Genomic DNA, 144,179 nt, shown 5'->3' on the forward strand with positions numbered 1-144,179 from the left:
ACCCAGCTTCTGCTTGAACATTGTCATTTCTGAATCTGCTTCCTAATACCATCACCGCTTTTCTAGTAACTAGCCTCCACAATCACCCAGTGTCATGGTAGAGACAGATCCTACATACACACAAATGACAAGGGACTTCAGGCTGGGAAATGAATTGGTCATATGAATTGGCCTATAAGTTTATATCTTTGAGATAGTCCCAGCAGCAGAATCTTTTTCCTCCTACTAGGCGCTGCTTGGGAATTCTGTTTTACCCTACTTCCTCAGGAAATCAGGATTAGACCCCTTTAGCAGAAGTAGAGAGAACAGTCATCCCTAAGCAATAGCCTCCCCTCTCATTCCGTGGAAAATCGTTCAATATGTGTGTTATTAGTACCGACAAGAGTCAGAGATAATTATCTGAGGTGCAGGAAGACACTGGCTCTGACAATTTCTGGAGAGGACTATATCCATAAAAAATTGGAGAAAAGTCCTAGTCCTTAATAACTAAGGCATTCAGAAGAATTCTCAGGACTCCTCTCACAGTTCTGGCGGGAAACATGTCAGTCCCTTTAACTCAACACTAAATATCCCAAACTCAATGTTGTTCACTCCTCTTAACTACATCCTTTCTCTCTAAGGTAGGATTTCTCAACCTGGAGTTACTGGCACTTTTTTGTGGGTGACTGTCCTGTGCATTTTAGGATGTTCACTAACACCCTTAACTGCAGGAGATACCCATTAAATGCCAATAATAACAACCTACTTATCTCCATGTTTTAACAACAAAAACTGTTTGTATAAACTGGCAAATAATCTAGGAGGCTAAACTTCCCCAGATTTGAACTACTGAACTTCTGTAATTATTCCCTATTTTAGTGCCTAAATTATCAATAGTTATAAGCTCCTTTCTTGGAATATTGTAGAAACAATAAGACTGGACACCTCTCAGTTTGAAGAGCCTGTGACTTAATAAACAGTTCTTAGGATTGCAACTACTCTACCTAACAGTTTATACAGAAGATTCCAAGAGATGCTTGAGAATCTAGGAATATTAAAAAGTCACTATTCCAGGCATGGAAATCATCCATACCCTTGATTTTTTACCTTTGTCTTGCCTCTTTGACTCCCAAAGCTTCAAACATGATTACAGATTTCAAAGGAAGAATTATTTCTGGGAAGCTGGAAACATACACATAAATACTCTGCTGATGGCTTAAAGCTGAGAATTTCAAGATTCAGCAAAGTTGGCATTGCCTCTAGATAGTTGGACCTGACCCAAGAACAAGGTGCTATTAGGCAGCATCTTATAAAGAATGAATCGCCAGGCAGCAGCAAGCTGTCCCAGTGTTATTTTCCTGAATTCACATTCAGCTTGGCAAACCTTCCTCAGAGCTTTCCAAACTAGTGAGGCTAATTCAGGTGTCCTTAAGCCTCTTCTCCTTTAGGATAGACATTCAAGACATCTCCTAATCTACGCATTCTGCACATCACCCCACTTGATCTAACCCACCCTGGTAACTTTCTAATCAGAAAACATCCTGACTTTCTTTAAATATCTTTGCACACACTGCCTCTCTCTTTCTCCAGAATGCATTTCTTATACAGCTCTGCTGCCAAAATCCTGCCCCACCTTAAGTGTTCCTTTGGAATGCTGCTGTCTCCCAGAAGCTGATTCAGTTCCCACCTCAAAGTTCCTCGGCAGGAAGCAGTTGCCTATCATTTTTTTTTTTTTTTTTTTGGTCTATCCACAGCAACTTGCACTTCTTTCATACTACCAATTCAGCCTGCATTTTAAAAATATCTTCACTTCCTACTATACTGTAAATTACATAGAGGCAGAAGCTTCATTTAGTTCATATCTTTATGCCCCATTGTGTCAAAATATAGAATACATGCTCCATAGATTAGTCTTGAATTGAATAGGGATGCCACAGCCTCAAAACAGAAAGTCACTAGAGAAGCCATTTATTTATTTCCTTTTCTCCTGTGGATTATGGACTGAGAGAAAATTTTTGAACAAAATGAAAGAAATGACAAACTACATATAATATTCGAATGCTGGAGATGTGTAAGGAAGAAGTATAGTTTGAGAAATCATAAGCACATAATAATCTCAGAGGATCTTCAATCAATGTCAAACATTTAACACGATGAGATCTTAATGTGAGGATTTCTTAATACACAGGATTGGGGATAACACAGTAAGATAATTAGCTTTCTAATCAGTGGGTGAGCCATTCAGTGAAGGAATTAAATGCTCCTGTGTAAAGATTTTTTTTCTAAAATTCCTCACGCTATTTTCACTTTGTATACTGCCTGCTAGAAATCATTATGCATTTTGCCAGTTTTAACACTTCATGAAAGTTACATCTAAATACTGCTATTGGTTTTACTATAGCTTTACAAAAATGGCTTAGAAAATTTCTACCTACTGTAATAATCAGGTAACTTCTCACTTGTTCAATAATTAATCTATAACATGCAGTTTATTTTAATAAATAGATTAAAAGCTAACATAATATTTAGCTAATATTGAAGAAGGTATGAAATGAAAATGAAACTAGGAGGTAATTGTATGATAGATAATAAAGAAACAGAATGCTTAATTAATACTATAAACACAGAGGTATAGGTGGAAATCAGATTTTTTAAGGGAAAGGGCAATAAAACTTCAAAACTTTTATCTGAAAGTAAATTATTTAGGATAGTCTTTCAGCTGCAGTAGTAAGAGAGAATAATATCAAAATATGATTTAAAATTTTAAAAAGTAGTACTGAGATATTTAGCTAGTCAATGCAATGAGTGAATATCACATCTATTTTAATTTAGATTTCCAAAATATAAAAGAACTCATTAGTAATACAGGGACATTAACATTTATTATTGTACTACTTCAGAATAAAATTGTGTTTCTGAGAGTTGTGGGAGAGATCACAAACCAATTTTTAGCGAGTTAAATTCAAAGAGAATCAGATCAGCTTCACTAGTGATTAATCATCCTAAAAAGCGACTTTGATAGCAATATGCAATGTCTTCATCTGATCACTGAAAAACAAAATAATATAATATTTATCCAATATGAGACAAGTCAGAAATCTAAAAATGTGTTATTCATCCTTAGCCATGATACTGTTGCTTAAATAACTTCTCCCTTTTGTTCTGTGATCCTGGCTTTTGAAGTTATTAGACTCTCATACCTTTATGTGTATATGTTATTTCATAGAAACGGCTATATTATTCAAATATACTTTTAATATTACTAGCTTTTGTGTAGCCATTTCTAAGAAGCCAGTTAGTAACCCTGTTGTTAAGCATTCTTTAGCATATGCAAAACTTCATGATCTAAAGGAATTCAGTGAAGTCCATGTGATCAATTCCAAGTGAAAATATACCCAGGTTCACTGGGAAAGTCTGATATTATATAATAATTTTTAAAGATTGTACCACCAATGTTGTAAAATAATTTCATAGATGGCAATGAGAAAAATGAAGGCAATCTTAAGACATACCCAATTATTATAATGTCTATTCAGTTTCTTGGAGACTATAAATTCTCTTCTCTGCTGTTCAAATTATTTAATACTGAATAATGAGTCATTAACATAGGCATGATATAAAGGATAATGTGACTATCAAAAAGAAAATCATATTAGGGGCATACTATGAAAAAGTGTTTTTGAATGATAAATGGAAGATGCTAGGGAAGAAACATTAAGTATGGCAAGATTACATAATTCAGAAAATAGAGAAATGGCATCAGAATTAGACACTTAGTTCAAGTCTAGGTGTATGTAAGTCTTCCCAGATAGTTACCCTTGGATAAGCCCAATTACTTTTTTAGCTTTGGAATCCTTAATTCTGTATGCCTTATAAATCTGTGAAAGGACTCTGTGAATTAGAAAATTTCCTACAACCAGAATTTATCAGTATTAATTTAGGTTTGTGGAATTATTCTGCTAGTTGGCCAGAGTGACATTGTAAACCCTTAGGAAAGTAAGCACAACTTTCATATAAGCTTCCCTGAATACCAATTTTTTTAAACAAAACATGGCAATCTACATAAGGTGAACAAAAAGGCGTTTAAAATTTGGTTCTTTAGTTTTATTTTTTAACAATTTTAAAATGTATGATATGAAATAATATGACTACTATGTAACTTCATGAAGTAAGACTTAAATATATCATATTCAAAATTTAGTCATTTAAAAATGTCATAATTTAATTTGTACATAAAAAAGGGAGTGAAAAATAAATTGTTCTTCTTGAAGTGGAATATCCCATTCATAAAACAAAGAAAAATATCTATTTTGAACCAAGGAGCCGTAAGTCAGCCTGTGTTGTACGCAATTTTGTGTAACTCTCCAATAACAGGTAATGAAAGGTTTGAAAATGATCCATTAACATGTTGCTCTATTTCTATGTGCCACATTGACACTACAGTGGCCTTTAATAATTCTTTTTCTTTATATTCAACAAAGAATTGTGAAACAATTGTACCTTGTGTCTAATCTACTAAAAAAAAACTGGGGGGAGACATAATCATTTCATTGACATGGAGTAATACTGCAATACATGTTCCACACAAGACTTCCTCCAGGTGGTGGCATGGTCAGATAGGGCTCTTCATTTGAAATTATTTTGTGCTCTCTCAACTCTGGTCAGTTTCAGGTGTTTCAATTAACAGCTTGGTCTTCTCTCACACCTTGAAGCAGTTAATGGCCTGGTAGGCATATGGATTTTTATAGTCTTAATAGTGAAATTATTTTCATTATGGAAAGGAAATGGTATAAAAGGTGAGAAAAGGTCAACTCCTATGTCAGTATATATTACCAAGATACAAATTCTAAAACTCAGAGAACAAAATGTAATTGGCTTAGTTCTCTGTAACTTAAGATCCTTCCATAATAAGTGGCACCTGGATAGAAGCGCTCAAAGAAAAGAAAAAAGATCAACAAAGAAAGAATCAAAAAACAAAATTATTGAGTTTATACCAGTAAATCTAACCAATAACAACCTTATTAAGTATGGAAAAACTGCTCACTCTTATTGATAGGTCATACTGTCATAAAAAGTAAAACACAAAATATTAACAGGCAAAATATTATTTTGGTTTGTAATTTAGAAGATGCATCTACTATGAGATAACAGAAATACTGGGTGTATGGATTAATGGAGGAAAAATGAAATCAAATCTAATTTTTGTATAGTAATGTATATTGGAACTTACCTAATTGTTTCTTCCATCTGATTATAAACCAGCACTGGTTCCTTGTTAACTATTTATTCCTGAGGCATATTAGGCCCAGGCAACACACAGTAGAAATTCAATAAATACTTGTTGAATTGGTAGGAGAGGCTTATCATTTTTAAATACCATGACAAACACATTTACTTCAAATTCCCTTTTATAAATACGTGCTTTCATAAGTCATGTAATATATTAAGAGAATGTTTATAAACTGAATTTTTGAAACTATTTGGCATTCTGTACCAAATTATTGTTACACCAATGGTGAATATTAAAAGCCACAGAATTGTTAGGTCCCGACTCCATGATCATTTGACTAGACAACTTATCTAAGATATCTGAAAGATTTTTTTAAGCCACTCCCGTAGAGAAACTGGTGACATTATTGTGAAGTAAATTTTTTAAAGGAATCTCATTTTACTTAAAGAGATAATTAGCAAAAACAGTTGTGATGCCACATTTGCTTTTCCAAAACAATTATAATCCGGGTCTTTGAGGTATGCAGTGTGTGACACATCGCTTCTGTGTTAATGAATTCAAGGGAAGGCAACGCCACTATTAGTAATAGCTTTTTATTCGGAGTCCTCATTTTCCAGATAGGTCACATTAAACACAGCCATTAAACAATAGCGTTGAGATAAATCCATACAATGTATGCTGCTTTTGTTGTTGTTGTCCTTGTTCACCAATCACTTGGTGCAGCTAAGAACCTTATGGAGTAATGGGGCTGATAAATGGGAGTAGCTAACCTGCAAAACACTGGGGCCAGGAAAGTCAGACTTTAATCAGGTCTCATTCAATTATGTTTCGAATCAACACATCTTGATAGCCAAAACTCTCATTTGAATTAATGCTCTGATAAATGCTGTCTGTTGTCAAAAGAATATAATTAGACCATAATGAGTGGGCATATATTATGCCAGACCTCAGTCTATTTGTTGACCTCAGCAACTTCTCCTCCATTAGACAACAAACAGCTTTAACCTGGTTCTAATAAAGCATACTGCTCTATTACTACATGACTATTTTTTTTTTAATGGTGCCATTTTATTTTAAATTGAACTGTGTCTAGATCCTTTAAAGGAAGTCATGTTTTACAAGATTTCAGTTAATTTGGAAAAATAAAACAAGTCAATCTCCCAACCAGGAATTCAATTAGCTTATGGAATCAGGGGCCAATTCTTGCATGTTGCCTGCAAAACAGATAAGTCTATCAGGTTGAGAAACAATATGAAGCATTCTTTGAAATTGCATGGTATGTCTCTTAAATGTTTACTTTGGTATAGATATAACTAACTGATTCTTACTATTTTTAACTATGATGAAGATTTCTTTCACATTAATATCTGATGAAAAGTTCGTTTTGTTATTGATTTTTATTTTTTAGTTCATCAGTAAGCAAGTTTTAGAAATTGGGATTCTTACTAAATTCCCATCAACGAATTCTTTTTTTTCTGTGCTTGACTTCAGATATTTAAGAACCTAAATGACAGAGTAGTATCAAATAGTTCATTTTAAAGTGTGGGTTCTTTTTTTTTCTTCTTTTTTTTTTTTTGAGGGGTTAGTATCTGAAAGATGTAAAGAAGACTTTTTTTTATACATTTTAAATTCCACCGAAACCCCTTCAATTCTCAGTGATTATGCATCACTATTAGAGCAATTGCTCCCCATAGGTGTGATTTGGCATCTCAGAGGCTTCCTTGGAAGCCAAGCACCAGAGGTCTGTGTTAAAGGCAGTTGCCAGGGAAATGAACAAAAGCAAGAATCATCAACTACAAAAGCTCAGAGTCCTGACTGCTGAATTACCACCAACTTGTAAATAAATAATCACTACTAAATACAGATAATGTGTTAAAGAGCTAACACTAGTAAATCACTGGTGACAGAGAGCCTAAAGGTAAATCCCTCACACATTGGCACAACCAATTCTTATGATCATATGGTGTCCTAATGTCTTCAGACACACAGAATAAACTGAACAACTTGCTACTTAGCGTTAAGAATGTTTTAAAAATAAATCCTACTCTCTTTGTTGATTTCATTTACATACTGCTTTAGATTTTACTAAGTGGTTATCTGTCTAGTAAGAGAGAGGCAACACTTGGTAAGACTAAATGGAAATCAGTTTTCCATCAAACTTTAGCTATCAAGCTAAATCAACCTGTAGTCTCCTGGCAAAATTAACATCATATAACAGAGACAACACATTTCAGATACATAAATTGTCCAAAATATAGAGAGTTGATTAGGTTTCACAGGTACAAGATCCCTTCTTTTCTTTTTTAAACATTTACGAATAATAAAAACCAAGAGTAGAGCTTTGGAAAGGCTGTTACTAGGAACCAAATATAGTTCTCAAGAGAATAAGGCTGATGGGAGTTGTCCACTCTTCTCTCCCAAAGCAATTTTGCAAATGAGGTACAGTCTAAAATCTTGACGTCATTTGATGGAAATATTTTCAGTAGAACTTTTTAAGGTTTAAGATTACAAAAACTTAATTTAGTTCAATGTTTGTTTTTGCTTTTGCTTTTTTTTTTTTAAATATAGGGTTTTATGACATTTATGCTGTTTCTACACTGGCTTGGTGGCCAGAAAAGAAGGCACAGAATTCTCCACCAGTTTGCAAATAATGCATTTTTCTGCTCCAGTGCACAAACAGCCTTTATTTAACTCAGCACCACATTTTCTAAGGTATGGGCTCTAAATTGTTTGCCATGAAGTTGTAAAATGCCAAAAAATTTAAATGCTGAAGGAAAATGTCAATCAAGGCATTTTCCCATCTGCTACTACTTCTGCAAGTGCTAATTTTATTTTTCCCAATTCCTGAAATTAGAGGTTTCTTAGCCTCACATGGAAGTAAGTTTGAAACTTGCTAAATGTCACAAGAAAAGGTGCAACCCAAGGATGGAATAGAAGGTGTATTGTTCTCGAAGGACACCAATAAAAAGAAGCAGAGGAGCACTGAGACAAAGGAAAAAAGATTTTGTTACAACCCAGACCTCTTGAAAAACACTACACAATGCAAGTAACCAGTGCTGGTACCACACATGCATTAAAGCATTTTTCATGTTTTGGAAATATAATGGAAACATACATCTGAACCACTTAAGATACTTTTGAGAACCAACCAATGTTATGGTATCTACATAGGCAGAAGCTTTAAGATGAAAACAACATGAAGAAGTTTCAGGTATTGGTACAAATGTAATTCTTGTGATTTAGCATGACTTTAATAAAAGCTTCTACAAGGACTTGCACAGAACCATGACTGACGGATGTAATTTCTGACCTTTCAGTTAGCTCCATCAGCTCACTCAAACACATTTTGAACAGATTATGTACTGTAGTACTTGGTAGACTATACATTAAACAAGAGACTCTGCTCTGAGGCACTGCTTCCCACACTCCATGGGGAAAAGGAAGCAGGAAAAAACAAAACTCATAGAGTTCGACAGCTACCGAGGCAACACTTGCCATTTACAATATAAGCCCAAATATTTTGCAACACAACTATATATTAATTTAATAAAATACACAATATAGCTCTTATACACTCAACAATTTGGCTCATATGCACGGAATCTGCAATAAATCAATAAAAATATGTCATTTGATGTAAACACATTGAATTTTCTTACATTTGCACATTTAAATGGTCATGTGATTTGTGTATGTCTAAGACATTTTCACTTTTCTGAGCTATTTTAGTGTCCACAAATGAATAAGTCATATTATTCATGTTAATATGCTCTGAATATTACCACTCAAAGTTGACTAATTTTCAGAACTTTTCTCTGTGCCAAATTTCAAACGAATTAATCATTTTTTTTTTAAATATTTTTGTTGGACACTAAAATGCTAAATAGGCATTTTGAATCTTTATATTTTTTTCTCCTTTAATGAAGTGAATTAGTCTACGTGTGTGCAGGACAAAATGGACTATATCTTTTTACATTTAACTTTTTATACGACATGAGGTGTCTTACAAATGACCCAAGTTTTTTTTTTTTTCTTGTTTTTTTGTTTTTGTTTTTGACTAATGAAGTGGAATGTTCTTTGTGTTTATATGTGTGGCAGGTAACTTTATACAGAAATGTTTACCACAAATATGTATTATGTTTGGTGTAGCTTGGACTACTGCAAGGTCTTTTCGGGACTTTCAGTAGAAGCCTGTGATGACTGCTAGAAATCCACCACAGATCACAAATGATGACCCTGCTTTGTATGGGGTTTATAGGTAAACAGTTAAGTCAGCATAAATCACGGAGGACAGTCTTTAGAGTGATCAGAAATACTTCACTTCCCACACTGCATACCTTCCTAACAGATTGTCAAAAGGTAACAACGCCTCCTCCTCCTCCTTTTTTTCTTCTCTCCATTTTCATCTCTCTCTCTCCTCTCTCTTTTTCTTTTCTCTTTAAGCATCATTAATTCTGTCCTAATAGAAGTTTGGTCAAAACAAAACCATTGTTATCTCTGAAAAAGAAACAGCAGTGAAAAGAACATACTTGTGGGCACTTCAGATGTTCACTAAAAGCCTTAGAGCAGCATTGGTCTTTCTTCATCCCTGTAAGATGGGCTGTCCCCAGGAGCGATCATTCTTAAATCAACAGAAGAGACAAGAAAATGCCAATGCGTTTCTCTCTCTCGCTCTCTTTCGCTCTCACTTTCTCACAGCCACAGGGTCATTCCCCCGGCAGTCCTGCAAAAGCTTATCAATTTCTCTCACAACTTCCTCTGCATCCACAGACTCTCGGCCCAGATCCCTGTTGGGGTGATCAAGCTGCTCAAGAACAGCACCCATCTCGCTGGAATCCCGGCTGGCTCTGGAATGCACATCAGCGAAGACCCTTGCCATCTGATCGGAAGCCATGAAGGGAGGGTCTCTTGGTTGCTTACTGGGCGACAGATACTGACTGTCAGTGGGCAAGTACTGACTGCTTGCTTCGGCCAGGGCTCCTGGTTTTGCTTCACAACCATCGAGGGAGCCTTTTGTTGAGGTGCAAGGCTCGATGCATGCCTTGGTAGGGCTGCTAGATGCTGAGGGGACCTCCTGGAGGAGAGGGCTCAGGGCACGTTTGGCTTTTAAATAAGGTTTAACATTGGCAATGAGAATTGTGTGCTCTCGCTTGTCTTTTCCAAATGTACAAAAAGTCTTTTTCCCAGTGGGATTCACAGTTTCGTAAGTCTCAGTCTCAACATTAGCTTCAACTGTGGGTACAAAGAGATTTGTGCGGTAATCTGCGTTTTCAGCCTGATTGGCTGCAGGGAACTGTGGCATCCAACACCTGTCAGAATGACCAAGCACTCGGCATTCATCTGTGCAATTAACACACTCTTCTGGTTCTGCAAAACAAAAGAGAAGACAGCAAATCCAATCATTAGGGTTTCCTTTAAATTTCTACAGAGGCCCTGATCAGCTCTCAGTGGGCTTGCTTGACCTCTGGTCTCTTAATTAAAAAGGAAAAGAAAACAATAATTAAAACATTTCAGGATGGTTGCATAAACCTGCTGGTTGAGACAATGGTTTTATTTAAGTCTATTCTCTAGATATTAACGAATTCCCATAGCCTGCAAAGAAGTAAAAAGTGGCCATTGGAGAATCAATCTCAGTAGAATAGAGCATCATCATAATCTAATGTCCTGGGGATATCAGTTAGTCTTTGTTCTGTATAACCTATCCTGGAAACAGAGAACTTCAAAAAGGATTATCAGGATTAATTTTTCAAATCAAATAGCAGGGAAAAAACTGGATTGCAGACTTCCATGCCAAGTACTAAGCTGCTTTTTTTTAAAAAAATGTCTTATCCCTATTTTACTTGTAATTGTTATTTTGATGACAGTCATGAAATAAAAGGTTTTCTTTCAAAGCCTACTTTTCCTACTGAGAGTGGCAAATAGAATTTTCTATCAGAATGTATTATGAATAAGCTTGTCAAAAAGTGCACATTCCTGTTTTATTAGATATGCGTATGGATCATGTAATCAGTTTTTTGCACTTCTGTTTTTGGTGTAAGTAGGTGAAAACGGATTTATTCAACAAGTAGAGTTCAGAATAAATGACAATTCACCATTTCCTGTTTTAAATAATAATGCCTTCTGTGAGAATTTTTATTTCTCTCCTTTGCCAATAAACATATGGAGAATCTATGTAAAGCATTCTTTAATGATCCCTATTTTAAAGATGTAAAACAAGGCCATATGAAAGAAAAATCCTTCATAGTGACAACAGTTGTTTATTTTTCTTGACCTCAATATTTTAAACCATAACTTTGAAGTTACATCTTTCCAGTTCTTCCTTTTCTCTTCGAATGGTTGTTTTCATTCTGCTTAATGATCCTTTTTAAATCAGGGACTTTTACTTTCAGGAGAGGATATTTACAATTTACCTCTACATGGTGGGAATAGAATTCCCTACACATTCAGGAGCACTGGGGATTGCCTTTTAATTGATGCTGGATGATCCCTACAAATTTATAGTGTCCTGTTTAAGGGGAAAAAAGGTCTATATAAAAGATATTTGAATTAGAAAACAGCAAATTTAATAGCATTATTTCCAAAGTATCAGATGAGATATGAGTTTATAGTTAAAGTTCATATATAATCCCTCATCAAACAAATAAACAAAAAAATCACAAACTCACAACTTGTTTTATCTCAGTTTTAACAATAAAATAATTTTCCTATGAGTGTACATTTTTTTAGAATCAAAATGGTGTTTTGACAGAACAAAAATATGGAAGTATTTTATAACATGTACAGTCTTGGTGAAATGCTAAAGAATCTTATTGAGGTGGCTATGTCTATTTTATTTTTGTCACTTAAAACTGATTTCCTAGAGGAGAATAGAATATTTGCTATTATGTAATGCAGGCAAGATGTCTGAAAGTAGTCTCACACCAAAGTCCACACCTATCCACTCACACATGCTACCTATGGCTGGGAAGGCTCTTTGAGAGGCTTGAACAGCTTGAGCATAAACTAGACACACAGTATATTCTGGGAAGTTTTCTTATGTATTTAAATTAGAGCTAAGATAAAAAAAAAACAAATAAATGTCAGAAAAGTTCAATATCAGCTGTTTTCTTTACCTATACTGAATGGGAATCATATATCACTCTATATCTGTCAGTAAGTGTCAGAAACTAGAATATCATTTCATTTAACAATTCTATCCTTCAAAAACATAATAGAAAACTTTATAATCTATTTTTTGTTCATACTTTTGTATCTTTTAGAGCCATGCTTTCTTTCTCCTTAAATTCATTTAAAACCAAAACATTGTCTTTGAAATATGCCAACACAGTTTTTATATTCCAATATTGACTGGCCTTCCATTTCAGCTCTTTGGATAGCCAGTGCTGAATGAATTCAATAAGATTTTAAGAAGAGGGAGAAAGACATAGACTAATGCAGCCATAAGAAACTGTAAATCGACCTTGAATTTGAAACCACCAACATAAAATGATTGTTTGCACTTCACTGCTGAAAATCTGCAGCTTTTTACTCGACTCTTTTATGTCACATCCAGGGGAGCAAATTTTGAGTATTGATTATGATACATTACAAGCTGTTCACCTTGTGATTAGACTGTAATTTTGATGCCAGCAGTTCACAGACAGTGAAGAAAATCGAATGGATGCTTTGTGCAAACGGCAGAGACTATGAGCACAAAGTGAACCATAACTGCCAAGGGTCAAGTTAGAGTTTATGAGAGAGTGAAATCATTTCTGAGAAAACATAAATAAATAGATAAATAAGTAGGTACCCAAAGGAATACAGGTAATCTATAATGAATAACAAGCTGGACACAAAAATATTAGATGCAATGAAAAAAGAAAGTGAGAAAATGGGGAAGAAATAATGCAAAGAGAAAGAGTAAGGGAGGAAAGGAAGAAGAAAGAGTAAAGGAGAAAAGAAAGGAGTGATAGAGGATGGAAGAGAGAGAAGAAAGAAAGGGGGGAGGAAAGGGTGAAGAAGAGATGAAGGGGACACAGAAGAAGGAGGGCTGCCAAAAAAGCAGGCATTTAAGACAAAGTGAGTTATACCAGTAAGATTTCTGTCATGTGTACATTCTGTTATCTATTTTTAAATCCCTTTAAAGAAGCCAAATGTGTATAATACAGAATAATAATGTGGAGTACTTTTTAAGCCCTGTGGCTCTAAAGGTAGATAATCAAATTATTTTCTGTACTTCGGAAAGAATGAATCCCAGAACAGATACATGGAATTATCAACTACCCAAATGAAAAAGGAAGTAAATCATCTAGGTAGCCACTATTTGCATGGCTTTGATATTTGTATTGCATGGATTATTAATTATTAATTAATTATTGCATGGATTTGATATTTGTATCAGAAAACAAATTCACTGAATAAAAAAAAAAATTCACCCAATAGTCACATTTTTCTTCTGGTCCAATCTAGACTATTAAGAAATTATTTACCCCTTTACTTTCATCCATTCCTAAATACAGCATGGACACCTTTTTGGGAGAATGTGCCCCTTGCCAAGAAAGAGAGAATAATACCAGTGTCATGCAGATGAGAAAACTGAGAGCTCCACATGGCAAAACAACTTGTTAAGACCAGCAGCTGGAACTCTGGGCAGTTCTGCCTGGGGAAACTTCAAAGCGTTTAATCTGGTAAAGGTAAGATTCCCTGAAGGACCATGTGACAATCAAATCACTCTAAACACTTGTTCAGTATTAAGAATCATTTTCTATACTCCTGTCACCACATCTATTACACTTGCTCTGAGAGGGAATTATTGAAATGCAGTAACTTGAGTTGGTTCAATTTTGCATCTTAATTTATACGATCTTGTTGCAAAAGATACCAAGTGACTCAACTAACTATTGAATGACTGTAGTTGTTGCTTTTCAGCTGAATCATAAATCCCACACACAATATGAACAAACATGTATACATCTTCATTTCTATGTATTTGATAAACTTCAACTTTCTCCAAGACATTAAACCAAAAATATTTTTTTAAAATTTGAATTGTAAAATTCATAATCCTTGTATTTTTGAATATTAAGATTTGGTAATTGCCACAAGCAAATCACAAGAACATTCCAATGTGATGGACATCATTATCCAAAGTTCATGCGTGAAGACATGAATTGGTGTTAACATACTTTATATACAAACAGAGATATGAAGAATTTTGTTCTATTGTGATGCATTCCACTGTCATGTATTTAAAAAATAAAAGCAATTTAAAAAATAAAATATACTCAATATAAATAACATTAATAAAAACTATAAAATATTTTTTAAGTCACAATAATATTCTAAATTCATAATATAAGGGAATGTAAATGAGATTTCATTTTTAATAAAATAATATTTTATATATTTAGTTATATATTAATGAAAATATTATATGTAAATGCACACATGTAAATTAATCTTTTGAATTAAAACATTCAAAAATGCTATTTTAATCTTCCCTTTTCCTCTTCTATCATGAGGGTGAAGTCTATGATCAGGTGAACAACTTACCTACCTCTAAAATCAGAATTTTATATAATGAAAACACATTGTGATTTTAATTTTGCAATGTCACTGTCTCACTAGAAGCACATAGCCATTTCAATGATGGCTGAAAAGTAGCAACAATTAACATACATGATTAAAATTAGAAGTTAGAACTCTTATTTAAATGGGCAAGAATTAACAGAGATCCAATTGGCCCCTGTATGGCCTAAGTATTTTGGAAAACTCAGGGGGAAAACGGCATGTGCTATGATTCTGTGGTGTACATTACAAAGGAAACATGTCTAGAAACCAGCCAAAACATTTCTCACTTCAGAGCAAACCAACCTCTTTATTCTTTTTCTGTCTTGCTTTCAGGCAGGAATATATCTCAAATCAGAAGTCTAAACTTATTTGCCCAGTCTTCAAAGTACTATACAACACCCCCAAGGAGAGCTAGCTGGCAACTAATTTGTTACCACTTAGGGAAATGTTAGAAAACGTAAAAGTATTGCCCACCCTTAGTTGTAAATTTACCGGCTGCCTCAGACCTCACACATATGTACATCTGAAAATACACATATAATTTTCAGCATGAGAGTCTCTCTCACTCATGCATCTGGTATCTGCCTGTGATTTACTTAAATAGATGTCTATGCCACAGAAGTTTGGAAACTGGAATTCATAAATCAAGGCATCAGTGAGGAAGTTCTAAAGTGCTGTGGCCATGGGAGATGGATATTTAAGAGGGAGTTTTCTGTGCTTTATAAGACTGTCAACAAAATGGTTTTATTTCTGTTTTGTAAACAGCTTTAAATAGGAATAGTGCTCTTCTGTTACTGTGGTACTTGGTACTGTTTCTAACAGCTTCTTAAAATTAGAGTTGTTTCCAGACAACTCTATAAATGGAAATCCATTTTTTATTTGTTCTCATTTTTCTTTTTTCTAATTTACCTTCTTTCACTAATGTAAGCTTTCTTAACACCTAATTAGCTGTTTGGAAAAGCAAAACAGGCACCCATCTCTATTTATGGCTGACAGAAGAATTCTGTATATTAATTCTACAGAATTTAAGCCAAGTGCCAATCACAAATTCTCCATCTTTCTGCAAACCATGACAAGCCAAGATCTTAGACTGGCAGTACATGAGTAGTTGTTTTCTATTGAAAGGTTTTAATGTTGTAACAAAAGCTTGTTTTCATTCTCTTTATCTTTATTTGACACACACACACAATATCTCTCATATATCTGTGCACATACTTCTCTATAAGCACCACAGATTACAATTTATCCAAATATATTCTAACATGTCAGAGAACTATCAATGCTAAAATAAAAATCTTGTCAGAATACAGTCCAACAAACCTTATAAAGTAGGTTTCCCTTTCACTAAGTTGGCATAATTTGCAACATCCTATGAACTGACATTTCTCTAACATAAACAGTTCTTTCTTTTTTTTTTTTTTGACTACATTATTATTCACTTGCTTCTCTTGACCAGCCAATAAAATCATTTTGTTTTGATGATAAAGTAAAGTTATTCAATATAAATGATACCTGAACAATTTATAGTCATAAAATTATTTCCTCTTATGACTTCTATGTCCCATTTACTTGTATATTAGTTTAAAATAAACTGTCTGGTTTCACTTATGCCTACAAGAAGAGTAAAAATTTCACTTTCAATATTATTTCTAAAGACAGAGCAGCAAAGTTATTTCAAAACTATTTTTCCTATGTAAATAAAAACATATTCTAGTATTGCAATTTTATTATATGCAGGTTTTTATATCCTTGCAAGAACTCATGTGACGAACTGACTTTATTTTAGCATTACTTTGACTAAGCTTGGTTGATATCCTATGCAGGGGAAGAACAAGGATGGGTAAAAAAAAAAAGGGGGGGGACATGGGAGAATTAATCACTTACTTAAATAAATGATCTTCTTTTGCATTGTATTTCTCATGCTTCTCTCTTATGCACAAAGATCTATGCTATTTTAGTAATCAAGTGTCATTACTGATACACAGATACACAGGTGTGAAGCATCTTTTTGCTTCTTTTATTATTTAATGTAATGGGGAAAATGCATCTAGTTACAATATGCTCATTGCACAAGGATGCCTGTTCACACAGGAGCAGCATCTTAAAACACATTATGTATAAAACACCAGGAATTTAATTATTTCAAAGTAATCACCCACAAGGAATAAGAATTTAGATGTATAGTTCACATAATAAAAATACTACAAAAGAAACAAACGTATTTTTAGGTAGATGCACTGCCAAGCTTGGCTCACAGATTTTACTTCAGTTGTGAAATGCCATTCTATCTGCTTTTGATAGGCAGAGAGCACATTTTGAAGGGGAAGTTATTATAATGCCATCAAATAGTCAAACCGTGGCAGCTCTGAAGTACCAATCCTCTAGCACGCACCTGAGTCGCACAATGATTCTGAATGTATTGCCATGGCTGCATTCAGACACCAGAAACCACTGGCCTATATCATATTCAAGAGAATCCAATTGCAGCTGGGTATCTGAAGCTGCTTGGAGCATTTGCACTTCCTATTGCTCGCACCTGCACACCTTCAGGGATGCTTATAAGTGTTTGTGACTTTTCGGACATAGCAAAATATCTACCAGAGTGACCTTTGGAAGCACATATTGATAACATCTACATAGTGCTCAGAGATGAAAAATACTTAACACAAGTTACAATGAACTTTATGTTTGGAACAAATGCAAAACAGTCTAAGGAAATTTGATGTGGAAGCACTAGGTATATAAGACAATGAGAATCTCAGCCATGCATTGGAAATTTATGACACAAATATAATTGTGTCCCATGGCACACTACTCTGAGATTAACATTTAAAATTTAGTTACCCCAATCCTATCCTGTAAGCACAGTTATTACCCCAGGCAGCAGCAGATGCTTGGAAGGGAAGGCACAGCTAAATGGGGCCATCTCTTTCCTAACAGGTACCCTGAGGAGAACTAGCTCTGACATTCAGTGCTATACAAATGGAAGAAGGTTTGTATTTTCTCTGAGAAGTTTCTGATACCTCTCAAAGAAAACAATAAAATGCAAATGTCCCAATAGATTAAGACTCTTTGGGTGCATTAGATATGTGTAGCTCAGCAGTTACTTTGAAGTAGCGTACTCAATAATTCATAAGGTAAAAATGCATTAAATATCTATTTTGTGCCTAGGTGCTAGAAGTTTCAACAGGGACATTCTTGAATAGGTTGTTCAGATAAAGTGTTGCATCAGGTAGAAGTTTATGGTAAGTGAACCTAAATCTATCCACTTTCACATTCTCAAGTATGTATAACTAGCTCTTCACCAAGGAGTTTAAACTTTGAGTGTAAACTAGAAACTGGATTTGAAACCAACATAGGGAAAATACTTCATAAACAACTACCTTTTGAACTATCTTGTAAGAATGCCATACAACAAATATCCAGAGACAAATGTAGATTTCAATATTGTGAAAGGCTTTGTACAGGAGATGATGCTTGATCTGTGATTCAAGGAATTTCAGAGTTTCAACAGGGAGTGAAGAGTAGGAAGAGGGTGTTTCAGATAAGGGCACTGATAAGAGAAGCAATCTTTACACATTTCACAAGGCAGTAAGATATCAGTCAAAGAATTTATGCTGCGATAATTAAAAAATTAAATAACAATGCAGGTGAAATTAGCTAGGATCTGAAAGAAGAAATGTTCTAAATAAAAGACCAAATTTAATGAAGCAGGCAATGAACACTATTATAGATATTTGCTCAGCTAATCACATGTTTCAGAAGTTTCCTGAATTATTGAATGATTAACTGAAAAAATACTAGACAACATTTATGAACCTGCAGAACTTGGATGAACTAAAGAGTAAGTAATATTCAAATCAGCATTATTCCTAGAAACAGATACCTAAAGTTTTGATATCTGTAACAGATAAAATAGAAATTGGTATGATTCACTAACCTCAAAACAATTCCTTAGATAATCATTACAGTCCCAAATCTTGCCTTTTCAGCTTGGACTTGATTGTACTTCTCCAAAACTAAGGAAAATATTCATGCTTTTTGATTCAACTGATATTTTATATTACCAGTATGAATCCTGCACTTTATAACTTTACCTTAGAAAAGTATTTTATTCCTGCATTTACATTATTTCTCTTTGCTCCCTAATTTGCTGTTATTATTAGCAACTACAATGATCACATGTGATCACATACCTAAAAAATTAAATGATTATTTTAGAAAACTAGAAGGGTTAAGAAGAAAAGAGATATTTTAGATATTTAGGAGAGAAATAACAAATACTCAACTAAGCAAAGGGATGACAACAAATAAATTAGAATTTTTAATCTTAGGAATATTTCAAATTTGATAGTCTATATCAATAAGAATAACTAATGAAATGAAATTGCTAATATTTTCTTTAAAGTAAATATTTCTATTTTGGATGAAGAAAATGTTATAATTTTCTAAGTAAATTATGTATTCTAACTCTCTTGAGTTTTTAATCAGTTTTCCTCATTGAGCCCCTCATGCCCTGGTATACTCTTTGGGGCACCATTCCCTGAATGCATAGAACATGCTTGATAAACATTTCTGAATCTAAACACAATGCTGTAACTGATATAAAGGATAATTCAATTTAAAAGATATCAAATACTATGAGTAATCAAAAATAGGAACAAAGAGGAGACTGGGGATATAGGTCAGTTGGTAGAGTGCTTGCCTAGCATGCATAAGGCCCTGGACTCAATTCCTAGCACCACCAAAAAAAAAAAAAAAATAGGAACAACCATTCCTGATAGATCACTCATTGTCAAATTGCTCATTAGTGAATCTATAAACTCAGTTTTTATAATGATGCCAGGACCTAAAAGAAGTTGTGCATACCTCTCTACTGCTATGACATATTCATTGCTTAAAGTAACATTACATTTGTCTCTTAAATGCCATGTTTGTATAAAAATTCAAAACTCTTCATGTATTATTGACTATGCCATTTTATAACATGATATAAATAAATACTGCCTGAAATACAGTCCTCTCAAACTTGGAGGTCAGCTTATTTTCCCTTCACAAAATTTTTTTAAAACCAGGGATACTGTTATTGAAATCAAAACCTCTATGTAAATAACCACCTCTTTATAATTTTAAATTATGGAAAGCACTGAGTATCCTGACAATCTACACTTTAGCACAAATAGGTTTCTTTATTCTCTCTTAGGTTTCTCCTTTGGTCCTTTTTTTCCTTCTACAGCCTGTTGTAAAGTGAGCCAGCTTCTCTGTTTAGTTTTACATTAGTCGCCTTTGTATCTTACACTTTATTCGAAAGCTATCATCAACATATAAATTAATTCATAAGTCTTTGTAATTTTAGAGTCTTGAAAGAGTTAATGCAGCTTCCAGAAGAACCTGATTTATATGCAGCGTGAAACCTATGCTCTGGCATGAAACAGTTAGTAAAAGCTGTTTAGTTTACAAGGACAAATATAAAATTCTAGCAACTTAAATAATTCTGTGAATTTCAGACCTAAGACTATGCAAATACACTACCACTCTTTATCTTTAGAGAGGATGTTTTCCTTATGCTTTTATTGCCTCTGTAAGCTAACCCCATCTCTGATAATGACACCATTTTTGATGACATGGATGAATACATCTAAGATCCAAATCATCCTCCTAGCAGAGTGGTAATCCTGTAAGGAAGGTCAATAAAAACTTGCCTATTAAGCCAAACCCTTGTAAGAAGCAAGCAAGATAGCCTTATTAATGTTTTTTTTTTTTTCCATGCCTGCTAACTGATTGCTTTGGGGAGGTATATCTGTTTACCAATTTAAAATCCTATTGTTCATCTTGTTTCTAGCACTTCTTTGCTTTCAGGTTCTAGAAACAAGCAAACAGAATTGATGCCATTTTTAGCATTCTCTGAAAACAGTTAATTCAGAGACAGATAATCATCTTCTGCTTATTATTTTGTAATCAACTTCTGTCAGTAGAATGTGGAAGTTCCAAAAGATGGATTTTTAAGAAAAAAATTTAGTATTTTAATATTCTCAGTGACATCCTAAGTCCCCAAAACTACTAAACTCAATGAAATCAACTCTAGAGGTATAGCTGAAGTTTAAATTATTACCTTAAATTAGATAGACATGACACCAAATGAACAAATAGGTGCCCTGTTCAGATTAGCAACCAAAATATACTATTTTTTAAAGAAGAGAGTAATACAAATAATTCTTATGATCAAAGCAAAGGGAAATATACATAAATGATATACTTCTCAATAAATGATTGTTGTAAAAATATTCTTACATTGCACAAGTTTAAAAATAAACTAAAGCTAAATGTTTTCATGTGCATGTACATAAAAGTATGTCTGTATGCACACAATAACACATGATAATAAGCATGTATTTTTACTATTTTAATTCCTATGAAATAAAATACTTCTGAGAGAACCAAGGAGATTTACATAGTCCAAAGGCTACTATAGAATTAAATAAAGAAAGTCTGAACCTTAACAATTCAGCCTTCATCTAACCAAGACAAAAAACCCTACTACCAAATTGCTGATACAAGCTGAAGATAATTGACATTTTACATAAAGGCTGTTCTTGGAATTACTTCACTAAAATTATTCTGTTCTTGACACCTGTAAGTGTGCAGTAAGCTTATTGGAAGCTAATGTTTTTATCCTGTATGATTGGGTCATCCCAAGAATGAAAATTTAAGTAAAATCAATGCATTCAATATCCATGTTCTAGAGTAAATACAGAAATGTTTTTTGTAATGGATTTTACTGGCAGTGACAAGCCATTTTTCTAGTAATGGATTTAATATTTTGTAATCATTAAAACATACTGAAGCAATAAGAAATTGGAAAAGCAGTCAGGAAACTCACATACTAAAAGAAATGAGATGTGTTCCTCTGGATTATCATGCTGTATATTCAAACCAAGGGTCAAAAAAGTGATTGGAGAAGGCTCACAGGTATGTCAGGGATAATAAAGATGTGTTGTTAAGGCACATGAAAGTGATTCCATATGTAATGCATTGTTATATGTGTATATATGTGTATATATATGTATGTATACATATATGCATATATATATCAGAAAGAGGAATATTATTTTATTTTTATTTATTGTTAAACAGGAATGAGTTTGCTAAAAGGAACAGAAAAAGAGGACACACTCAAGGGAGAGAGAGGGTCCTCTTAGAGATGATAGGGACCTATAGATATATTTTAAATAGTCCCTTATAATGAAAATTATGTTCTATGATTTTTTGATGATGGACCATATCCAGAACAAAGAACAGATGACAAAACTGAAATACATTCCCTGGGAATAATAGTAATAGGGAAACAAATATAAATATATGAGCACTTATTTATTATCAGTCTTATAATCCAAATTTTATCAAAAAATAATTTTTATTGAATAGCAGGGACAATTAAGATCTTTGTTAATTCAAGAATGCTAATATTTGACGTTTTCCATTTTTTAAAAATATATATGCTCAATCTTAAAAATAAGTGATATATTGTTATTGCCAAAGTCATTTCTTTTATAATTTCCATGGTCATTATGGAAAAAACGATGGAACATGAACTGCCAAATTTGGTATTCAAAGCCCTCTGCAATCTGGCACAAATAAATTATTTAGGAACAGAAAACAAATAAAACCATTTCTATCAAATAATTTCTTTGAAAATGTTTAGGAAAATGGCAACAATCTTCTAATTAAATCTTGAAATTCCTTTATAAATATAATTACCTACGTCAATTGGAGAATGTGGAAACCTACTGGACACATAGTTGGAATCACCAATTTTCTGCGCAAAGGAGAGAACAACTTGAATCTAAGGGTCACTCTAATCTTAAACTTGTAGGTGACTCAATTTACAGCTCCAGATGAGTTTATTCCTTGATTTAAAATTACCCAATATCAAGATCCAGGTCCAACTAGAAATAGAATACAATATGACTATTTGATTTGTCTAGTTTCTAGTAATATATTTAATGTTCATTCCCTGAATTAATAAAATAGTTATGATCACAAAAGAAAAATATCTAATTATCTATAGTAGAGTAATATTGCAAATAGAAAAATTATTGGTTCAGCAGTACTTGAGTTTCTGTCTTGGTATTTTTCTTATTAAGTATATTTGTTTTATTATTAAAACACACATATCTGTATATACTTCTACATAAAATTCCCAAAAGAAATGAATTGGTAGCTTAAGCATTTATTTTAAAGTATACATTTTAACATATATAGTCCAGTGATGAACTTATTATGCATAAAATTCAAGGGTTGTACAGTTGTCCCTTGGCATCCTGGGGAATTGGGTCCAGGATCCCTGCAGACACCAAAATTTGTGACTGCTTAGTTCATTATATTAAATGAGGTAGTATTAGCATAAAATCTCTGTATATCTTCCTGTATACTTTAAGTCATCTCTATATTACTTACAATAACTAATATAATAAAGGGGTATGTAAAAAGCTGTACTGTTTTGGTAATAATAACAAAAATTTTGCAAATGTTCAGTACAGATGCAATATTTTTCAGAATATTTTTGATCTGAGGTTGGTTGAATCCATGGATAAAGAACCCAAGGATAGAGAGAGCCAACTGTATCTATATTAAGCATTTGTTTGCCAGATAATTGTAACTAAAACAAAAAAAAAATGCTATTCTGATTATTTTATAACATAAACAGATATTTTACATAATAATTCTATTATGAAAATAAAGAATATATATGCAAGATAGTTACATTCAATAAACCTCAGTAATTCTGATTTAATTGAAGAGTTTTATTATAGTGCATTTGTTAGTAGAAAATACTTTCAAGTTTCACTATCTTGCTTATATGATACTTTAACTGAGAGAATAAATGTTTCAATATGACAAGATCATTTAAAACGTCATAGAATTATCACCAAAGAAATGCAACTAAAATAAAGCATGCATGTATTTATGCACTCCCCTTTTAAGCATATGATGAATTAAAAAATCCTATTCCAGATGGAAATGAACAGAAGGGGTCTTGCCTAAAGGCCAAAATTTCCTATAATTTTTTTAGTGGATATAAAAATCCACTTACTCCACTTAAGTATAACTCTTCTTTTCCTGGTGCTCAATTAGCTCATTCATGTTTTAACGTGGTAAGTGGCCATGATTAAGCATAGATGTGCCCATGTATGTATGTACATGAACCTGTGAGCATGCATGTACACATGAGCAGAAAGTAGGTATCAGAACAAGATAGAGACACATTTAGGAGCACATGGAATTATGTACAGAAACTTGCATTCCAGAGCTAAAATTATTTATTGGTATACATATTACTCTTGAATTTAATTTTCACAGAATTGAAAAACTCTTCATCCCAACTGATTAAAATTTAATCAACATGAAATCATTGCGATTTAAGTATAAGAAGAAAGATTTTATGTAGATCATGGGGGAGGGTGTGCACACAAGTCTTCACAGTTTTACATCACTACCCAAAATTCAGAGACACGTATAACTTTCCACACTGTAATGTTTTCTATTTAAGGCCTTTGCTTGTACATTCTCTCCAATTTCCATTCATTTCCATACAGGAAATAAGGCAATCTCTTTGCTTTTTATGGCATGAGTAAAGCAACACAAATAAAACTAACAGGAATTCTTAGACTGCTGTAATACACATGTATATTTTTCAAGTACAGCAACATCCTGATATAAGCATTTTCTCTCATGGCTTGACTTTCCCTCATGCAGGGATTAAACTGGAATGTAATCAGATCTCTGGAATGCATTCAAATGATTCAGAGACTTAGACTATATAAATCCCTACAAAGAAAAATATAATACGGTGAGCTAAAATTTCACCTGAGATACAGAAATTCCTTCCTGCTCTTCACTTAATTCATTCAGTTATGCCCAATGTTAATGTGCTTTCTGAAATTATCTAAGTCACATCCAGAGCATACCTAGAGATTAGAATATATTGGCAAAATTTATGGAGTTCAGAGGGTTTTATTATTGAGTTTCACCAGCTATTGTAATTTATATGAATTTGGTTCTATCATGCCTTTAGCAATGTATATTAAAGTGAGGTGCAGAGATTTTTAAAAGTAATGTATAAAGTAGTCTTTAGTATATTTCCATAAAATAAAAGTTATCTAACATAACACATAATTGTCCATCCAAAAGGAGAGGAGAATTTTGGCACCCAGTTTCTCGGGTAAAATGCAGTTCTTCAGGCTGTGACACCAAAGCAATTTGTTCTGTACCCATAATTTACAACAAAGGAAATTATTCAGCCCCTCATTCCTGAATCAGCCCACTCTCTATTCCATCCATTTCTTTCCTTAGAATTTCCTATACTATTTTCAGTGTGAAATTAATATCATTGGTAGACTTTTTTACATGAAATTATTAAGAATAGGACCGCTTAAATTTGCTTAATAAATATGAAACACCCTAATTTAAATCAATATTTAGATTCTTTTTCAACCCTTAACATTTATTTCATAGTTTATCCTGAAGTACTGATAGCACCAATACAGATGTAACAGAGTCAATGGGTTAATATTTTTTCCTTTAAGAAATAAAGTCTACAAGTTCTGCATGGCAAATGCATAGTCTTATGAATGCCACAATCTAACAAGTCAAATTCGGATCACAGAGAAGAAAGCTAGCAGATGAAGAAATTGCTCACCTGGAGGAAGCAGATCAACAGACTGAAGTCTAGTTGTGATGGTGTGTAGGGTGAGGATAGCAAAGGAAAGCAAAGTCGGGAATGCTTGAAAAATAAAATATTTTTAGTTAACAAATAGAAAAATCAAGTGGGAAAAAAAGGGCCAAATGAATCATGAATCCTTCTCTATTGACTTTAATTTTATATTAAATTTCCTTAGATGGCTCCAACCCTAAAAGTTATGGTTATTGACATTTCCCCAGATATATAAGATTTGTTCTTAAAGGAAGAAAATTACTTTTAGAGGGTATTTCAATTTAAATGAGATGTAAACAGTGCCAAGTAACCATAGGAATTCCTAGGTCAATGGTAAAAAATACACTTGTGATGATGAGGCACCCAATTATCTAAGCTAAACTAAATAATTTTCTACACTAATGGGTAGAAGATGTAAACAAGAAGCACACCAAAACTATTGTCAGAAACTGTCAATTCTATAATATCCCCAGAAACCAAGGCTTTCATGAAAATGTTTACTATATCTTAAAGTTTTACACAATTTATGATGTCTGCAACTTAAAATAATAGACTGTGTGTAATTTAGCTCTCTACTCAGTCACCTAATAATGACTTCAGTAATAATAACACACACACACACACACACACACACACACACAAGCCCAAATACATTTATACACATAGATAGATGGATACAGATATAGATACATTTTTGTAGCAACTTCTTTTTTTTTACCTGAAACATTTATTTAATACAAAATTAAGGAAATGAAATATTTGTTTTATTTTCTTTTGCTTTCTATAAGCCTCTAGCATATATATTATGGATACATAAAATTGGTCTACTTCTTAGAGAAAAGATAAAAAGAGAACGTATTGTTTTGCATTAATGCTATTGAAATATACAGAAACTTAAGAAATCAATTATTACCTATAAAAAAACAAAAGCCTGTTGGTGAGCAAAAGTGAGTTCACTGTTAAAATAAGTCTCCTTTTCTTAGTTTCAACATTTTTTCCACATCTGTTGTTTGTTCCTGCCCTGAAATGGTATTATGCAGGATTGCAATGAAAAACAGGTTGAGTAGTTAATAACAGGCACCTCAAACACTTCTGTCACTGTTGCTCTACAGATGTTTCTTTTATTTTTTTTTCTTTTTTCCCCTGGCTTCATGTTTAATTTGTGTATGTTTCTCTGTATTTTTAAAGTATACTCCAGGACAGATGGGAACACCTGAAAATAAGTCTGCCACATGCACATGTGTAGATTATGTCTCTTGTGCTATTTAACACAGTAAAAAGAACACAGAATATAAAGAAGAGCTGTTTAGGAGAAGGACAAATAATCTGTGAATCACCTTATTATTATTCTCAATTTATAGTTCTGAAAGTAATAACGTATAGTCTCTGATCTTCATTTATTCTTATTTTATTACCAGACTCATTTGTCTTCTCTGCACATGACACAGATCTTAATTTTCAATCCTACCACCAGATGGACTTTATTGTACCCCGTGACCATTTTCCTATATAAAAAGCATTTTACATCTGCTTGATAATAATCCAAACTCACTACTTAGTATCTAGTGTATTTTAGGTGTATTCATAATGTTATATGTTTTCTTTAAAATATAATATAAATCAAGTCACATATAGAACTACTTTAATCTATAAAATACTTTGTACATATTAGAGAAAAAAGAGCTATAGGTATGTGCACTGGGTTGGATACTGTGCTCCCAAAATTTATGTCCATCCAGGTCATCAGAATATTACCTTATTTGGAAATAGTATTTTTGCAGATGTAATTATTTAAAGTGAGTTCATCTTGGATTAGAATTGGACCCAATCCAAAACAGAAGTATTTGTAAGAAGAGAAAACAGAGACATAGATATTGTCATGCAGGAAAACACAGTAAGGCTATGGGGGCAGAGGTCGGAGGAGGGGTGTTTGGGATCACGGACCAGGGGCAGAAGGAAAGGAAGGGTCCTCCCTTGGAGTTATTAGAGAAGCATGACCCTGCTTGATTAACTTGATTTTGTACTTCTAGTTTCCAGAACGGTGAGAGAATAAACTTCTGTTGTTTTAAGCCACCCAGGTAGCAATGCTTTATTACAACAGCCCTAGGGAAATAATATAAAGTATCATAAAATATAAAGTTTGAAATATAAAATACAGAAAAAGAGAATCTGTTGAGAATGGCAGAACAGCAATGGGATAAATTAAAAAGCTGGTTCTAGAAGGTAAAAAGGAGTGAAATGGAAAAATTAAAATAAAGTCTCCCTTACAATGATTTATAGATAAACTATTTGGCAAAAGAGACAAGAATATATACCACTAAAATTGATGCCACTAACTTATAAGACTTTATGAAAATCATTTAGGAAACAAACACAATTGTTACAAATCATACTAAATACTTTGAAGTTCAGGTGGTCACTGATTTACTATAGTTCAACTTAATTTATTTTTATTTTTTTACTTTATGATGCAAAAAAATATATACATTCAGTAGAATCTGTACTTTAAATTTTAAATTCTGATCTTTCCTAGGCTAATTTTTAAAAAATTTGTTTTGTTTTCTATGTGGTGCTTGAGATGAACCCAGGGTCTCCTGTAGGCTAGGGAAGCGCTCTGCCATTGAGCTATACCCCAAACCTTTTCATCTGTACTTGGAGACAGGATCTGGCCAAATTACCTTGGCTGGCCTTGAACTTGCAATCCTCATGCCTCGGCCTCCTCCTGCCTCAGCCTCCCAAATAGCTATAATTACAGGTGAGCACCACTGGACCCAGCTGCCAGTCACATATGGTATGATATTTTCTCACTGGGCAACAGCTTCCAGGCAACCACCTCATCATGGTGGTAAACAATCATAGTCTACAGTGTACTCTGTTGGTGAGCTACAATGTTCAGTAGGTTAGATGAATTAAACGGATTTTTTTTACTTGCGATATTATTAATTTTACGATCAATTTATTGGTATGTAAAGCCAATGTAAGATGGAAAGGATGTGAAGGATATTTTCTTTAAAACACCTGCAAATTAAGAGACCCCTCTGCTTATTTTCTAAGATTTCTGAGGCTTCTCTCTTTAATCTATGGTTTGATTTTTAGGTATAGTATATTACATTTGTAGTAGCCTGTGAATGGGCAGCTTGCTTAGAAGTTCCGTATACACTAGGGAGTTACTAAACAAAATTTGTGACAAAAGGTATGTAAACATGTATGCATAGACATTTGAGTTAACAACCAAAAAATATTGTATTTTATAGTAAGAAGTCTTGTTCTATATTATAAATATGGCTTCATACACATGCACTTTAGAAACAATACAGATAGGATTATCATCAGCACTGATCATTCTCAGCATTATCTCAAAGCATATATTAATAACTTTTGCTTTTATTGAAAAATAAATAAACATTCAAAATGTTTCATATTGATGCATTGCCTTTAGTCAATATGGGAAAAAAGTTGAAATACATTTTACTTAAGAAATTTGATGCTAAATTCTAACAAAATATACTGTACATTAGCAATAGTTATATACATTATATGCAAAAGCACTTCTTTTTTGAAGTTAATTTATTACACACACATTGTATTTCTTTCAGAATTTATCTCTAACTATATCATCATTTTCTTCTCTGAGATGTTGTATTTAAGAAAATAAAATAAATGTTGTGGGAAGAAAGACTAAATGTCCAATAGTTTTAAAAAGAAATTGAGCCAAATCTCACAACAGATATGTTTTTAAATTAAAAAATTATTTTATAACCAATATAGATACAGTATTCACATGCCCTTAGTAAGTACAGAGCCTGATAATTGATCTATTCAAGTTGTGTGATATCCCTTAAAGTGACTGAACCTAGTGGTGTTTAAAAGGTGACAATATATATCTAATACACAATATATACAAATGCAAGAAACATACAAATGCAAGAAAATATCTCATATACAAATGCAAGAAAAGATCACCTATTGTTTTGTGATATTGTTCATAGTAGAATGTTTCTGCCATGTCAATTCAGTTTCGTTAAATGAAAAATCAATGCATGCATTTTTGTAGCATAGTAAATTACCCCCTGTCACTTTGTTTCAAATAATGCTTTCCAAGTACTGTGCTCACATGTTAGGTTTCAGTGGTTTGGGGCATGGGAATTTGAGTCACCGAGACAGGCTTTACAATAGGAAATAGCTATTAAGTTAAAATTATTCTTAATATTTTTCTATCAATCATTATGATGACCCAGAAATAGAGTAGAAAACTAGATTAAAAATGGTTTCTATTACCAGAACTATAATAAAAGGAGAAAATGCTTGAGAAATTTTTGGTTTTCTACAAAATTTCTGCTGCCTACCGAACAGCTTTAGTGAGCAGATCTTATTATCTGTAGTGCCTACCAAAATGTCATGAAGATATAATAAGCCATGTAATCATCATTATCCTTGACAATGGCTAAAAAGAAGAGAGCGATCACTTGAACCCTTTCAATTTGATGTCAAAACAAAATGGTACATCGACAGGTACAGATCTGGTTGTGATTCAGATTTCAGACTACAAACCTATAGAACTGAATTCTCATTCACTGATTCTTTAAATCGGAGTTCTGATATCTAAAAATATAAGACTATCCAACAAAGTCAGAAATAAATCTTATCTGAAAATTCCTCTAACTGAACAACAATAGCAATGACTGTAAAATGAAAAAGAGAAGACAACATCAATCTTATGACAGAAAGCAAACATCACTGTGGGATTATGTAACCTAAAACACCAAGCGTATTTGTATTCCACAATTGCAGATGAGTTACTTCTGAAAATTTATTCATTTTTCCAGCTTTTGCAAATCAAAATGTATTTTACTACAGAAAATGGAAACATAATAGAAAGGTATGTTACTGCTTAAAATGTTTAAAGTTAATTAGACTTTTAGTTTAGTTTACAAAAACATGCTAAACTCAGGGTGGCTAAACTATAATACTAAATACAGAACTAATACTAACTCAAGCTAAATAATTTGAAGTCCTAGGAGCAGAAAACAATAAAGCACCATAGGAAGTTCAGGGGGGGAAAGAGCTACTTCCCTCCACAGTCATGGAAGCGATCCTCTGAAGAGGTATGAAATGAATTTGTTTCCCTCCTTTCCTCTCTCTTCCTTGTCTTTCCTCCAATTGACACTCTCTCCTATATCCCTACATTTACTACATTTTCTTTATTATCCACCTGGGAAATATCACCTAGGTTTGTTTAAAAACCCCTAGAAGTTCTCTGTGCTCCCAAAATTGTCTATAGGTTTTTCTTAAAAGCAAGCTCATTAAATTATATCCAATGTGGCTTTTTTAAAAACTTGGTAGCCTTTTCAAATTTAGAGGAAAAGAAGGTACTTTTTATGAAGTTGAAAATTAACTTCTTTGTCAAAGAGTGTGACATTAAAAAAGGGTGTCCATTCTCAAAAGCAAGTCAGTTCACTCTTTTGAGAAAATCTTGATAGAATCAAACTGGTAATATGAAAATGGGGGGAAAAAAACAGAACACACAGAAGCACAAATGCAGATAACACCACACACACACACACACACACACACACACACACACACACACACACACACAGACTTTGGCAGAGAAGCAGAAAACCTAACTTTATGTGGGAGCCTGCAGAAATTCCTTGATTACTTGCTTTGCCATTTGTAGTAGTATTTCATTCTTCCCTTTATTTGAACTCATCATAAGCATCAAGAATTTGGAATATGGAAAAGACAATAAGGCCATGAGAGTTTTCTCCTGGAGGTCCAGGTGGGTCATTTGTAAGTTCGTCCATGTGAGTTATCTATAAGTAGAAACTGCTATCTGTCACATGCAACTGCATCTGACACTGCTGACTCTCTCAAGTACTTAGAAAAGACAAAGGAGACAATAAGAAAATAGTCACACCATCCCTGGACCCTAGCTACCAGCTATGTTTGAGTTGAAACTTTCAAAACCTTGAGAGTAAGAATTTTACAGACATGGAATAAATAATGTTCAGCAGTTACAGTATTGGGGAAAGGCAAGCTTGAATTTGACAAGGGCCCATAGCTGGATCTAAAAGTTCACTACTTGTAATCTAGATGAAATCTCAAAAGTTATCTATTCTTTCTCCTTCTCATATGTAAAATGGAGTAACTCTTATAGTGTGGTTGTAGGGATTAACAGATGTGTGCAAATACATGTGTGCAAAGCATTCAGATAGGTTCATAAAAAGCATTCACTCGTTCTAATGCTATGCCAAGATTGGCAAGTCAAGGAAGATACAGTACAATTCAGACAAAAATTCCATTTGGATGTGGACCTTCTGCAAGCGAAAGTCGTTCATTTGGGGACTCAAGTTTTAATAGCATAGAGCAAATCATGCTATTGTTATTTTTGTTTGCAATGTGCTTAATACTTTCCATTTAAAATTTAAGTATATAATAAGCAATACATAGTCTTTTGGGTGTGATATTAATTTACAATTGAAGTTGAAAGGTCATGAATATGCTATTTTTTACCTGTAGGTCATTTTTGTAATGAATGATCTCAGAATTTGAGAGCCATTGATCTGCTGTGTCTAGGCTTCTCTAATAGGGACTGTTTTCAGGATATACCAACCCGAACACATTGAACATTTTCCTGAAGGATAACATTACTAGATGAAAAATAATTAAAACATTTTATCTCTCCTAAATGAATATCAAAATTTTTAAATGGAGAGCAAAATTGTGGTATTTGCAATTTAAAGCATGAGAATCAAATATCTCTAATAGTTATTGAAAGGCCCTTAAGTACTCATTTACTCTTCTCTGGCTTTAGGCACTCTTTAGAAGAAAATTTGAGATAAGCCAGAAAGATAAAGGAATTTACCAGGCTCATACACAAATTACAAGCAGATATGTATTTAGAATGTATGTTTATACCTACTCTAAGAGTCATCTTCCTACCTGCCCTTCTACAAAAAACAAGGAAGAGGATGACACAAAGTGACACTGTGACAAAATAATTCAATTAACTATGAAAGGTTATGCTCGTTGTTGTCTTTCTTTGATTTTTTACTTTTAAAGTTCTTTTATAGCAGGTCTTAATACAGAAAGAGAATAATGAGAGAGGTTTATTTTTAATTGGGCCATCTGTTTATTATCTATGTATTATTTATTGATACTCAACAAAATAGTGACACAAAAACATATCTTATTTACCTTTTAATGGAACACTGTAGAAATAATTCTATTTTCCCAACAGGATCAACGTTCTGAACTTTCCTAGTCTATCCAGTCAGGCTTTCATGTACATAACTGCTCACATAGAAAATGACAGTAATAGGAGTAGATTTACTTTATATTTTTTTCAAAGGCATTTGGACAATACAAGTCCAAATAAAAGAAAGAAAATAGTAATTCCCTCAATCCACCTTCTTTAATATCTTAAAACAAACATATCCATCTAAAATCCTTTCCTTGAAGCTATTATGTAATTTGAATCTCAAAGGAGAAATAATAATGTATGATAGTTAATATTTTAAGGATGAGAGGAATTTTAAATAACATGAAATACAATGTCTGCTTTTCAAATAAGAAAACTGAAGTTCAAAAGTGTGGCAAAATAACAGTTATTCTCCTGATGCCAAGTCTGGCCTTTCCCCCATGCTTCACAAACCTATACATTTTTGCTTTTAAGTTACTTCGCTGTAGTCACCTATAACAGGTTAGCCACAATATATTGTCCCAACTAGACTATTCTGAAAGTGATAGGGCATGCTATTAAAAACCATGACTGGACAACATGTAAAAACATACTTTTTCCCCAAGTAGAGCTGTTAGGGTCTGTAAACAAGTCTAGATGGCGCCTGGCAAAATGTATGATAGCCCTATCTGTAAGGCAAAAAAAAGACCAAACTTATCATCCTTTGTTTTGTTATGGAAAGGTCATTTTTAAAAATAAACAAATAAAAATTTCATTTGAGTGCAATAATCTAAACAGTTTTTTTCTGGAAAATAGCATAAATTTTTAATCTGCTAAAACTGAAAAACAATAGCGAATTTATTGATTGACTGTAAAGAAGCTTTCACCTATGCACAAAGAAAAATGTGGTAAAAAATTCATTATTGTTTTTCTGGGAAACAAAAGGTACCACTGTAAACAAAATTAAGGGAATAGTAGAGATAGTCATATAAAACATTAAGCTAATCAAAAAAACTTTAAGCCATATTAAGAATTATAAAAATACAAGCAATAAAAATGCCTGGAAAAAAATCTAACAACACGTAAAAAAAGAATAAAAAGGCATTGGATCCCAAATGAGAATGTAAGTTTGCAAAGAGACTGTGCAAATTTATCATAGAAAACAGAAAGGAAAATATATTGTGCAAATTTGATGAATGGATTCTTTTGGCACTCACTGAATAATCAAAGAATGATAGATCAGTAATTAAAATTATAAACATAGCCAAGAAAAAAAATCTTAAAAATTCAGGAAATGAGTAGAAATCATTATTTTCTAATTTGAGGAAGAAAAAGATATACAAATTATTTCATACACACATGCAAACTTTAAAAACACAAAATCAATGAACCATAACTAAGCATAAACTTTCTAATATCTCTTTTGATGAAACATCAAAGCCTAAAAGGGAATTCACACGCACTGCAATAATACAATCCGAAACCGTTCAGATGTACCACAGCTAGTAATTATCTAGGACACTAAAAGATCCTGGCAATAGTTAATCTAATAAATCTGCCATTATCTCTAATACTTCAAATCTGTGCCTTGAGCTAAACAGTTGTCAGAATGGAGCTTTGTTTACATATAACTGAATCAGAGTCAGGGGAAAAAAGATGTCAAGACCATTCTAATTACTTTATTTTTTTCCCATTAAATTCTTAACATGGAATAGTCAGCTGGTATTTTAGTCTAATTTTCTACATGATACTAAAGTTCACTTTTTTTTAATGCCCTCCTAAAGATATGCTACTATTGTGAAGGTAACTGCTCACTTGAGTTCCTTAGCTCTGAATGCCAGTTTTGGCAGTGTGCAAGACCTAACAAGACATCATCTCTGATTTTAATGTATTTTTATGACCTGAATGAATCAGCTACTGAGTGAAAGACAGTATGTTGGAATATTTTTTAAATGGGTCCCAGGATTCAATGATTTCTGTGTAATAGGTAAATTCATTTCATTGTATAGTTCTCAAAACTAGTAATTAAAATTTTGAAAACTGCAGTATGTTATTTGGTATTTTTCAGAAACATGAACAGTAATTAATATCCAAATACTATAATCAATCTTTGCTTAGGTCAAGAGATAGCAACATGATTTTTATAAACAAATGAAGACCAATATATGAACTCTGAATTTTAAAACTATGAACTCATGCATGATAGATTCCTTAGCCCCAATTTTCCTATCCAGTAAAAAAGAAAGTTTGTCTCTTCAAATATCTTCCAGAAATGATACTTAAAATAAACATATGAAAGAAGGATCTTGAGTTACTAAAAACACCCAATATGTATACTCTATATACTTTATATATCTCTCTGTATACTATTAATTAGAAATGCAGTCAATTCAATCAACTCAGAACATTTTATAAGTTTCTAACACCAAAAATACATCAAGTCATGTCAAGTTAAAAATCTTACTTGATAAAATGTCTGTGTACAATGTTACACCAAAATGCATATCCCATTTCTTTATCACAGCAGATGTTCACTGTCCTTGTATTCAGGTGCTTCACTGTGTGAGGTGGTTATCTATAAAAACAGCTAAAAAATATCTGGGATACTAAAATATCCTTTATTGTATTTGAAGGAATAATATAACCTTGAAGTACATTTATGATCTATTTGATCTTGCATAATGAAGATAATATAAATTTATGTAATATGTATTGTCCCAGTCTAGGAGTTCTGCTTTTGTTTTGTTTTTAATCCCCTTCCAATATTCTTTGTAACCAAATAACACTATCATTTTTTGTTTTGAGTTGTAAGATTTCAGACATACTGTGCTATCTTTTATTTTTGGATCATATAAACATTTTTTATTTTTGAAACAATGTTCATGAATATCTTTCGATTTTACATAGTCTATTCTTGTCCAGGCAGTCATGATTTGATAGTAGTGGTTCATACATAGCCCCTAACATAGTGGAAGAGCTATATGGATATAAAAAAGAGTTAAAGTCTTGATATTATTTAGCCAATTTTGCTTATTTGGTAAGATCACTGCATTGTTTAAAGTTAGATGTTAGACACATTACCATAAATCTAATAGTTCAACTTTTAAAAAATCCTCTAATATCTCTTCAGGTAAAAAAAAAAAGAAGGTTATCTTAGATTTCTAGCATGGAACACATGCAAGCTAAAGTTTGCTGACTCACTGTTGTGCAACATGTATAACTGAATAAAAAACATTTATTTCAGGAATATATAAAAACTACTATGTACAGATATGCAGGACAAATAGAAAGGCAGCCTGAAATTATGGACTTTTTACTTAATGAAAATAAGTCCACATAGTTCAATAAAGGGAGGGGAATCTGAGGTGTTACAATGGATAAAACATTATCTCCATAAGAGATGAGCCCTCTGCATTAATAAAAGCAAATGACTCCACTTGCAGAAATTTCTTAATGATTTCTTCAAGTCTACTTAAAAAAAATTAAGAATTGTTTAAAATATACCAAGTGGGCAATTATCAGTTTGTTGAGAGTGTCAATCAATTGTAGATGTGGGAGGAATTTAAGTAGATGTAAGAACTGCTAACCTTCATATTTGACTCCTTTCTTCTACCAACAGACAAAAACTTCAGCAGCTTCCCTGCCACTTAATAGGAAAAATAAAGGCTTTTTTTTGCTCATTGTGAGTTTCAATTTATAATTCCTTTCTAATCTCTATTTTTAATAATCAAAATGTGTAAAATTTTGTATCTTATTTGAAAAAAAAAGAATCACTACCATCTTTTATCCAATGTAAATGATAAAAATAAATTTATTCTCACTATTATTTCTTTGAAATATGTTATATGTTTTATTGGATATAGTTTAAAATAGGCTGCAAAGAATTCAAAGGCATTTCTTCACATTGTTCTGCTTGCAAAAAGTGTGTATCTGTATTTTCATTTGAAGTAACATTGTCATTTTCTGTCAATATTCAATTTTATTATGCTTCTCTACTCAAGAAGGTTTACTTTCTTAAAATTTAAGATTAAAATACAATTATTCATATGAAACAGTAAGTAAATCTGGGTTTTTGAACATTTATAAACTCTGAAGAGTTTGGCTATCTAAAAATAAATATTTAAATAATGTTATGCCATCTGCAGGTTTTGCTCTCTAAAATCAAGATAGCTGGCTGTCTATTGAAAGTTGAAAGCAATGTTCTGGAAATACTGTCTATGGAAAGTCAAATATTGTCTATTAAAAGTTAAAAGTTACTGGTTTGGAAAACCAGGGTAGTAGTTTCAAATAAAATATAAAGATCAACCATTTATTCTTATTTTCTGTTAAAAGCAGCTGTTATAATAACAATAACAGTCTGTATAGCGTTTGCACGTTGTATTCACTTAAATGTCTTTAAAGAGGAAGAAAATGTTCTTTCAAAGAATCAAAGAAGAATAAAAGGAACTTACATTGCATTAGCACTGACAAAATCACCTAGAACAAATTTTTTTGCTTCATTTTCTACTTCTGTATGAAGCACAAAGTTACCCTAGGTAAACCACAGAGCTAGGATTATGAAGAATATTCTGAAGAGCATGAGAAGAAGATTACCACGAAACAAGGAAAAGAGGAGGGAGGGAAAGGGAGGGGAAAGGGGAATTGCACGAAGGATGGAAGGATACCCTCATGGGTTCACAAAATACATATACAGGGCTGGGGATGTGGCTCAAGCGGTAGCACGCTTGCCTGGCATGCGTGCGGCCCCGGTTGGATCCTCAGCACCACATACAAAGATGTTGTGTCTGTCAACTAAAAAATAAATATTAAAAATTCTCTCTCTCTCTCTCTCTCTCTCTCTCTCTCTCTCTCTCTCTCTCTCTCTCTCTCTCTCCCTCTCTCCTCTCTCACTCTCTCTTTAAAAAAATACATATACAATGGTGTGAGGGGGAAGGGAAGAAAAAAAGAGAGAGATAAGTGTTACAGTAGAATGGGTAGAGAATAGTGATGGGAAGGGAGGGGGGAATAGGGAGGGCAGCAGAATACAACTGACACTAGGATTGCTGTATGTATGCACATGGATGTATAACCAATGTGATCCTGCAATCTGTACACGTGGAAAAATGAGAATTCATACCCTATTTGAATCAAACGTAGGATATGTCAGGATCATTGTATTGTCTTGAGCAACTAATAAAAAAAGAATATTCTTTGATCCATAATATCCTTTTACTAGTATGGGAATAACATCTAAATCACAGAAGTTTTTAATCTGTGAAGAGAGAAACAATATATGTAAAGAGCTGGATAAAGAAGTAGAGGCATAGTAAATAACAGGTATATTTTACATTGTGTTGGTCCATAAAGTTTAAATTTGCTCCGATTTTCCAAACCAAAATTAATGTTTAATTAGAAAAGCTTAGGTTTTTGAGGGGAAAATTATATTAATTATATAAGTTAAAAACTGATTGTTTTCCTTTGTAGTTGCTGGAGAAAATACATTTTTTCCACAGAGGACATCGTTGACCTTTTGCAACCAATCTTTTCTCTCCATTCCTTCGTTCTTGCCACCCTCTCCCCTCCTTTCCATCTTCTTCCTTTCTTCCCTTCTTTCTTTCTTCTCTCCTTTCACCTTATTTGTAATCTCAATTTTACCTTGAGTGTTTTTATATGAAAGCCCAATTTTGGCAGCATTTAAAAACCAAATAGTTAAGCTAAAGTGGATAAATGAGAGGCAATAATTCAAAAACAAACTAAACAGTGTCCCTCTTTTCTGATGATTAATTTCTTAATTTTTAAAAAAATATAAATTATCAACACACTTGAAGCCATTGTTAGGAGGAAAAATTGTGTCTTCCCTTCTCTGTGTGCTTGATTTTAATTTATTTATAAAGGAAAACATAATTAGTTGTTTCAGATAGTGGGAAGGTTTTCTAAAAGTCCAGTCAGTTGTATAATCAGGATTTTCACTTACTGTAACAAAAGTATATACCACTTAACAGTATGCCAAGCAGCAATCAAGTGGTTAATAGACTACAAAACACTGAAGTCTATATAGTGCAAAAGGCCAATATATTTCTACTCCTCATGAGGGAATTATAGAAACATCCTGACCCAGCTCTTTGGACACACAGGAGTTGCCATCCCAATTCAGAACCTTGATTAATATACTCTAGAATGATATATCTGGCAATGACCTATATAGGAACTCTCTGAGGAGTGGGGTGGGGGGTAGACTATTAAAATGAAACAATTATGCTATCATATACTGTAAATGTTTTTGCAGTTTACAACACAATAACAGGAAAAAAAAGGTAGATTTTTTTAAATAATCAAAGCTCAGGAGAAGAGACTTCACTTTTGGAAAATGTAAAATAATAATGATTATAAAAAAGATAAAATTTACCATTATAAGATTTACTTTAAGGACCAAAACTAGTTTTAGGTATATTTATAAAACAATAAATAAATTTACATAAACTATATTTTTAAGGCTAAAATTTCGTTTAAACTTCTGAATTACTTGAAATGTCTTAAGACTTTTCTGGACATGCACTTTTCATAGAAAATAAACTACTATATACAAGAACATACACACACACACACACACAAAAAAAGAAATCCCTCACTCTCATCAAAATATTTTCATGTTCCTTACTCCCTAGATTCTAACAATTGCTGTATATGGTGTATAAGATATTGCTGACATAATTTTTACACATAAAAAGTAGATATTATAAAATAGTAATTATACTGTGCTCTAAAAACTCTTTAAGAGATAACTTTCCTCTACTGAGCATTTTTTTTTGGGGGGGGCAGTTATTGAGCCCAGGGGCATCTAATCAATGAGCCAAATCCCCAGCAATTTTTCTTTGTATTTAGAGACAGGGTCTCATTAAGTTGGTTAAGACCTCACTAAATTGCTTAGGCTGGTTTTCAACTCGAAATTCTCCTGCCACAGCTTCCTAAAGTGCAGAATTACAGGCATGCACCACCACATCTGGCATACTGAACATTTTTAATAAAAAGACCTTTGGCTGAGAAACAAGTTAAAACTAATGTACTGACTTGCTCACTTGCAGCTTCACATCTTGACAACTGAGTCAATGCACAAATTTTGCTAGATCAAAGAAGGACAGATTTCATTTTTCAGAAATATGTGTGGTGTCACATGCTTTTAGTCCCAGCTACTTGGAAAATGAAAGCAGGAGGATTCCTTGAGTCCACAAATTCTGAGGCAGCCTAGGCAACATGGGAAGATCCCATTTAAAAGGAAAATAGTAGGTTGGTAAATAGATAAATAGATAAATAAAACACACACACACTCTTTTTTCTCTCTTATATATAAGTGTTATCTATCTCCCTCCCTCCCTCCCTCCCTCCCTCCCTCCCTCCCTCCCTCCCTCCCTCCCTCTCTCTCTCTCTCTCTCTCTCTCTCTCTCTCTCTCTCTCTCTCTCTCTCTCTCTCTCGAGCGCGCGCGCTATTAAATGTCCAAGATGTGTATCACTTAGATTTCTCTTATATGTCATTCTTTAATGTGGTTTGCCTGAAAACTATTTCCATAAATGAAGCAGTAAGGTCTCTGAGATTTATGTATCTACAATTTATAAATTGGAAGTATTTTTACAAACTATTTTTACTTTAATTGGTCTCTAAAGACATAACTTGAATTGTTATAAATGGGGAAAATGATACTTAAAAAGTTATTAGTTTGGAAAATTTAAGAAGAAAATCAGCGATTTACATAAGTTATTTTCTAGCAATATACTCACTTCAAAAAGATAATATATGAGAAAATACCATTAAACAAGCACTACCTAATTAAGAAAATGATTGGAAAGCAATGTTTTGCAATAACTAAACTCCTCTTATGAGAGATATTTTGTGTAGCTGAAAATTTAAAAATATAAAACAATCATTAGCGTTGAATAATTGTATCCCCCACAACATTTGAAATAATAAGATCAAAGTGATTTTAAGCATTGTGTGATTCTTTCACTATTGACAGATATTGTATATAGACTCCATATCCTCTTTGAGCTACCTGTGATTTCCATAGTAATATGTCAAAACTTTAAAAAATAAAATGCAAAAGAGCAATGTACAATTTTTAATAGATCTGAATCTCAAAATTTGGGAATTTAAAGAAAATACTTTTGAGTACTAACTTCTTAAAATACCTATGAATTTAAATGAACACATCAAACTTGCTTTTATTTATTTTTTTTTACACATCAAACTTGCTTTTATTTATTTTTTTTTACTTCAAATGCTATTTCAATTCACAATGGGCTACCATATCTATATATAAAAAATGTTGATCACATTTACATGTCATATTTATTATTTGCTGAGCAATAACTTCCTTGATATTTGAAAACTGGAAATATGTAAAAGTGGAAGTACTGTAACAGGCACATCCCTTGAACTATAACTGCCACTTTTGGCTATGTGTCATGAAAATGGTTTTTGGCTATGGGTAAGCTGAGAAATTCCAGTGCCTCTTCAGTTAAAGAAATTCTTAAGCTATCTACAAGTATATTGTCTGTATTTATAAGACCAAATGACATAAAATAATGTGATTACAAAATAAGTTCTAATAAACATAAATTCAAAGATGTTATAATATAGGTCACCTTTGTATTAAATGTACATGAGTGTCCATGTATAATTTGTTTTTAATTGAAATAGTTTTGGAAATGAGATTTACTTTTAAAAGCTGAGTTTAGAAAACTAAACAAGCACTTTCCCATTCCCTTTAAAAGAAAAGTAGTGAAAAGGAGACTAAAAAGAAAATAGTAAGAAAGAGAGAAAAATAATATTTCAAATGAATGAATACTAAGTGAAAGTTAATATACGTTTTTTTTCTGTTCTGTTTTCTATTAGTTTATATGATATTGTGTCTTTTTATATTGCACTTTTAGAGATGTGTTCCACTAAAAAGTTAAGAAATAAAGGTAACATTTCAAAATATCCAGATATAGCTCTTATGCATTAAAACATCTTAATTACTACAGAAGTAGCTGAACTAACTTATGGTGTATTTTAACTCTTTTTAATACAAAATTTCTAAAATTTTACTTCAATGTGAATAAGATCACCAAATGTGTGTCTAGTTAACCACAAAAGGTATTATAACATAAAAAGTAAAAAATTAAAGCAAATTAAATTAACATAAATATAATTAACTATTTGATAAGCTGAAAGATCAGCTAAAGTAATCAACTGGTGTATAGAAATAAAAATTGGCAGTATGCTTCCTGAGCATGTTTAATAAATTGTGAATTTCTCATTTATTTCTCCATAAAATTGCAGATAATTTAATAATAAGCATGGAACTGTTATTCAAAGCATGAAAAATGATAAATATCGATGTCTATATACCAGAAAAAAAGAGAATCAAAAAAATAATAAGAGAAAATGTTATCAGCCGGCACCATGAAACATTATCAAGTTAAAATTATCTTCCTGAAGTCTATAAGCCTTTTAACTTCCTGTTCTCTCTGGCATTTATTAAACTATAAGTCACCTTAAATTGGTTTACTTGTATTAAAATTTAATAAGCTCAACTATACTTTCTTTTTTTTTTAAAGAGTCTCTCAAGAGCTGGGAGGGATATTTTATTTTAAATTTATTCTTAAGTTTTATGTGGATACAACATCTTTATTTTACATTTACATGGTGTTGAGGATCGAACCCAGTGCCTCCTGCATGCTAGGCGAGCACTCTACCACTGAGCAGCCCCCTGGGAGTCAACTATACTTTCAAAACAAAAAGACTCAGTGTTATATGAACTCAAACACAGGTTTTCTTTTAATTTAAAAATGAAGTATCATATCAGTTGTTATAATATTAATGTATTTATTAATTAGGTAAAGTTAAACTATGTAAAGACAATCTAGTTTCCTAATGGTAGCAGCTAAAATCATTCTATATAGGCAATTTTATCTATGTATTAAAATTTAAATGATTTTCTTTCTCATGGATTCCCTGTTAACTTATTCATTTCTACTTTTAAACATACAAGGGAAATACACAAAGTTATTTGTAAAGCTATTAACTTTTAATTGATGGGTACACATATTATCTATGAGTAACAAAAATAGTTCACATTCTGTTTAAATATTAAAATGTAAATGTTAAAAGTTTAACATTAAAAATAACTACAACAGAGTCAAAAAGTGCAATATTTGGTTTTACTTCTCACTCTTTATTTCTCCATTATACTTATCTTTTGATTTCCCCACACAATTGCGCGTTCTCTCTCTCGCTCTCTCTCTCTCTCTCTCTCTCTCTCTCTCTCTATATATATATATATATAAAATAGTACATGAGTGTATATTAAAAATTAACTAAAATTTAAAAAATACATTTTTAAATTTAAGTTCACCTTTACTTATTTTATTATTTTATATTTTTTATGCTAATTTTAAGTTCTAATTTGCCCTGAAAAGTCTGGCCCAGTAAATATACTAAAGATTCCCCCTTCTCCTTAAAAAAAAAACCAAACAAACAAACAAACAGTTATTTTGGGCAATAAGTGATTATCCTACTGAATATCTCATTATGTCCTACAAAATGGCTGTGAATTAATGAGTGAATGAAGTTCATTGAAAATGAACAAATAGTTGACTTGTCTTTCACTGTTCATTTCAGTAAATAATATAACTTTGGTTAAAATAATTAAACATTTGGCCTTAATTTCTTTATTTGATTTTGAGAAACACTTTTGATAAGCTGGTAAGTAAGTTACTAAAGAATTATTAGTTTATTGTACTTCCAATGAGCAAGAAGAGATGGGAAAAAAAAGTATAATGCAGACATTTTTCTAAGGGTGTAATTTTTAACTTACACGCGTATAACTTAAATGTCTGCAAAATGCTTCTGCCAAAATGTTGATACTGCATTTAAAAACCACAAGGGATACCATTTTCAAAGGTTACACAGTTATGCTGTCAAATGACGGGCATACAACACAGCTAGTTAGAGTAATGCAATTAGTGAACATGCTGTGGTTAGATTATTATAAAAATTGTACCTGGCACAAGGTAAAAACTATGTGATTTATATAAAAAATATACACAACACACTACAGGATCTATATTATGGATCAGGATTATCCTTTTCTATCCATGAGTATATTGAGTTTCATTCAGTAGTCATGTTCTATGATCATAGATGAATACTAAATATGTATTATTCCATTACTAGAAAGTCATGACTTTGCTCAATTTTACCCTTTCCATTGAGTTTCAGTTTGCATATTTTGGAAAATAAGGTATTATCATTTGCAAATGTTATACTAATAATTTAAAGTTTTCTAAACTGCTATATCTAAAAATTGAACTCTCTTACAAATCATTAAGTTACCTCTTTACATTCTAATTAGATTATACCCTTGAATGTAATCGCTTACACTTTTTATTACATTAAAATAGTATAGTAATTTTTAAAAGTAATTTGTGAAGACTTTGGGCCAATAAATGGAAATAGTATAATGAAAATCTAGCATGAATATTTTAGGATGCTAGTCAAAGAAATATTTTTATATAAGATTTCTGAAATCCAATAAATTGAACTATAAAATCTAAATATATTTAGATTTTATATTTCTAATATTTTTTTTTCGGACACTGGACTGGTTTTGCACATGAAAAATTTTAGAATCTATACCCTGTTAAAGTTATTCTAATTTCCTATGAAGCTTTTATCAAGAACTTTTAAAATATTCTTATTATTTGACAGTAATTTTGTTTCTAGTGTCAAATTCAAAGAAAATAATTAGAGATATTATTTTAAGAGATAACATTAACAATATATTATTTGCAAGTGTCGTTAGAATAGCCTATTATTTATAAAATAATCATAAAATGTGTACATGTATATTCTTCCTCAAATACAGGACAGCATCAACAAAAATTTGCTCAACTGCAGTTTTAAATAGTGAGTTGAATAAGACTAATGATCTTGAATAAAATTAGGGATCAGGATTTACTCAAGACATGATATTAAGGGAAATGCACAAATTATATATTTCAAGTGACTCCAAATATGCATATATAAGAAATATATTGTGTCAGAAGGGAATATTTAGGGGAAAGCAAAAATTACATATTTCAAATGATTCCAAATATGGATATATAAAGAATACATTGTTAGAGTCAGGCACAGTGGTATGTGCCTATAGTCCAAGCTACTAGGGAAAATGAGGCAGGAGGATCATTTGAGCCCAGGAATTCAGTGCCAGCTGAAGTAACATACAGATCTCTCCTCTCAAAAATAAACAAACAACAGCAAATACATTTTTGCATTATATGTGTGTGAATATATACATATAATATACACATTATTATCTGATAATATATAACAATAACATTATATTGAATGTAAGATACTGTTATGTGTTTGTTAATAAATATGCATTCAAAAGTACATATTGAAGAAATGTGCAAATTTACAAAGGCCTAATTAAATTCAGTTATAATCTATAATTCCCATAAAAATTTGGCATTTTACTATAAGAGGACCTCACCTGGATGATTCTGCAAAAAGTAAAATAAAAAATAAAAGTTGCAAACATCATCAGTAGGGTAATTAACCAGGAATTTTGTCCTTCCCATTTTCTATAAGGTACTATACATTCACTTGCACTGTTTCTTTCCCCCATCTGACATGACCTCCTACCTCAAACTCACTCTTTCTGTGCCAGCTGTTCGGAACTTTGTGCTTTTTATTCAACATGCCCAACAAGTGAGAATAGTACTGGTCATTCTCTCTGCTTGAAACTCCTTTAACCACAGTTACTGTATGAACTTCCTCATTACTTTCATGGTTGTCCTCCCTCACTAACTTCATGTGTTGAAAGAATGACATAGTCTCCATGAGGATTCCTGCCTACCCATTTTACAATGTGTCAGCCATATTACAGTTACTCATGAAAAAATCATTAAATGACTGAATCTTATTTTTCAGAAATATTTTTCATTATTATCACATTATCAATCATCTATATCACCAGCAACAGGATTGCTGAAAATTTAGAAAAACACAAATAAATTTTCTAAGAATTGGCAGTTATTAATATTACCCATGTGGAAGTAATCATACTAAGAAAATAATTGATGAATTTGAGTAGAGGTTGTCTTATCAGCATTACAGTGGTGAAACTTTTCAATTTTCATATATGCAACATTATGAAGTGGTCAGACAAATTAAAGTTAATCCAGTTTGGTCCTCTCAGTTATAGGCCAGGCATTTAAGACATACTCAAGCTGGGAAAGGCCCAAGCCAAAAACAGATAAGAACTGTTCTTATAACTGGGTCAATACTAGAACTCAGTCTATTAATTCCTGATCTAGTGTTCACTACGATGATATTGAATGTTCTAAATCTGCTTCTAGGTATTTAATGATATATTAAATTGCTTCAACATAATACATAGCATTTATACACACACCCATCCAACTCTGACACTTCAATGATCAGTAGGCATTTGAAAAACAAAAACAAACTTCAATGAAGGAGAAGGATCTGCCTTAATGAATACAGTAACTAACCTTCTTTTTTTCTGTCACATAAATTCTTAAAATGCATGTTGATTAGTACCAAGAGAGAGATTTTATTTTACAATCACAATCTACTGCTGCCAACTTAATGCCTTAACTACATAACAATCCAAAGAGAAAAGCGCAACACCTCTAAAGGTTTCAGAGTAAATGGGGCGGGGTGGAGATGGAAGAATGTTGGGTCAAGCTTTTTCATTGGAGGAAAACTTTTCCAAGATGTTTCCACCTCACTGTACTATGAATGACCTAAATTAACAATCTCTGTCCATACAATTCATCTGCACTTAAATACTCTCACCGAATTCCAACCACCCTGAAAAGGTCTGTACTTGATGGAGGGGAAGATAATTTGTCACCTGTGAGGGCTTTGCCCACACAGGGAGCTCCCTCCACACAACTTCAGCCTTGGACAACAGTGCATTGAACAAGAAATTTTATGAATTTATTAATTTTATTAATCATGGGAGTGTCCATGCTATCTATAATCATTTGTGGACAAAAGTCCTATTATTTCTTTCAGGTACTCTTAGTTAAATTTGTCCAATATATACTCTTTGATCTATTTTAATCAAATATTATAATTTATTTAACATTATAATTATAATTTTATAATTTATTCAAAAGAATCATAATATTATAATAATATAAGCATGATCATATTATTATACTTTAATGCATAAAAATGAAAGGCATGGTACAGGCCAATAAATAATGTAAGTATTTTTTACCCTTTGGTTTCTAGAATGTAACTTCGTGGCTATCTCTTGATAATGCAACTTTAGATTTGTTTACAATGAAAATTTGGCTTCTTTAAGAGGTTAGAATGGTGTTTACCAGAGTCTGAGGAGGGGAGTGAGAGAAGGATGAGGAAAGATTAGTCTATGAAATTATGTGAAATCCATAAGTATAAAATTGTAGTTAGGTAGGAGACATTAGTTCTGGTGTGGTATTACACAGTACAGTGACTATAAATGATGATAATGCACTGTACATTTCAAAAGTCTAGTAGGAAGGATTTTGAATGTTTTCACCACAAAGAATGAATGTTGTTCATCAGAATGTTGAAGAAAAAGATACGCTTACTCTGATTTGAACATATACAATGTATACATGTATCAAAACACCACGTGATAGTCCATAATTACGTTCAGTTTTTATGTTAATTAAAGAAAAGAATTAAAAACAATAATCCAAAAGACCCCACAAAGTCTATAAAATGCAAATTTAAATCTATTTGAGATAGTGCTTCACCTAATAATAACTTCTAATTTGCACATGTCAAATCACCTGCACAAACTTTCCAGGAACCTCCACTGACATCAAGGGGACTGTTCCACACACCTCGGAAAAAGTTTCAGCTCTAACTCATACTGGTATTTTATGGGTGATCTTCAAATTCTAAATGTCCAACTGTTTATCTTTCTTTTAAAATTTCAGAAATTAATTTATTTAGCAAATGTAACATAGAGAACATAAAATCATTTTTAAAAATGAAAAGTAGAAATGTAAATGAGAATAAAGTAAGAGTTAACTACTTAAAATTTCATTTTATCAAATGAATTTGGAATTACAATAATGTTCCATTTTTAGACAATTATAATCATGAATTAATATTCTGGATACATATTAGAGATTACTGATTGAGTGATAGTCTGGCAGCTAGAAAATTTCCTATTTTACTCTGAACTCTTAGTTTATGTGTTAAAAGGATATGGCTCACTGTGTGTTCATGAGAAAATGCTAATATTTCAAATAAGAACAAAATCATCATGGCAAAGAGATTAGTGATACAGACCATGATGACATTCTAGACTCAAAAATCTAAGCATTCTTTGTTCACTGCTAAAAAGGCTTCAAATTATTTAATCATAGAACATTCCTGTAGGAAATGATAAAACTTTCATTCACTCTTGGGAATGCAAATGCATCTTTTGCCCTACCAAGTTTAACATCATCAGAAAGTGTAGATTTTAGTTTAAATCATACATTGTTATCTTTTTTTTTTTTTTTTTTTTTTTTTTGTGGTGCTGGGAATGGAACCTGCATGAGAGACAAGCACTCTACCAATTGAGCTATATTCCTAGCCCAATACATTGTTATCTTATTCCAAATCTAGTTATTGTGTCAAAAACATCTCTAAATCATCCAGATTTTGTTTGTCCTACAGACTTATTCAGATAACTTATTCAAATACCATTAGTTATTTGCAAACAATATCAAGTCTTGATCTGTCTATTCATTTTAACCACCACATAATTTCTGGTGTTTATCACTTTCTAAGGGGATTATTGACTTACATTGGCTTCCTTAATATCACCTTTCCCCTCCTACAATTTATATGTGTAGTCATAAAAAAGGTTTTCCTAAATGGCTGTCCTAATGATGTTCCTTTTTGTAGTTTCAATAGTTTCTTAGGGATCATTAAAAATGCTAGATTCTTAGGTTAACATCTAAGGTTATACAAAATTTGATTTCAATGTTTTTTCTGCTAATGTTAATCATTTTTAAAATAAACTTTATAATATTTGCAATTTTGCATAAAAATTAAAAAGATACTACAGAAAGTTCCAAGTACCTCACACCTGGTTAGCCCTATTATTAACATCTTTACATTTTTGTGGTACATTCCTCACAATTAATGAGCCAGTACTGATACCCCATTATTAACTACAGTTCATACTTTATTCAGATTTCTATATTTATTAACATATTCTTTTTCTGTTTGAAGATCCCATCAGTGTCTTATTCCTCAATTTTTTCACTCCATATGAAAGGGATAAAATTTAATCCTACAATCCCAACATCTACAGATATATTTTCTGCCTGCTTGATTTTTATAGTCATGTATTATCATTGAAATTCATAGGATAAATCTAAGTATTTTTTTAGACATATGTTTATCACTGGCAAAACATCAAACTAGATATTGTTCCCAAAACTTGGAATAACACAAACATATTTTGGAGTGACATAAGCAGCAAAAAGTCAGGAATGAAGTTGATTTGGGGCACAATTTCATCTTTCAGTGCTTTACATTGTGCTTAGCAAAAATAACTATTAAACTAGTTAATGCAAGCTATATTTGAGAAGGCAGAAAAGAATGTGCACCACATTGAAGAATCAGCAATGCTTCATAAATAAGCATAATTATTGCTGGATAGATTTTTTACCTTGTCCGATATTTTAAATAGATAATGCATTAAGCACACAATAATTATAAGGGGATATTTACAGTACTAAGGAAACAAATTACTTCTAATCTCCCTTAAATAAATTAGAAAGAAATTTTAGATAACATATTAATTACTATCTATTAAATCTATTCATCTTTGCAGGTTGCAATAAGGATTTTTATGGTAACATACTATTGACTCAATTTGAATTTCAGCATGACGATGAATCAAAGCAAGTAAAAATCTGACTTCTTTTTAAAGTTATTCATGATGCAGCTAAATCCCCCCTAAGGTAGAATTAAAGACTATGTTGTATTATTAAAGTGAATTTTAGTAGTTTGACATTATCGAACTGACATCAGAGAAGAATTGGTTACATCTGAAGAAAATAATAACAATCCAGGGAACACTGATGACACTAGCAAATATATCAAATTTTTAAGTGAAATGATAATATGTAAGTAACAAACATACTCACATGAATGTACATATTTATATTTACAACTCCATAGTTCTAAAACTAATGAGGTGTAACACCCCACCTCTATTTTAAAAAGCATAATGCATACTCACAACATCAAGCAAATAATATGGCTTTTTAAAACTGTTTTATTTTCTTCACTCTTTTCAGCATTCAACATTTTAAAAATAGGGGTTAATAAAATATAGTCATGTGAACACAAAAATAAGCAAGTTAATAAAAAAATGGTTTTTGAATACACTCATGTTCATAAGTTTATGTGCAAATCCATTATTTCATATTGTTTATAAATTTTGTGATTTCAAGAATAAGTCTCTAGCAACACGGTATAATTTTCAGGGAGTAAATGTAAGCTAAGTGTAATTTGAAAGTTTTTTAAAAGCTTTGCCATTCAGATTTTAAAGATATGTGTGTATACAAAACATCATATTATATTATATGTGTGTGTATGTGAGTATAATGTAGAAAATATGATTTAGTAATCAAATATATAGAAAGCTAAAATTACATCTCATTAAAATAAATCTAAGAGGACACTTATTTCCTAATTGGGGGGAATTTATGTAACCAAGTTTACAGAAGTAAAATTTGTACAAAAGTATAGTGTTGGTGTCTTCTGCAAAATATAAGGAAGAAAAATGGAAAACCCTGGCCCCTGGAGAGTTTTTCCTTTACACTTTTATTTTAAATAGAAGTTCTCCAAGGGAACTCACAGTGTGTCCAGAAAGGTACACTTACCCTTCACTCTTCGGGAACATTTTTTTTTTTTTTAATGAGTATCTTTCTCTATTTCTTTCCTTAGTGATGTTTTATTATCCCTTTGACACATCTTTCATTTCTACCAGTTTTTTTTCACCACATCCCTATTGCTTTAGATGGACTTACATAAACTGGTGTTTTGTAAAATCAGTGTTCATGTGGTTACCTATAGCAGTGTAAGGATGGTCCACTTTATGCTTTGAATATAACCTTTGCAGCTCTTCCACTGGGACTTTTTTTTTTTTTTTTCAAAGCAGACCTTTCTTTCTCTTCCTTTCTCCCACTTCCTCCCTAATCTGTCCTTCTTTCTAATCTCAGGGAAGATTAACTTTCCTTGCATCCTACCTATGCAAAGCTCCTTGAGCACACACCCATCCTGGAACTAAATAATATTCAGATTTGGGGATGGCACCAGAAGATCTAAGAAATGATCATCTCCCAAATTAACAAGTGAATTAAAACACCAGGCAGAGACCCCTAGGAATGTAGCCTTTGATTCACCTTTGTAAAAAACGCTCTGTTCTCAGAGAATCACAGCCCAAGACAGGAGTACCCTGTGTTTCTCCTTTGCTAGAAAAGCAATAAAACTTCTATTTCCTTTTTCTCAAACCATGTGCTTGTTATTGGATTGGGATCTGGGACAAGGACCCAGCTTCCTGAAACATCAGTATTTCACAAATAAATGAACACTACTATCTGGCTATTCAAATTTAATTATTTCATTGCAAATATGTCTTCTGGGACCAGTAATAGGAAGTGCCACTTCTGAGTCCTGTGGTATCTTTACCAGCTTCACCTCAGGGTCTTCACTGCATTTACTCACAGGATAAGTTTTTATTTTGCTTATTTGTCTCCCGTGTTTCATCATATTGTCAACTTGATTCACTATTTTCCTGAATGTGTCAGTTTACTACTTGAGTTTTTTGTGTACATGCTTTATAATCCAATATTAGTTATAGACACTCAAAATGTAACTCAACTTTATTCATCTCTCCCTTGGTATAACACTATATTCTGAGGATCTACAGTCTCACATTTCAAATGGAACAGCCACATGTTTCAAAATGGATTATACACACTTTTTACATTATCTCATTTCTCTTTTCACCTATTCCTGTGCAACCATTTGCTTTCTCTGCATGCTATTTTTGCCTGCCAACACTATTCAATAGCCCAGCAGTGTTGTTAAAAATTTCTTGGAAATTCTGAATACAGAAAAACTATGACAACCCTTTCATACTGTCTGTTATGAAGGTAAGGCCTTTCTTCTCCAAATGTGATCAATCCCATGGCTCTCTTGTATCTATCACTTAGAATGGTTAAAACTTCGTTTTTCTTACATGGGCTATTGTCATTGTGAAATAATAAGACTTAGGAAAATAGAATTACATATCTTAAGCTTAAATTTTGACATAGCCACAGAATATATTGGTGGCCTTAACTAATTAGTTCCTCCATTCAAAATGGAAATGGTTAATACCTACCTTATTAAAATCACATATGTCAAGTGATAAAATTTAGGTAAATATGCATAATTCAGTTCCTTGAATAGTCATTGCATGTTGGATGTATAAGAACTGGCTTCCCTAAAGGGTAAAGGTTAATTCAATACCATGTCCTTTACCTGATCAAGATCCTTTATCATTTTCTCAATGACTTCAGATTCTCCAAAATCTTCTCCTCATTCCATGCTGATAATCTCTGATAAATTTTTCTCTCTTTTTCAAAAGGGACATTGGAAAAACACTGGAGAGTACAGCAAGTATCCCCTTCCCACCACATTTTGGGGGAGGCCAATTAGTGCAAAAAAGATCTCAGGACTGGAAGTCTCTAACTTTAAAAAAAAAAAGAAAGAAAGAAAAGGAAGAAGGAAAAATGAATAAAGAAAGGAAGGGAGGGGACAGAAAATGAAGATAAAATGACATAAAAGGAAGGGAGGAAGGAGGGAGGAAAAAAGCCTCCACTACTGTAGTGTACTGAGCAAGCAGGAGGCAGTAGTGACTCAGAAGACCAAGGCTGAAAGTTCAGATTAGTCTTTTAAATGTCTGAGGAAGGCACTTTAGGATTTAATTAAAGGAGAACAATGATTTAATTTACATTTGTATGAGATGACTCTCTTTCTAATGGTTAGTGATTTAGACAATAGTAAAACAAGGAAGTTGTGGCCAGAAAGAGGCCCAGCCTGGGTGGAGGAGGTTGGCTGAGGGAAGGGAAGACTTTTCAAGTGGAATTGGGAAGAAGCAACCACTGGAGTTAAGAATAGATTTTGGAATTAAGAAAAAAAAAAAAAAGAAGAATTCTTTTGTTTCTGACTGGAGACTAGGTGGATTGTAGTATTATCTGAAGGAAGCTGGCAGGGGAGACTTTGGGAAACAAATGGAGATGAAGTGCTGGCAAGTTTGGATGGAGAAAAAAAATGAACTGAATGGAATTTAATCAAGTGTCTTTTTAATCCATTTTAATTGTGTAAAAACTTAGATCAAGTACCTAAGGGTGAACCACAGTCTTTTGTATATTATGGATAGTCAATGTAGTAGAATAAACTTTTTCTGTATTTATACAACAGATATTTCCGAATAGTCTAAAATAATTCTAATCATACCACTAGGGCTAGGACTTAGATCCAGTGCTTAAAAAACAAAAGAGATCGTATGTATTGTTCCAAATTAGCAGAAGTACCACTTTGACAAATTTAAGAGACACTGAATGAAAAGACAGATCATAAATTTAAAATTGTCTTGTTATATCGTAATTTTACCACTGATAACACATTAATAAGTTAGGCCTCTTTGATGAATGTGAGGCTTAAGAGTATATAGAGATGAAATTATTTTAATGTGTTAACACGGGAGTTATTTTGTGCATTCATTTTTTATAAGACTGTATAGAGTTAGCAGAAGAACAGTGGTCATTCTAAGTGAAGGCCAGTAGACCATATAAATACCAAACAAATAAAATCAACCAAACAAATAAAATCAACCAACCAACCAACCAACGAAAAGTTCAAGATATGAATCTCATTTTTAAATACTAGGCAAAGTAAGACAAAATAATAATAGATAATTATATGTGGTCCTGAGCACCCTTCATAAGTCTATATACTTAGGAATAAAGTATCAAATTTAATTCTTTCAAAAGTAACATACCTTATTTTCAACTTATAAATGCTAGTATAACTGCCCTGCAAACTCTCCTTTGTACATTATTATTGAAGACTGTAATTAAGCAAAAGGGACAAGAGTGGAAAGAGTAGACATGATATTAGACACATAACTAATGCAATGCTAAGGACATCAACATGACCAAGTTACTTCAGTACTTAAATACTGAAGTTTTTCACTTAACAAAAACAGTCATTACATGTTCATCTGAGAACAAGTTATGTTTAAAAATAATTGTGCAGTTCAGGAAACACGGTAGTTGTTCAATAAACATTTTCATTTTATTTCTACTGCTGGTGATTGGAACCAGGGACACTCTACCACCATGCAAATCCTAGCCCTGTTAGTTTTTTATTTTGACATGGGGACTTCCTAAATTTTGGAGGCTGGCCTCTAATTTGTGATCCTCCTGCCTTGTCCTCCTGGAGTTGCTGGGATCACAGGCTTACAACCTAATCCCCAGTTTGTTGTTTCTTCCTTTCAATTCTCTCTTAATACTGGCCAATCTTTTGTGAAAAGGTTCATGCCATTTTCCATGTATTTATAATCATTTAAGGGTTTCATCAATACTGTTTTTAATGTAAGAGGGCTATCTCTGTTGGAAATGAAAATTAAATGGGAAAAATTAAATTTAATCATTATCAACAAAAAGAAATAAATGGTGTTTGGTATTCTTCAATTTTTCTTTTGAGTTATGTTTATAGCTGAGAATAATTTCAATAAAAATTCATAGCAGAGCTATTATGATATAGAAAAATTAAAAAGCATTAAACATATCACTGCCCTTTTTAATCATTTGATGTGAATGATCATGTTGGACATTGTGATATTTTTATTTCCATGCTTCTGCTGGTTTAACATTAATTGATCAATATAAAACAAAAATCTGTCCAAATGACCCCACTCAAAATAGTTTTTACCTACCTATAGAATAAGATTTAAACTTTATTACTGCATGCCAGGATTTTTATAATCTGACCTTACCCATTGCTTCATTCCAATGTATTTGCATTATATCTCTACACCCCAGATTCCAATAAAAATAACTCTACTTGTTTGCCATTCCTGAGTTATGCTATGACTTTCCACATCCCTAATTCTCTGATGATGTGATTATCCCACCTTTTAATATTCAATTCACCTTCATCTAGAAATTCTACTTTATACTTTCAAGACCCTTTTAAAAATCTCATCTAATTTGTGAAGTTATTTTCTATTGATTTCTTTCATAGAATTTATTTTATTTATACACGTAAGATAGTAATTATACCTAAACAGAAGGTTGACATCTCAGATGAAATATCTTGCACGTAAAGAGTGTCATTTACGTGAATGCTAAAGTAATATGCATTTTATTTTATTTATGATTTTATTCATATATTAATTAATGGTAATAAAATCTGTCCATGAGCAATAGTCACAATATTTTCTCATGAATAAACAAAAATTCTAGATTCATATTTACTTAAGATTCAATCTATAGCCTACTGTTTTCCAACAGTGCAGAGTAATGTTTGCAGAAATCATTGAGGGAATTTTGTATACATTAAAATTTTTAGGGACTTCTGGCTATCTCATAGAGCTTTTAGGATTTTAATTGAAGGAAAAAAATGATTTATTTACATCTATATGAGACGACTCTCTTAAATTTTAAAATACTGTTAGCTTGTAGGGGTAAAAGGTCAGATGTCTATATAAAGGTAATTAAATAATAGATGAGGTAATTAGAATTAAGAAGAAAATGACTGAGGACAAAGAAAATAAAAAACAAGTTCATCCTCTAATATGAATTTCAAAACCTCAAGGAAAATAAAACCCAGAAGACACAAATCAATTTCCATAAAATATATATTTTGTTTCAAAAATAAACTCAATCTCAGGATGGGGGTGTATTTCTTATTGGTCTACAAATCCTAAAACTGCTACTCAAAATGATCATATGCTGTGAATAACATTAAACATGTCAAAAAATGTTTTAGCTTCCCAAAGTAAATATTTATTATATTAAAACTACTACAAGGTTATAGATTACTTTTTCTATATTCAGTCTGATGCAAAATTTTATAAGCTACTATATTAAATAATTTCACTTGGTGGTAGACAGTATTTTCATTCTACTGTCACTTAACTCATCAATTTAACTTATTGTCAGGAATTTAAGAAACCAAATGGCATAATGTACAAATTAAGAACAAGTCAACATATTCCTTGTCCATAAATTCAAAATTAAAAACAAAACAAAAAACAAACAAAAAAAAAACAAGCAGTTGCATAGTGGTCAAAGTGACTCAAACTGACATAGACGATTTATTAATTTGAAGCATTTCATGTGAATAGTCAGACTTTTCACTGTATAACTGTCGATGTGTTTGAATTGGGGTACTGCCACTGATTCCAGAATGGATATTACGTAATACATGTAGATGCACCACATAAACTAAGACAGGAAAAAAAATTTTTAATTCTGGATGATATTCTATTCTAAGAATTATAGGCTTATATATCATAACATCAGCTTTCAAAAATTCATGAGGCCTATGAGATTGAAAAGGAAGAACTGATTTTAATATGTTAATATATTTGATTTGATATATTACAGTTTCCAATTTCTTTTTTTTTTCCAGCTATAAATATGAGATAATGGCTACATCTGTTTTTGACAGATGTATTTGCCTTATGGTAAACTATCTTGGTAATTTCCTGAGTTTCTCCGGTATTCACATATCTGCCTGTCATCTGTATAAAAAGTGTTCATATGAAATAAAAGAATGATGAACTTTGCCTCGCACTTTATAAAGAAGAGTTGGAGACACCTTTTAGGAGCTCCTAATAATTATTTTCCCCTAATACCCACATTACTATTTATCTTTTCAAATTAATTTCTCCTATCTCTCCCTTATAGAGAAAGTTTACTTTAAAACTATCATCCTCATAATGCTCAAGTAAGTATCCTTTGTCTAGTTAAGTCCTTCAATATTTCCTTCCAATTGGATCATTTGCCTTAGTGTATTCAGGTGCTTAAAAAGCATTTTCAATCCATAACAACATTTTCTTAGGTGTTTTCCCCAAACCCCTTTCTATTTTCCATTATTTGACAGTCTTCTTGAAAGGGCAGGGAATCTGTCGAATTTCTAAACAAAATTCCAGTATATATCCTTTGTATAATTATTTTCTTTTTAAATTTTTTTTATTCCTCCCTCTTAAATCTTCTCACTGAAATCAAGTGATGTGTCAGTCATCTGCATAACATCCCTTGAGTCTCTTTTCCCTGGTGTTCTCTAAAGAGGCAACCTTGCTTCCTTTGGGCTGACATTGGCACTGTGACAACACAGCTTTTTGAGCACTCTCCCCCTTCCTTATGGACCATTCCTTTCCTGTTTTTGATAATTCTTCTTCCTTCTTCCTTCTTCTTCTAGGCCATTCTCTTCTGGATATCTCAAAGTGTTCATTATCCCTCAACTTCATGTGTACTTTCTGTATCTATGATTGTATTTAGGTAGTGTTTTTACTTTGATAAAAGTAAAAATCCTGTTCATCTATAATGTCATACCTAAATTTCATCTCTTAAGAAATCTTCATTGAATAGCTATCAGTATTCTATTCCTCCTTTGAAAGCCTCATATTTCTTTACCTACACTTAAATAATAACATACCATTTCCCCTTTTTATAATATACTTAATGCTTTATTTGCCTTACTATACTATAAATTCCTTGAAAATAGCTTTCATGATTCCAAGGAGGGTTTTCCATGCATTGAATCCTCACTGGAATGTAGGCTCCTTGGGAGCAGGAATATTTATTTCACTAAATATTTCACCCTTAACACTTGGGATAGTGCCTGGTAAATACCAAAAACCCAGTAAATTTTGGATGAGCAAACATTCATTGTATCCACTAAGATGGTCCTATGTTTGTAATAAATATTGAACAAGGAACTAGTTAAAAATTCAAAACATATTGTTCCAAGTGAATGCTTCTTTACTTAAAAATAAAAATAGTGAGTCACACACCTATGACACTGATGCCTGACTGCACATTTGGAAGTGTCCTCAGAAATTGTCAGCCATTTAATAGAACCAGTTCAGTATCATTTTGTTTTAGACAAAATTATCCAGCTAATACATTGATTAAATTTGACTATCAATTGCATTTGGCTGACAATGAAAAAGGAAAAGAAAGGTCCATGTTAGTCAGATAACTCATTTAGAAGTTTTCATATTTTTGGATTCATATAGAACATACTGAGAATTCTTTTTTGGCAAGTTGAAATATTTAACTTTTCTTCCCAATTTCTAAATGTTGTATGCTCTAGGACTTCATCCTGGCTCCTACTTATTTTTTCTTTGTATTCTTTCTCATCAATTTACTTGAATTAAAGTGAAATTTTATGTCAATGATTTCTAAATGTAGACAGCCCAACCTTTCTGGTAGCCAAAGTGTAAATGACAGGTGCCTCTTCTGATACTTCCACATGGGTGCCTCAGACAGGTCTAATTAACAAGTTCAATTTTAAATTCTTCTTTTTAATGACCCAAGTATTTTCTAATTGTGTTTTCTCTGGAGTGACCTCACCATGTCTTCTTCATCATATTAATAAACTGAATCACTGTCTACTGTTACAGAATTCACACTCCAAAGATTTAAAAATACACGATTTTATACTGTTTCCAAATGTTCTCTCAAAGATCTGAAATTGTTTTCTATTTGCTGTTGTTTTCCTAGTATTTCTGAATGGCAAAGGTTCAAGTGATCCATATTATTGAGTCATTTCCAGTATAAAATATGGTATTGATCATTTAAGTTAAATTAACACATAAATGAAAGTTTTAGCTTTCATCTTACATACAGCATCTAAAACTTAAAACATTAAATAATTCAAGTGTTATTTCATTTATTTGAAAATCAAATCATTTTTTTCCTTTTAGAATTCCTTCATCCCTAAATCAGTTTCAAGTAAAATAGTAACCAATCCATTATAACTACTACAACATTTTGGCATATATACCAAAATGCATTTCAAATTTTTTACTTAGTTCATTCCTGCTACTTTATCATGACTCTGTGTCTCATTTTTCCCTGCCTGGGACTACTTTCCCCTGCTTTCTAAAGGTATTACTGTCTGCCTAGGTATTGTCAGAAAAATCATTGCTTTAAGATCAGAGCTTGAACTGTTACCTCCCAAACGCCTGCAGTAATTCCCTAACACACTTCACATCACCGGGCTTCCAGCCACATCCCTAGTCCCACATCTGCCATTCCTAGTCTCACGTAGTGGTACTCATCTGCTCCCAACAGCAACTTGCCACACATTGCTACATTTCATCTACGTTTCTGAGAGCGTCCTGTCATCCTCCTTTTTCCAACTTCATTCTGCCAAGGAAGCAGAAGGATCTGCTCAGATGTCTCCTATGCCAAAAATATTCTTCAACACCCTAACTCTGGGCTGGATTTTCTTTTTTTATGACTATTATTTGTGTGGACTTGTTCTACTACACTGATCCCATAGTTTATATGTCAAATTCTCTTACAACACTGTGAGTTCCCTCAGTGCCTTAGTTCATGTCTGTATTCATAAACACAGTCATTTGTTAAAGAATATTTGAATAAACAAATACATAAATAAAGATTGAAAATCTCTTCTGCATCCCCCATTTCTCAATGCAGTAAAATATCAAAGGACAACAAGTAGAAGTGTAGATAATGGGCTCAGACTGAAAAAATAATACTATCCTAGTGTTTGGTGATAAATATTTCACAGTAGCATCAATGACTAAATCTGGATTATATATTTTATTGTCCTCTTAGAGGTTTTATTCAATATTTGTTAGAGAATCAAGAATTAAGCTCTCCAACATTACTGCTTACATAGTCAGATTCATAAAGAGATGAAAGGTACTGTACAGATCCAATGTGCCTGTTTAGAGACCTACAGGTCTAATTATGCTCTATAGGAATGGCATGGTAGGATAGAAAAAGCTTTAGACTAGACATTTATAAACACTGAATCAGCCTTACCACTAACTTAAGGCTTTGGAATCTGTTTTCTTACTTGTAAAATTAAAGAGTTCAAAGTTTCTTCTTAACTAAATATTTTGTAATTTGGCTTTCAAAAGAACAGAGAACCATTACTATTGAAGCATGCTACCAAAGTAAAATAACACACAATTTCTGGGGGAAGTTTTAGACTTGTTAAATTAACAAAATTATTTTCTTACAGTTCTTAATACATGGTTGAGTATTATACCAAATATTTGTAATTTATAAACACACTTAAAATTATCTGGGTTTTGTTGAGATATTTGAGAGGTACAATAATTTTAAGGAAGGAGAGGATGTTCTTTGGGACTCTGAGAAATAATGTCCCAACATTCCTAATTAGAATATTTAGCAAAATTTACTGATATGCATATTAAAGAAAGAAATTTCCCACATTACATCTACTCTGTAGTAAATCATTCAACACTTATTCAGTGGCTTTACAATAAGCATAAAGTTTGATGATGATAATATCTCTATTTTTAATGATACCAGCAGCTGGAATCTAGAAGCAGATTTTTACCCATGAGAAAAAGAGATGTCACTGAAACTCTTAAAGTCAAGTGAACTGGAGGATAGCTGTGAAGTTTAATAAGAAAATAAACTGATCCTGCTTTCAGTTTGGGGAAAACATTTTTCCAGTAAATTGTATGGCCAAGTGAATTCTGAAAGTCCTGAAAGACAGCACAGGAATGTGAAAATATTGATAGTGAAGTATTGTTAGGTAAATCATTTTCTAATAAAAATGTACTGGGTTTGAAATAATAGGAATTCATGGCAAATTATACAATTTCTCAAACGTCACTTACATGAATTATAAAATATCAATGTCTTCAAACATTTGTAACTTATTTTTCTTACAATAAATATTTAATAATTTACTCTAATTCTCTATATATGACAATAATTTTTCATTTCTTTAATAAGACCAATTTGTTATTCATAAATTTATGGGAGCATTTCTTTAAAATTTTTTTTTCTGAGATTGGCCAATGATTGCTAAGAGGATGGATGTAGTCATCACTTCATTTTTCTTGCTCATAGGGAGTTGCTTTTGCAGCTGCCTATTTTGGGGAGGTCTGGGAAAAAGGAAGGCTTGATAGGAAGGGTCCAAACTGCATGAATCATAATGAGGAAATGCAATACAGAGCAGAAAACTTGAGAACATAGAAGTATTATCCCGACTATAATTCTAGGTTAGTTCTAGAGAAAATTGCAAAGAATGTCAAGTGTGTGCTCAGCCCCTGAGTCTGGCTTAGTTTCTCCTCCCCTAATCTGCATGTGTGATTCTGGACTCACTCACCCAGGGCACAAGAGCCTAACTCCTATTCTCTAACTTCCCTACTGCAGTTTTCTTCAGCAGCTCTTTTAGGTGAAGTTCAGGCCATGGAAATCTTCTCAATCTGTTTTCTTTCCATATACAAGTAGAAATACATTGAAATCATAGTCATTACACACTGAATTATGGAGAGAGATTTTAAGAAATGAAGCTTAGAACCTCTAAACAACTCTAGAATCACATTAACAAATATTTTTTGTCACTTATGGAGAACACAAGCAAAATTTAAATACTGACTTAGAGGAAAAACAAACATACTACCACAAAAAGATCAACTGGCTTTAATTCTGTAGCTTTCTGTAAGGCACTATAAGAAAACAGGAAATTAAGAACACAATTTAGCTTTAAAATTGGAATTAATTATAGCAAACAAGGGTTATTTGGTATTTTGTCCACAACTTTTCATGCAATTTTCAAAAGTTGGGTTTTAATCAAGGATTGTACTGTGAAATATTTTTGACCCAAAGTGCAATTTAAGCAGTTAGAAGTTCTAACAGTGGAAAAAAAATATGGAAGCCACAGAATGGAATATAAAAAAAAATGAAAATTGTAAGGCATTTAAATAAATGGAAAATGATAAATAATTTGAATGGAATAATACCTAAGAAGCACAAAATATTTTGGAATTCAATCACAGGGGAAGGAACTGACAGTAAACTACTAGAGGCCTTAAACTTGGTAATGTTCCCTTGGCAAACTCTCACACAGTTTGTCAATAAAATTACAATTCTATTTCACTAGCTTCTGTCATTAATGACTTGGTTTTTGGTCATTTATAAAGATATCAGAAGGACTGATTGTCCCTGGAAACTTGAGAACTTTCACTTGGTCACCAATAAGATCAGAAAATTACTGGTAAGCAATTACTAAGATGCACATTTATTATTTAGGAATCAATGGAGATTACTGGATTTTAGGTAATGCTTATTAAATCTTTTGGAATGAAAAAGTTACTGCTAACATTTAAATCATTCATCAGGCATCTAGTGGTAGAATTCAAAGGTACAGTACTGAGTGTAGAAGTCAAAGTGTGAATAATATTCTGAGACATAAAAGGTAAGTTAAGTTCTACTCTTTATAAATAAATATAATATATAATACATTACAATATATATAATACAATATAATGTTATATTATATAAATGAATATAAATAATAAAACTCTTGAGTTCTACTCTTTATAAATCTGTATGTGGCTCTTCTTTACAAAAATAGCATTAAGTGTATTTTTATGAGTTCTTGATGTCAGATTTTCTTATTCTAAAATAAAAAATCAGTGAAATAACAGCAAGTAGCCTTGTGCTGTGGTGCATGCCTGTAATCCCAGCAGCTTGGGAGGCTGAGGCAGGAGGATCTTGAGTTCAAAGCCAGCCTCAACAAAAGTGAGGTGCTAAGCAACTCAATGAGACTCTGTTTCTAAATAAAATACAAAATAGGGCTGGGGATGTAACCCAGTGGCAGACTATCCCTGACTTCAATCCCTGCCTGGTACTCCTCCCCACAAAAAGAGCAAGTGCTGCTTTGATCAATTTTATATGACATTCTTGATAGAACAATGGCATATTAGGCATAAATATATATTTGCCTTTCTTTTCAAATAATGTGATATTCAAGTTTCAAAATCTTTGAATTGTTTATCTATCTTCTATCATCTGTCTATCCACCTACGTACCCCCCATTCACCTACCTACCTATAATATTTGATAAAGAATGAACAGAATGTGGAAAAAACAGGACACCTGAATGCAAATAGAAAAAAAAAACTAAGTACATCACTTTTTTTTTTAAAATTCTACTTAAAAAACCCTAAATAACCTTTTCCTATTAGAGGGTTTATTAACATAAAATCCTTAAAGCTACCTTCTGCTATAGCACAGAATATAACACCTTCAGTGAGCTGCTGAATCCTTTCCAATATTTTTGCTAAAATAATAGGTAATACATACCAGTGCTGTGTATCTGGAATTATTAAGCTGATGATAGCAAAAATACACAATTATGAGAAACAGAATACAAAAAAATAACTCAAAGAGAAGAAAAAATAACATTTGAGCTAATAAAACAAAAATCTCAAGAGATCTAAGTCATTTCCAGAGGAAAACTATAATTAGCAAAAATAGTACCATTGATAATATGAAAATTATTTTTGAAACTTATTTGAATTGTGACAGAGTGATAAATAGGTTTCTTTTTAATTAACTCTTTGTTTCTATTTTATAGGAGACAATTTCCTTTTGTTTTCTAGGACATTTTTTAAAAGTAGTAAAAATTAAGGTCTAACATTTGAAATGTACATGAAGTAATTATTTGGATATGGCTGTCATGGTCTCTCATCTGTAAAGGAAGCTGTTCTTTTTATGTGTGCACTGAATTCAATGTGGCATTGCCTGTCATGATGTTTTTCAAATAAACTAACAGAATGTATTGACCAAGAAAATAGCTGCATGATTCTTCAACATTTTACATTTATTTCTGAGTAAACAGCTTCTTATGCAAATAGCATAAATCACTGGCTAAAAGAGTAGGTTCAAAAGGCATGTGTTTTATTGCTGCTTTTCTTCTTTTTTTTTTCTAAATTTCTTTACTACTTATAACTGCAGAACATTTTTAAAAGTGCTTAAATCTATTAAGTGTGAGAGTAATAATACTTACCTACCCATAAATGCTATGAATGTTAAATGGATCAGGTTTAAATACTGAGCAAAATACAGTAAGTAGCCAGTTTTTCAGTCAATGTGTATGAGCTATTTTGATTTTGTCCCCCTTGGTTAACATATATGAATTCAGCTTTTAACTTAACTCTTTCATGTTTTCTTGATATATTGTCACAGCAATGAATTAAAATTGCATTAGAGAAAATTCTCCCATTTGGAGACAAAGTTATAGAAAAAGACATAAGTTTTGTCTATATTTAAGCCTAGGATTAAATTCAACCTGCTATTCAAATTAGTAAATTTGAAACAAGCTTTACTTTCTTTAGGTAAGAAAAAAAGAAAACTTTTTCGATATTCCAGGTTAAATAAGCGAATGTTGCAATGAAATTTGCATGTTTATGGCAAGTACTAAGAACTCAGTAAATTCTAGTCTCCTCTGAATCTAATAGGTAGACAGAAAAACAGATACATATACAGATAAAACACAGATGAGAGAGATGATGGAATGAGATGAAATAATGGACAGATGAAAAGGAAATAGGGAGATGTATGACAGAGACAGATGAAAGATTAGAGACAAAAGCAGAGAGAGAGATCTCTCCTTTCTATCAGTTATATATGGTTACTTGAAAGCAAGATTTAAGTAAAATTTATTTTTGACATTCTTTAAAAGTTCCAATCCTTCCTGAAATGTTCAAGTACTTGATAAATATCTAGTAAATGATGAATAAATTAAATCTATGAATCAGTCAAGAAAATATTATTATAGGTAGCTTTAAAAGTAATATTTTGAAATGGAGGTCAGTTTTTCTTTCCTATGTAATTGATAGATCACCTAAACCCAATTTCTATGTGCATAATAATTTCCCTATATTTATTAATATTTATTTTAGTAATAAAATTAATAAATTATAAATATTTAATATTAATAAATTACTATTAATAAATACTTATATTTATTAATAGGGACATGTGGAAATTATTTGCTTTACAGAATTTCTATTGGCATTCTCATTCTTATACTGCCAATTATTTCAATGTGTAATATTAATTAAAATATATTTTGGCCTTTTACAAGAATTAATTTTTATATAAAAATTGAAAAAGTACATTTGTAGTATGACTTATATTTTCAGAAATAATTAGACTTTCTCTTTTTTTTATAGGGGAAAATATCTCAAATACACTCCCATTAAATATATTAGTTAGTGTGTAAAAGTAAATCAGAGTTTATATGAACAGCAAATTTTTTGTTCTGTTTCTTTTATTTATATAATTCCTTTTAAAGATATAACAGTACATGCAGACTCTTCATTTACTCTGTGCAGCTTTGTGACTAGTACCTATAAATCACTTTACGTATCATACACATAGTTGGGTCTATCTCATGCTGTGCATTCAGACATCAAGATCCAACAATCCAGCATTTAAAATGTATTTAAAAAATCTTTATATATTATAATATTACAGAGCTACAACCCATTATGACAATCTAAGTCACTTTAAATAAACATCCAAATTTATAGAAACTGTGAAAATCAGATATTTATCCATATTGCTTCTGTTAAACATAATTTTAAAAATAGTATTGCATTGTTATGTAGAAAGCTTTTGTAAAAAAAATCAGGAAAACATCATTAATCTAACACTTACTATTTAGCAAACAAGGCTTTTGTGAAGTAAACTTTCAAGTAAATACAGCAAATTTTTATTCAATGAAGATAGAAATACAAGCATTTATTTCTGTTTTGAATATATAAAAGTATTATATATAAACTTTTTAATATATTATATTATGTATGTTTGTATTGAAATTTATGCATAAAGTTAAAAATTAATAAGACTGTATCTACTCATGTTTTAATATAGAATACACTCTAGACAAAAAGTTTGCTTTTTATGAATCATCAAACAATAAATAATTTAGAAGCTATGCATGCATGGTTTAAATGTAGCTTCTTTCTCCAAAAAGCATCAAATAATAAATACTAAGTGTACTTAATAGTATACCTACTTATCTAACAAATGTATTTGAAATAATAAAATCTGATTGATATAGCTCTTTTCTTTCCTTCTTCTTTGTGTATGTGTGTGTGTATGTGTGTGTGTGTGTGTGTGTGCGTGTGTGTGTGTGTGTGTGTGTGTGTGTGTGTGTGTTGCTGCAGATTGAACTCAGGGCCTTGTGCATGCAAGGCAAGCACTCTATCACCTGAGTTTTATCCCCAGCCCCAGCTCTTTTCATTTTTCACTCTAGAACATAAAACAACCTATGTATAAGCTGTAAATCTCACACAGAAATGTCTTAATTCTCTTTGGGTGAATCATTGACAAGTATTTTATTGTGTTTGAAACAATAAAAATATAAACAATAAATAACACTAAGTGAACAAATTAAAGATGGACTTTTAGAAAAATATGTATTTAACAAGTCATGTTTCTTTATTATCTCAATGTAGGCCAGTTCATATTTATTTGACATCAGTGAAGACTTATAAATGTACAAAACAAAAGAATCCAAACTCTGGGTTAGCTACTATTTGACTCTTGAAACACTATAAGGAAGCTAAACTCTGAACTAAAAATAAATCAACAGTGGTAAGAGATTCAAAATTTTGATTTGAGTTTTCATTTCAACTAAAATTATCAAATTTACTGATTTTAATATTGTAAACGTGTTTACTAGAATGTACATATCTAATTAATATACCCCATATTTTCCTTGTTAACAAAACCCCACATAAGAAAGGTTAGGAAGTATTTATGAAATAAGAATGATATTACTTAACTTTGGTCAAGTTCTCATATTAAGAAGGTTATCCATGGCCCTCCTTTTTCAGCTGTGACTGTGATATTGAATATTTTCTTTTAATCTGGATTTTATTAAAAATCTTTTAATCATAAGATTTGCTGCTTTTTTGATCTATTATCAATGGTCTATTCCATTGTGATAAATTGAAACTCTAGGTCTACTAATAGGTTTATAATGATTGCTTAAGCTTTACACTTTGTAAGCATTGGAAGACTTCACTCACCTTGTTCAAGTGGTTGGCTTTTAGTTGAAGTAGTTTTCATCTTGAGTGCCTCCCTAACAGACATGTCACAGCAGGAGCCTTTGTTAGTGTCTTGGTCACTGTCAGCCTGATCACTGTCCCCGTGCCCACTGTCTCTCAGGCTGGCTCTTTCTGGGTCCTTAAACGTGGAGCTACTGAAATACATATAAAGAAAAAGAAGAGAAAGTGTTGTCTCTACTAGTTTAAATCTGAAGTGTAGTCTCTAGCAAAGCAATTTTGACACGAATGCAAATGGGGAAGCCGAGAAAGTTATTTAATAGGCCTTACCTTTGAACAAACTGCTGCCTGCTGCCCATGTAATTGGGCTCTGCGGGAAAATTGTCTGTCTGTGAAAAAGAAGGAAAAAAATACGTATAGTTGTACACTGGACAAATCTCCTGCAGAGCAACAAGATTTCCTAGTGGAAAAATGATTAATAATTTAAAAATTCCCTTAATCTTCAGATTTGTACATTTTAATTAAATTGGAAATTGCTGACATGTAATTATGTACTCAGAACAATTAAATGATTCCGGTCCACAAATTACCTGTTAAAGTAAACAAAGAGCCTGTCATAACTGGCATTCTCTGTTAGTACCAGGATGGATGACACTGTCTATGTTGGTTCTTTGCTTAGATATTAAGATTGAATATTTGTGGGAGGACTGGGAAAATGACCTAATTTCTCCATATTAAAACTGTGAATTATTTAATCAACTCAGTTTTAAACATAATTACATCATCTGCTGGGATTCTCTGACCTTCTTGATGTAATATCATTTAAAGTCATCCACTCCTCTATTAAAAAATACAGGACCTTTCCTTCAAATTTTGCCGGAAACAGACACAAGCACTTCACATATGGTTGATCTCATCTCTAATTCATTCTCGGCTACATCCCAACTATGGAAATTATATTAAGCAATCCAGTGAAAATGAGTGTCACTTTCTGGTTCTTAAAAACAAAGTAAAAAAAAAGAAAAAAAGAAAAAAAACCCCACGTTATTTAAAACATCGAGAGTGAAGACACTGAGAAACCAGGCTTGTTTTTGTGGTTGTTTCTACTGCTTCCAAACTGATGTGGAGGTCTGCCAAAAAGAACTGAATTCTCCTTGTATCATGGAACAGAGTCTTTTGGAAGAAAGAGACTGGATCTTTCATAGATCTCCCTATACTGTACATTCATACACGTTACTTCTTCTTGCAGCTGACACAGTGACAAAGCTTCTCCTGTTTTCTGCATCACTTCATATCACACACCATTATGCCCTGAAGCAGCTATGGTTCATACAAGACCATCTAGCATGCAAGGATCAATGACACGGACCATGCAATTCATGAAGCAGAGGGTCCAAGGTAAGGATTAATGCAATGCAACATGTGTTTTCCTTATAAATAAGTCTAACATAAAATATAACTTTTTTTTCTTTCAATATAAAATTTAACTCATTTGGCTCTGTGAACTATTACTGGGGAAAAGAAAATTAAGAAAAATTACTTGAACTATTATGTAAAATTCACTATGGTCTAGAAGTTTGGTGGTAGACTATGCCCACAATTTTTTTTTTATTTATACCTTTTTTTTTTCTTCTTCTTCTACTTTCTTTTAAGGCCAAATGACCTTTATCAAGCTACTTCAATGATGAAGGAAAAAGTTGGATTTATTTCTTATTCCTAAACATCTTTAATTAGTGTTTGTAGCAGACATTTTTCATTAACACATGAACTAGTTTCTGGATTCACTGAAGCATCTTAATTTTTGTTTCTATATTGACAAGTTCTTAACTTTTAATGATAACTTGGTTTTCTAGTAAAATTAATAGTGCTAATCTACGCAGGCGACAAAAATGTTTGCTAAAGAATTTTGCCAATTTTCTGAATTGTAATCATTTAGAAATTCTACATACTTAATACTAGTTTAGCTTTTTGTGTGTGGCAGGGGTCAGTTCCCAGGGTTGAACTCAGGGGCACTCATCCACTGAGCCACATTCCAACCCTTTTTTGTACTTTATTTATAGATAGGGTCTGAGTTGCTTAGCGCCTTGCTTTTGCTGGGACTGGCTTTAAACTAGTCACTGAGGCTGGTATGAATTTGAAGTCCTCCTGTTTCAGTCTTGTGAGCGGCTGGAATTTCAGGCACACACTACACACCCACCTAAAATTCTACTTTCTCCTTACTATCCAGGAATTTGTCTTCTTAACAGTAAGGTCAGCAATGGTGGATTGTATACATGTTTTTGACCAATTCAAAAGATAAACTAAGCCCAGTGCAATGGCTCATCCTAGCAGCTCAGGAGGGTGAGACAGGAAGATCTCGAGTTTAAAGCCAGTCCCAGCAAAAGCAAGGCGCTAAGCAACTCAGACCCTATCTATAAATAAAGTACAAAAAAGGGCTGAGGATGTGGCTCAGTAGTTAAGAACCCCTGGGTTCAACCCCTGCCGGTTCCCTGGACCCGCCATCCCCCTAAAAGCTAAATTAGCATTAAGTATGTAGAATTTCTAAAAAACTACAGTTCCCAAAATTGGCAAAATTCTTTAACAAACATTTTTGCTGCCTGTATACAAAAAAATAACAACAACAAAAAGCCAATGTGAATTGGAAACTCTAGTTAGGAAATAATATAAGCATTCTTACAGATAGTCTTGAGATTTTAATGGTGTCAATTAGATGAAGTCCAGTAGGATGAGAATCCATATTCAGTTAGACCCTGGGGAAACTTTTCCTCTCGTTCTAACAGGGATATTTTTTAAAATGTTGGCAAAAAGATATATGAAAGAGGAGGAAGCAATGTGGAGGGAGGAAAAAAGAAATCTAGAAAAAGCTAAGCTGGTCTATGATCATGGAAGTACAGTTTTAAAAATTTACAAACTGATCAGTACTAGAGTATCAGAAGTTTAATAATAATGGCTGCACTCATCCATTAAAGTACACAGGAATGTGAGAGAATGTGCAAGTGTGTGTATAATTAGCATAATGAAATAGCCATTTGGCCCTTAACAAACATACAACCAATTCACTACAAAAACCACACTGGTTTAATACAGAGAGTAACATTTTCATTACCTAGGCTCCAAGGGTGTCTGAAAACTCATTTAAAATAATCTGAATATAAAATAACAGCATTTGCATAGAAAAATGAAAGAGGGAAAAAGCCATATGTATCACAGCATCATTTAATTTAGAAATAGAAGCACTTTCAGATATTTTACAACACTGTACTCTAAAAATTCAGTGCTAACTTGTATATTTATAATTCTTAAATCTTAAATCTTAGAAGAAAATAAAATATAAAATGAGACACTTGTAACTCTTTAGGTCTCAACTGAGTATTTTAATATGCATATTTATAAATCTTAAAAACTTTATGCTAGTTTATAATGATTAATCACTACAATGTTTTCTCCTCAAACTCAGCTTGGACACAGAGATGTTTAAATCTTATTTCAAGAACATAATATTTCTCAAAAAAATGTGTACCTTGAACTGGTGGGTAGATACAAAAATGTTCTCAAGTATGAATTTTTTTAAAAATTAGATTTGATAACCTATTCAATCAATGAAACAAAAGTTATTATTATTTTTTTAAAATCATTGTTTGCTTGTAACTATGTTATAAAGTAACATAAAATTGAATGTGCCCTCTGGCTTTATTGTTGTTGTTTTGTTTCTTAAAGACAATAAAAATTTAGAGATTCTTTCCTTTGTGTACAAAACAAATGTAAGCAAGCAATCAAAAACTTAACTGAATAAGTTCTGCAGGAATTGATGTGATTATTTTCCTTTACACATTTCTCTACTAGTACTTGGCAAATTGTACATTTATAAGTGATATTTAAATTTTTATCAGCAGTAATCAATAATAAACTATTCCTAAAATATGACATTCTCTAAATTTGCTCATTCCAGTAACATTCTGAAACACAAATCATAATTTCAAAAACAAACTCTCTGAGAAAGGTTAAAAAAATGTATTGTAGCAAGGCCTTAAGAAACTTAGCAAGACCCTGTCTCAAAATAAAAAATAAAAAAGGGATGGGGATGAGGCTCAGTGGTCAAGTGACCAAGGGGTCAATCCTGGTACAAAAACAAAACAAAACAAAACAACTCAATGACAACAACAACAACAAAAAAGGTGTATTTTTAAAACTGTACCATGTTCACTGAAATTGCGAAAACTAATTAGGAAAGTATATTAATTTCATATGGACACTTTGATATGCCTTAAGAAGTTGATCTGAGAAAAGATGGTAGAAGGATTGAAAAGATTTTTACTATTAAATTATTAAACATAGTAATTTTAAAAAATATATCAAGCCTTTGACAAAATTCACCATCTATTAATAAGACAATTTTCAGCAAATAAGAAATACAAGAAAATTTTCCAATTATACAAAGGGCATCTACAAAAAATAAATGTACAGCTAGTATCATACTTAATGGCAAAAGACTGAACACTTTCACCCAGGCCAGGAGGTCCAGTCTCAACACTCCTATTTATCCTCTACCAAATAAAATAAGGCAAGAAAATAAATGAAGTTCTTACAAATTAGAAAGGAAGAACAAAATCTTCACAGGTAGTGTAGCTATTTACAAATAATATTATCATTTAGGTGAAAAGTAGTAGGAGTCAAAACAAAACTTGCTAGATCTAATAAATGAATTAAGCAAGAATGATAACATTTAAGACCATCACATAATGGAGAGGGGCTTAGGATGAGTGGAGGAACTTTGGATGAGGCAAAGGGGAGGGTAGAGGGGACATGGGGGTAGGAAAGATGGTGGAATGAGACAGACATCATTACCCTAGGAACATGTATGATTTCACAAATGTTGTGAACCTACTTTGGATACAACCAGAAAAGTCAAAATTATGCTCCATTTGTGTATAATGAATCAAAGAACATTCTCCTGTTATGTATAACTAATTTTAAAAATTAAATAAACTTTAAAAATGCAAAAGAAAATCAATTATATTTCTAAATTCTAGAATGGACTGTGGGAAACCAAAATTTCAAGCAATACATTTGTAATAGCTCTCCCAAATCAAATACTTAGTAAAGACACTTATATTAAAAAAAAAAACTTGAATGCAAATGAATTATAATAGCCCAAACAATATTAAGAAAGAAGTATCCAGATGAAGAAATCACATCACTCTATTTTGAGACTTACAATTGAAGCAAAACAATTAAGTCAGTCTGGTATTGCCTAAAGAATGGAAACACAGATCAATAGAACAGAGGAAACTATACAGAAGTCGACCCACACAAATGTGGCCAATTGATTTTTAACAAAGGTGCAAAAGCAATTCAATAGATAATCCAGTGAAAATGAATCATGACCTATGCTTTACACTTTACACACACACACACACACAAACATGAACAAGACATCTAAATATAAAGCATATAAAGAACTCTCAAAACTAAATGGTAAGAAACAAAAGTCTTGAACTGACACTTTACCACCTGGAATATATCCGTGGCCCATGAAAAAATGTTTATAGTAATTAGCTATTAGAGAAATGTAAATTATAATTTAAATGTACTATTACTAAATATCTATGAGATTTGATAAAAATTTTAAAATTAATAATATTGAGGACTGACAAGAATGTGGAACAATTGGAATTCTCAAGAAGTTAGGTGGGAATTCAAAATGATGCAGGTATTGTGGAAAAAATTGGGGGGCACTTTCTTATGAAACCAAAGATAAATATACCATATGACTCAGCAATTATACTTCTAGAAATTTATCTTATAAAATTAAAATTATTCCCCACCAAAAAAACTTGTACATAGATATTTACAGGAATTTTCTTTGCTAAAAACTGGAGTTATCCCAGATATGATTCAACAGGTGAATAAACAGACATAAATATGTAAAACAAGATACTATTTAGCAATGAAAAAATAAACTATTCATGCAACAACAGAATGAAACTCAAAAGTGTTATATTGTGTGAACAAATCCAGCCCTTCCCCCTCAAAAAATGCATACTATTGTTACATATATAAGAATTCACAAAAAACAAAAAAGGTGAGGAAAATTGTGAGAGCATAAGGAAACTTTTTAGAGTGATACAACTCTTTAGTATCCTGCTTGTTTCAAGGAATGACACACATAAAAATCCATAGAACTAGGGGCTGGGGTTGTAGCTCAGTGGTAGAGCACTTGCCTAGCATGTGTGAGGCACTGGGTTTGATTATCAGCACCACATATAAATAAATAAAAATAAAGGTCCATCAACAACTAAAAAAAAATCCATAAAACTATATATCCTCAAAAAGATTCATTCTACTGCATGCTAATTTAAAAATTAAATGATACCTAAAATACATGTAATATGATAATTTGCATCTTATATATACTGAGAATTTTCTACTTTATATAAAAAATAGATTTTCTTATTTTTATTTCTGTAATTTTCATTATTAATACTTGCTAAAACATTTTTAACATTTATTATGTGCCTAGAACCATGTTTAGCATTGTAGTATATTCTGAAAAATTCATTTCCAATCTGGTCTTATACAAAGGATAAATATGAGATATTATCACATGTTGACCAAATATAAGAAGAACTTCCCAATGTGCACCACATATTGTATGGAATACACATTATATATTTTATGAAATAGGGAGTGGTAAAAAATGTACTCTAAACATTATTAAGAATAATGCTAACTCTTGAGCTCAAATGTCAAGCTATATATGTATAATGCATTATTTAGGGTTTCTTTTAAGGGGGGATGTACCAGAGATGGAGTTCAGGGGCATTAGACTACTGAGCCACATCTTATCCTTATTTTGTATTTTATTTAGGAACAGAGTCTTACTGAATTGCTTAGTGCCTTACATTTCGAGATCTTCCTGTCTCAGCCTCCTGAGCCTCTGGGATTTAGGCATGCACCACTGTGTTCGGCTCATTTAGGTATTTGACAAGAAGGCTTATTGTAGAATCAATTCCAAAGTGAAATGAAGGGAAGGGAGAGGGAATGGGAATGGGAAAGATATTAGAATGAATCAGACATTACTTTCCTAAATGCATATATGAATACATGACCAGTGTAAGTCCACACCATGTACAACCAGAAGAATGGGAAGTTATACTCCATATATGAGTAATATATCAAAATACAATGCACTGTCATGTAAAGCTAATAAGAACAACAACAACAAAATCAATGGAAGGTGAGGGAGGTCAGGAGAGGAAAAAGGGAGGTAAAAGAAGAGCTCATGAGTTCAAATAAATTTCCAGGCATGTATGAATTTTTCAGAATGAGCCCAACTATTACATATAAACATGAAGCTCTAAAAACATAAGCAAAAAACAAAAAATAATATAAAAATAAAATAACATAGTTTCTTAAACATTTTGAATAAAGAGTGTTTCTGAACTTGTTCTTTGTCCCTTGAAATGACATAAGGTAAACTTCTAAAACCTATGTGAGAAGTTCATCTTCATTTGAAAATAATACAAATTGATTTGGAATATAAAGATCTGTTTAATTCCACCAGAAAAACCAAGCAAATGCTTTATGAAATAGTCACCTTAAATATAAATAATTTAACCCAAGTTTTATTTCTTTTAAAGATGATTTTTTTCTTATATGCAGCTCCCCATTTAGTCAGCCATAAAATAACCATTTTAAGTAAAGATTTTGAATTGCATTTGTTGCAAAGCAGTAGCTAGTTTTCCTTTTAAAACAAACATCTGGATCATGGAGGACTGGGATCAATCTTCAGAAAGCATAAGCTTTTAAATGTAGAAAAAAAATACCCTGTAAGACTGACCCAGCATTTGGGAGTAATATCATGGCATACCTTTGTAAAAAATCAAAGGACATGGAATGTAAAATGACCAGCATCTATGAGGTACTATGTATGCAAATTACTGTCAAAATAATTTACATAATTGCTGGTAAAATTGGGATAATATTATCCAACATGTGGGGTTGTATGTTTTATATGAGATAATGTATAAAAATTTCTCAGTTAAATAATGCAATTTCCATTAGAACTTTTTAATTTTTTAAATCCTATGTGCAGCACAATAATGATCATGAAATAATAATAACCAGATGAAACTGTGGGAAATTTAAAAATGATTCTTGGATTTCTACAAAATGAAATACCTGTGGCATGAAAAGCATAAAATAAAGACCTCATCATTTTGAATCTCATTTTTAATGAAGTCTAAGAAAAATTATCTAGTCTTCAAGCATGTCCCTGCAAAAGGAAGAGAGAAGAAGAATATGAACGTTTGGAAGCTGCATTGTGTAGTTAGTTTTTCACTCCCATACACATATTTAAGTAAATGTTACTAGAATTCAAAGTATGATTAGTGTAATCACACCATGAAAATTAAATATATAAAAAATAATCTTGAAGGCTCAGTGGCAGAGAGTTTGCCTGGAGTGTGTGAGGTACTGGATCAAGAAATTAAAAAAAAAAAAAAAAGTCCATTGACAACTAAAAAAATAAAATAAAACACTTTGATTCTTAATTATTCAGGATTATTTTACTTAATTCTTTACAGAGTCCTGCGACAATCAGAAAACTTTCTATGAAGGAAACAATTCTGACACACAAAGTCTTCTGGCATTTCCAGAATGACTGTCACAGAGACATAGGAGGGAACGGACTAGAAATTCGTATTCCAGATGTCTTCTGCCTTTCTCTGCTTCTCTACCAGGAAGGAGGCCTGAAGGACTGAGACCACTCTTCAGCTCAGCAAGTAAAGTCACTTCCCAGAAAAAGGTTTAGCTCAGAACATAGGTTATACAAAAACACAGTATTCAACAATATAGATGTTTTAATATCTGAAATCCCATTAGGGATTATATGGACCAGCAAAATTTAACCCATACTTAGGAAGAAAAAAAATGTGCTAAGAGGGAGATGATAGAATTTAATAAAGAACTTAAAAACATATTTGAAATTTTAAAAATATGCTTAGGAATGTAAAAGCAAGACACGGAGAGTAAATGCCTCCTTAAATTCTGTACCTTAAATACTTCCCTTGCCTCATCTAAATTTCAACCCTGAAGAAGAGAAATAAAGATATTAAAAAGAGTCAATGGGAATTTATGAAAATGAAAACTGCTGTAAGTTAAAAAATGTACTGTTAGACTCTGAAGAAATAAAGATACAACCAGGTTCTAGAAACATTTGCCTTAATAATTATATATTAGATTGCATTTATGTTTATCTGTATACGATTTTATATTTTTGTGTCAACATTGTTCTTAAAAATTTGTGATAAACTAGGGAGTGAATAAATGTCTATTCAATAAAAAGTGACTCTCCCACTGGTTGCAATATAAAAATGAAGGTGGTTTTAATTGTAGATATATTGATCTGGAGGAAAACTTTTTAAGGAAAAAAATGAAAGTAAACCTTTTACTCTTTGAAGTCATCATTAAGAAATCACCTTACCTCACAAACTAATTTCAGATTGATGTGTAATAAAACAGATTTGTCTAAAAGTGAATGACTCTAGATACAGGATTAAATCAAACTTGAATGTTCAGGGTTAAGGAATGGGGAGTGTAATTTTGAAAAATCCCTTTGAACTGGAGACATAAGGTTGATTACATACATAGATGCCATTGGGTTGAAAACAACACAAGTTGAACTTTTCCCTTAATTCAAAAGCACTGCTTTTCACACTGATAACAAGCATTCCTTTTGCAGCAGACTAAACTCAAGGGAGTGTTAAGAGGCAAATAACTCATTTTAAGCCTTTTCATACAGACATTGCTTCTGATAGCTTTGCCTTCAACAGAATATATGGTGTGGTTCTTTCTACATCGCTGAAGTAGGCAAGAGCATTTTAAGCCACTACTTATAAAGTTATCTGACAGCACCTATGGCTTTGGAATTTTTAAAGTGCATGAAGTATGGCAATAACTGTATTTACCAGTGGTTTTCAAAATAATACATTTTATACAAGTATAGTGTAGTCGACATTTGTGTTGTGTTACTAAAGTCATAATAAAAACATGGAATGGTCTCACCACATTGAGCAAAAAAAATGGTATTCTTTTAAATTAAAAATGGGAACATCCTGCAAACAAAAAATTACTTACTGCTCAATGAATATGACTTAGATTGGTAAGGTGATCTTAAAATTTCTAGTAACTGTTGTTAACTCTTGTAAATGTCATTGATAACTTTAAAAACCGTGTGCTGAAATGTAATTATGTAATTTACAAATACTGAGGAATCATCTTTGGCAAGAGCAAATAAAATTGAGATAATCAAAATTTAAGTGCCATTTGTTGACAGAACACAATGCTGAATACTACTCATTCCTATTGTGTATTGAATTCTAGGAGCCCCCAATTTGCCACTGAACATCAGAGGTGCTTTCTGTTGGCATCTGTAAAGTGTCATATGCCTTTAGGAAAGAAATCAAAGCACACTAAAATACTGTTCTTTCTAACAGCCTCAGTTTCCCCATCAGTGCAGTCTGCCTATCCATGTCAGCCCCATACAACACCCTGTCTTCCCTTTTTATTCCAGTTGCAATAGAGAAGAAGATCAGAATTCTTTACTGCTTTTTTTTTTTTTTTTTTTTTTTTTGCCATTTCTTAGCCAGACTTTTCGTCTCTGGAGACTGTGCTCTGCTTTCTTTCTCCCATGCTCTTTCCATCTCTATTAAGAATACTGAAGGATTTTCCCACTGGAAGGAATATCTAAAAACTGGATTCTCTACAATTGGGACTCCAAGACTGGAAACTCAAAAATTATATGTGGCCTATAAAAATTCATTACAATTCTGAAATGGCTTCCTCTAGTGGTCTCAACATAGAGAGAAGGGAAGGAGATAAATTAGTGGCATTATTTTACTTATCATCACTATGAATTATAAGTCTTCTGGTAGAAACATTTCCTTAAAATGTTATTGTATTAGTTTTAAGGAACTTGCTAATAAGTAAAAGGAAAATTTTTACAGATTTTGAGTTATTTACTCAGACCAATTTTTAGACTGATTCATTTAGCAATCAATTATGGATAGGATTTGAAATTATACTAGACTGAATCAAAATGTGCTTCTGATGCTACCATTGTAAACATTCAGCCCTGGGAGTTTTGGAGTACTGACTTTCATTAGGATTGCAAAACGATATTACTAATGTTTATTATTCACTCTTTCAACTGCCAAAGGGGTGACACAGTGGTTATTGTTCACATTATGTTTGAAACAGAGAAACTACAGCTAAGTGATCGTCATAGAGTTACCTGTCATAATCTCAGTTCATTATAAAATAATGACAATTGCCAGAGACTTTCAGCACCAGTCAGGTGTGGTACTGACTAAGAAAATGAAGAAAAATTGTGAGCCATCCCTGCATTTTTGAAAATGAGTTAATGAGAAATTAATGTAACTCGCCTTAAACGTACTTTTAAAAATTACTGTTACATACTAAGCAAAATTGGTACTATTATCATCCCTAATAAAGTCTCTAAAGAAATTGTACTTTCGTCTTTCTATATATTCATATTAAATTATCTTAATATGTTGAACAGCATATATAATTCTAGTAACTATATGCTTTCTTTGAATAATAACATAAAAGATAATAATGGCAGTTTATTTTCAAATATTCTAATGCATGCAGTATGATTAACCATATGATTACTTACCATCATTATACTCATATAAGTTGTCAAAATAGGCACTTTTAAACACTTACCTTATAAATGCAAAAGAAATTTAAGATATTATCTTTAGTCAATCATTATGTAAAGTTCCAAAGCAAAATAAAAAAATTAAGTAAACCAAATGTGTAAGAGAGCATATTTCTGTTATATATTTCATTCGTTTATTTTTTCACAAAGAAATTGACAACTTCAGAAATACAATGATTTTGGCAAACATAATTCATCAGTCTTGTGCCTCAAAATATTAAGTCATCAATCTAAAGATACAGCCAATTATTATTTTTCCTTCTAACTCTTGATTGGAATAGAGAATTTTTAATTCTTTATAAATCAACAAACCAATCAACTAATCAACTAAAATGTGTTTCAATAACTAATAAATGCTTTGGGACATTTTGAAGCCTTTAAACTTTTATATAGGCTTCAAAGGTAACATACTTACTTAAAAAAATTTCTAGGTTTACCTAATGGCTTTGAATTTCTAGTTTCCAAACAAAAAAACAAGATGAGAAAACAATTATGGAAATTTAAATTTAGGGCATAATAAATGAGTAATAATGGTACATACTCTCAGAAATTACAAAGGAAAAGATATTTCCAATTCTGAGGAAAATGTTAATTATTAATCAAATTAGTATTAGGTTACTAGAATATTTATCATTTCCTCTCTGAAATATAAGAGTAAGTATCATATTTAAAATGTATGATTCATTCGTTGGAAATGGTCTTTTTTTAGGTAGGCATTCATACCTGAAATTAAAATAAAGCAAAGTGTCTCCACAAAGGTTAATATTTTTAATTAAACATTAGCACAAAATGAAATAAAATATCTCTAATCTTTATCGGAGTGTCACATAATATCTAATTCATGGATCTACAGCTTTTACTTTGCTTTAAGGCTTTAATTCCAAGAAGCCTTCTCTAGTGAAAGAAGTAATGTTGTTACTTCATGACATTCATTTCATGAAACAATAGGCCAACATTCTTCATATCTAGTTTTAAAATTATATACTATCATTTTGATTTTGTTAAAAAATTTTTACAACTGACAAAGTACAAATTTTTGCATACAAATAAAGAAAATTTTAAAAAATTAAGAAATATTATCGATGGTCAAATGCCTTACAGAGTATTTGGCTGGTGGTCCATTATCTGTTTTTGAAAATGAAATTCTATCAGAATTCAGCCATGCCCACTCATTCACATGTCCTCTATGGCTGCCTTCAAGGATCTAATAAGTATTTGGAACACACACTATGACAGCCCACAAACCCTCAAATACTTGCCATCTGGTCCTTATCAAAAAGAGTTGTTGACTCTTGGTTTAGAAAGACTAAAACTCTGTTCTTAACCATATAATTAAATGTTTTACTCTCTTGCCTCCTGAAGATAAAAGATTATAAAAAAAAATTTGGAAATGCAATATGCTTAATTAGGTCATAGCTTAGGAAAAAAAAACTAGTCATTTTCTTTCTTTGTAGGATCTGGACTCCCTTCTGAGTCTACAGTTTCAAAAGCATCTGATTGAAACACTGTTCATATATTTTTAAGTGGATCTCAGTGTTTAGTGATATGGAGCATGTTTACATTAAATTCCAAACTATTTAAAACTTAGAAACTGTATCACCACGGGAACCCCTAAAAAAAAAAAATGCACTTAGACGTATGATGTTTCCTGAAGTATATTACAAATTCCTCTAGAGTATACTTAGGATAAGAGTAAAGACCCATTTTTTTCCCAGAAACATCCTTGTTTACTTCCAAAATCTCACACTTCTACTCAGGACATGTTCTTTTGATTCAGTGCTCCCACACCTATTTGGTATTACAACACATTGTATTCTTTCCTTTCAACCTCACCTAGCAGGCATTGTAATTATCATTATTATTTTAATGGAAGGGGTAACTGAGATCTGTGGATTTTCATGAAAAGCCATCTGGAGGTCCCAAGATAAGTAATATAAATAAACTTTTTGTTGTTGTTGTTGTTGGTATGGCGGGTATTGAACTCAGGGCTACTCAACAACTGAGCCACATCCCCAGCCCAATTTTGTATTTTATTTAGAGACAGGGCATTACTGAATTGCTTAGCACCTTACTTTTGCTGAGGCTGGTTTGAACTAGTGATCCTCCTGGATTTATCATGCTCATTCCAATAATGTTTAATAAATGACCCCTACAGAGTTTCCATTGCCAGATCACAACCCCTGGAATGGCTGTGTTCCTATAACTATTACGCTTTGAATTAAACACAAAGAAAAGCAATGAAATCTATTGGACAATTTCAATTACAATTAAAGAAGCAAAGTCAGTATTAAGATTAAATCTGAGCATCCTCCATGGCTTCTGCAGTCTACAACATGTAAAAATATTTCTACTATAAAGGATCAATCTAGAGAACCTCTTAAAATGATAGCTAGGTCCCCAGTCTGAAACCCTGTAGTACTGTGTTACACAGTAGGTTCTGCCAGAGTTTTGTTGTTATGGTTTTGTTAGTAGTGGGAATTGAACCTAGTTGTGCTTTATCACTGAGCCTTATCTCCAGTCTTTTTTTCCCCCCCAAAACAAGTTCTTACTAAGGTGTTGCTGAGGGTCACACTTGCTGAGGCTGCCCAGAACTTACAATCATCCTGCCTCAGGCTCCTGAGTTGCTAGGATTAGAGGTATGTGACAACCTGGTTGGCAAGTTTTTGACTTTCAACATGTGGAATCTTTAAAGAATTCTCCTCCAAATGTAACAGTGTAGGTACAAAGTTTCAGTACTTCAGAGAAGCAATTATTATGCTATATGATGTTCTTTTGCTCTATATACTCTTTTAATATGATAAATGCATGCTAATCATGAGATTTCAAGTGGTGTGGGAGCAAGTACCCTCAACTCTTGAATCAGATCATATTAGCTCCTAGCTGTCTGTGTACATGTGGGTAAAAAACTTCTATACTTTAATTTCCTTATGAGAAAAGATGTATGACTGAATACAGATCCAATCTTATGTATCTATATTGCTAAAATTCATTGTCTTACAACAATTTTTTGGACATATATCTCTTCATTTGATACCTAGTGTCAGATTGTCTTCCTACAAGATATCTCTGCTTAAAAAGCACAGTTTTTAATTAATCTTGATGAAGAATTTCCCCCTGCCCAGAGGGGTTTTGCTATGCTGCCCTGGTTGGCCTAGAATTTGTGATTATCCTGCCTCAACCTCCTAAGAACCTGGGATTACAGTCATGTGTTACACCTGACTTAGTTTAAGAAGCTTAAGATATCTAGATACCAATTTTTGTAAGATACTCCACCAAAAATTGGTTATCTTTTAAAATTGTCTATTTAAAATCAAAAGAGACAAAACCTGGTTTAGAGAGTGCAAGTGGTAATTTTCAATAACATGAATTAGTATTCTGGTAAAATTACTTTCTAATCATTGTTCTAAAATAAAATTCTGTTCTTTAACAACTACTAATTTTTTTTACATATTTTTTAGTTGTAAATGGATCTTTCATTTTATTTATTTATTTACATGTGGTGAGCATCGAACTCAGGGTCTCACACCTGCCAGCAAGTGCTCTACCACTGAGCCACAACTACAGCCCCAACAACTACTAATTTAGGCCAACTGAAATATCATTTACAAAGAAGATATCTACCTATCAGTATTCTAAAGTTTAAGTGCTTCAAAATAGTTTATGATATTTGTTCCTAACAATCATAATAGTGATATGTATTATTATTTAGTCAATACTTAGTATTAAACATATTCCTGGGGTTGGAGATATAGCTCACTTGATAGAGTGCTTGCCTTGCATGCACAATCCACATTACCATCAATAAACAAAACAAAAAGAAACAACCATATGCCTTATATGAAAATAATATTTCACTTTTAATTCCTACAACAACCAGATGAGTACCAAGTGTTATCATATGTGATAAGAAAACAGAAAAAAAAAATGGTGAAACAACTTGCCCTGGACTGAAGAGTTTGTCTCTTTTTCAACCAGGAATCTTGGGAATGGAATTTCAGTGTAAACTATCTACATAGTCTAAGTAACTTAAATGAATCATATTCTTTGATTGGTCCAGAATTCCACCATTTTAAGATAATGTGAAATTACATTATTGACATAGAAATACATATATGACTCTTTATATATTTTTAGTAAAATGTAGCTTACTATATTATGTTTAGGAAATGCAACTTCTTGTGAAAAATCTAAAACATGTGCACCTATACTCATATATGAAGTAGAAGTATATACTTGTTCGTGTTCTTTTTTCCAAATCCTTTGCAATTAGACATGTAAGCCCTCTTTCCTATTATAGAGTGATATTTTGAGTACCTGTTCAGCATTAATAACTATCTCTGCAAGAACTGATAAAACATCTCAATAATGAATATATTAATACCCTCACAGTGAAAAATTAATATTTATATTAAATACAGTAAATAAAAAATATCAATAGTCAGATATAAGTCCTCTGGACTTTGTATTTGGGGAGAAGAAATTGTAGATTAACAAAACAAAAGGTTAGCAGTATCTATATTTGAGTAGTCAATTATAGGGAATTAAACTTGATAAATTCAACTTTCTGAATTTTCAGTTGACAATGATGTAATAAATTCTTACTATACCCCAAACATTGTTTTAGGTATAGATTTTTAAGTAAACTTTTCCAGTAGTAAAAGTTCTTATTAAAATTATGAAAGAAATACATACAAAATTTGAAAAAAAAAACCAAAAAACAAAAAACAACTCAGACACAAAATTGGAAAACAATTTACAAAAACACAGATTTTTTATCAGTGTTTTCTGATAGTTTTCCCACACCCCAAGAGTAAAATCTGTGTTTACAAGGGGAAACTAGGAAAAAAAAAAAAAACTTGTTAAAACAATCAAGGAGGAAAGGAGTATCTGGCTCTGCAGGCAAATGTAGGCGATTTATCCCTGGAGGCTGACTACATACTCCCAGTTCAATGATAAAGTAGTTGAATCCAAATACATCAGACAAACAGTGTCTGAGTCTCAGTGGCATAGCTTCATTTCTAGAATATCTGAAACAGTATAAAAATCCTGGGTCCAAAAATCTCGAATATTTACATCTCAGTTGTACATGGAGATATTTTCTTTATAGGTTCCTTAATTCCATATTTCCCCTGCATATGTCACTTTATTATTGATGATTTAGATACATTGTTATTTAAATCTAAAACATGAAGTATGGAATTTTTCCCTAAAAGAAATGAAAAAGTGAAAGAGTTACCATTTTCTTTCATAACCTGCTTTCTAATTCTTTTTATTTTCAAAATACGAAAATGAGTTGTCATATATAGCTTGAAAAATAGTTTTTTCTTTCTCTGAAAGTACACAAGTTTACTCAAGTTGAGTAAAGTAGTTTATAAAAGTTATACACTTATTATTAAAAAGACAAATTATGGAACTCTTTTCCTGGTCTAATTTGATTTAAGAATGCTGATACCCTTTTCGGTGAGAGGACAGAACATCACCAATATAAAATGGTGTATCCTTTACCATATTGCATAAATAGCTCAAGATGAAAGCATAACAATAAGCTCTCTTTCCATTATTGCAGAACCAATAAATAAGCATAATGAAAACCATGACACATTATTACATTATTCTGTATTGCCTCTATTCATTAAAAAATCCAGATGAATGTATTTAAAATAATTCCATGTGTCAAATGATTGTAAGTTTTGCACTTGAGATAATGCTGAAAGGAATATATGCACAGAGCAGATACACGGTCTTTTGTGGCTTGTATCAAGATTATTGTAGAAGTACAAGGAATCTGAGCAATAACCACTTAACACCCAAATGGTAGTAGCATAGTATCCATCATTCACTGTGCTATGTGTTTTCTGATATTATGGAGTCAATAAAAACCAAATTATAAAGCTTTAGAAAAAGCTTCCCTGTCAATTAGCCCTTGGATGAATTCTCCTCTTTCAGTTTCCCTGTTGATTTAATATACTAGATTACATTAGCAGCAGTGGCTTGTAAATAAGGAGTATCTGAATCCTTTTAATGGAGATATGCTGCCAAAATAATCAGCTTCACACTTAATAAGTTTCTAAGTATTTGGAAAAGCTGTGAAATGGGATTATAAGGTTAAACTGTGTACATCTGGCTTGCCACTATGTAAATATTTCAGAAATTTGATCTCATGGGCCAAAGAAACACCTGTCTAATCATGACTCTTTTCCAAGTTACATGAACTTCAGTGAGCAAAGCAGTACATAAATGCTGACAAGAAATCTTAATCAATTTGCATAATGTACTTCTTATGCTAGACACATAATTTATCATATCTCAACCTTCTAAGTGAATACATAAGAAGTATTCTAGAGAGGTTCTGTAAAATCATACTTATCTTGGCAAAAAAACATGGGGGTACCCAAAATTTGAAATTTAGGATAATCACTTGAAATGCTAAATAATCGAATTGATGTTTTTCTTTTGCTATGGTATGTAATTTTAGCATAATTAGATGTTATAAGTATAATTTTTGTGTAACATGAACCCATAGAATAATTAATGAGAGGTAGGAGTCTGTGCATAAAATAACAGTAAAATTTGAGCAGTTGCTCTAGTTAATAGAAACTTTAATCAAGTTGAATAGTAGTTGCTTTTAACCAGATTCAAGCTTAAATAAGTATTTTGACTCTTTGTCAAATCTACATCAGCCCATTAAGCATGATTTTAGTTTTTCAAGTTGTCTGTGAAAAAGGTAATTAGGTTACAAATGCATCCGGTATGGTTCTTATCAAATTAACTTAAAATGTTCAACTTGAAAACACAGATTTAAAAACTATGGCCCCAAAATGGCAGCTAAAGGTCATCAAATCAGATTTCTAATTATATTTCCTGGGAGCAGATGGGTGCAATGAAACCTAATGATTGAATTTTAAATGCTTTCATGCACCTTTTATCTGTTTCCCAACATGTTGATTCTACCTTAATGCTTTAACAAGATAATAGGTTTATTACAATTAACCAAGTGAAATGATATATCCACTTTCCAATTACTTATATCATATTACCTGGGGATATTCAACCAGAGCCCCTTTAATTTCCTCACTCCTAGAGCACTTCCATTACCAATACTGTGCTTGCACCTCAAAAACCCAAACAATAACAATATTCAATAACAGGTGCTTCCTTGGAGATTAGATTTTTTTAGTAAAATAATGAGTAATTAACACAAATATCAAGTTCAAGTTTGAAAAGTCTCAATGGGAAATTTCAACTAAAAATAATTTTAAGGAATTTATTGACTAAGTTGGATATAAAGTTTTATTCATTATATGATAAACTTATCAGACCTGCATTGTCATAAATGCAGGAAGAAAAAGATTTACCAAGAAATAAAAGAAAAAAATTAACATTCTATTTTTTTAGGAGTGGCAGATAGAAGATTTTATCTTCACTATACCTTACTAGTACACACTCCTGCCTGAAGAAGAAAAAGAGGGTGCTATGTTGGGAAGTTTATTTTATAGTTTAGTTTTATTTTTCTTTCATGAAAAAGAAAATAAACATTTTAACTCAAAATATATCCTCAAGCCTGGATTAATTTTTAAATTTTAACTACTATACAACTCTTTGTCTATCAACTACATTTTTTAAAATGACAAACATAATATTATTTAATCCAGCCCATACTGATACTATGGAAATTCAATTATATGAATTCCAGGTGCATATGTGTATAAAGTTAAACATAAATCCAGTGAGCACCACCTTGTCTCATAAACATATATACTGAATTTAGAAATATTTAACATATATATAGATACACAATATATTAAATGTCCCCATAAAAGCCACATCTTCCACTGAGATATCATTCATATATGAGACAATGTGAAAAAGACAAGAATAGAATTAGAACACATCAGTACAAGATAGAAATAATAATTCCTTTCCTTTTGCTTCTCTCAACATTAGATGTTTTAGATAACACTTTTCAAATGTTTGAAGAACTTTTTAAAGTTTTTAAGCAGACAAAATGTGTTTTCAGATTTCATAGTTGATACACAACTAACAAATGCCTGAAAACTGATAATTTTGCAAAATGTTCATATTTTTTACCAACATTCTTTGGAAGTTGTATTTCCAGTAAATATCTAAGCTATATTTTTTTGAAAGAAGGCATGTATATGTACATTAGTTTAAGAAAAATTCCCACAATGAGAGGAATGAGTAAAATTCAGACTGAGTATGACAGGTCCAGTTTCTGTCCTATGCTGTAAGAGCACATTTGCTCTGCAAAAGGCCTCTTGCAAGGAGACAAAGCCAACACATATCTGATGGCCTCCCCAGGTGGATAAGTAACACTGATTGCTGGTGTACCTTAAAATTCCAAATATTTCAGAGAGAATTTATAGATAAACTTGTATATAAATGTGTATATAATTTTTACACTAAGAATCCATCATTTGTATGGTAATTTTACATAATAATTAACACAATTAGTTAAATCTTTTATACACATATCTTGTATACAGCTTTTAAAATAATTCCTAAACATGGTAAAGTTACATTTCAAAGCTCCTTTTTCTTTTTTCTTTTTTTTCCTTCTCCTGTTTCTTAGCTACTCTGGCAAGTGAGGATCCATCCTTGCTTCCTTCCTTTCTTTTTTTCCTTTTTTCTTTTTTTTGTGGTGCTGAGAATTGAGCCTAGGCTCTTGTGCATGTTCTGCAAATACTTTATCACTGAACCACATGTTTAGCTTTAAATGAATTTTTAATATGGATTGAAAATTCATTTTGCTTGAGAGCATTATTCTAGTAAACCCCTGTATTACTTATATGGATTTTGCAATTAAAACTAAAATTGTAAATTAATTTCAATTTTAAATTAAAAATTCCAGATAAATAATGACCACATCAAAATATAACTTAAAAGTGGCAAACAGTTTTAATGAATTTTAAAAAAATGATTTCACTATTTATCAATCAAGTAAGTGATTAGGGATTAGACAACTCCACAGACTGGGGAAGTATTTTAAATAAAATTTTTGAAAGAAACATGATGAAACATGATGTTTATTTGAATACTTAGTTTATTTTTCCTCAGTAAGTGTATGCAAATCTCATTACCACTTACATAAAGTAGATTTTGAAATTTGGGGGAAAATCATGTAAGTTGGTTTATTACTATTATATATATTTGGTAATTGTCAATGTTATGTTCTTATTATCAAATGGCAGGTGGTAGGTATCAAAGTAATAAAATCATAATATTATATAACAACCAATAAAAAATAGATGTAATTTCAAAATAACTGTTTTTGATTTAGGTAAAATCTAACTTTATTTAAAAAATGACAGAGGTATTCATACTTTATGCAGTACTGTCACAAACATAAATATCTGAAAAATTATTTAATACAGACAAAATTATCAAAATAGATTACTAATTTACTAAAGCTGGATGGGACTTGAAGCTTAAGTAAATCAATATAGCATCTTAATTGCATAATTTTAGTGTTTCATGAACTATACTAAAAATTGGGAAAATATATTCTATAGTCAATGCAATCATATCTTGATATAAAAATTCAAGTATGCAGGTTCATGTGTATATATATTATAATATGTGGTTGCATTTATAATATAAAGTGATTCTGTGAAAGCTTGATGTTCATGATTGAAAATCTTATTCACTTGTTTTTCTCCATTAAATTAATTTGTAACCAATAAAATCATATAAGAATTTTTTGGTAGTTATTTCAAAGGTGATGAGTATAAACTAAAATTATCAGAACATATCATTTTAAAATAAATGATTTACCAACTGGCCCTATCTATCTATCTATCTATCTATCTATCTATCTATCTATCTATCTATCTATCTATCTATCTATCTCTACCTACCTACCTTAGACTTTATCCTTAGTCCATACTTCAGCTGGATAGCATTGGTGATCATTGGAAATTACCTAACTGTAGAAGTTTTGATTTCCTTGCCAAGAGTTTATATTTTCTAATGTGCCTATTATATACCAGAAACCATTAGGTGATCTCAACTCCATTGCCAAATATGAATCCTGTCTTCAAGTATTCTGCTATCTAGACTTCTTTGAGATAAAATAACTCAGTCTTACAAATAGAGAATTAAAACACCAATCTAGAGGTTCAACAATATTCTTACTTAATATCATGTAGTATCTTGCATGTGGACCAATGCGAACTTCATACTAGAAATGGAGTTATGCACTGCCACCCCTGCAACAAAATGGAGGGAATGGAAAGTAGCAAGGTGTCACACCTCCTTTTATCCATCCAGTTTTAGTATCTTTATTGTCCCTCTTAAATCCTAAGTTACTTCCATGGCTTTTTACTGTTTTACAGATTATTTTGCCATATTTTTTTTTTAACCTAATAGTTTTAAGTCATGTGTTCTGAACACTACTAATTGGTCTTACTCCAAATTACTTCCAGTTTAACTGGACTACAGAGGAGAGTAATGGGAAATAGTATATACTCTTTTCCTGAGATGTTACATGTCAATTTTTCACCTAGGGCAAAACTCAGTGTCTGATCTGTGGATTTTTATTTCTTGAGATTTACTACAGAAACACTGACATAACCTTTAACCAGAGCAAACAGAGCCACTCTAATAAGCAGGAGACAAGGAACCTACAAATGCACAAGGAACAGAAAGATCCTGGCAGGAATTAATCTACCATTTTCACACATCTGCCCAAGGGAGGTATTGTAATTGCAAAAATTTACTCTAAGACTGCTGAGACTCATAGTAATTATGTTTCTTTTTTTTTTTTTAATAGAAATAGCCACAGGTGGTAACAAATTGGGTTTTGAGATGGGGAACTGGGCATGCATTCTAACCCAAATTACTATGTAATTGTCTTGATTATAAAAAATTGTGAAAAGGCTATTGCTCAAAATCAGAAGAAAAACGTCTATTTAAAAGTAATCCTCATCTTTTTTAGTTTCTCTTCACTTAGGCACATTGCTTCATTTGTTGGTATTGGCACATCTTATAACAGGGTCAGAGTGTAGAACACACTTTTGACAGTAACCCTTAAAAATCCCAGTGAGTGGGATATTTTTTTTAATAGGATAGTTTTCTTATTTCCATCCTTATTAACTTCAAGGGATAAATAGTAGCTTTCCTAAGAAGGTCGGGACCTGGAATAATTACTACCCATGCTTCTGCCAACAGTAAAAGTGCAAGGTTAGAGATATTTTCTTTTTCTATGAGTTGATATTACAATGTTTGCTGTTTTATACATATAAATATATATGATATTTTATACACACATGTAGATAATCTCTATATATCAATAATCTTGTACCTTACTCCACACTTAGGTTTATGAAGTAATACCAAGATGTTTTCACTGATTTCTATATTAAGGCATTCCATGGATACCTTGACGAGTAAAAGTCAATGTATACCTTCAAAATTACTTTTTTTTTTTATCCAGGAATTTCTGATTTACTCAGTCAAGATTATAATATGAAATAAGGTACTGACTTGAAACAAAAACAAAAAATGATCATGAATGTGACATGACATCATACAAAGATAAAATAGTAATGAAAATAAAACAAATGATCAAATATCTTGCCTTAAAGGCATGTGAAGGTAAGTTTCTATGAAATTCTTAATTCTATCATAATGAAAACAATAATAAAAATGGACAATTCATTTATCATTTTTGCATGACTTATAACTTCTCCTAATCACATTTTAATACAAAAAATTGATTTGAGATATAATTTTATAAAATAGATGAAAAAACTGCAGAAGCAAAATAGAAAACAAGAAATTTGTGTTCCCAGAAAATACAGCAACAGAATTCACCAAACTTTAGAAGATATACTGAGGTTCAAAATAAACTATTTTTAAAATGTGAAGTTTTTATGACTAATATTTATATATTGATGTATCATTAAGAAATTATTAGATTTGAGCTAGAAAATATTTTCTTTTCAAAGCAAACTCACCTTTGATCCAAAATACTGAAAGGAAAATATTTTTGTAGTAAATTTTATGAAGATTTGAAGCATATTATTTTGCAAACATCGATAAAAAGCATATACTGCTACTTTTCAAATGTGCTTAGTAATTCTTCTCATGATAAACCATAGGTGAATTGCTTTTATAAGTTCAGTTCTGCATATACAATTTGCTCTGCTGTTGTGAAAGAATACCAAATATACATCAAATATTGAGTCATAGAATAATTTCAGAATAATCTGATAAAGTATGCTATGCAAGAAATAAAATAAATTGCTTTTTGCAAACGCATTTATGGTGAGGCTTTTCTCTCTGTGATGAGAAAAAGAATGTTCTATCTTAAGGGTGAAAAGTATAATGTTAAGCTTCTTAAACTGATGGAAATGTTCATACTACAAATATAAATTTAAGAATTTTTCTAAGATATGGATTGCCAAAAGTTGAACTATAACATTTAGAAAGATATTTTAACTACTGAAACTATATTTGTCTCAAAAAAAAAAAAAAGCCTGTTGCTTTTACATTCTTAAAAAGAAACTATTGGAATAGGATATAACCAAATTTTTACATGTATATATTTCAATTTGTGTTTTATTGAATTGGAAGACCTGGAAATTATGTATACATATAATTTTTGAAAATTCATTTAGAAATACTATGAAGATGTGTATAAATTAATGACTTATGCTTAAATTATATTCTTAAAGAGTTATTTCAGAAATACACATGAAATTAATGCTGTGTGTCATTCCTAGACTATATTATAAACATACACTAATAAATGCATTTGAAACAAGATTATGTGATATATACATACTTTCACTCAAGCATGCCACTTTAGCACAATGTGTTTGCAGGATACCAATTTCAAAATTTAAAGACACTAGTTAATTTACTATGTTCTCCATAATAAAGAAAGCTGAAAAAAAATATATATAGCACCATAGTCAATGGAAGATTATTTAGTCATGTTGTAAGTTAAATTTGTTATCTGAAAGCATGTTTGAAACAATATTACAACCTTTCAGAATATAAGGTTATCATCTATATCATGTATTAATATAATTTACAAACATATAACCAATGTTTCTTAAAAATAGTAAATATCTACAAAATAATTGTGAATGCACAGCTTTGAAACTTAAAATTGACTTTTAATGCTTTAGTTTTCAAACTCTACAAAGGCTGCTTTTAGCTGATAAAGACAGTAAACAAGAAACTGTCTTTTAAATTGTCACTTTAATGTGTTTTACTAATTAAAATTCAGAAATGTTACACGTTTGAAAAGTATTAAATAATTTTTAGACAAGATATATTTCAGAACCAATCAGAGGCTTACAAAATTATATTTATCTTCACTGTGCCCACTTTTCTTAAATGAAAAATATGGTTCATGAGACTGTTTTTTAAATAGAAATATAAAAAAATATATAAAGATAATACAAGCTTTCAATATTTCAAAATGACTGAGATAAAATGCATTTATAATATCATTAAATTATTTTAATATATTCTACTCCTCTAATCAGACCAAACTCTGTCTATGTAGATTAGTTACATATAAAGTTTCATTTATACAACCTGTATTTATCCTTTGATCACAAAGCTTGTTAACTTAAATAGTCTTTTATTGTTATGATTCATTTTCCCATAATTATGCTGTTTAACTGTCTTATTTTTTGAATAAATATATGCAAATTCACCAATCACATTCAGCACAGTTATGGTAGATACTCAATGAACCATAAGAACCATTTCAGTATAATAAAAATGCCTGGAATAGATCCAGGGCAAGGCCTACAAATACCAGTAATCAGAATGTCACTAGGACTAGAGCAAACAAAAGTGTGTCACATATACATGAATAGATTCTCTGAAACACTGTCTGAAACCAATTTTTTTAATCTCACTTGAAGAACTTGATGTACACAAGTAAAGATGCCACCCACATAGCCACAATTTCGCATCTATATTTTATTAGATTTTTTTGTGTTTTACCTTAAAAATATTGAACTTAAACTTCTGCAGTAGCAAGGAAGCAGGAGTCTGCTTCTGCTTAGTCACAGCAAGGATGTTTATGCCATTAAGGACTTCTTTATCATAGATGATTTATTTCAAGAGACCAAAGGATAGCAATACATCACTGTCAAAGCTAGTGGTGAAAGCTATGACTAACTGTAAAATACTGTATGGCATTGAAGGAAATTCTTGTCAAAGTCTCCTTTACTAAAGTAGTTTGACAATAGATTAGTGTAGGTCTGATGAACTTTGAAAGTATTTTGTAGGTGGGTGGCAAAAGTCACACTATCTTCAAAATGATAGGCAAACTGAACTTTATACTGTTCTGTAACAACTCTACCATCATTGGTTGAAGGAATTTAATGCAGAAAAAAAAAATCTCTTCCCTAATGATTTTACTAAAAGATGACTTCAAGATAATACCCTGTGGGATTTATTAAACAGAAGTATCACTGAGGGGAATACATTCTAGAGCAGTGACTAATATCATAATTAGCAGGTGCATTTGTAAGAATTTACCCACTATTGAGTGTATTGCAAGACTTCTCAGCATCAGGGAGTTAAGTTTTACTTCCTAACTGGCATGAGCCCAATTATAGTGACTTCTTCCTTCTGTAGTTCTTTCATCATCAGGCTCACAACATACATTTTCACAACACTTCCAGCCATGCTCCAAACAATGTGAAAATTGAATGACAATAGGTTTTTTTACCTTTTTAACCTATATAAAATCCAATCGCTGAAAGGTAGTCGTTCCTTATCTCCTCATCTCTAGGATGATTGTGTTTTATGGAATTTCAAATTTTGGAAACTTTAAAATGGTTAAATCACCAAGTTCTAACATGTTTTCAAGAAAACATACGTTTGAAATTCTCCTTAAAAAGGAGAATTTCTTTGAACTATAAGAAATATAATAATAGGCCAATATTTTGAGTATTCACATATATCATACGGAACATATAAAGACACATATACATATAAACACATATTAAATTTTGCCAAAATATTTTTTCATCTTTTCCTAAATGTATGCAGAGCCAAACTTTTTTTAACCACAATAAATGTATATATATAGATACATATATATATATTTATTAATTTTAAAATATTTTTCTTAATTTATACCTGCTATCCTTACAGATTTATTTCTGTTGCATTATATTACATAAGCAACACTAACAGAAAAAAATTGAAATCTGACACTTAACAATAGTGTTAAAACATAAAATACAAATATTATATTTTATAAAGTATTAAATGCTTATCTAAAGAGTGTGAAGGGTTTCTTTTTCCTTAAAATACCTAAAATTCATAATTTTAATGGAGATAATATTTGGCATTATTTTAAGAATAAATGCTTTAACCTCATATATAAGAATTGTATTATAAAGAAGCAAGTAATGTATTATTGTATCAATTTTATGGGAAAAATTCTCTGGAAAGTATATTTTGTGTGTTTTTATGCATGCCTTGAAAAATATAGTCAATAGTTGCTATCTCTTTAAGGAAATGTAACTTTTTTTAATAGATAAAATGTATGTTCATATAGTTACGCATTTTAAAGCATACTTTTCTGTGATCACATAGAGCTTTAAATTACATGGGGATGCCAAGAATAAAATCCCAAGTTTTTGGTACAGACTCATATGTGATAATATATATTGAAATTATAGGACTCGCTCATACAACTCAAGTAAAATTAAAACTTATCTTACTCCTACACTTTTAAAAGCCTGGTGAATTATTATCTTCATTAATATGACAAAATATCACCTAGCTAGAATTTTGGAAATTTCATTGAAAACTAAAAGCTAACGAATAAAGAAATTATTGCCTGATGAAGTGTTATCAACTATTATTTAAAAAATAAGATTCTTTTGTTTTTCTTTACTGAGAAATAGAGAAATGCCCATAGATTTATATCGGAGCTGGAATTTTTGAAGACACACATGTAACTACGAATAAAAGTATTAATGAATATAATGAATAATGGTACTCATTTTGAAATTTTAAAATAATTTAAAACTCTTCTCCAAAGAAACTTTAAACACTTAATGGCTAATTACATTTTAAATTAAGTTTGCTACTTTATTTGTACTATTTTTAATGCATAATAAAGAAAAATCTTTAATGACTGTGATTTGTTCCTCTGAACTAGAAATTACTCCTCATATGTTTTCAGAACATTTCAAGAGGAAAAACAGTCCAGGAATGATACACTCAAACCACCACAACCCCTATTAATACATATTATATATAGTTTATAGAAATTAAAACATAACTAATCAAAGGTGCCTCCTTAGAATAAAAGTTGCAGCATAATACCTGCAAAATTATAAATGACAAATGAAATTGTTCACAGTGTATATTTGTTACTAACATCGTTAATATCCTATATTAATGATATATGAAGTGTGAAGGAGGTCAGGAGTTTGGGAATCATTGTAATGAATCTCTATAGTTCAGAACCTCCTGTATTGGAGAAGTGGGAATAAGATGGGTAGTGGATAATGTTGCTATTAAAGAAAGACTTTTACTTTTACCTTTCATTTTGAAATACTGAATTTATTGTTTATACTATGATATCTAGTTCTCTACAGATCAATCTCATTTTTATATGTTTGGATGGAATCTATGTATTTACCATGTGCTTAATTCTTTTTTATTGAAAAGGTCATACATATATTTCAAAAGAATTCTATCATCCTATCATAAAGGATGTTTATGAATCATTAAAATCATTAAACATTATGAATCATTAAAATTGATCTTCGAAACACCAAAAAATATATTTCTTTAAAAATTTTATTTTAGTAAATCTTATTTTGCTGGTTCAATACATTTCCTTTTATGAAATCATGTTAAAATGACATGTAGTAGTACTTAAAAAAAATGGAAAGAGATCTTCAAACAAAATTGGAAATCCTATCAGTGAGAAGTCCCCAGCTTCCTCACCTCTTAGGAAGCCTTAATCGAAAACACCTGTTGATAAGTCACCCTAAGACATAATGAGAAATTCTTGATAAGCCAAAATTAGTAGTTATTCTTATTATTAATAATCTCCACTTGACTTTAGGTTGCATATTATCACATGAAGTAATGCACATGGAAATTTCTCCTATGGAAAAGATTTTATAAATTTGTGTAACTATCTATCTGCCTTTCCCATCATAAAATCTTTGATCTTATGCTTCAAAATCAGTCTTGCAGTTTTAAAATGAACAAATTATTTAATTATTAACTATGTTTGGTATAATTGACACTACTGTGGGTAATTTTAATCTATTAAAATCTATTGTTTAAACACTATATAGGTTGCTTTAATTTATTCAAGGAACTTGATAAAAACCTAAAGTAAAATTCTGTCTCAGAAACTCTTGTTTCTATACAGGTTACATGATTATTCTAGATCCACATTCAGTAAAAGCACTCTTGTGCATAAGAAAAACCTGCAGACATTAAAATTTATATCTTAGATGCTATGAAACACACACAAATGCTTTGATGCTTAAATAAATCTTAACTTTTGCTGTAACATGAGCCTTAGCTGTAACATGAACCTTATAAGTCACAAAGTTCTTAAATTTTCTATCATCACATTGTACCAGGGTATTGAAACACACTTATAAAATTCTTTCCAATTCATTTGGTAGAATTATATTCTGAAACTTCTAAGCAGCTTGCAAAATGCTGGAACAAAAAGATGAACCACACCTAATAGCTGTGAGTACAAGTGAACTTTGTGGATTCAAAGTCTACCTTCAGAAATACACATGAAATTAATGCTATGTTTCCTTCCTGGGCTATATTATGTACACGCTGTAATAAATGCATTTGAAACAAGATTATGTTATACCAATGTGCTTTCACTCAAGCATGCCACTTTAGCACAATGTGTTTGCAGGATACCAGTTTCACAATTTAAAAAGACACTAGTTAATTTACTATGTTCTCCATAATAAGTATTGAGATAAAACTGATACGTTTAAAAATACATAAATATATTAGGAATTTACAAAGAACCCCTTAGAAGACTGCAAAAATTCAATACAACAAAAAGCTATTTTAACAGTTGATGCTGAGAATATTTTCAGGACATAAACAATATGGGAATTTAATTTACTTTGAAAAAATCAAACTTTGTGTCTTTGGCATGGGTTAAGATTCTAAAGGAGACTATCAATACAGTTTGCCTTTTATTTTTTGCTTAAATTGTATATTTGTGTGTGTGTTTGCAATTTTGACTTTTTAATGTTAATGAGAAGAATCATCATCATTATCACTCTTAAGCAGTGATCAGCTTCAAGGACAGCATGTTGTAAACACAGCACAGACATCACTGTCTCTTAAAAACTTTTGGATATTTTAATCAAACATTGTTCCCCACTAGTCTCACCAAGAAATCAGACTTGCTGAGAATTCAACTTGCACCAATTACTTTTTTGTTGTTAGAAACTAAATGGAAATTCAACTTATAGCAATTGAAGTGAAGGATTAAGCATTAACCCTTTGTGACATCTTTGCATTGTTAATGATATAACTATAAGAAATGTTACAATACAAATGTATTTATAAAATAACTGCAATAGATTCTAATATATATTTTAGAACTGGAGTATAATTCAGTGGTTGATTGCTTGCCTCCCATGTGCCCTGAATTTGACCCCCAGTGCTGCAAAAAATACCTATACACATATATACATTTAAGCATTATCTTCCCCATTAGAAATATTATCAATATACCAATTTTACAGTCACAGAAAGACTTGCACAGAAACCACATTTTTAAAATGGGAAATTCCTTTTAGGTTTATATAGAACTCCCCCAAATCATGATTACTGATATAGAGTTAACACTATAAACGTAGGATTTAATACTATAATTGATACATTAGTATTAAACAATATCAAGAATAAGGGTTTGTTTTACCAAGATATTGTGCTATTATAAGAAAATATGTTTTGCTGAAAATTAGCATGTGGAACACTTATTATGTGAAAGAATAGGATTATTAAATTTTGATATTCAATTTTAAAATAAAAACATTACTGAGTCAAGTGTCATTAAAAATTATTTGCTTTTCAAAGCATAGTAATATGAACAAATTATTTTTCATTTACCTTGCACTAATTTTCCTCCCAAAGTGTCACTTTTAGTTAAGCTCAATTTTAAACTTCAAGCACTGCTCATCCAGAGTAATTTATAATAACACACATTCATAATGAACAAAAATTAAGATTTTCTGAGACACAACTCAATGTGAATAAAAGAAAACTAGACAGAGTGGTCATAATACAGCCACCTTTTTAAAGAATCTGTATCTATGCTTTGTCAGTCATTTAGTTTTTGTCATATATTAGTAGATTTGAATCATACTAAATAATATATAATAAACATCACTTAGAAATACTGAAAATCACACTATGTAAACTAAATGCAACCTAAAATCCAGTGCAACTTTGCCTTCCATTTTCATTAGCACAAAATGATTCTGTGACTCTCTTGCATAATGATCCTGTGGCTCTATTCATTCCTCAGTGACTTCAAAAAACATCAGAAAAAAACACAGGATACAACAAATTTTAAGTTTTTCCTAGATATTTACAGGTCACTACCCCCAGACTGGATTTATTCAAACTTTTGGAATAACTTCAAGTGTTTAACTCACAATTCAAAAGCACAAGTTACACTAATGCATTATGCTGCAGCTTCATCTGAAGAATAAATGAGATCTGTGTCCTTTAAAGCACTTTTTAACTTTTTGGGGAGTGGTGACTTAGTGAAATTGAATCAAGCTCTAGAATTCTGACTAGTTCCTATTCTGTAATTTTAGAAGCTAATATTTAGATATAATTACTTTTCATTTTAGCATCAAAAATTTTAAAATGAATTAAAGTCTTTTAAAGAGAATTACCTTTTTTCTACTCTGGAATTCCTGTTTCAAAAAGTAATGTAGACTAACAAATAAAGTAAAATGAACTAGGACTACTGTACACTGCTAACATTTTGAAATCTACAAAAATAAACTTTAAAAAAGCAACAGAATTAAGACATTTACATCTTACAGATTTCAGACTATTATATGTGAAGGTTTATGTGTAAAATCTGATGTACACACAGTGTTAAAGTTTAAACCATTTTCAGTTTTAAAATTCCCCTCACTGCTGCTGGCAGCATGGCTTGTCCTGTTCTAAAGGTTTCAGGACAGCTCCAACACCAGCAATAAAGTGAATTCAGTCCCAGTTACGCTAAAAGTCTCCTACCTGAATTATGGACATCCGAGTGGCAGGGGTCTCGCTTGCGTTAGTCCCTTGTCCTGTGAAGCTGGTGTGGCAGCCTGCATGCCCCTGAGGGACAGTTAGGTTGTTGGAGGCTGGTTTGAGATACATCACCTCTGACCGGGGCGAGCTGAGGGGCAGGCGGGTTTGGTAGTCGAAGTACATGGGGGAAGTGGCCAGGGAGGGACTGCTCACCACGTTCATGACGTTCATGGCGTTCCTCTCTTCCACCTCGCTCTGCACCAGCATGATATCATTTTTGTTGATCTTCTTCTTCTTGCCCTTGCCCCCGCCCAGCTGAGGGTGGCTGTATTCGGCGATGCGGCAGTTGTAAGTGCGGATCTCCTTGTTCTCGCGCTTGCACTTGACAGCTATGGTGATCATGGCCGCTAGGAGGATGATGGAGATAGTGCTCAGAGTCACAATAAGCGGCAGAGACATGTCCCAGTGGTGTTGTTCGCCATTCACCCGGGGTACCCCTTCTGGCAGGGAGCCGCTCACCGACCGGATAATGAGCTTGGCCACAGCGGACAAGGTGGGCTTGCCATGGTCTGTCACCTTCACCACCAGTTCCACCACGGGTGTCACGTCCTCCCAGAAAGGGTGCAGCGTGCGAATCTCGCCGCTGGATGGATCAATCTCAAACAGGTGGTCATCATTGCCATCCACAATCTCGTACGTGAGGCGCCCGCTCTCGCCAAAGTCGCTGTCTAAGGCGCGCACGGTGCTTACCAGGTAGCCCAGGCCAGCGTTGCGCGGGACCTGAAGCTCAGCGGTGTCGTTCTGCAGCGTGGGCAGCACGATCACTGGCGCGTTGTCATTCACGTCTAACACTGTCACTCTCACTGTGGCATTACTCTCCAAGTGCGAGGGTGCTCCAGAGTCCTTAGCAAGCACCTTGAACTCAAAAGCCTTGGTCTGCTCGTAATTAAAGGACCGCAGGGCATATATGGCCCCGTTGGTGGGGTTCACAGACACATAGGTGTAGATCGACACGTCGCCAATGTGCGAGGGCAGAATGGAATAGGACACTGTGCCGTTTTGGCCCAGGTCGGGATCCTGGGCGAGCACGGAACCCAGGTACTCTCCTGGAATGTTGTTCTCATGCACTTGCAGCACGTAGAGCCCTTTGGTGAAACGAGGAGGGTTGTCATTCTCATCCAGAATCTTGACCGCGAACGATTTGGTGGAGTTGAGTGGAGGTGAGCCTCCGTCCCTCGCCACGATTGTCACATTGTACTCATCCTGTGTCTCTCGGTCTAGCGGGCGGTCAGTCACCACAGTGTAGAAGTTATCATAGTTCTCCTCAAGCTTGAAGGGAACAGAACCCCCGGGACCGCCTAGGCCGCCACCACCGCCTGTCCCTCCTCCACCTAGGACTCGACATTGCAGCTGCCCGTTTTTGCCCGAGTCTCGGTCAGTGACCCGCACCAGGGCGATGACTGTGCCGGGCGGGGCGGCCTCGCTCAGCGCCCCCTGGCGCACCGAGACGAAACCAATGGACGGCGCGTTGTCATTGCGGTCGATGAGCTTGACCGTGACCTTGCAGTGGGCCGGGATTGGGTTAGGTCCCAAGTCTCTGGCCTGTACGTCTATCTCCAGCATCCCATTCTCTTCATAATCCAGGTTGCCCTTAACACGAATAAGGCCGGTCTTCGGGTCTATGGAGAAGAGCTCCCGCACGCGGTCGGGCACGTAGCTGCTGAAGGAGTAGAGCACTTCACCATTGGGACCCTCATCAGCGTCAGTGGCGTTCAGATCAATGACTACGGTGCCCAGCGGGGCGTTCTCGGGCAGTTCTACCAAGTAGGAGGGCGCCTCGAAGACCGGGCTGTTGTCGTTAGAGTCTATCACCTTCACGTTGATCTGCACCGTAGCAGATCGGGGAGGCTCGCCTCCATCCAGGGCAGTCAGAACAAGTGTATGGTGGTTCTGTTGTTCACGGTCCAACGCCTTCTGTATGACTAGCTCTGGGAACTTGGTGCCGTCGCCGCGGGACTTGACGTCCAGTGCAAAGAGACCGTGGTCATCGCGCGTGAGCAGATAGGTGCGGAGCCCGTTCTCGCCCGCGTCTGGGTCATGTGCGCTGGTAAGGGGAAAGCGGGTTCCCGGGGCCGCGTTTTCGGAGATGTCCATTTCGATCTGATCTGAGGGGAAAGAAGGAGCGTTGTCGTTGATGTCCTGGATCTCTACCTTAATCATACAGATTTCCTTGTCGTTGGCGAACACCTCGAGGGACAGCTGACACTTGGCATTGTGGCGACACAAGGACTCACGGTCGATTCGCTGTTTGGTGTAAAGCAGCCCACTATCGGCGTCCACGTCTAGCAGGTGCGGTGCCGAGTTCTCCAGCACCCGGTAACTGCCCGACTTGCCTCGCCCGCCGCTGCCACCGCGTTCAGCGGGCGGAAGCCCTGGCTGCAGTCTAGCATCTTTGCCGATGTTGCCGATCACCGTGCCGGCCCCCTGTTCCTCAGGCACTGAGTAGTTGAGGTTTTTGAGAGTCAGGGCAGGGGCCCATAGAAGGAAGCAGCAACAGATGGAAAGGTACATCCCAGACCGGTGGGGTGGGGGCAGAAGCAGCCGGACTGAAGGGGCAAGCCTGTGGGTGCGCGCCAGCCTGGGGCCCGGGAGGAGGGCGCGCGCGCGACGCGAGCCACAAGTCTGTAGGTCCTTCCTTCCTTCCGCACCCGGGCTGCGGCAGCAGGCAGTCTCTCCTTATTCCGCTCAAGTTCCCCGAACCTGTTGATCTACAGCATCCGCACTGGGGGAGAAGCAGCGGCGCAGCGGAGCTGCAGCGGCTTGGAGCAAGGCGGCGGCTCCCTGCGGCTGAGGGCGAGCCCGGGGCTTTGTCTCTCCCGCCTGGACTTCAGGAGGCTCAAACTTGAGCGATGAGGCCGGCGATAAGAAGGAAATCGAGTCTGGGAGGGATGATAATGAGCTAAAGAAAATCGGTAGGTTTTCCTGGCTCCCGCTAGGGCGCTGCAAATCCACTCCAGCCGGTAGCCTACAGAATACTCTTCACATCGGGTGGGGGAGGGTTCGGGGAGGTGTGTCTCCAGGCAGATCGGAAAGTGAAATCCTTACTTGTTACTCGTCTCCCGTGATGAAATTGATGGGAATGAGGAGCACGAACAGAGAGTCACAGATATATTTTTTTGAAGCTTCGTCGGCGCACTGTGAAATGTCTGCTTGCTGCGCAGGCTGGTCTGTTTTCAGGCAGTGTTTTGCTGCATTTAGAGATCTAATCTTGCATTGCTGGCTGAGGCAACGGCGGCGGCGGACTGCATCTCCCAGCCAAGCGTATTTTTTTCTCTTCTCCTTTCCGAGCAGCCAAAGGGAGGGGAGGAAATGCAGCACATAGAACTAGTGTCCCGATTTGTAGTTTCCTCCCCCTACCAGGCTCCTCCCTCTCTTCCTCGGAAAAGGCTCTCCCCCGAAATCAAGAAAGCCACAGCTTGATCAGCATTTGCGGTGTGAGTCTATTGGGAGGGGAAAATATAGAGATATATCTCCGCCTCTGGTCGTGGAACACACTCTGGTATCTACGCGAAGCCAGTAGCCGCCACTACCATCCCATTCTCTTCCTGTGAGCAAGGACTTCTCTCCATGCAGTTTAATTCCAGTTTGCTTTCCTTCCCAGGCAAAAGGAAATCAACAGGCAACTCATGGTTGGACGTGCAGATTTGAAGGGGGAGGGGGGAGGCCGAATAAAAAGGAAGGGGGAGCCACCCTCCCAGTCCTCCAACACACACTCTCCCTGTCTCTCGCTAGAAGGGAAACAGTCTCTGCATTCACAGGGCTGGGCTGTCAAGTGCCTCTCTTTTCTTTCTATTCAGCACCTCCTTCCAATGGCCCAGTCTCCCAGTCCTCTTCATCTAGAAAAGAAAACCTTGGCGAAGAATAAAAGTGGTGAATATTTGAAGAGATTAAGGTGCGGGTCTTTTCTCTTTTCCTAAAAATAATTAAAAAAATTAATAGTAGGAGGAAAGGGCTAGATGAAAGAAACACATCAAGGTTTGGCGTGATGCATTCTGCAGTCTCGCTATCACAGAGTCTCTCTGGGTGACTCGGGAGGGCAGGGGGTGAGAAGCTGCGGGCCGCGGCGGTCCTGCCAGAGGAGCCCACCCCGGGAAGCTACCTCCAAGGGGAGGTTAGGCAAAGGTTTGTCTACACATTATTTCGGGTTCTCGAGACGCCTCGATATACGGTAATGACACATCTAGAAATGCAGGTGTTCTGATCTGCCGGATGAGTCAGAAGCAGCGGAACGAATCGTATTCACTCTCGCCTCATGGTCCTCCCTTCACAGACATTAGTTGCGGCTTCTTCCTACCGCTTTCTCTGACTCACTCTACAGAAAGAAAAACCAGATTCATGTTTCGGAGGGAAAAAAAAGAAAAAAAAAAAAAAACGAGAGAAAGGGAGTGGGGGAGGAAGGTGATGCTGAATCCAGGAGCACTTTTACTCTACCTCTTTCTGCCGGAGTCCGAGGTTCTGGAAAACAAGTCGTCTGCTTTGCTAGGTGTATTTATTTTGTTTTGTTTTGTTTTGTTTTATTAAAAAAATGCTTTATCTCGGTTAGGCGTGAGACACCCCCAAATCTTTCAGAGTCTTAAGGGGGAAAAAATCACGTTTCCAGAGATTATTCTCAGCTTAGCCCCGTATCATAGTTCAAGATTTTCCTCTCAATATTCTCTATTCAAAGTCCAGCATCGGTGTGCATAGCTAATTGTGCAGTCTGTTGTGGAGGGCTTTTATTTTTATTTTTAAATTCTTCCTTTTCTGTCACGGGTGGTCTCTTTCAATCTCTTGCCCATCAGGATCACCCCAAAGCCTGAGAAAGACGTGCGGATTTCAAACCAAATAAATCCATCCCCGCAAGCAAAGCAATGGAGGAAATGAAAGGTGAAAATTCAATTCAACAGTTGGAGTAGCGTCTCCCCAGCCGCCCTCCGCCGCTGCCGCATCCGCCGGGCTCGCAGTCCCTGTTCTCTCCCTAGCGTCTCTTGCTGACTGACTCTATTCACCTCACGCCGCCGCTTAAACATTGATACTGATTCCCTGCCAGCCAATCCGCGTGAGGAGCAAGGCCCTGCCTCCTCGGCCCACGCCCAATAGGAGGCGGAGAAGAGGCTGGCGGGGGCGGGGCCAGGAGCCCCAGTGCTTTAGAGTCATTGATTAGATCAGTTAGATGGGAAACCAATGCTGCCAGCCGAGCCAGCTATACGCTTTAGCGGCGGCGCCCAGGGCCTCGCTGCCGGGTCTCCCGGGTCTTTAACTACCGGGAGAAGCTCCTCCACTCTTTTCCTCCGGAAAAGAGAAATTTTTTAAAAAAGTTTGATATCAATTTGATTTTTTTGTTGTTGTTGTTCTGCATACACTGGAATGAGAATCACAGCATGCTTTCCAGAATAAGGTAGCTGCGGTCTTCTAATGGATTTCTGTACACACACATACACACAAGCTTTCATCTCACACACACCCATGCCAGGGAGATGCAGATTTCCTGACTCCAGGTGGACCCATCAGAATGAGGTGCGGAGGGGTGTGTGTGTGTGTGTGTGTGTGTGTGTGTGTGTGTGTGTGTGAATGTGTTTCTGACGGGCTCGACACGTATTTCAGTGAGTGTATGTGTGAATTCGAGGGTGCTCTCGAGCCAGCTTCTGCCGGCGCTGGAGCAAACACGCCCAGAGCAACAGCAATCAATGTGTAACTTTTTTCATCCTTAGAGAAAAATCAGCTGTCCCCAGGCTCCCATGCAAGTAAAGTCCCTTGATTATGAAAGTGTTTCAGAAGAAAAGCAGACGCCAGTTGAAAGAGGCCGTGTGTCCTTAGAGGAAAACAATCTCTCTTCTGAGGAGAAAGTCTCTGTCTAAACAAGCATTCTAGCTTATTAAAACTAAAACCTGGCTAAATAATACTTGGAGTTATCCTCCTTCCATCTCAAGGTTCAAGGCAATTAAATGCCCCCACAGCACATAATAGTTCTAGTGTTTTGTCCATCTCCATCCTTGTTTTTTAAAGTTCCACAAGGCAATTGAATTTTATCTTTTTAATTCCAAGTAACCATTGATAACAACATTTGCCATGCCAAAGTCCTATGCATAGAAGCTAAATTGTAAAAACATGAAGGTAGATCCAGTCAATCTTTTAAGACTTCTGTTTTATAAGTCCTCTCTCTCTCTCTCTCTCTCTCTCTCTCTCTCTCTCTCTCTCTCTCTCTCTCACACACACACACACACACACACACACACACACACACTCCAAATTCTTCCCCAATTTTAGAATCTCAAAGGTTCTTTTCTCCTAAAAGATTATCAAAAACAACCACAAGTGAAGACTGGATTGCTCCTGATCCATTCTGGGAAAGAGTTTAGGCAAAAAAGAAAATTGAAGTATTGAAATAGAAAAGGTGAGTGTTTTGATTGCTAGAGTATTGATTGCAATTCATAAATACTGAAGTTAAGTTGCCATTTATAAATTGTGAATGACTAACATACAGATCTGTAACATGAATCATTCAGGATTCAAAGAAAATCAAATCCAGACCAATTACTATAAAGTTCTGAAGATTTTTGTTGGGATAATTGCTTAAAGATTCAGGTGAAGGAGCTATTTATTTCCCCGAGGCTTCAATGAGATAACTTATAGTCAGAATGTGCAGTCTGATTTGTATCCAAATTTACCACTCCTATAGGAAACTCTAACAGTTTAAAAAGTCAAAGATAGACTTTCAAATCCTAAAATGTCTTTGCATTTTCAAAATAGACAGTTTTTCAGATATTTACTGTTGATGAATAGAGTCATAGAAGCTCCTAGAAATTTTTGGTTCTTTGAGTGGGTGCTTAAGCACACTGACAAGTGAAACTATAGCTTTGTATCTCTTTGGGATTATTACCTCTGTTTAACTCATGTACTTTGGAAGTTGAGTCTTTGAGTCTTCAAAAGCAGCAGCTAACAAATAAAAACTAATGATTACACATTCATTTATTAATAACTACTTTTTATATGACAAATGTAAAGTGTTTTGCATTACATACTAATTCAGGGAAAGTCATAAAATATCCTTACTTAAAAATTTACCATCATGCAAAAATTAAAGAAAAAAATAATTCCAAGAAAGGGTATTATTTTTAATTTTAAAAAACTGTTTTTATGAGTGTATTATAGTAATACATAATGGAGTTCATTTTTCATATTCATAAATGATTACATAGTTTGTTCCACTTATTATGGTTTATTGATTAGCCTTAATTGGATGTGATTTTGTGCAGCTGGGGAATACTAGAAATACAATGTCTAAAAAGAGAGCCAGTGATTTGAAAATGTATCCTTAAAGACAAAAATTTGCTGAAAACCCCTCCAGAGTAATTATGTCACACCTCCCCCTAGTGTATGGAAAAAGAACCACCACACTAACAGTGAATACCACAGGGCATCTGCCAAAGGAGAGCAAAAGAGATATATAGCAAATACATTTTACTTATGTTGAAGCATTGGATTTTGTTGTTGAAAACTGTTATGTACCCAAAGTAATTAATTTTTATCTTTATGTTCCACACTTATTTTATTTTTAAAGGAAATGAAATCAACTGATATCTTACTTCCAATTTTCCAATTACTTGCTTGTCTTTAAACAGTTATGATAATCATGATTAATTTTTAATCATCTTTTTTCTATATGCTATATTTTTCCACAGATAGATTTTATGTCTACAAATAGTAATTTGAGATGGTGTTTTAAACTATGCTTAAAATATTAAACTCAAATGAAAAAAAAAAGATGATATACATATATCATCAGAAATATTCTTGATTTTGATAGCATAGATTGATTTCTGTACTGTGGAAGACTAGACCTGTGGTATAGAGTTCAGGAATCTAGAGGATCATAGTGTTGTGCCCATGTTATAACATTCTTCTGTAATTTATCCTGCTTTCTGTTATCTTGAATTCAATAAAATACGGCTCTTAGGAGACATTTCTGATGTGGATGTTTTCAACACAGCCACTATTTATATAAAAGAAAATGCTCCATCCTTATTCCCTTTCTTATAATATTTTTACCATCATTTCACTAACTGGTTCCATACATTTTTATTTATGAACAAAGAACCTTCAAAAATAAATTTAATAGCTAAATAATACATATGAGAAGTATCAAAGTCTCCATGACACATTTAAATACCCCAAAGTACTAGTATTACATTCATAGCTAATTTTTCTACTTGCTGTTTTCTTTTAGAGATATTTGTGACCCAGTTCAAAAAAACACAGTCATTGATAATTTGCTGGCTTTTAATGAAAGCTTTACTTTTTAACAAATGAGAAATTCACACTAACATGACAATTGCTAAAACCTATCATTTTCCCTTAATAAGTATAAATTATTATAAGCAATTCAAATGAACTATAATTTTTAAAGTTCAGGAGAAATATTTTCTAATTTCAAAAAATTTTTGAGAACTCAATTTCTTCTACATAACAAACATTTAAGTGTAAAGTCTCTCTCTAAATAGAGTATATAAAATCAAATATTAAGCATTTTCTATTTTTATTAAAACCATGAAATTTTGCCATTAGAAAACATATTCAAGTCAGGAAATATTATATTTGCATTTTCTCTCATATTTTGTATATTTTATGATGTTTTAAAATATGACCGTGTGATTCAAAAGAATGTGCCTTCTTTTTTAGTATGTAAATATTACCAGTGAAAAATTAAAGTTACAATATTAACCCAACAAAAACATGCAAGTTATATCTTTAAGGACTTAATTTGCAATTCACACAATAAGTGAACTAAATTTACAACTTGTACCTTTATTATTTCTATACATTTCTAAGTTAGTAAGTCAGAAGGATACAGATTAGATTAGATTGTGTAAAGTGTATCTCTTGAGACGTTTCAAACGGTATAGTTATATTCTCTCCCTATCTGTCAGCTAGAAATGAAGAGTTCAATTAATTAACCTCAAGCCTCCTGCCCCATAAGAAGTTGCGTGCTCGCGCCCCCTTGTGGTCACTTTGACAATACAGACATTCAGGTATTTGGGAAATTCTCAGAAAAATTAGGTTCGCTTAATCTTTGCATGTACATTTTAAAACAAATGAAAAGCTTACGAATGAAATAGTTAATTTATAGATGTGACTGCTATATAGTTAATGTGGTTGATGTTAGGAACAAAAATATGTCATGATTTTATGCACAGTGCAGTAATACCATTATTTTTTGTGGTTAGGCAAGTTAGGACAATGCTGAAGCTGAGAGCCCATCCCTTAGAGGGCACCCGGGAAATTTGATTCAGTAGGTGGCACTCTTTCCTCAGAGTCAGTTTTATAATGATGGCCTGAAAAGATGTTTCAAAAAGCTGTGTCACAGGAGGTCCTGCCTTTCAGGTAAAGCAAAATCCAAAAGCTTATGATCACTTATGGTTATAACAAGACAAGCATTTCTTTCCATTATTCTAAGGCATTTAAACAGCCTGTTATATAGCTATCACACAGAGATCAATGAGAAGAATATGCGAGAAGTATGCTGAGCTCTTCAGAAAACAAATAAGTACTCTATGAATCCTCTGCATTTTAATTATCATCATAATCATTAACCCTCCCAAGTTTCAGTGACAAGGTCTTACTTGGATAATTATGTTCTCTTTATGTAAATTCCTCTTTTCAGTGAACTAGGCGTATTATTTCCTTTTATATTTTAAAAAATTCCCTGAGCACTTCAGTTGAAAACCAAGCACTGTTAAACAGCTATTGTCTATAATCCTTGAAATAGCATATTTTGTGTTAGGTAGAACACCTATTTTTCCTCTCTTTCCCACTAAATATGCATAAACAAGTACACATTAAATAAAATAATTTTTTATGTTTACTTGATGTTTTTGAAATTTTGTTAAATAAAAGAAACCACTTGGAAAGAAGCATCATTAAAATCACCATGGATGAATCAATTTTTGGAGCTTCTGAATTCAGATATGTGAAGACTTTCCAAAGATTTCTGAGTCAATGTCCACTGTTTCTAAAGAAGATGAGAGAAGAATATGCAGAATGTTGAAATAATATTGAAATAAAAATATAATTACTTATAATATGTATTTTATTTTGAATTAAGTATTTTTAGTGCATTATAATCACATTATAATATATAGTAGTGAGATTCCTTGTCACATATTCATACATGAACATAAGTTGGTTAATTACGTTCTCCAAGACAGGATTTACTTTAATTGAACACTGAAGGACTTAAGCTTATCTTTGGTAGTAAAATGAGACATCTTTATTTTCATCAAAAGTGGTTTTTATAGTATGATTTTGATATGTGATAATCACAAATATAGTATTAAACCATCAGTTTAGATGCTTGAGTACTTATTTAAATATTGGCCAACTGTTCTGAGAACAACGTAGTTTAAATTTAAAACATATTGGCTGTAATAATTAGATGAGTCTAGGTGCTCTATTTTCTTCTTTCTAAAGGATGGGTTCACTGCACATAAATCAAAAAAAAGACATAAAAAAGAAAGGCTTTGAATTTTATTGCACTTCTTTGCCACTTATACAATATAAATTAACAATATTCTGAAAGCATATCAATAAGGAACAGTTGTAATTAAACCCTTTTGTGACGTGGATCTATTTAGGAATCTGCTGACTCCTGAAAACTCCTTCTCATTAAATTTGATGTTGCTCTATATTTTTAGTTTATACAAATGTTTTCATGAACATGTGTAGGAATTATATATTCTTGACTAGAATCCCATTGTGTACAAATATTAAAGTGCCTATGTTTGGAAAAATTATGAAAAAGCATTTTAAGAAAGGTGAGGTAAATTTTGTAATGCATTGCACTATATGAGCATTTTTTTTGGTACTAGGGATTGAACCCTGGAGCACTCAAACACTGAACCAGTCTATCCCCAGCCCTATTTTATATTTTATTTAGAGACAGTGTTTCCCTGAGTTGTCTAGTGCCTTGCTTTTTCTAAGACTGGCTTTGAAGTTGAGATCCTCCTGCCTCAGCCTCCAGGGCTGCTGAGATTATAGGTGTGTGCCACTGTGCCAACTATATAATAATAATATTTTAATAATTGAAAAATTTAGATTTTAAAGAAAAAAAATCCCATGCTTATGACCAGAAACTTTTTTTACAGTGGGAAACTTAATAAACATAATCATTATGATGCAAGTGAATCACACAACTAGCAGAGAAGTAGAAGATTGTCCAGTGTGCAGGTTTTTCAATTTTATATTCAGATTTAGCAGCAACATGTCCATTGAGATACAGAGATCTTCCTCAGTCAGATTGGTGGAAGATGAGCTGTGTAATTCTGTCTAGTTAGAGGTAAACAGTACTGCTGATGTGAACAGGCAATAGCATTCAGTGAAAGGCATAAAAATTGGTGAGGTTCATTTTACAACTCAACCATCAACAAATATAAATTAACATTATTCTGAAAGTAGTAACCAGATTATTTTTATTTGTGCATATCAATTATGCAGAATAGTGAGTTTCATGCATACACATATTTGATGAATTTCACTACCAAGTACCTCCTGATTTACTACATTCTTTAGTCACAGACACTTCAAGGGATCTGCTGAATGCATTTGAATTCCAAATATATTTCCAGTATGTTTTTATATTAAAAACATACACCTAAAATATTTCCTAGTTTTAGGAGTCATACATGAAGAAGCAATCTATGGAATTTCTTGTAATCCATGAAGTTGAAGTTAGAAGAATTTTATGCACTTGAGTAGAAGAGTATTTCACCCCAAGTAAGTTAAGGTTTAGAATGAAAACTTGTATATAAAAGAAGTGCAAAGAGTAGTCTATGGCATGGTATTTACATATTTATTTGGTTTGAAGGTATGGAAAAATGACCAGATGATTAGATCTTTACTTTGTTTGGGTTTGCCTAAAATCTGCAGTCTCTGAACGAAGTTCTCTTTACTCTCAATGGTCTGATCTTCCTCTGCAAAGAGGAACAGTATAAATGTGTCCTTCTGCAAATGGAGCACTGTAGAACATAGTTTCAGGACCATACCAACAAATCAAAGTAGATATTCTCTTGTGTAGAAGAATTAATACAGAAATAGGAGAAAATCTTTGTAAAAATTTAAGTTTGTGTTCTCAAAATGATTCTTGGAGATAGTGAATCCATGCAAGTTGGAATAGGTGGCTATGAAGGAAAAATAATATAATACTTAAAACATCATGACTGTAAAATGAAAAACTACAGTGCAGGCAATCAATAATAGAAAGAATATTGAAGAAAACAGACAAATAGATGAAAAGGGTCAGATATTTTTCTGTTCCCAGGGCAATCATGTGGATGAAGGGAAAAATAAATTCAGCAAAAAATAAATATAATGATAAGTGAAGGATATTCATTACAGGATATAAAAACAAATGATGGAAGTTCCTAAACTAGAGAAAAAGTAGAATGAGAAAGAAATCTGTAACCACAAAAATATGAGGAAAAATGTTTATTGGAGAGATGAAAAATGCTCAGGTTTGTAAATCAGATTAGCCCATTGACTGTCAAACAAAATGCAAAAACCAACACAGCCATATTCCTTTGATCTTTGAATTTCAAGGAGGATGAAAAAAATAAAATATTAAGTACTTTTTTTTAGTTGTCAATGAACCTTTACTTTTAAAATTTATTTTTATGTGCTACTGAGAATCAAACCCAGTACCTCACATGTACTAGGCTCCACCACTGAGCCAGCCCTAGGTTTGATTTCTAGTGCTGCTTTAAGTGGAATGTTAGTCTATATTAGTTTATTTGTGACCAAATGCCTGACAAGAACAATTGAGGGGAGGAAAATTTATTTGGAGCTCTCAGTTTCAAAAGTTTAGTTCATAGTCGATTGATTTCATAGTTCTGATTGAGAGAGACAGAACGTCCTGGCCAGAGGGAAGCTACTCAGTTCATGACCGCCATGAAGGAGAGAAAGAAAAAGAAGAGTTGGGAGAGTGTTCCTCTGTTCCACTTGTCAGGAGACAAAATATAAACCCCCTAAAGCACACCCCCTGTGACCTACTTCCTCCAGCCACACCCTACTTGCCTATAGTTGTCACTCAGTATAATAGTTCTTTCAAATTATTAATCCATCAAGTGGATTAATCCACTGATTGGGTTACACTTCTTATAATCTAATCACATCTGCCTCTGAACATTCCTGCATTTTCTCACATGTGTTTTTTGGAGGCTTCATATCTGAACCATGACAGGTGGTTTCCAACCTGTGGATAGGGAGCCAGATAAACAGGAGTCTGCTATATTTGTTGGAGTAACAACTAATTGATGAACACAAGAGGGATCTTCTATCACTTTCATCACAAGTGACATTTATGGGCATCAAGGCTGATGAGGAGAAGAGCAAGACAGCAAAAAATCTCAATGCTTACTGCTTGACTTGTAGGCAAAGTATTACAGTTATTGCATAGAATAAACCAAAGTTTTATAGTGTCCTAGCAGTTATTTAGCATTTGGACTCAATTCAAATATTTTAAAAATATATGATACATATTTTTACCCTCAACACTGATTGTCAACCTCATTTTATACCTTCCTTCCTCCCATAACCAGTAGTGATGTATCCCTTTTAAAGGCTTTAACTTACACATTTAAGTCCTTCTACATTTGTGGTTTTCTCTACTCATGTACCACAATAATGGATATTTTCCACAGTTTTACCTATTTCCTGGTTTTGTATCTCTTTTTATAAAATTTTCTGAATAGTTATTTGTATTAACCTCACTTTGATGAGTTTTATCTTCTGTAAAATAAGTTCCTCTTCTAAATTTCTTATCCTAACAATAATAAATATTTAATATTAAACTTTGAGCTCTTATAAATCACCTAGAACAGTTGGTTATTTCTCATGGAAAAGAAAATCTAAACAACCACAAGTGACATTAAAGGACAAATTATCCAAAGAGAAATATAATTAGCCTATTTTTTGACCTAGCAAATGAGTTGTGAATTTTAGGGCCGGGAATTATAATAGTGAACAGTCAGGAAGGTCCTTCTTGCAAAATCCAAGGTTGTGTCTAAATTCCATTCTGTGTGATGGTAGGAGTGAGGTTCCCATTTCCTTGCTGGCTGTCAGCCAGGAGAATTTCCCAGAGGTCTGCATTCCTGTCATCTTGCCCCTCCATCTTCAAGCCAGCAAAGCCTGTTCTTCCTCAAGATGGAAATCAGTCTGACTTCTAATACATCTCTTTGACCTCCAGCAGGGGAAACTTCTGTGGTTTTAATGGCTCATGTTATTAGATTTGGTCCACTCAAATAACTCAGGACTATCTTGCTACATTAGAATCTGTAACCTTAGTTATAGTTGAAAAGTCCCCTTTTCAAGGTAATGACCATTAGCAGATTACAGAAATTAAGATTTGGATATTTTTGGGAAAGCATTTTGTCTAATCACAAAAGAACTGGATAAATGAAAGATCAGTTATATAACAGTATTCTATTGATATTAATATAAAAATTAATAAAGTTAAAAAATTGAAATTTATATTAAAACAATAAAGACAGAGTATATGATAAAGGGACTTTTAAAAAGTTTGCATATAAATATTTATTATGGAAAAACTAATTGGGAGATAAACATTAAGAATTTATAAAGATTATATAATAAGAATTTATGACTTAACAGTAGAATGATGATTTTGGGGGGAAGGGGGTGGGTACCAGGAATTGAACTCAGGGGAACTCGACCAATGAGCCACATTCCCAACCTTATTTTGCATTTTTAAAAATATTTTTCAGTTGTCAATGGACCTTTATTTTATTTATCAATGTGTGGCACTGAGAATCGAACTCAGTGCCTCACGCATGGTAGGTAAGCACTCTTATCACTGAGCCACAACCCCAGCCCCCTATTTTGTATTTTTATTTAGAGACAGGGTCTCACTGAATTGCTTAGCTCTTCACCATTGCTGAGGCTGGCTCCTTAAGTGCCCCTTCGTTCAATTCATCCCTCAACTCCCACACAAAACAAAGTTCATAGGACCAGTGGCAGTCTTAACTGTGCCTAAATTTTTCTAACAATCCTGAGGTAGAGTGTATATGTGCTGTTCAGGATGGTATTATTTCATAAGTGATGTTGAAAGTGATATCAGAAAAACTTGGCTTTAATGTAGTTCAGAAAGCAAGTCAGTTAATTTTGCAGAGATTAAATTTTTGCACCTCAAAAATACTAATACAATCTCTAATAGTGCTCCCTTCCACATTTCTGGGGAGCAGCTGATATTTGGAATGAATTTTTCTAATTTTAAAATACAATTGTCAGTCATGTGTACTTAAATTATGATAACAATGAATATAGTGAACCCTTATGAATTTTAAATGTTTTAATGAAATATAGTTATTATATTTCCTTATAGTTATTATTCTCTTAACCACCCCAAATACCATCGTTTGATATCAAACATTGTAAATATTTAGAAGTGTGCTTTCTGGGTTGATATTTTATTCCATTAATCCATTTAATATTTTACTTATTTGAAATTTTCTTTCTTTTCATTGTTTTTTAATCTGAACAGCTAATCAGGTGCTATTTTTACATTTGTTTACTTTCTCATTTGTTTGCTCCTAAATGTGTGGCAGCATAAACAACTGTAAAGAGCACAGATACCTCTCAAATGTTACATGGCATTTTACCCAAATATCTGTCAAGTAAAAGGTTAGAATTTTCACTTCTAAAAGAAAATACATACCAATTAGCAGCAATATTTTGCTGCCCATTGCATGATTTTGGCAGGGAGAAATTGACATGCTTTTTCATTATCGAAAGGACATTCCTGTATGTGACTTCCTCTGTTGAATGCCTCTAAGTTGATTCATAGGTAACTTCCACACATTATTTTGATAGTTAATTTCAGCATGTAATTTGTTTGACTATATACTGACCTTATTAAAAATTATCTGTAAATTAATTACTAGTAATCCTACATATCCTAAAACACTAATAGATATTGCTTTCAGAATTTATACAGATAATTTGCTGTTAAGTCTTACACTCAATATTAAAATTTTGAGGTTATGATACTTTTAGATGTCAGTAGAATTGCTATAAATATTCATTGTCAGGAAACAGTTGAATAGTAAGGTTTTAAAATTTTTTAGAATTAAAAGAAGTTTATTTAGATTAGTTTTGAATATAATTTTAATATTATTTTAAATTTAAGTCTTTGATACAAAATATTACCGTAAAATTTTAAAAATGTTGTTCATTGATAGTTTGTATAAAAGAATAAATATTCTACCAAATAAACCAATTAGATGATGCCAATTAAATTTTTATATAATTTATTTTTCTCCCAGCAATGAGATATCATACACTTTTTTCTATACCAGAACTTTGTGCTTTTGAGTGGATATTTAGAATTTCATAGTGTAGCTGCATTATCATATATATAATTATTTATTTCTTAATAACTATATATTAATAATATAGTATGATGCTTTATTTTTAAAATATTGATATAAATATTCACACATTTTATACATTTGTGGAAATTCACAAGAAATTATTTTGAAAGAAATTAGCTATGTCAAAAATGCATATTTAATAATAGATATCTAACAGTAAGTTGGAAGAGCTATTTTTTTTTAAAAAATGTTGATATCATAAAGATGAGGAAATAGCATGGAAATATTTCAGATGAGAGGAGACTAAAGAGATATGACAATCCAACTGTAATGTCTGATTCTCAGTAGGATTATTTACTGAATTTAGAAAAATTGTACAAAGGACATTATTGGATCAATTAACAATATTAGAATATATACACTTAAACAAAATAACTTTCAATATTATATTTTAATACCAATAACTATATTGGTGTTACTTAACGCAATATCCATATTTTGGGGAAACAAACATTGACATATTTACAAATAAATAACCATAACATATAAAACTTATATTCAAATCATCCAGAAAAGACATTCATGTGTATATACACAACTGCAAATATATTTGCATATATTTCTACAGATTCTTATATTTAAACATACATGTCATATAGAAAAGACAAAGAATGAGAAAGTAACTGTAGCAAAATATTTGCCAAAAAGAAATGTAATGAAGAATTTACAGGTATTCCTACAGGTGAAGTTATTCTTATTGTTGACACTTTTCTGTAAGTTTGAAATGATTTCTAAGTAAAAATTTATAAAAATCAGGACATTTCCAAATTGCTCTCAGAAAAGTAACACTAATTTTTTAAACCTCTTTTTTGTCATATATATACTTACTAGCTTTCCTCTCTCTCTCTACTCTTCATCCTCCCTTCAACTTTCAAAAATCCATTGAACAAACTCAAACCCCTAATGAGGCATGCTCAAGTCAGTGGAGGGCCCTGTGTGCAGGTCTAGCCACTTAATAGTGTTGGGAGATTAGCTGCATGAACCAGGTTGAACTTGTGGAAGTCATATTTCACACTCCATGAAGGGAAAAAGAAATACGGAAGTGGCAAAGGTATGGCGAAGTCTGTGGTTTTGTAGTGGAGCTGGAAGTAGTAGGTTGTACTCATGGCTTTAAACATATAGACGTAGATATCAGCATAGATACAGAAATAAATAGCTCTGTTTATGTATTTTTTTTAGTGTGTGTGTGTGTGTGTGTGTGTGTGTAGCATACACCTTTACACTGGCTCACTCTAGCATTTAAACTTGCTTCAGTCATTCATTTCAGTACAGTTGATTTCAATCTTTCTGTCCTGTCATAATAGTTTTGAATGAAGTCTTCATTGCCGGTTTAACTAGTCTGTTGGAGATTTTCTTTTACATACTTATCATAGAAATTGTCTCCAGAATTAGAGTATTAATTAAATTACTGTATATAAAAAGATTATAGCAGTCTGTAAAATTTTGAAGGAAGAGAGTCATCAAACTTCAATAAGAATTTATACTTGTATTTTCACTGTAGGTAGATGGCTATCAATTTTGATATCATATGTTAAATATTTGACAGTATTAATTTTGGAATCATTTTATGATATGTCTTTTAACTTGTTTTATTGTTTCAATTATCTTTATGAAGTTAATTCTATTTTTTACTGAAGTGTCAGTTCCATGAATTTTAGCACACTTCTTCATCCATATAAGTCATACATATAAATGACTTAATGCTACCATTGAGGATGCATTATGTTAATTAATATAGTATCAATTTTATTTTAATAGACTCAGGAAGAATATTATTTCTTTAGTCATTATCTTGATCTTAGAATTAAAAATAATTTATATCAATTGATAAAAGCAAAAGCATTTTCTGTTAAAAAGGATTAGTTACAATTCAATCAATATAATGAAATATAATCAATATAATGAAATATAATCAATATAATGAAATATATTTATGTATTTTACTATTATAGACATTATATGTGATAAATATACAACATTGCTATTTAAGGCATATATGGTAAGTGATTTGATTGATAGGTTAAGTGAAATAATATACATTAAATACCACCCATAGGGCACTACTAATAGGCACTCAGTGAATGCTTTTAATCTTTATCTAGCTTTTCTTAAATTTCTTTTCTTTCCTTTGGATACAATAGAAATGATTAGAATAACAGAGGTTGGGCTAGAGTGATACTTAAGATAAGTATAAAATTGGTTAGCAATGAATAAAAATAATGTCAACATAGATTCTATAACAAGCACTCACTGTATAGAAGATCAACTTGCCAATAGTATTAAATCTTCAGTGAGTACTATGTTATTGGGATCCACATGGTCTAGATCTTTGCCTTCAAAATGGAGAAAATATAACAGTAAGAAACTCCAGGAATATGCCAGCAAGCTTCTGTTTTTATGTCAAGTTAATATTAGACCTTTTTAAAAGACCTAAATAAGATGCACCCTTACTGATGTCCAAATTTAGCACTACTATAATTAAATCTAACACTATGATCATAAATGAAATAACTTTGATTAAAAACAACATTCAGAAGTAAACAGGATTACCAACAGGCAACTTCAACTTGCAATAGAGACAATATATATTAAAATATGAGATTTTAAAAAAGTAAGTGAATTTTACATATCACTTACCTTTTGAAATATTTTTAATTATAAGCATAAAATATACCATTATTAGTTGGTCCAATATTGCATGTTTCTCACAGATTTTCTATTGATTTTATAAGGGTAAAATTACTCTTTAAATTCAACTCTAAGAAATATTGTTGGTACAAAATATCCTTATTAACATATTTTGAAATCATAGTAATTTTCTGCATCTTTTTCTTTATAGCTTATATGCTGGTTAATAAAAAATAAGTTTCCAATTATAATTTTAAAAAGAAAACTAATATGAATATATAACTTAACAATGATTTTCAACTTTTAAGTAAGCCATATTCATTTATATAATTTGCAGGTGTCATTTTAGAGAGACAATAGAATATACACCCAATCTCACTCCTTTTTTTCAGACAACAGTTTGCAATCAGGAGAATGTGTGATGAGGTTTAATCAAAGATTAGAACTTTTTAATTAAATAGGGCCTTTTGTGACAAGTCATTTGACATTAATTACTGTTTTAGTTGGATTCCTTTTGATTTGTAAAGGGCCCTGAGCACTGAAAAAATTATATTGCATCACAGAAATTGTTGATAATTAAAACAAAACCTTCTTCATCAGCCCATCACACACCTTAAAAAGGAACATCATTTAAAATGTTTAAATGGCTGCCTTAGATAAACAGAGTAGAAGATTTTAAAGAAAAAGTAACAGATGGTGTGTCAAGCCGATTGCTTTGGATGGGCAGTTTGAAAGTTGTTAATTGTAATGATTTATAAGCTGTTTTGAAATGTTCAGTCACACTTTTAGGGGCTAACTAATGGTGAGAGGTATACGTGCAGTTCTAAAGGCTCAACACCCCTATGGGAATCATAAACCTAACAACACCACTGCTGTGGCTAGAGATCATCCATCAAACTTAATGCTACAACAGAAACTGACCTATAAGTTCAAATAATATTTTCATTTTTGGAATCGTGGAGAATGAAAGTAGAAACTGCAAGAGTTCCAAATCTAGGTAGAATATCCATAGTAAAACTACCATTCACACTTTGTGATTTGAATTACATATTTGAGGGTTATTCAAATTTAAAGGATTGAAAACATTAAAAAGATTCAAACTAAAAAGATTTGAATATCAATGAACTAATTTATCTCAAAGGAATGCAAAATAAAAGGTAAGGACTTATAAAGATAAATGTAATTTTAAATTAATAATAATGCACTGTTTTTACATTAGACTACAGTAATTTGACCTGTACAGATATGGTCACTGAGATTTTTTTCCAGTTGTGACAGATAAATCACATATTTTTCAATCCTGGCTGCCTTAAAATAGAGGGCACTCAATTTTAGTACAATATGCCTTAGGTTAGGGCTATGGTCTGTGGACAGAGTAGAACTAATTGGTCTGGAAAAGGATGTCACCCATGCCCTTGGCTTCATTAGCAGCATCCACTAACCATCTGAGTTAAATACGTAGACATGGTAGTAATAAAATGGAACTTTAAAAATACATGGTTTTATGAACAAAGAATATATAGTACCAAGAATGGGACATGTTGTGATTAATTTTGCCTTTATTATACCATACATAAAATCTAGTTAGCTACAATGTGCTGGATATAATTGTACTGAACTATCTTAAAATAATATAACAGCAAAAACCACTTAACTTATCAGTAACTGAGGCCACTTCAATCTTGCTGAAATAAAAATTATAAATACAAATTTATAAAAGGAGGTAAACTATGTTGCGTCTCTCTCTCTGTGTCTCTCTCTCTATATATATATGTATTTATATATATATATTTATAAATGCATATATATATATATATTTATACTCTTACTGTCAAAAATTTTAAGCTAATATTTTGGGGTATTCTCACGTCCAATGAAGACATTGTATGAAAACTTCCAAGAGAGAAAATTAGTTGCTCATTATGTTGGCAAACAGCTTGAGAGTTTAAGAACTCTTGTTGACCTTGTTCCTCTCTTCTATAGCCTTGGTATTAAACAAGTTGGAATGGTAGTAAAGAAAAGCTGCACATCTAATTTTCCAAGATAATAACTAAGAAAATGGGCTGTGCCACATTAATATGCCCCAAATATCACTAAACAGACCTTCTATTTAGCAAGCTGCAGAAAGCAGTATAAAATTAAGAGATTAGACAGAAACTTATAATATTAGGGCAGTAATTGTCATGTATTTATAATTGACATTTACCAGACAATTTGTACAAATCATGTTATTTAATCCTCGCAACAACCCCTGAAACATAATTATACAGCTTACAGATAAGAAAATTAAAAGAGGTTAACAAACTTTCCAAGATGGTACAGTCAACTACAGATTTGTTAATATTTAAATCTAGGTCATATTTAGAAAGCAATGTTAATATTAAAAAATAAGATTAGAAGAAGATTAATTTCTTGATTTAGTATTATAATAAGCAAATTCCACTTCTCTTAAATGTTGGCATATGATGTAATATCATAATTATATATGATATGTCCCCCCAAAATCTTGTTTATGCAGGGATATTCAGAGGAGAAATAACCAGATCATGAGAGCTGTAAACTAATTAGTGCATCCTAGTTTGAATGATTGGATGGTAACTGTAGGCAGGTGGGGCATAGTTGGAAGACGTGGATCACTAGAGTCATGCTCTATGAGCGTGCATCTTCCCTGTGGTCCCTTCCACCTCTGCCTTTCCCTCTGTGCTTCCTGACTCCACCATGAGTTGAGCAGTTTTCTTTTTCCTGGCTTTCCCCCCATGATGTACTGCCTCAACTGGGCCCAGAGAAATTGAATCAGAAATCTGTGGACTGAGATTTCTGAAACTGTGAGCCTTATGTAAACTTTTCTTCCTCTAAATTGTGGACTCCCCTTTGGTTTTTTTTATCCCCTTTGGTGTTGGAATGAAGGATGCCACTCAGGCTCTGTCTTTCTCTCATTGACGTAACTCTAAATGTCTTTGGAGAAATCAAGCCTCCAGTCCTTCATCTTTTACAAAAGAATTCCACAACATCATTTGGTTTAATATAGACCCCAAATATGAAAGGAATTCTCTGCCTTTGAGTTCTCTTGTCCATCTGCCATTTAGTCTTTTCTTTCAAGTCTCAAAAGCTCCATCTCAAACCATGCATACAAAGTCCCTTTTTAGAAACAAAATCAAAGGTTCCATCAATTTCATTAAGTTTAGGTTCCCTTATCCCCTTCTTTAAATATTTCTAGGAATTATGTTTCTACTCTGAGCTAGGAAAATGGTTTACAAGTTCCTCAAAAACCACTTTGCCTGTACATTAAAAAATTAGATGAAAAATGCAAATGCTCAACAAAAAATGTCTATGCTCTATACATACTTTGTGATGCCTATTGTCTGTAGATAATCTGGAGTTTGACATTTATTTTGGGCTGAGGACCTATCTCATTCTTCTTCTAAGGAAAGGGAATGATTGCAGAGTTCTCTATGATGGCAATAATGCTTGGCATGGCATTAATCAGACCAAGGTTGGAAACAAAGAAAAATTCCTCATCTTGGTGTCAAACTTTATGATTATATTTTTTACTATTTTCTTACTCAAACCAGGAGAATACTAATGGCCTTGTATTTTTTTCTTGCTTTGTTCTCTTGAAAATTAAGAAAATTAAAAATAGAAATAATTTTGGTTTTAAAAAAATTGATTATATATTCTTGAGATCAAAGTTAATCCTATGTCCTTGGACCCATGAAACAGAGTTCAGATCTAATCTAAGCATGAGATTTACCATATCAAAAATTAAGGAGTTAAAAATTACTATTTACAGTTGCCCTGTATTTAAACTAAGAATGGTGCTAGGTTGTTTCATTTAATGTTTTTTAAACTCAGAAATGTATCTCATTAAAGATAATTAAATGCAAAATCAATAAATTCATAAAAGCTTATTTTCAATAAAATAATTAAGCTTATATTTTCCCTTTGAAAGAGTATTTGGAAGACTTTAAAATTAAAACTGTATTTGGTATTCTTTGCATTGCTTATTTTCCTGGAGAAAGCCTATCAGTTAAAATGATGAATTTTAACCTTTTCCATTTCTCCTGGAGAACATTTAATTCATATTCTTCAGGCTTTTTGAAACCGGTTCTCCATACTGATGAAGAAATTATTGTTTTTATAATATTTACTAAGGCCCAGTTACTGAGCTTCCCTCAAGGACATTTCATTTACTTTTAATGTGTAAATTTCTGAGAATCATTGTAAAAAAAATCAAGAAAGCAACATTTAAATATGCAATTAATTGTGTAGTTTAATGGATTTGAATTAAGTCATAATACATTATATTCAGCACAATAAATATTGTGGACAGAAAATAATGTCATGATATCTAAGAATAGTAGGATCAAGAACTGGAATAGTAATGAATAAAAAATATGCTGTATAAAATATTCTTTTACTCTCAGTCCCAATTTTGTCCTTTCCAAAATGACTACTTGAAAAACTACTGAGCAAAGTCAGTTTACTTGATATAATTCTTTAGTGTTTTGTGACTCTTGAGAAAGTACAGGATTATATTATATATTAAACAGTTCTATTTTCAGAAATAATTAGTGAAATAAGAATGTTCTGAACAGTAATAACCTAAAAATATGCACAATAAGCTATAATTTAGGAGAACAACTTTTTGTCACTTTTTACAGTGACACACACTGAAAGATTTTGCTTGGAAAATGTTGGCTCATCTAGGGGCAAATACCACTGCTTAGTCCCAGGTTAGTTTCCTATAAAGGGTATAAGTAGAACCTAGTGGCTGGATTTGGTCTATGTGACTTTTTCTAGTGGTTTACAGTCTAAGTAGGTTATCATTGAGGAAGAAAGGTAGAATCATAACCTTCAGAATATTTGACTGATTATTTTTATGATGTTTGATTTAATAATTCTTAACAAGTATTTGTTTATTTATTTATTTTGAGGCAAAACCAAGGTACTAATACTATTGTTTTTCTTCTATCACCTCACTATGGCAATAAAAGACTAAATATTGTTTATTATATGATCCATAAATACAGATTGCTGATATAGATTCTAAAACTTCAATAGTGAGTTTAAGAATGCTCAATATTCTGATTCAAATATTTAGTTCTAAGTATTTTACTGAGATGATGTTTCTTCTTGGTTTCAATTGCTTGTTTCTCCTCTTGATAGTGGAATAAGCATGGACTCTGAAGACACTGCCTAAATCAAAATTTGAATCTGCTTCTTGCTAGCTGTGTGGTATTTTAGAGTCAGTTCACTTTTCAATGATTTGAATTGTTATCTCCCAATGCATATAATAATACTAAAAGTTGTATAAATAATGATTAGTCTTACCCAATTTATGGAAGGGAGAATGTCATATTTTATATAGATGATGTAGTTTAAGTTCAAAATGATATGGTCATTTTCTAGCTAGCGGCAAAATCAGGATTTGAAAACAGAAAGACTTTTATTCTCATTATACTATTCTTTAATTATGTTTGATAATTTTATAAATAATTATAAAATCCTCAAGAACATTCTTATTCCTAATGCAATATACATATTGTCATCACAAGAAATATTTTTATATTAGCTTACATTCAAGTGACATTAAATTTGAATCCAATGAAAAATCTAAGATATTTAATTATCTTAGATAATTTAGAGCAAACTATTCAAGTCAAGACCATGTGAAAATTCAGAAGTCTCAGGAAGTGAGCAATGAGTCAATGCAATTGTTACCTATAGTGAGTAAAGCTCTTCCTTTTACCCACCGTGTCCTTTCTATAACAATCATACAAGGGACAAGCCAGCACTGTTTAAAACCTCTTTGGTTTTGCACAATTGTTTTTCTTTTTTTTTTGTCCTGTAGAAGTAATAGACCTTCCCAATTTGAACACCTTGACAATTCATAAGGAGTCCTACTATCACTTTCACCAGTATTTTATCAAGGACAAGAATAACTGTGGGGTTTAAGACTCCTCTGTTACAGTTCTTTCATAAGTACAGGTGATGGAGTAATAGGGACAAAGATGCTTTCAATCATGACTTATTCACTCTCTGAAGTAGATATTAATGGAAGTTTCTGGAAAGTAATTGTCAAATAGTTGCTACTTCCCAACATATATATTTTATTGTTTTTACTTTTTTGAAAATTTGTAAGTAGAATAGGTATATAGATACATCATATTATTATGGAGCTTGGAAATTTTACTGGAATAGTGCTTTTTCTCTTAATTACTTCATGGATATAGACCTTGTATTTTGTATTGGTATTGTAAAAAGACTTTTCTTTATACAAAGAAAATCAAGAGTATTATTGTGATAGCATTTAAGAGAGAATATATATATATATATATATATATATATATATATATATATATATATATATGCCTATCCTTCTTGCCCAGCTTTTGTTTCTCTAGGATTAACAGTGGAATGGAATTTTCCTTCTCTAGAGATAACAGTGATAAAGAATCAGAGGGTAAGATAAAGTACTGATCAGATAAAACATACTTCACTTTAAGTGGCTTTTTCACTCTGAACTAAACACTAGTATTCCTTAAGCATGCCTTATGTTTTCCCTTTTAAGTAGTATGCATCTAATACTCCATCTCTACCTATTGAAATCACATTACTCCATTTATATGAACACCCCTTGAAGCTGTTCTTTAAGATATCTTTAAAGCCCACTCAAAAAACCTCTTTCCTTCTGTAAATCCTATTCTGATTACTTATATTGTTAAATGTGATTTATCTTCTCTTAGAAATCCAGGACAATTATTTATAATTTCTTATAACACACATTTTATTTTGCTTTGTATTGCTATTGTGTTGTTTCACATTTTATCATCCCCAAATTTAAGACATAGAGGAAAAAGATGGTTGTTGTATCTATGTGTACCCCATAGTGTCTAGCAAAATATTTTGATAATAGTATCCTCTTGAATAAAATAGAGTGAATACTTTGTGTGTCTTTAGTACTTTTACATACTTACTGTCAGAATGTTTAGTTGAACATTTGAGAATTCAGGAATATGGCTATTCAGTTGTCATGACCAACGTGGCCAATCTACTGGTTCTGGAGGGGTGATGGAGGATTAGAAAAATAAAGACTCACAGACACAGATTTTGAAGATAAAATAGCTGGGATCAGATGGAGGGCTACTCTCTGATAGAGAAGCAGATATAAAGAGTTAAGCTAGCAATACTTATTGATATATGTCTTATTATCAGATTAAAGACTATGCAAGCATTATTCTTTATATTCAGAAAGTTACAAGGCTGGAACCATTTATTAGCTTTTCCACAGTTGTAATCCACTATTGCAGTGTGTGCTGTTAGGAGCTTTGTGTAGCTCTCAAGAAAGTCCATTGTTTAAAGTTACTGTTAAGGGGGCAGCTTTGGAAGTAGTGGAGCTGGTGAAACATTGTGGCTGTCTAGCAGGAGAGTTCCTCTATTCCCATGAACTATGTGCCTGAGATCAAGGTCTAGGCTGATAAGACTCTTCAGCATAGCCTTCTCATGGAGAGCATTACTATAGCAGCCATGCATCTTTCACCCTTGCATAGGAACATTCCAGTCACCAGGCTTGCTATAGCCATGAGGTCATCAGAGACCCCAATATCAGACACTGTTCTTCCATTCTCTGTCACCGCTGTTCTCCACATTGTTACCTTAGCATACAATAAATGGAAGAGAAGAGCTAGACAGGTATGGTCTCTCAACTGGCTTCAGTTAGTCCAGCTACCTACCTGGTAACGGCATTCCTGATACAATACATCAACAATGGACCAGTGAAGAAATGTTTAATAATGTGTATAACAAATTAAGAAAGAAAAAAATGTCAACTTTATCATCTATAAAACTTCATTAGTGAATGATGTCAAATAAATATAAATACATCGCAAATACCTAATATGTAAATAGTGGACCCTTGAATTAAAAATCATGTTCTAAAATCACAGATCATATAATCTTTATTTTATAAATGATATATTCTAGTATATTACATTACTGTCCTAAAACTATTGCTTAATTTTAAGAGGCTTCATTTAAACTTTTTAAAATATGACATGACAATCATTAACATAATTTGTATGAATAACAAATAACAATGATGGTACTGCAGTTCTCTTAATGAAATAATTAGTTATTTAAACTGTCTAGGCATTATGCGTGACAGTTACCCTATCAACAGAAGAGTTAATTCAATGCACATGGAAGAACAATTTAAATATTAAGCAATCAATCAATCATTCTCTTATCCTGGTTAATGAATAAATCTATTATTTCATTTTTTTTCTTACTGAAAAAATGAACATAATCGAATTGGAATTTTCTAGAAAATGAAGCAACTTGCCATTTTTATTTCATGTTCTTGTAGATATACACAGGTTGTAATTACTTATAAATAATATTAAATAGATTAATAAAGATTCACACTTAAAATATTTTAGATTTTAGTAAGTCTTTGGTAATAATCATTTGATCATTAACATAAGCAAAATATTTATTTTGTATTATTTACTCAATTTATATTAACAGGAAAAGTTTTCTTTTAGGACTAACAGGGGAGTTATAGGTTAGTTTTATGGTTTTTGTTTTTTGCTTTTTTTAAACAAATATTAGACATATCAGGGAAATGTTATGGGTGTTCACATAATGCAAGATTTTCTGTTACTGCATGAATATGGGCTCATACAATGAATAAACCTCTAAGTTATGGATAAAATAGATCCATGTATATATAATCAGGTTTTAAAAGTGAGGTAACTTAACTAAAATTCTTGCTGGAATTTTGCAAATATATAAGCAGAGAATACCTATAAATAGGAGCAATATGTACTTCAATCAGGTCAAAGAGTTGAAAAAGATTTTGACAGAAAGAGAGAGCAATGCTGTGTCCCAGATTTACAAAGGAAATGATGCATATTTTCAACAATAAAAATTGAAATTCTCAAGAAATATGTTGTATTTCATGAAGGCAAAGGAAGTGATAGTAAAGATCTGTAAGATGTGTAGCTGCTGGAATTAAAAGTAAAGCTATTATAAAACATGTAAATATAAAACAGTAAACCACAGATGAAAAAAAGTCTCCCAAGGAACTTTTTATTTTTGGAGGGGAGGTATTGGAAATTTAACTCAGGGGCACTCAAACACTGAGCCTCATCCTCATCCCCATTTTGTATTTTATTTACAGACATGGTCTCACTGAGTTGCTTAGTTCTTAGTTGCTTAATTCCACTTTTGCTGAGGCTAGCTTTGAACTTGAGATTCTCCTGTTTCAGCCTACAGGGCCACTGGGATTACAGGTTTGCTCCACAGCAGCCAGTCCTCACAAGAATCTTGATGAGATATTTTAAATTTTATTTTTTAAAGGTAATCTTCCAAACAAACTTTATTGTGCCCCCCCTTTTATTTATAAAAATAAAATCTTTGCTTTAAGCAGATTTACTATAAGAGACTTTTTCTTTTCTTTTTCTTGTTGTGGACTTTTACTTAGTTTATTTAAAAAAAATGGAATGTACAATAAACAAAAGAGGCAGAATGTACAATAAACAAAAGTGCCAAATCTCAGCAACCAGAATCAATATACACCTTTCTAAACTCCAAGATTTAAAAAATATTTTTGAACTGATACTAACATAAAAAATTCAAAAGGCATAAAAGTATCCATTCCTTCCTCTCACTCAGTTCCTCTCTTCAAAAGAAAGCTCCAAAATGACCCAGTGTCCTATGCCTGTAATCTCAGCAGCTCCCAAAGGCTGAGTCAGGAAGATTCTCTGCTAAATTACTAAGTGACTTTTTCATACCTGGGACTGAAACTTAGATAATGAAGAATACTTATATAAAAAGAAAGAAAGAAAAAAGAATGGAATCAGATCATGTTTTAAAAAAACAAACTAAAAGATATGATCAGAATGTCCTTTAATATGCAAAATAAACTGGATTTGAACTTAGAGGATGAAACAGAAGACAACCAAAAACTGAGATGAAGTTTCCTTCCCAAGTGACCTCAGAGGCTCTGAGTTCAGGGTCAATAAAATCCAAAGACAAGATGAGAAGAAACTACCTAAGTAATTTGTTACAGAACATTAATTAAATCATTTGAGCCAGCCTGAGTTTCTCGACTCCCGCTCCCTTGCCATACATTCAAAGCACAGACAGTAAATTTGGTAGCTGGATTTAAACCTAAAGCTCATTTTTAAAATTAATGGTAAATTTTCCATGAGTAGTTCCAAATGTGTATATCAGGATCCAAAAGAAAGGACTCATAGCTTCTAAAGGGAAAACATAAAAAATAAATAAAAAAAAATTTACAAAAAGGAAAAGATGACCATTTTTCCTAGAACTGAAGTTTGCTAAGGTAATGTAGTCAATAAGGAAAGTCTTTACTTTGGTGATGATTCTATGTTCATATGCTCAGGCATTCCTCAGTGAAACCACCTGCTCATGTCCTTGTAAGAAACTTGTTCCTAGTATCATCCTTACTAGGAAAGAGACCACTTGGGGAAACAGACTCACAGAACTGAAAATAAACTTATGTGAACTTCTATATTAAAGAAGTTGGTCTTTTTGTTGTTGTTGTTGTTGGTCTTTTTATATGTCTAGTTTTCTAGGCATATAAGTAACATCATATACATGAATAAAGATGCTACATTGATCTCAAACAATTTAGTATATTATTTATGAAAACTACCAGCAAAAATAACAGCATGTCCTATTGAACCTCTGCACAGAGGTTTGGTAGCAAAAATATACACAGGGAAACAGATTTTGCTATAACAAGTTAAGCAGCAAAAAGAACAAGTAAAACCACTTCATTTTGAAACAGGCAAAACATGCATGACTAAATCAAATAACATATTATGAGAGCTAAAACCCAACTCCTTGATAACATAAGTGAGTAGTTTTTTAGTGGATATATAAGGCTCGGTATTGCTCTGCAAAGTTGGTATTAACTTATCCAATTCTTACCACAAATCCATGAGTTTGATCCTCTTATTATTCGAGTTTAGAGTAAAAACTTTGAAGAGCTTAAAAACACAAGTAAAAAGACAATATGGAGAATGATCAGCTGCATCATTAGTTCTTTTTAAACTACAATACAAGAAAATTTTCCTTAATGAAAAAAAAATGTGTGTCTTAATATTGAAAGATTCTACTGAAAGAAAGTAGCTAAGAAGGTTGAAAAATATTTAAATACTTTGCTAGTTAGCTTTTCTTTCTTTCTTTTAATTTAATTGTTGTTTACACAAATGGAGCACAACTTTTTATTTCTCTGGTTGTACATGATGTAGAGTTACACCATTTGTGCAATCATACCCATACATAGGAGTAATAATGTACATATAATTATACCATCTTCTCCCCCATACCCTCCTCCTCCTTTCCCCTTCCTCCCTTCTCTCCCCTCTGCTCAACCCAAATTTACCCCCATCTTCCCTTGGCCCCCACCCATTATGGATCAGCATCCACCTATTAGAGAAATCATTTGGAATTGGCTTACTTCACTTAGCATGATATTCTCCAATTCTGTCCACTTACCTGTAAATGTCATAATTTCAATCAAGCTGAATAGTATTCCATTGTGTATATATACCACAGTTTCTTTGTCCATTCATCTATTGAAGGGCATCCAGAGTGCTTCCACAGTTTAGCTATTGTGAATTGAGCTGCTGTAAACACTGATGTGGGAGAGCTGGGTCAAATCGTGGCTCTGTTCCAAATTTTCTAAAATATCTCCATACTGCTTTCCAAAGTGGTTGTACCACTTTGCAATCCCACCAGAAATGAATCAGTGTACCTTTTCCCTCACATCCTTGCCAACATTTATTGTTGCTTGATTTTTCAATAATTGACATTTTGACTGGAGTGAGATGAACTGTTAGAGTTTTAATTTGCATTTCTCTAATTGCTAGAAATGTTGAACACTTTTCCTAAATTTGTGGATTGATTGTATATCTTCTTCTGTGAAGTGTCTGCTCATTTCTTTAGCCCATTTGTTGATTGGTTTATTTGGTTTTTGGTGTTAAGTTTTTTTATGTCCTGGAAATTAGTGCTTTATCTGATGTGCATGTGGTAAAAATATGCTCCCGTTTTGTAGAGTCTCTCTTTACTTCATTAATTGTTTCTTTTGCTGAGAAGAAGCTTTATAGCTTGAATCCATCCTATTTACTGATTCATGATTTTACTTCTTGTGCTTTAGAAGTCTTGTTAAGGAAGTCAGTTCCTAAGCTTACATGATATATATTTGGGCCTGCTTTTTTTTTTTTCTATTAGGTGCAGAGTCTCTAGCCTAATTCCTAGGTCTTTGATCCACTTTGAGTTGAGCTTTGTGCAGAATGAGAAATAGAGTTTTAATTTCATCTTGTACATATGGATTTCTAGTTTCCCAGCATCATTTGTTGAAGAAGTAATCTTTTCTCCTATGTATGTTTTTGGCACCTTTGTCTAGTATGAGGTAACTGTATTTTTGTGGGTTTGTCTCTGTGTCCTCTATTGTGTATCAATGGTCTTCATGTCTGCTTTGGTGCCAATATCATGTGGTTTTTATTACTATTGTTCTAGTATATTCTGGCAAATTGAATACAACAATATATTAAAGAGGTAGTTCACCATGATCAATTGGGGTTTATCCCAGGGATGCAAGGTTGGTTCAACATACAGAAATCAATAGACTTAAAGATAAGAATCACATGATTATGTAAATGGGTACAGAAAAAGCATTTGACAAAATACAGCTCCCTTTATGTTCAAAACACTTGAAAAACTAAGGATAATAAAACTAAGGAACATACCTCAACATTTTGAAAGCTATCTATGCTAAGCCCAATGCCAACATTATTCTAAAAGGAGAAAAATTGAAAGCATTCTCCCTAAAACCTGGAAAAAGGCAGGGATGCCTGCTTTCACCACTTCTATTCAACATAGTGCTGAAAACTCTAGCCAGAGCAGTTAGACAAATGAAAGAAATTAAAGGGATATGAATGGGAAAAGAAAAACTATCACAATTTGCTGACAGCATGATTTTATACCTAGAGGATTCAAAAAATTCCACCAGAAGACTTGTAGAACTAATAAATGAATTCATCACAGTAGCAGGATATAAAATCAACATCCATAAATCAAATGCATCTATATATTTCTATATATTAGTGTTAAAACTTCTGAAAGAGAAATTAGGAAATCTACCCCATTTACAATAGACAAAAAATAAAATAAAACACATGGGAATCAACTTAACAAAAGAGATGAAAAACCCCTATAATAAAAAGTACAGAACTACGGATCACTAAAGAAAGAAATTGAACAGGACCTTAGGAGATGAAAAGATCTCCCTTGCTCTGGGATAGAAAGAATTAATACTGTCAAAATGACCATATTACCTAAAGAGTTATACAGATTTGATGAAAATTACAATCAAAATCCCAATGACATTTCTCATAGAAATAGAAAAAGCAATCACGAATTCATTTGAAAAAATAAGAGACCCAGAATGGCCAAAGCAATTTTGAGCAAGGTGAGTGAAGCAGGAGGCATTACAATACCAGACCCTAAACTATACTACAGTGCCTTAGTAACAAAAATTGCTAGTTAGATTTTCATTGCTGTGACCAAAACACCTGACAAGAAAAACTTAGAGGAGGAAAAGTTTACTTGGTTCATGATCACAGATGTATAGTCTATGGCCAGCTAACTCAATTTCTCTGGTCCCAAGGTCAGGTAGAACATCGTGGTGGAAGTCACCAATATGGGAGGCTACTCAGGACATGGATGTCAGGAAGCAGAGAGAGCACAAAAGGGACAAGGTATAATCTGCAAGGTCATACTTCAGTGACCCTCCTCCTCCAGCCCTGCCCTACCTGCCTACAGTTACTACCCAGTATAGTATAGTTCTTTAAAATTATTCATCCATCAATTTGATTACTCCAATGTTAGGTTACAGCCCTCATAATATAATAATTTGACCTCTGAGCATTCCCCCTTTCATCAAACACAAGAACTTTTGAGGGAACACCTCATATCCAAACCATAAAACATACTCTGCAGCAAAGTCAGGTCATCTTCAATAACTACAAAAATCAGAATGACTGATTAGATTTTACATTATCAACAGTTGAAGGCACAAAATAAAATCTCTGTGGACATGTAAAATTGAATACAAAGTGCTGATATGATTAATGACAAACACAGATAGGATCTTGTATGTTTTTGAAGGATATATAAGGAAGATTAAAAAAAAATCAAGGTTTTGAGACAGAAGAGAAAGGCACAACCCTCCCTAGGAGGTACTTTTAATTATTTATTTTTTAACTTTTAATTTTTAAAAAATATTCTTCATTCCTCCAGCAGCCTGAAATGCCCTATGGTACTTCTAGGAGCCTCTATTATTGTCATCACTACATGAGACACCCCATGAGGGCTCCAATAGAATTTGCTTCAGCTATGGAAGCTTCAGATAACCTTTGCCTATTCAAGATAACCTTGCCAAACAGAGCCTCTGAATGACTCCACCCCTCTGCAATCAGTTTTAGATATCCCCCCTCCAATCCTTGAATAGCCCCTTCTCCACTACTGACAACCAAGAGAAAATGGCCCAATACCTGTGGTGGCTGACATGACTATGTGGACAATTTGCATTTGACAGGTAGGAGACTGTGCACACATGTAAGATTGCCTGTTTTGTTTACATAAACAGCATTCTTTTCACCCTTATTGAGTTTGTCTGGCAAGTCTCCATCTCATGTACTACTCATTCTATACTGCAGCATAAATCCTAATAAAACATATTTTAATGATTTTTCTACTCATGGTATCAAGTAGAGCAGGCTAAGCTGGTCATACTTGTAACTGGTAACACTCATGGCATCTGAGAGTTGTAGCAGCCAAAGCTTACAACAGTAAGAACTCCTACCACTAAGAACAGCTGGAAGCTGGAGAATGGTTAAAAACCTACCACTAGTCTCAAGATAAGCTGCAGGGAGAGCTGCTAGCTCCAGATGTAGCTATTAGCTCCAACTGCTATAAAGAAATGGGGAGAACTATTAAGACCAACAGTGGAGATCCTCTGGCACTTAGGTTTCAGGACTACTAACACTAATTGCTGAGAGCTGTTAACACTAAGGGATCTGCACTTTGTTTATTCATGATTTCTCCCCAAACCAAGCAAAAACAAAACAAAACAAAACGTTGGCTTATTGGAATAATGTAATGGTGTTTTATTCAGTTTTTTCAATGCTGTGACTGAAAGACATGACCTCAACAACTGTAGAGGAGTCAAGATTTACTTAGGGGCTCATGGTTTCAGAAGTCTCAATTCACAGAGAGCAGGCTCCATTCTTTGGGGCTAGAGGAGAGGAGGGCATTATGGCAGAAGTGTGTGGCAGACAAAATCAGCTCACATGATGATCAGAAAGCAGAGAGAGGGACTCCACTCTTCAGATACAAATATATACCCCATAGCTCTGCTCCCAAGAAACCTCTTCCTCCAGTAACACCCCACTTGCCTCCAGTTGCCTCTCAATTAATCCCATGGAGAATTAATTCACTGATTAGTTAAGTCTATAACCCAATCATTTATCCTCCAAATCTCCTTGTATTGTTTACAGATGAGCTTTTGGGGACACCACCTCTAAACCACAACAAATAGTTCATTTGAATTGTCAATTGGATGAGTTAAGAGATGCTGAAGATTAAGAGGCTTCTTAATGGGAGTGTCAATGAGGGTGTTCTGGAAAATATTGGCATGTGGGATAATGAACTGAATTGGAGACCCTCCTAAGTATGGGAAGCACCATCCAAAGGATGGTGGCTTGGATGGAACAAAAGTTAGAAGAACAAGGAAGCAGCAGCATATGCAAGCTTGACTCTTTTTGAACAGGTTTTTAATTGCTGCTGTGACCACTTGAGTACACATGACTCTTGCTCCTTCACTCTTCCAAAGTGGACTTTACCAGTGATTCTCCAGGGAGTTTCAAGAAGCCTTTGGTCTCAGACTGGGATAGCATCATTAATCCCTCTTGTTCTGAAAATTCAGCCTTTTAGACTGTGCAGCTACTGGTTCCTCTATCTCTCCAGCCTGCAGAAAACCATTATGAATTGTCCAGCTTCTGGTCATGAAAGCAAATCTAATAAATCCCTTTTTTATAATCATACTTCCTCTTGATTCTGTTCCTCTAGAGTATCCCAACTAATACAAATACTTTGACATTTATCAGTAAAATAAATGCAAAAGCAACTATTTTTTTTAACTGAATGAGAGATCTTGCTAATATTAATTGTTAGTAGCTTTTCTTTTTTTCCCTTGTTTTTTAAGGACATAATTTATTTATTTTTTATGTAATTTTTAAAAATTTATATATGACAGCAGAAAACATTGCAGTTCTTATTACATAAATAGAGCACAATTTTTCATACCACTGGTTGTATACATAGCATATTCACACCAATTAATGTCTTTTTACATGTACTTTGGATAGTAATGATCATCACATCCAACCATAATTAATTAGCCCATCTCCCCTCCCTTCCCCTCCAATCTCTCTGCCCGAAGTAGAGTTTGTCTATTCCTCCCTGTTCCTGCTCTCTATCCCACTATGGATCAGCCTCCTTATATCAAAGAAAATATTTGGCATTTTTTGGGGACTGGCTAACTTCACTTAGCATTATCTTCTCTAATTCCATCCATTTACCCGCAAATGCCATGATTTTATTCTCTTTTATTGCTGCATAATATTCCATTGTGTATATATGCCACATTTTTTAATCCATTCATCTATTGAAGGGTTAGAGTTCCACAATTTAGCTATTGTGAATTGTGCTGCTGTGTCCTTGTAGTATGCTGTTTTAAAATCCTTTGAGTATAGACCAAGGAGAGGGATAACTGGGTCAAATGGTGTTTCCATTCCAAATTTTCCAAGAAATCTCCATACTGCTTTCCATATTGGCTGCACCAATTTGCAGTCCTACCAGCAGTGTATGAGTGCACCTTTTTTCCTACATCCTCGCCAACACTTATTGTTGTTTGTATGCATAACAGCTGCCATTCTGCCTGCAGTGAAATGAAATCTTAGAGTGGTTTTGATTTGCATTTCTCTAATTGCTAGTGATGATGAATATTTTTTCATGTATTTGTTGTTGATTGTGCATTATCCTCTGAGAAGTGTCTCTTCAGGTCCTTGGCCTATTTACTGATTGGGTTGTTTGTTTTTTTGGTGTTTAGCTTTTTGAGTTCTTTACATACCCTAGTGATTAGTGAAAAGCAACTATGTTTATACTTCTCTTGCTAGGTGGAGAAGAATGCGTCTACATCTGTAGAAATGAGTCTCTTAAGAATAAAATCATGGCATTTTCAGGTAAATGGATGGAGTTAGAGAAGATAATGCTAAGTGAAGTTAGCCAATCCCAAATAACCAAATGCCAAATATTTTCTTTGATATAAGAAGGCTGATTCATCCTGGGATAGGAAGAGGGAGCATGGGAGGAATAGACAAACTCTAGATAGGGCAGAGGGGTTGGAGGGGAAGGGAGGGGCATGGGGTTAAAAATGATGGTGAGATTTGATGATCATTATTATTCAAATACATGTATAAAGACACAAATTGGTGTGAATATACTTTGCATACAACCAGAGAGATGAAATATTGTGCTCTATATGTGTAATAAGAATTGTAATGCATTCCGCTGACATACATAAATAAATAAATTGAAAGAAAAAGAAAAGAAGAAATGAGTCTCTTAAATTACCCCTTTAGTAAGAAGAAAACTTAAATTTAGAATTATGCTTAAGAATAACTGAATGGCACTCAACAATAACTGTTGTAGTACAATTTATATTAAGGGATACAAACAGCACATTTATGGAAATACTCAGCATTCAACTTTTTTAAAAAATTTGTTCTAGTTAGTTATACATAACGGTAAAATACATTTTGACACATTATACATAAATGGAGTATAGCTTTTCATTCTTCTGGTTATACATGATGTAGAGTTACACAGGTTGTATAATCACATATGCACATAGGGTAATAATGCCCAATTCATTCTACTATCATTTCTACCCCCATGCTCAGCCCTTCAGTACCCTCTGTATAATCCATACTGCACGAGCACTCAATTTAAAATGAAAAGAAGCAGAGTATTGAAAAGATAGTCTAAAATTCTAAATTCAGAAAAGAATTTATGATAAAGTACGTTGAAAATAGTTAAAAGAATAATTGAGACGCACTATGTAGTATGAAGACAGTTTAATCATTGCTTCAAGACCAATCTCACCATCTGGATCTATTAAAATACTTATAAATATAATGCCACAAATTTTATTCATGTGCTTTATAATTTTAGAATTAATCTGTAAAATATTAGTTACTTAGCCATCACTACAGAGTTGAATGTGGTATGGATAGACAATATAAAGATAACGAAATCACTGCATATTATACAATTAGAACACAAATTTCTGCCATTATTTTATTTAAATCAGGTGTGTTAACTTTAAAGACATTTTATATTTTCTAAATGTTCATATAAAGTTTCATGAATTTTACTTCTACTTTTGTATATATTCAGACACAATGTAAAACACAATAAATATTTATCATGTATATTCTCAGTTACATATTCTATGGCCATAACATTCCTTTATTTTTCAACATCTTGATGATAAAGCATTTTTAAAGAGCAGAGACTGAAAAGAACTAAATTGGTAGATAATTTTACTGTGGTGCATTTTCATTTGCTTGTAATTGCCATCTGTATAAATGAGAAACAACTTCTCTTTGTTTTCCCTTTACCTCTCATTCTTTTTCTTCATTCTATCTCTATATCCTAAATTAGGTTAAAATGAAGAAATGAAAATCAAGCATAAGGAAAAGTTGGTAGAGAACATTTGGTTTTATTTATTTTGTAAGTTATCTTAGGTAAATTATCCCAATTACCTTAATTCTACAAATTCAGTGCAGATATTGACATTTAGGCAGTTCTCATTCTACTCCACTTGATAGCTGTTTATCAGTGTATTTTGAAAAAGATGGATTGATTGCTAGTTGAGGGATTGTTTGTAGGAATCAAAATGGCTAATGTTAGTAAAATGGTAGATTTTGTCTCCAGAAATCCCAAAAGTATTAGGTGATAGAATAAAAAAAACAAAACAACACAATAATTGCATGACATCAAGTTCAAGACCAATTACCACACAGTAACTTGAAAACTATGACATCTTTTGGTTGTCTTTTCATTTCTATTTGTAAATATGTGCTCCACTTAACTGTCAAAAACCTACTCCTTTTAGATTTCATGACTTAAAATCCTAAGACATAAGTAGGATTCTGTCAAGTAAAATAAATGTAGGAATGAACAACAGAGTCCACACCTAACAGCTACATCTTGCCACATTATGTATTCCAAAGCATCTCTCCCCTCACTCAATGAAAATTGCAGTTGAGTTTAACATACCAAAACCCTTAACTGCCAGAGGCATTAGAATAGCTCTACCAAAAATACTTTCAGAATCCTCAGGGGGTCTAATATAGGGTGAGCTCCCTGGTGGTTGATTAATACTATGTATTCTAAAATATTGCTAGGTTTACATGGTGTTTATACTAGCCATTCCACAGTACAACAATGCAGAATCAGCAGAGAAGATTTGCTTTGAATTGATACATCCATTTTACAATAGGGGTAGCAACAAAGCTTCTTAACATTTCAGCAATAAACAAACAACCAAAAGGATCTATTCCTTTTGCAAATAAATAAAATTAACTTGATTTTCCAATGCATTTTTTCATAGAGCTTTTGCTCTTGTTTTCTTTAGAGGAGGTAGGATATCCTCTAGCTTATGGAGAACCACTAACTAGAGGATAAAATCTGTAGTACTAGCTATATAACCATTTCTTTTGAGAATTATAATTCCCCTCTTGTGTTCTGAACACAGATTGTAAATTGCAATATTACTTTAACAGAGCCAGAAATGAAATTTAATGAATACACCTCTAACATGGTGTGTGTGTTTGTGTGTGTGTGTGTGTATATTATTTTGTGTTTCAATATAACACAGAAATGATATTGTATAGGCATCTCATTGTTCTTATGTCTAAAACAATCAAGTTAAAAGTTATCTTAAACTATCACCTCAAGAAGAAAGTTTAAGCTTTTAGTCAAAAAACTTCACAAATATTGTAATAAATTCCTTATTAAGCATGCCAACTCTATGTGAAGAGTTTGTTTGAATTTGCTTTTCCACTTAATTTTTTAATCTGAGGAAATAAAAGTTGTATTGTTTGGAAAGTATTTGAAGTATTTGCTAAAGATGTGAAATTTCTGCAATATCATTCATTTTCAAAGTAACATTATTCTCATTTTTTTAAAGAGAGAGAGAGGAGAGAGAGAAAAAGAGAGTTTCAAAGTAACATTATTCTCATTTTTTTAAAGAGAGAGAGAGGAGAGAGAGAAAAAGAGAGAGAGAGAGAATTTTTTAATATTTATTTTTCAGTTTTTGGTGGACACAACATCTTTATTTTATTTTTATGTGGTGCTGAGTATCAAACCCAGCGCCCCGCGCATGCCAGGTGAGCACATTACCGCTTGAGCCAAAACCCCAGCCCACATTATTCTCATTTTTGTAACATTAAATTATCTTGACCTTCTAGCAACAAACCAGAGATCATGGTTTTCACAAGAGTAAATCTATATATTTTCATATTGGTTGATCTTAAAAACACAGTATATTCACAGTATATGGACCATTGCATAATCAATTTAAAGTAGCAAAGGGAAATTTACACACACACACACACACACACACACATTTTTTTTTTTTTTTTTGCAATTAGCAAAAGGGGATTTATTGGGGATCCATTCCAGCACGCTGGGGCTCCGTGCTCACTCAAGAAGGGAGAGCAGCCCAGAGCCCAGAGCAGAGGTCAAGCAGAGCTTAAGTACACTTTTTGGAGGGGGCAGGGGGCTTTGCATACATCAGAACAAATCATCATGAGGCACGGGAAAATTGAACAACAACTCTGAGACAGGATTAGTACATTCATTGGCGGGAACAGTCTGGGCAGGGGTGATTGGTCACCCCTAAGCGGGGTACACATTTTTTTTTATGTACTATTTTTATTTATTTTTTATTTTTTTATTGTTGGTCGTTCAAAACATTACATAGTTCTTAATATATCATATATCACAGTTTGATTCAAGTGGGTTATGAACTCCCAATTTTACCCTGTATACAGATTGCTGTATCACATCAGTTACCCTTCCATTGATTTACATATTGCCATTCTAGTGACTGATGTATTCTGCTATCTATCCTATTCTCTACTATCCCCTCTCCCCTCCCCTCTCTTCCCCTCCCCTTTTCTCTCTCTACCCCCTCTACTGTAAATCATTTCTTCCACTTGTATTATCTTGTTTTACCCCTTCTTTTCTCTTATATGTAATTTTGTATAACCCTGAGGATCACCTTCCATTTCCATGCGATTTCCCTTCTCACTCCCTTTCCCTCCCACCTCTCATCCCTGTTTAATGTTAATCTTCTTCTCAAGCTCTTCGTCCCTACCCTGTCCTTGGTTACTCCCCTTATATCAAAGGAGTCATTTGGCATTTGTTTTTTAAAGATTGGCTAGCTTCACTTAGCATAATCTGCTCTAATGCCATCCATTTCCCTCCAAATTCTATGATTTTGTCATTTTTTAATGCAGAGTAATACTCCATTGTGTATAAATGCCACATTTTTTTTATCCATTCATCTATTGAAGGGCATCTAGGTTGGTTCCACAATCTTGCTATCGTGAATTGTGCTGCTATGAACATCGATGTAGCAGTGTCCCTGTAGCATGCTCTTATTAGGTCTTTAGGGAATAGACCGAGAAGGGGAATAGTTGGGTCAAATGGTGGTTCCATTCCCAGCTTTCCAAGAAATCTCCATACTGCTTTCCAAATTGGCTGCACCAATTTGCAGTCCCACCAACAATGAACAAGTGTACCCTTTTCCCCGCATCCTCTCCAGCACTTGTTGTTGTTGGACTTCATGATGGCTGCCAATCTTACTGGAGTTGTAGGAAACAAACTGCCTAAATTTAAAGCATGAGAGATACAGACTATAGTAAAACATGCATTAGAAAAATTAATATAAAAATGGTAATAGTAAGTGGTATTATTATTAGTACCAATTATGTTTCTAATACTTTTCCTATTCCTTCAAATTATAACCCATTCAAATATAGATTAAAAAAACACAAAACAAAACCCTACTCTCTCAGTTAATTCTAACTGTTGATGTGGCTGCACATAAAATAGGTGTTGGTAAGGAACCATAATTTGTACCCAAATCTTCTCTGGCTAACTCTGGCTTTAAAAACTATACCATGCAGATATTCCATATCATAAAGAAAAATAAAGGACATCATTGTAGCTATTAGTGCATGCCATTAAATTTTAGTTTCCTTTTCAAGGTTTCTAAATTAAATCTTCATTTATTATGGTTACTATAGTAAGAGATCTGCCTCTGCAGGTGGTGAATATTCCCCATGCAGTTTTGTAAAAGTCAAAAATAAACTGGTTATTAATTCTAAGAAATTTTGAAGTAAAATTTTGCTTTCCAATAAAACTGTGATGTCTTTGACATACATCTTACTCTTATATATCCTTTAAAAAGAAACATGATTTCTTTTGTGTTTGCTGGTAAACATCTTGCTAAACTATTTTATTCACAAGGAAATGAGATAAACTGAAGAAAAATTCCAAAGAATATCTGTCTCATGTTTGGTTTCCTATTAGGGGATTTATAATTTCTTTCTTTTAGCCTACTGTAGTACTGTGGATTGAATGTAATACAGCGATAGAATTGAATGGCAATGATAACTTAATGACTTCTAAACATCACAATTCCAAGGCCATTCTGAATTCTGTCCAATATTTACTTGCCTTTTGTCTGTTGCTTTTTTTTTTTTTTAACATTTCCACTTAAATGTTAGTGGAATGTTTGGTGCACTTAAATTAAACATGTTTATCCGAATCCTCTTGCATTGGCCTTCTTCCTGTTCTATGGTTTTTTTGTTTGATTTCTCTTCATGTCCAGACTCTGTAAAAGTAAAAATAACAACTACAAAACCCCAAGCATTCCAATTTCTTCAAACTAATTCACTTCTTGGCCACTGACATTGACATCTACTCCCAAATTCCATCATTTAACTTGACCTATTGTAAATATTTGACATTGACATTGACCCAGGTACTATGTTTGTGAAATTCTTCTTTCTCTGAATTTCACAATTCTGCTCCTTCAGGTTTTTCTATCAATAAATATAACTGCTCTTTTGCTCTTTTTAGGATTAACAGTTTTCTCTTGTTCTTCACATTGAAAAAATGTGGTGCTTTCTGTTCATTCACTGGTTGATGTCTTGCTCTAGATGTTGTTCCTGAGTGGTTTCATCTTTGGATTCATCCATTCTGATGATTACTGATCTATGGATGATTGTCATGTCTCTATTCTTCCTTTATTCTGAGCTCCTTGGCAGTCTGGGTAGCTCCTAGACAACTTGAAGTTGACATAGCTCAATTGAAATAGATCACTTCTTATTCAACTTTTAAATTTTGCTATTTCTGTACTTACTGCTTTTCTTAATGGTATCTTCATTTACTTATTTACAAACAAAATATCAGTGTCAATCTCCCCTGCTCCTGTAAGCACAAGTAACCACAAATGGGAGCAAACTTTAAATGGATCATTAAGCTTTTCTTTATTCAGAAGTAAAGTCAATCACAAGCATCGGAGGGGCTCATTTTCGGAGTGGAAAATGGAATATGGCCCCTGGATACAGAAGCGCTCTGTGTTTTAAAAGTTACAACATGAGTGATTAATCATCAGAGGCTCAGGCAAAACATGTCGGTCTGTACAGAGTTGTAAAAATTTGAAACTCATTGTTATTGGGAAAGGATGAAAGCTCAGAGTTAGGTTCTCCTTGCTTATTTTCTTTCTCTGGGATCCATTGTTACCCAGAGCTTCACTGTTTGCTCTCTCCTTCTGGACTCATCTACAATGGGAAAGGGTGAAAATCCAGGACCCAGCATTTCAATATCCACCTCCTCGATTCAGGACCCATTGTTGTATTGGGAAGGGATGAATGTTTCCTTCCCCCCCACACCACCTCTTAGGGCCCTTCATTACTGGGAAATGATTTACTGGGAGAGGTTTGATGATTGCCTTCCTTCTCGCTCCTTCTCCGGGTCAGATAGTTTTGGAGCGTTGTCATTTCCCTCTGCTGGGGGTTGCCATTTTTGATATCCTTCAGCTCATTTTCCCTCTACTACCTATTCCACAACCAAATCCATCAATATGTCTTAATATTTTATCAGTTAGATAGATTCTGGGAAATAGCTTAAACTTTCATCTGGCACTTGACTTCAATTCAGATTTTAGATCATGTGAGTCAAGAAAAGAATAAAAAAAAAGTAATAAAGAAAATGGCATAATAATTTAGTTTCCTTATAAAGAAAGAATATCACATTAACTGAAATATTTAATTAATAGCAATCACTTATATTAATGATTGTATATTAAATAATAAAACCTTGTACACTATTTTATTGTATTTTTTTCAGTTGCTTTTCATCATAATGTACCAATATTCTGACTATTCTTTCCATCATAGGAATTTTTCTCTACGTTTTCTTTTCCTTGATTTTTGTTTTTACTTCATTTGTTTGACTTCCTAAAAGTCACTTTTTTAGACACTTTTTGAAGAAGAATTTAATATCAATTACACTATACTAAAACTACTCAGAAGTGTAAACAAATTAGAGCTTTTGTATTTGATATATAGCTAATTCAATCTTATAAGAATCTTTATTTAATAACTAATTATTTTTTACAATCTTCTGGGAGTGGTGGCACATGCCTGCAATCCCAGGGACTGAGGAGGCTGAGTCAGGACGATTGCAAATTCAAAGCCAGCCTCAGAAACTTAGTGAGGCCTTAAGCAAATTAGCAAGATCCTATAAAAAAAAAATTAAAAGGGCTGGGGATGTGGCTTAGTGGTAAAGTGCCCCTGGTTCAATCTCCTGTACCCCCCAAATCAAAAACAATCTAATTTTTAATTTGCTTTTGAAAATCTAGATTTTGTATGGATGGTTGTATTTATTTTTGGTAACAGGGATTGAACTCAGGGGTTCTTAACCACTGAGCCACATCCTCAGTCCTGTTAATTTTTTGAGACATGGTCTCACTAAGTTGCTGAAGCTGGCTTTGAACTCTTGATCCTCCTGCCTCAGCCTTCTTCTACACTGGGGTTACAGGCATAGGACACTGCTCCTGGCTCATTGTAGTAATTTAAATAGTAATTTAATGCATAGATTTATTTACTTATTCATAGAGAAAAATGATCAACCTTTTAAATTTAGTTATTCATATTCTCCCACCTGGACTTTTGGGGATATGGGGGCAGGTGCCATTTACCCTTATTAGTGGCTTCTGCTTTGTTGACTCTTAAGTCCCTCTTGTCTGGTACCTCACAGTGCATCCAGCTACAGTACTGCTGACTGAGTACTATGTAAGTTGACCCAGATTCTCAGGACTTCTGCCATGACCTCCATCAGAATCCTGGACTTGTTGTCTTGTCACACACCCTTGACTTTTTTATTTCTTTAGAATTAGCAAGTTAATAATTAATATATTTATAATAAATGGCATGATGTTTTAGTATATTTGTACATTGGAAAATAGCTAAATCAAGCTATTTAATATAAGTGTTACATTACTTATTTATTTTATTGTTCATTTTTATTTGTGTGTGTGGTAGGGATACTTAAGATCTAGTGCCTTAGCAATTTTAAAGTAGTCAACATATTGTTTTTAACTGTAATCACCATGATGTGCTGCAGCCTTGACTTTCCTTTGAAATAGTAGGCATCATGCAAGCTGTTACCTGATTTGTCACTATCTTCTTGTCTCCTCTCTGGAGCATCAGGAGATTCTGCAGAATATGTACTGGTTCTGGGAACATAAGCAACTAGTGAAATGCAATCTGGATTCCCCCTAACTATGATGTATACAGCACTATACTATTTTGGGTCTATCCTCTAGATTTGTGCGTGTGTCTGTGTGTTTGCGTGCACAGTGCCTAGAAAGTGATCTCTAATAGAATTGGCATGCAATAACCTCTGTCCTTAGCATAACCTTTTTATATAATACTGAATCCTGAAGAAGTGCAGTGGACATATTCTGAGTACCTTGCTCTTCTGCTCTTCTGTCACTTATTCTTAATA

General features: G+C 32.9%; 1 protein-coding gene and 1 long non-coding RNA gene across 6 annotated transcripts; one reads left to right on the forward strand and one right to left on the reverse strand.

Moving 5' to 3' along the window:
- Positions 1-5,786: 5,786 nt before the first annotated feature.
- On the reverse strand, positions 5,787-101,603 carry Pcdh17 (protocadherin 17). 5 transcript variants are annotated; one of them, XM_040281446.2, is made up of 5 exons: positions 99,037-101,603; positions 67,143-67,201; positions 66,837-67,006; positions 25,458-25,541; positions 5,787-10,576 (listed from the first exon to the last, which is right to left on the reverse strand). In XM_040281446.2, exons 1-5 carry the CDS (start codon positions 101,392-101,394, stop codon positions 9,894-9,896), a joined length of 3,354 nt encoding a protein of 1,117 aa, XP_040137380.1. In that variant the 5' UTR covers positions 101,395-101,603; the 3' UTR covers positions 5,787-9,893. The 5 variants fall into 5 exon arrangements, with proteins under 5 accessions (XP_040137380.1, XP_021576225.1, XP_021576224.1 ...); XM_021720550.3 differs by having other exon boundaries at positions 66,837-67,009; XM_021720549.3 differs by having other exon boundaries at positions 98,827-101,603.
- Positions 100,808-106,821, forward strand: LOC120888430 (uncharacterized). Its single transcript, XR_005732071.2, has 4 exons — positions 100,808-100,930; positions 101,048-101,795; positions 102,681-102,775; positions 103,665-106,821. It is a non-coding gene; the product is annotated as an uncharacterized LOC120888430 (long non-coding RNA).
- Positions 106,822-144,179: the final 37,358 nt, after the last annotated feature.

Source organism: Ictidomys tridecemlineatus, chromosome 6, assembly GCF_052094955.1.
Source record: "Ictidomys tridecemlineatus isolate mIctTri1 chromosome 6, mIctTri1.hap1, whole genome shotgun sequence".
Taxonomy (NCBI): domain Eukaryota; kingdom Metazoa; phylum Chordata; class Mammalia; order Rodentia; family Sciuridae; genus Ictidomys; species Ictidomys tridecemlineatus.

What these genes read in the sequence shown, in the direction of transcription:
- Pcdh17 (XM_021720548.3), bottom strand. Translation starts at nt 101,394, where the DNA reads ATGTACCTTTCCATCTGTTGCTGCTTCCTTCTATGGGCCCCTGCCCTG. An exon ending in AGGCAGCAGTTTGTTCAAAG is followed by an intron (nt 67,010 to 67,142) that starts GTAAGGCCTATT and finishes TATGTATTTCAG; the next exon opens with TAGCTCCACGTTTAAGGACC. An exon ending in TGTTGATCTGCTTCCTCCAG is followed by an intron (nt 10,577 to 25,457) that starts GTGAGCAATTTC and finishes TTTGTTTTGCAG; the next exon opens with AACCAGAAGAGTGTGTTAAT.